The 133778-nt window shown below is 39.6% G+C and overlaps 3 protein-coding genes across 10 annotated transcripts; 2 read left to right on the plus strand and 1 right to left on the minus strand.

Moving 5' to 3' along the window:
• The first annotated feature begins 2876 nt into the window (after window positions 1–2876).
• On the plus strand, window positions 2877–78253 carry PPP1R13B (protein phosphatase 1 regulatory subunit 13B). Of its 7 annotated transcripts, none has more exons than XM_060754943.2 (18): window positions 2877–3161; window positions 29761–29908; window positions 31722–31841; window positions 36543–36607; window positions 55938–56039; window positions 57601–57775; window positions 59741–59937; window positions 60122–60286; window positions 60900–61080; window positions 61889–62041; window positions 66947–67113; window positions 68031–68532; window positions 71108–71877; window positions 73429–73566; window positions 73655–73788; window positions 73940–74106; window positions 75849–76048; window positions 76907–78253. In XM_060754943.2, the coding sequence occupies exons 1-18, from the start codon at window positions 3153–3155 to the stop codon at window positions 76946–76948; spliced, it is 3435 nt and encodes a 1144-aa protein (XP_060610926.1). In that variant the 5' UTR covers window positions 2877–3152; the 3' UTR covers window positions 76949–78253. The 7 variants fall into 7 exon arrangements, with proteins under 7 accessions (XP_060610926.1, XP_060610939.1, XP_060610931.1 ...); XM_060754956.2 differs by lacking the exon at window positions 61889–62041 and adding an exon at window positions 65034–65135; XM_060754948.2 differs by having other exon boundaries at window positions 60122–60262.
• A 7399-nt stretch (window positions 78254–85652) lies between these two features.
• Window positions 85653–111737, minus strand: ZFYVE21 (zinc finger FYVE-type containing 21). 2 transcript variants are annotated; one of them, XM_060754992.2, is made up of 8 exons: window positions 111543–111737; window positions 100216–100266; window positions 97855–98023; window positions 95023–95098; window positions 93960–94051; window positions 90952–91005; window positions 87711–87853; window positions 85653–86434 (listed from the first exon to the last, which is right to left on the minus strand). In XM_060754992.2, exons 1-8 carry the CDS (start codon window positions 111663–111665, stop codon window positions 86399–86401), a joined length of 744 nt encoding a protein of 247 aa, XP_060610975.2. In that variant the 5' UTR covers window positions 111666–111737; the 3' UTR covers window positions 85653–86398. The 2 variants fall into 2 exon arrangements, with proteins under 2 accessions (XP_060610975.2, XP_060610978.2); XM_060754995.2 differs by lacking the exon at window positions 90952–91005 and having other exon boundaries at window positions 111543–111736.
• Window positions 111738–112984: 1247 nt separating this feature from the next.
• On the plus strand, window positions 112985–132589 carry XRCC3 (X-ray repair cross complementing 3). Its single transcript, XM_060754929.2, has 8 exons — window positions 112985–113197; window positions 116968–117053; window positions 119670–119807; window positions 121059–121259; window positions 121361–121515; window positions 128871–129083; window positions 129994–130040; window positions 130505–132589. Exons 2-8 carry the CDS (start codon window positions 116999–117001, stop codon window positions 130749–130751), a joined length of 1056 nt encoding a protein of 351 aa, XP_060610912.2. The 5' UTR covers window positions 112985–113197; window positions 116968–116998; the 3' UTR covers window positions 130752–132589.
• Window positions 132590–133778: the final 1189 nt, after the last annotated feature.

Consider the following 133778-nt stretch of genomic DNA (forward strand, 5'->3'; position numbering starts at 1 on the left):
TATGGTCGACGTTATTGTCGATCCTTGCAAACCGCCTTCTGCCCCTCTCAGAAGACACCCTCCCAAAATCCCAGAACGGCTTCCGCCCTTCCAGAGGAACAGTGGACATGATTTTCACTGCACGACAGCTCCAAGAAAAATGCAGAGAACAAAATCAACCTCTGTACATGGCATTCATCGACCTTGCAAAGGCATTCGACACAGTGAACCGCAGCGCTCTCTGGACCATCCTCCAAAAAATCGGGTGCCCAAGCAAATTTGTGAACATCCTGCGACTCCTTCATGATGACAACAGTCTTGGACAGCAATGGTTCCCAAAGTGACCCATTTAAGGTGGAATCGGGTGTCAAACAGGGATGTGTTATTGCCCCAACTTTATTCTCCATCTTCATTGCTATGATACTTCACCTTGTTGATGGGAAGCTTCCCACCGGAGTGGAAATCATCTATCAGACAGATGGCAAGCTGTTTAACCTCAGCAGACTGAAAGCCAAAACCAAGGTTACAACAACATCTGTTATAGAACTCCAGTATGCTGATGACAATGCCGTCTGTGCGCATTCAGAAGAAGATCTACAAGCCACTCTAAACACCTTCGCAGAAGCATACACGAAGCTTGGCCTGTCACTAAACATCGAGAAAACCAAAGTGCTGTTCCAGCAGTCACCAGCCATCCCCTCTCAGCACTTTCCTCCAACACCACAGCTCAAAAGCATCTATCTTCCTTCGCTCAGCCTTCCCTAAGGTCCAGCTCTCACATCCATAGGTTACTACAGGGAATACCATGGCTTTGACTAGGCGGATCTTTGTTGCCAGTGTGATGTCTCTACTCTTCACTATTTTATCGAGACTGGACATTGCTCTCCTCCCAAGAAGTAAGCGTCTTCTGATTTCCTGGCCACAGTCTGCATCTGCAGTAATCTTTGCACCTAGAAATACAAAGTCTGTCACGGTCTCCACATTTTCTCCCTCTATTTTCCAGTTGTCAATCATTCATGTTGCTATAATCTTGGTTTTTTTGATGTTTAGCTGCAACCCGGCTTTTGCCCTTTCTTCTTTCACCTTGATTAGAAGGCTCCTCAGCTCCTCCTCGCTTTCGGCCATCAGAGTGGTGTCATCTGCATATCTGAGGTTGTTAATGTTTCTTCCAGCAATTTTCAACCCAGCTTTGCATTCATCCAGCCCCGCACATCGCATGATGTGTTCTGCATACAAGTTAAAAAGGTTGGGTGAGAGGATGCAGCCTTGCCGTACGCCTTTCCCAATCTTGAACCAGTCTGTTGTTCCGTGGTCAGTTCTTACTGTTGCTATTTGGTCCTTGTACAGATTCCTCAGGAGAGAGGACTACCTTGATTAGCATATAATGGCCTGACAATGCCTGGAGCAAACTTTTGTGTAGAGGTGACTAGATGTCCTTGTTTGTTTTGCTGTTGTAATTTTAGAGTTTTTTTAATACTGGTAGCCAGATTTTGTTCATTTTCATGGTCTCTTCCTTTCTGTTGAAATTGTCCACATGCTTGTGGATTTCAATGGCTTCTCTGTGTAGTCTGACATGGTGGTTGTGAGAGTGGTCCAGCATTTCTGTGTTCTAAATAAAATGCTGTGTCCAGGTTGGTTCATCAGTTGCTCTGCTATGGCTGACTTCTCTGGTTGAAGTAGTCTGCAGTGCCTTTCATGTTCCTTGATTCGTGTTTTGGGCAATGCTGCTGCGTTTGGTGGTCCCTATGTAGACTTGTCCACAGCTGCATGGTATACGGTAGACTCCTGCAGAGGTGAGAGGATCCCTCTTGTCCTTTGCTGAATGTAGCATTTGTTGGATTTTCTTGGTGCGTCTGTAGATAGTTTGTATGTTGTGTTTCCTCATCAGCTTCCCTATGCAGTCAGTGGTTCCCTTGATGTATGGCAAGAACACTTTTCCTCTGGGTGGATCTTTGTCTTGACTCGTGGCTTGTTCTCGGTCTTGCCGCTCTACTGAGGATGATTGCCATAGATGTGTAGTCTGACATGGTGGTTGTTGGAGTGGTCCAGCATTTCTGTGTTCTCAAATAAAATGCTGTGTCCAGGTTGGTTCATCAGGTGCTCTGCTATGACTGATTTCTCTGGTTGAAGTATTCTGTAGTATACCTTTCATATTCCTCGATTCATGTTTGGGCAATGCTGCGTTTGGTGGTCCCAATGTTTTTGTGGTTATACCTAACACAACAGAGCCCCCGGTGGCGCAGTGGGTTAAAGCACTGAGCTGCTGAGCTTGTTGATCGAAAGGTCGCAGGTTCGATTCCGGGGAGCGGCGTGAGCTTCCGCTGTCAGCCCTAGCTTCTGCCAACCTAGCAGTTCGAAAACATGCAAATGTGAGTAGATCAATAGGTACCGCTCCGGCGGGAAGGTAACGGCGCTCCATGCAGTCATGCCGGCCACATGACCTTGGAGGTGTCTATGGACAACGCTGGCTCTTCGGCTTAGAAATGGAGATGAGCACCACATCCCAGAGTCAGACATTACTGGACTTAATGTCAGGGGACTACCTTTACCTAAATAAATATAAACAAACGTTCAGTGCAAAGCACAAAATTGGAGCTCCTGGAACAGCTGTCCCAGAACAATACCTAATACAACCTGTAGTCCTCAAACCTGTTTGTAGTTTGTGTGCGCATGCGCACAGTGGAGTACAAAACCGGGGGAGGAGGCACGCGCATGCGCAACGCACAGCGTACTCGAGAGGGGAGTCGAGCCCAGCAGAGAGAGGCGCGCGCATGCGCATTGTGCAGCGTCCATTCCCTGCTCCTTTCGCGGCCTTCGCATTCCAAGCCTTTGCCGCGGAGCCCCGCCCCTTTCCCCTCCCCCGTGTCCTGCCTCAGCCAATAGGAAGCCGTTTCCGTTTAACCCCTTGTGGATCAGCGCTGAGGAGAGACTCTGAGGAGAAAAGAGGACGACGAGGAGGAGGAGGAGAAGGCGGAGGCGGCCTGGTTCGGCTGCGCTTCGGCATTCCCAACCGCCGCACCTCGGAGCCTGGCAGCCATACTCTTCCGCGGGAGCCAGCCAGAAGGGCAGCGACAGCGAGGCCGGGCCTCGTCCGCCTCCGCTTGTGTTTTTCCCCCTCAGAACAAACGGCGGCCTGGCTGGACTGCACTGACTGACTGACGCACGACGCGGAGATGATGCCGGTGAGCGGAGGGACGGAGGGAGGGAGGGGGCCTTCGGGAGCCAGGATTGCTGTGGTGATTCCGCATTTAGGAAGCCGAATTAATGCGATCTGATACCCACCGCCGGGATCTTGGGATTGCCAGTTTGGTGGAGGCACTAGCTGTTTTTTTGGCAGGCCTTGTGAAACTACATCTCCCACGATTCCACAGCATTGAGTCTTTGCAGGCAAGGATGGTGTCAAAGTGCGTTAATTCTACAGTGTAGATGCAGCCACTGTCTTTCCTTCTGGACAGATCCTGATCTATATATATATAGTTCTATAGTATACTATATATATATGTATCCTATTATGATCCTCTATCTATCTATCTATCTATCTATAATTTATCCTATTGTGATCCTATTACACACACACACATATAATTTATCCTATTATGATCCTGTTATATATAAATATATAATTAATCCTGTTATGAGCCTATTGCATGTGTATATATATTTATATATATAATTTATCCTATTATGATTATCTGTAATGTATCCAGTTATTATCCTATTACACTATATATAGTATAGTATTATACTATATATATGTATGTATGCATAATTTATCCTATTATGATCCCCTATCTATCTATCTATCTATATATCTATAATTTATCCTATTATGATATATTATTACATATAAATATGTAATGTATCCTGTTATGAGCCTATTGCATATATATATATATAATTTATCCTATTATGATCCCCTATCTATCTATCTATCATTTATCCTATTATGACCCTATTACACACACACATATAATTTATCCTATTATGATCCTATTACATATAAATATATAATGTATCCTGTTATGACCCTATTGTGCATATATATATATATATATATAATTTATCCTATTATGATCCTATTACATATAAATATATAATGTACCCTATTATGATCCTATATATATATATATAATTTATCCTATTATGATCCTATTACTAATAAATATATAATGTATCCTGTTATGAGCCTATTGCATATATATATATATATATATATATAATCCTATTATCCTATTACACACATACATATATAATGTATCCTATTATGACCCTATTGCATATATGTATATATATATATAATTTATCCTATTATGATCCTATTACACACATACATATATAATGTATCTTATTATGACCCTATTGCATATATGTATATATATATATATAATTTATCCTATTATGATCCTATTACTAATAAATATATAATGTATATTATAATATATCCTATTATGATCCTATATATATATATATATATATATATAATTTATTCTATTATGATTATCTGTAATGTATCCAATTATGATCCTATTACATATATAATGTTTCCTATTATGATCCTCTCTCTCTCACTCTCTCTCTCTATAATTTTCTATTATGAGTGTATATATATATATATATATATATAATTTATTCTATTATGATTATCTGTAATGTATCCAGTTATGATCCTATTACACAGATACATATATCATGTATCCTATTATGATCCTAATATATATATATATATATATATATAGTATTCTATTATTATCTGTAATGTATCCTATTATGATCCTATATATATATATATATATATATATATATATAATTTATTCTATTATTATTATTTATTTTTATTTATGTCCGGTTGCTATTCTATTATGATTATCTGTCTATAATGTATCCAATTATGATCCTATCACACACATATAATTTATTCTATTATGATCCTGTTACACACATACATATATAATGTATCCTATTATGATCCTCTCTCTCTCTATCTATATATACAGGGTTAGTCAAAATGCATAGGCCAATAAGCCATTCAATTGAATGGCTTATTGGCCTATGCATTTTGACTAACCCTGTATATATATAATTTATTCTATTATGATTATCTATAATGTATCCAGTTATCCTATTGCACACATATATAATTTATTCTATTATGATCCTATTACGTATATAAAATTTATCCTGTTATGGTCCTATTACACACACATATATGATGTATCCTATATATAAAATTCTATTATGATCTTATTGCATCTATATATATAATTTATCCTATTATGATCCTACTACACACACATATATACAGGGTTAGTCAAAATGAATAGGCCAATATGGTTACAGTAAACATACATTCGGGTACTATTCATTTTGACTAACCCTGTATAATGTATCCTATAATGATCCCTCCCCTCTCTCTCTATATATATATAATTTATTCTATTATGATCTTATTACAAATCTATAATTTATCATATTATGATTCTATTACACACACACATATATATACACACACATAATATGCATATACATACATAAACATATGTAATAGGATCATAATAGGATATATTATAATATGATTAAGCACCTATTAAGGTGCCCAGACAGAAGGGAGGGGAGGGGAGAGTGCAAAACTGATATATGAATGAATAAAAATGTATGTGTGTTTAGCTTGGAGAGAAAGCATGATAGCCATGTCTCTAATGTGAAAGGCTGTCACATTAGGGAAGGGACCAGCTTGGCTTTTTTTGGTTTTTTTTTTGCTGCTCTGGAAAATAGGCTACAATGGAGCAATGGATTCAAATGGCAGGAAAAGAGATTCTGCCTAAACATCAGGAAGAGTTTCCTGACAATAAGAGCTATTTGACAGGGGAATATGCAGCCTGGGAGTCTGGTGATGTCTCCTCCTCTGGAGGTTTTTAAGCAGAGGCTGGATGGATGGCCATCTGTCGGGAGTGCTTTGATTGTGTCTTCCTGCATGGCAGAATGGGGTTGGACTGGATGGCCTCTGTGGTCCCGCCCAGCTCTGTGATTCTATGAAATAATAAAATGGTGCACACCATCTTGTCAAGCACTGTTTCCCCTACTTCTTTCCCTTCCTTCCCACCTTCCTGGATGGGTCAGGGACAGGAGCTTTTTCCTATCCCTGACCCATGCAGGAGCTTTTTCCTCAGCCTGACAGAGCTGCTAGAGATACCTTTGTATCCATGGGTCCTGTACCCATGGATTCCACCATTCACTGCTTGAATTTTTCTTTTTCTTTTTCTTGAGCTCAAGCAGTTAAACATTTTAGATAAGGAACACTATTTTACCATGCTTCATGTGACATCTTATAGTTGGGAGAGACCACATGGGACATCTAGTCCTACCCCATTCTGCTGTGCAGAAACACACAACTAAAGCACTCCTGACAGATCCACTCAACCCCCTGTTTAAATGTCTCCAAAGAAGGAGAGTCCATGAAACCTCCAAGCCAATCTGTACCGCTGCCAAACAGCTCCATATGACGTTTGGTATGGAGGTGCACATGCATTTTAAAAGATACTACACATATACTACACTCGTGAAGAAAATGTACATGCATTTTCAGTTATATTCCAATTTGACAGGCAAAGATGCTACATTTAGACCTAACTTAATACTAAATATCTATTTTAAAACATACTTGTCTAAATACATATTTGATGGGCTATGAATATATTTGTATTGTCACATGATGAGACTTGAGCATCCACAGATTTTGGTAATCTACCAGAACACCCTCACCAAACCCCAGTGGATATCAAGGGCCCACTGAATTTCCTTTTGGTAAAGATAGGAAAAGCTTATGTCTTCTCTGTCTCCATCCTCCCCCCCCCTTTTTTTCTTTCCTTTGGGGAGGGGGCATATGCAGGTTAGCTGCTCTCTCTTCTTTCTGCACTCTAGCCCTCCCACTCTCCGCTTGGGAGAGAGATTTAAGCTGCTCCTGTAGAAATAAAAACCACAAACCCTAATCCATGATTATTTCTAACAGCGTCTCCTTGGGAGCTTATCCTTTTTGTGTGATTATTGTTTAAAGGTTAATTTCAATAGTAGTAGTAGTAGTAGTAATAATAATAATAGATTGCATTTTTATTTATTTAAGATGTTGTTAAGGAGGGGAGCATTCATTATAAAGAAATGGTGAGATGTATATGTGTTTTAATCTTTTCACTGGCAGACATATATGATTCTGACCTTGTGAGTATGCATCAAAGTGTGCATTTTGAGGTGCGTGACAGGAGTGAGACCAGAGTGAGATACATAGAGGCTGCAGTCCAGTGCATACTTGCATGTGAATGATGTTCAGCTTGCTGAAGCCTTCAGTTATGCATAGCCTTGATTAAGAATGCCCCATTGAATACATTCAGATTTATATACAGTGAACTCTCTGCTTGCTTATCTATCTATCTACCTATCTATCTATCTCTGTAATCTTTCCTCCTTCTGGAGATGCATCCATGCTTGCAGCTGGTATTTTTTGCTGTTCATCTCAGCCTAAAATAATATGGCCTTTCTTCACTGGTGTGACATTTCTTGTATTAGTATAATACTTCAGTTTCAAGAAATCATTGTTTCTCTGGAAACATGTTCATTGTTGGTGTATTTTTTCTTCTAATGTAGAGGGAAATAATGTACTGCTTTCTGTTTATGTATTATGTATTTATAATTCATTCTTAAGAGTGATGAATTAATCATTTATTTGGTTCAGGCTATAGTACTGTCTTTTTCTGAACTGTTCTTCAGTATTTGAAAGGAGTGACTTTAAGAAGTTAAAATTTCCAAAATCGTTTGGCAACCTAAAAATAAAGAAGGAAGGGGATTCCCTGCAGTACTCATTATGGATGCAGGAGAATGCTTGACTACGATTATGTGATGAAATATCATGTATCATTTTATTACGAAAAATGCAGGAGCAAAATAAAGGAGATCTATGTGTCCTGATATAAGAGACCACGAGAACTACAGAAAATGCCTGTTTTAAGCATTCAATATTATTACAAATGGACCATTATTTTAATTACCAGCAGAGGAAAAGAACCTCTGCTTTGTATAGTGATTTTATATTAGAACTGGCAAATAGATGTTGGAATTAATTGTATTAAAAAGCCTCTAGAAAATATTTACATGCATGAAATTCTTATGCATCCATGTAACCTTTTTGCAAATGCAATCTATTGAACACCTCCTTTAGAATATATCTCACCAAGATGTATGAACATGGTGCTAATAAAAAAATCAAATCTAATAATTTGCGCTATCAGAGCCATAGCATATAAATATAAGAAGCACTACATGGTGTTAAAAGGTAGTTGTTGAAATTTTGTAGTCAGTCTACAGACATAGGCCTGAATCTTATTTTTAATCCCTTGAAGAACAAACCCATTAAATTAATATGGTTTGCTTATGTCTCCACTCACTATTTAACAGTTGATTTACTGGATCTACACCTGCTGGGAATAGCCAATAGGATTCAGGCAGCGGTGTGTGACTGAAAGCATAGCTTGTGTTTTCTGAGTGCAGTAATGTATATACAGGCAGTCCCTGAGTTACAAGCATCCATCTTACAAATGACTCATAATTACAAACAGGGGTGAGACAACAGGAAGTGAGAAATCTACCCCTAGTAAAGGAAATTCACTCCTGAAAGAGTTATCATGGGGAAAAGTGTCTCAATTGAAGCTTTCTCACCAATCCTTGTTCCCACAAAAAGCAAAATTTTCAAAACCTAGTTATTGCTGGGGCAGAACGTAAGGTAAAATCTTCTGAACAGAGACAGTCAGAAAAACAAACACCAGAGGGGTGTTAACCCTTACCTATGCTCTCCAAAACTAATATGTATATTTATATGTGGCTGGAGCTACACTTACAAAATGTACCTGTTCCAACTTATAAACAAATTCAACTCAAGAACAAACCTACAGAACCTATCTTGTTCATAACTTGGGGATAGTTTTGACACATTGATGTAGTTTTATTATACTCCTGATTTTATAACATCCATTTGTTAATGTTTAAATTTCTTATTCATTTCCTTCTCGTATTACATTCTTGGTGCCATATGAGACCTGAATCACATTAATGATCTTTGAATGCTACCTCAGTAACTTTTAGAAAAAAAATAATTTTAGTCAATGAGGCTGATGTAATTGGCTCTGAAACTCTATTTGTGGCCGTATGTTGAATAATTACTAGTTATACAATAATATACGTCATTCTGTCACAATGCAGAAATTTTTGCATAGAGAACCTGAGATTATTACAGTGTAACTCAGTCTTGACCTTCAGCATTATAATGCTTTATTATGAGAGGGATGTGCACATACTGTACTGCATTCAGTTGTTTGATGATCTAACCTTGTGAATGAAGAACTAAGTACAAACAGAAATACTTTGATTTGACCACAGTAGTTTTGAGTCCATGGCAGCAATTCACAAACCACATAGAATTATTTAATCCCATTGAAGTTACTGATGCAAAGCTTCATTAAGTGCTTATGATCTGTAATAAAAAGGCTAGTGTAATCAGATATCAGGCTTCTTATACCACAATAATGAAAATAATTCCTTCAGAGCAGGTTACCACATAGAAAATTGCAATGCCATATGCTGCTTTGGAGGAAGGAAACCTTTGTATAAAACAACTCTTTAGCCCATCCCTTGTGCCAGGAACCCACAGATTTGTCTTCCAGCAGAAGAGGAGGAAACATCCTGTTGTGGGTTGCTCCTCTCCTTTAGGCCAGTGTTTCTTTTCAATCCAGGATGGAGTGTCATTTCCTTTTGAAAGTAGCTTTGTCAACCACAGGCAGTGACCCAAACGTACCTTTTCTCAACTCATTCTCCCCCAGTTTCAGTATTTATCGATTCCTTGCCAACCTATTTCTTCAAATGGAAGTTTGCATAGGGAAAAGAACAAAGTTATCTTGTACATGTCAGTCCTTTGTATTCACTGATTCTGTATCTATGGATTCAACCATCCATGTAGTGCAGTGGGTTAAACCCTTGTGCCGGCAGTAATGAAGACCCACAGGTCGGAGGTTCGAATCTGGGAGAACCCTTGTGAGCCCCTTTGTCAGCTTCAGCTCCCCATGCGGAGACATGAGAGAAGCCTCCCACAAGGATGGTAAAACATCCGAGCATCTCCTGGGCAGCGTCCTTGCAGACAGCCAATTCTCTCACACCAGAAGCGACTTGCAGTTTCTCAAGTCACTCCTGACACAAAAATCCATGTCTTGAAAATATTTTTTTAAAAACTCCAAAAAAGCAAACATTAATTTTGCCATTATATTAAGGAACACCATCATATATAATGGGAAGAGCATCTACAGATTTTAATATCCACAGGAGTCCTGGAACTAAATCTCAGCAGATACCAATGGCCTGCTGTAATGCAATGAAAACTCCTGCTATGAGTTGAAATGTGGATATTTCCATGAGAGAAAGGCTGGGGAAAAAGGTCTATATCCTCCTCTATCATTTGTTTACATCCTCCTCAATTCAGTCTGGATAGAAAATTCTTGGGGGATTAAGGTGGATGTCTTTTTTGTTAGACCATGACATGAATTATTAGTGGGTTGCATATTGGTTATAAGTATCCCTGTCAGATGTTTAGTTTTTTGAATGATAATTTAACTTTTCTGTTGTAATTGTTTATTTATGTAAAACAAGGGGTGGTTAACTATTGGGGGATATTGGAAGGCCACATCCCTGGCAAAAAAAGTCCCAAAGGGCATTGCTTCTTAAATGTGAGATCCACCTTAACTCAATATTCACGTCGCAAAAAATCTGGCAATACTATAAGATATCTGAATGTCACCTACATGTTGTTTTACTACTTTATCACATGGGGACCCCCCCCCCCCCCCCGTGCTGTTTCTCCAGCAGACATGGTGAAACATCAGGTGTGAGGGGTGCGGTGACACTTTCCCCATCATACAGGAGAAGCATCACCCAAATAGGGAAGAAACGTGTTGGTTCCATTGGAGCCAGCACAATACGCTTTTACCCCTGGTTAGGGGCGGAGCCACAGATGTTGTCTGATGGCTGCCGTGGAGCTCCATCCCTGAATAAGGCTCTAAGCATCCTAGGATGCTTATTTTGGGCAATGTGATGAGCTCCTTAGACATGGCATGAATTTGTTAGCAACAGTATGCAGTGTTTACAGTGGATTCAGCAGCAAATGCTTCATCTGAACTTCATAAAAAGAAAAATCATCCTTGTTAGCAAGCCTTGCAAGTGCTGATTTATTATCAGTAAATTTTCAATTTTTATACCTATGTACCTGTAGTCACATAAAAATTTATCAGGGAGAAAGAGGTCAGGAGTGAAAAAAGTTTAAGAAACACTGATCTAGGGAATGTGGGAGCAGTTTTGTCAAATTAATGAGCACATTGTGCTATTTTGGAACCAGAAAAAGTTGCAAGATATGATTCAGAAGTAACTTCTAGGTTACTTCTTCTTAGAAAAAATAATCCACAGGGCCTTAAATAGCCTAGTAGAGTACAAAATCCCACTAAAATTACCTCTAGTCCTTTCAGGGCATTTGTGGGCATTATTTTCTGGATACATTTTGAGAGGTCCTAGTAGCCACAAAAACACTGCTGGGAAGCTACATATGGTCTTCAGTCCACACTTTTCCAAACTCTGCCCAAGCCTCTAGACCAAACAAGGTGCAGCTTGTAAGTTGTATAAAATGCTGTGGAAGCTCTAATGTGTTTCATACTCTTTATTTTACTGAACAGTGCTCCACAAGTTCTTTTGGCCCTAGGGGAATCTACCCCCCCCCCCCCAAGAAAATTGTGAGTGTCTTTTAGGCCTGTCTTTTAGGTCCTGCATGGGTTCTTTTTAGATTAAAATCACACTGAAAGCTTGTAAAATTGCTCCTCAAGATCCATGGTGGGGCAAAGAGCATTCTATAGTTTTTTTTTAAAATGAATGGGAAGAGATATGGTCACACTATGTCCAGAAGAGTTTGTGTGTTGCCCTTGGACATGAGAAAGTTGGCTGCCCCTGCTAGACTGAGATAAAATGTTAAGCAAAAGAGCAGTTCTTAGAATTCACTAGGACTATGTGGTGCCATGTCTAAATTCCTATTTTGAATTTAAGTTTACAGTGTATTAAATCAAAATGGAATTTTGTTGTTGAGGGCACAACATGCCCATGTTTTAAATATGTGGTCTCTTCAGTATTTCTAAGAGTAATATTTGTTGAATGTAAAAACACAGAATCTCATAATTTTAGATGTTCCAGTGGGTCATGGTTTTCCAAATGCCTTTAAAATAATTGTAGAAGTAGATAAAATGAAAATACAAACTGCAGTTCCTATTTATAGTCTCTGATTGAACAATTTTTTGCAGTGTTTTGTAGAACGTAGAAGCATGAGCATGCATAGTGTAGTGGTTTGAGTGCCAGACAGTGACTGTGAGACCAGGGTTCAATTCCCTGCTTAGCCATGGAAACAAACCTGCTGGGTGACCTTGGGTGAGTCACACACTATCACGACTCTTCAGTTTCCAAACACCTGTGTAGACTGCAAATTTTACGAGGAGAGAAGCATCCGTAGGGATGATCCTGTCTGCTCTACCAAATCTATCAGTAATAGTTTGACCAAGAAGAAAGGGGAACAGACATTTTTCAGCAGAATGCAACTTAGACACCTCTTGGACTAACCCAAAGTCTTCCAAGGGCTTTGTGTGGATTAGTAGTTGTCCTGTTTTGATACCCAAATTCATATACTGGAGAATGCACGGAGACAGACAAGATAGTAGCTGTCAGATAGCAGTCACATCCAGAAATTGAGTTCTTTTTAAATAGAAAGGGATAGTGAAATAATTATGATACTGATGAAAAATTCAGTCAAAAAATTGGTCAGTGATCCATGGTAATATGGTTCAGGAAGAATAATATTTAAAATAATTGTGGGTGTCCCTTGAAGTCTCCCATCAACTTATGGTGACTCTATGAACTTCATAGGGTTTTTTTTTTAAAAGCAAGGAGTGCTCAGAGATGGTTTTGCCACTTTATTACTGAATGACTATTTTATTTTATTTATTTATTTCTGGTGTTTCTATCTGTTCCTTCTCAACCCTGAAGGGGGGACTCAGGATGGCTTATATTTGGCAGCAATTCGATGCCATTTGAAGAAAAAAAAGCTTAGAGAAGATAATTATGCTGGGGAAAAAGGAAGAGGGACTGACCAAAGGCAAGATGGAGGATGGTATCCTTGAAGTGACTGGCTTAAACTTGAAGGAGCTGGGGGTGGTGACGGCTGACAGGGAACTCTGGTGTGGGCTGGTCCATGAGGTCACGAAGAGTCGGAAGCGACTGAACGAATGAACAACAACGATGCCATTTAGTCAAAATGGCCGTCTTGACTGTAGTTGTGTTTGAACAGTGAAACTAGTTGTTCAGGGAATTTGTGAATGTGCTTTGTTAGAATATTTCTAGAAAAGAAAAGATATTTTTAAATTGAATTATGTTAGATGTAATTTCTGTGTTGAGGAACTGGATGATATTTCCCATTAAGCAATGCTGTTTGAAAGTATGCAAGTCTGGATGAAAGAACAGATTCTTGGAGAGTTTAGAACTAGTTAGTCAACCAACAGGTGAACTGCTATTTCATTAGATTCATTTCTAACCATTTGGGTTAACTCCTTACATTTTCTGATTAATTCTGAAATTAAGCCCCATGCTTTGAGTTAATTCATTTTAAGTTATTAGAATTTATTGGAGTGGATGGCTGCTCCTGTAACAGATTCATTAACACAGGAAGACCCAGAGAGAAGAAGGATTGGGATTAGAGGAAATACTTTAATGCTGCTCAGCAGAAAAATAACTGGGAAGCTGTTGAAAAATAGATTGGAGAGCAGTTAAAGAAGAAGGGAAAGGAAGAGGAGGGAGCAAGCTTGTTTTCTGCTTCCTTGGAGACTAGGACATGGAACAATGGCTTCAAACTACAAGAGAGGAGATTCCATCTGAACATTAGGAAGAACTTCCTGACTGTGAGAGCCGTTCAGCAGTGGAACTCTCTGCCCCGGAGTGTGGTGGAGGCTCCCTCTTTGGAAGCTTTTAAACAGAGGCTGGATGGCCATCTGTCAGGGGTGATTTGAATGCAATATTCCTGCTTCTTGGCAGGGGGTTGGACTGGATGGCCCATGAGGTCTCTTCCAACTCTTTGATTCTCTGATTCTATGATTCTATGATAAGAGCAGGGAAATTTGTTGACTCACATGGTTTTGCCTACTAACTCCCATCCCTGGCTATATACACCTTGTTTGGATGGCTCATGTAGTTTAAAGCATTTTGATGGGGAGGATTATATTAATTGCGAATGAATATAGAGCTGTCTATTTTATAAGACAAGTTTCTTGTTTTACATATATTAATCAATTTTTCAGCCCTCATTTCTTATTATTGCCCTGCTCAGTGTGGGGCCCCATCTACACTGACAATTTAATGCAGTTTGAAACTAGATTTAAACTGCGCAGCCGGACAACAAGCTCCCTTAAAAGCATGTGAAAGAAATCCTTAATGTCCATCAGTGCTATGTAATCATCTGCACAGTGAAACCACTTTCTTCAATACCAACTTGAAACTACATTAAACGGTCAGTGTAAATGAGGCCTGTGTTCCTTGAACACTATGACACAGGGTTTGTTTGCTTCCTCAGTTGCATTTGTCCTGTCTCTCTTGCTGCTCTTCAAGAATTATTTCCTCAAATTTCTAAGAGCTGCCCTTCAAATATTTGTTTTTTAAAAAAACCCCAACTTTTTTTTTAGAATTTTGGTTTAATTTTACCATACATTTGTATATGTGCACAATGTATGTACCCTGGCAACTTGCATTCTTTAGAGCCATTTGCTCTTTTATTTCTCATATTTCCTTTAAGGTGAGATTGTAAGATTTTGGCAGGAAAGTTTGTTTGTATTGTCTTTGTACAGCAGCATGTGCATTGATAGTATTTTCTTCTTGGAAACCCCCTACAGGGGCTAAATTGGACTCTTCAAAGTGGCTTTCCAGCTGGTTTTTGGGACCTAACTTTTGTATGGAGAAAATGCTTTTAATAATGTGCTACATTGAATGTATTTGTTGCTTTTTAATGATTTTGTTTTGATATGGCTTTTAGCACTATTGGTTGTTAATTTTTTAAAAATCTTATACATTTTACTGATGTGAACTTTTATTTGTATCAGTTTATAAAAACTGTCTTGAGCCCTAGGACTAGGAGAAAGTGGGGGTTTAAATAAGTATAATAATAATAATCACAAAGACCATTCTGCGAAGACTGGGTTGTAATCTGTGAATTTTAGAAGCAAGTCAGCGATTGCCTGCAATGGAAAATATGGGATTGGGGTGGTGATTTTTTTCAATCAGCAAGAGACCCTTAACCAGTCAGACCCTTTCAGAATGTTTGGCCCTTTAAACTGAAAGGTAAAATCCCACCACCCTTAGCTTGTAGAGAAGTGTCGCTGTTAAATGCATGCAACAATTTAAAATATTGTTATTCTAGCAGCATATCATGAGAAGACATGACTCACTAGAAAAGGCAAACATGCTTGGTTTGGTAAAAGGCAGCAGAAAAATAAGAAAACTGGATTTCAGATGGATAGACTTAAGGAAGCCGCAGCCCTAAATCTGCAAGACCTGACTAGGGCTTTGGATGACAGGCTGACTTAGAGGTCTGTCATTCATAGGGTCATCATAAGTCAACTTGAGGGCAGTTAGCAACAACAAATTTTTGAATGGGTGTCTATCCAAAAGTTTAACTATTTATGCATTTAATCTCTTCCTTGAGTTTCTGTAATTAAACAGGGATTGTAGGGAGTCAAGGTTAGAGTAAATATATGTACTCTACATTCAGAACTGACATTGACATGCATCTTGAGGATTAGTGCAAATAGGGACTGGATAAACTAATTATTTAAAGAGAAGATATCTGAAAGAAGCATGAGAGGCAGAAAGCAGACTGGATCCAGATGTTGAATGATTTAAATTGGTTGTTCATGCCAAAACCTAATTGATCTCAAAGTTTTCATCCTGTGGACTACTTGAAAATTGGTCTGTGTAGCTTGATTTGCCACTTGATACTTTTTTATTCTATAAATTAAAATAGAATAAGCGTAGACTTAAATAAATCTTGGTATTTTTGTCTGTAATCTATCTTTTTTCACAATTGCTTCTGTCATGAAAGAAAGAAATGAACGAACGAACAAAAGAAAGAAGTGAAATCAAATTGTGGGGCTAATCATATATTATTTATTTGGCAATGTGGACCATGTGAATAAATCTCATGGGCCACTCTGTCAATCACAGGGTCTGAATTTCTGCTGTTTGATCTAGGTTGATGCAAAACAAACCAATGTATTAAGTACTGGTTTTGAACCAGGAAGGCTGCAGATGTTGTTAGATATCAATACCCAGACTCCTTCACTATTAGTTATGGTAGCTGAAAGTTGCACTACAAAAATATCTGAAACCTTCTGTATTTCCTGATCATTGATATAGAGAGTGAAGCCTTGCTGGGGTCAGTAGTTCACAATTTTTACAGCCTTGAGTAACCCAAAAACAGTTACCATTCCATAGTAACCCCACATTTGCGTCACTTGTTATTTACTTATGCCAGGGGTCCTCAAACTTTTTAAACAGAGGGCCAAGTCACAGTCCCTCAAACTGTTGGAGGGCCGGATTATAATTTGAAAAAAACATGAATGAATTCCTATGCACACTGCATATATCTTATTTGTCATGCAAAAAAACACTTAAAAACAATACAATAATTAAAATGAAGAACAATTTTAACAAATATAAACTTATTAGTATTTCAGTGGGAAGTGTGGGCCTGCCTTTGGCTGATGAGATAGGATTGTTGTTATTGCTGTGTGCTTTCAAGTCGTTTCAGACTTAGGTTGACTCTGAGAAAGGGCCAGGTAAATGACCTTGGAGGGCCATATCCGGTCCCCAGGACTTAGTTTGAGGACCCTTGACTTATGCTAAATACCCATGTATAATTCTTGAAAATGCAGGTAAAAATAAATTAAAAATCCCTGGGTTGACATCTATAGGTCAAGGAAATACTTTGCCTTAATTCATAAAAAAGTAACCATTCTCTTCTCTGACTAGAGTGGTGAAACACAAGAGCTTAGTATGTGAGCCTAAAGGATGCACAGTCCCTCTGTACTCTCCCTCATGATACCGTTTCTGTCCTTTTTGAATGCTTAGGCAGAAAAATGGTGGCGACCAGAGGTGGTTGACCCCACAAAGTGGCTTTGGTACATTCCCCTCTCTGCAGAATGATTCTTTACCTTTTCTACGGGTCATCTCAAATTCATAATTTTGGACCCCCCCCCCCAAACCTGCCCTTGAGTGAACTGACAATGAAGTATCAATATATAAGCATTTTTGTGCTTCATCTTTTGAAGAACTGGTTGCTTACGCACCATTATTTCAGCCAGACAGAAATGAGTAGAAGTCATAAATGAACTAGGAAATGAGATATTTTGTATAGTGAAAAATATCCCAATGTAGTATTCAATTATTGTTTCTTCACAATAACATCCATGAATTAATAATAATTGACACTTTATTGGATATCTGTGTTTATCTAAACAGTAAAGCTCTATTATTTATTTATTTAAAACCTTTATATCCCTATCTTTTCAACCTCCACGGTGGGACTCAGACTGGCTCTACGGGTTGTTTTAACAGAAGTAATTAAAATGTAATTTTTCTCCATATCTAATGAGAATACAAACTAGTTTCATAATTTGTGCTGTCTTTTATATCTGTAGTTGATGCCCCAAAATGGGTTTGAGTTGTGACACCATGGTGTAAAAGTATTCTGTTTAATATATTATTCTCTGTTGCTACAAGCCTTCAGTTCTAGTGCCATAGATTGTTTCAACTATGAGTGCAGTAACTTGTTTTTGGACTCAAAACCAATAACATTTCTCATTTAGTGGGATTTGCTGCCATGCTGTGTCAAATGCAATATAAATGTCTTGGGCCATAGCTTAAACAAGCCATTAAATCCATCTCAGTATGTATTTCTGAGCATCTGCACAGATTTGTGTTTTGTTTTTTTATAGCTTCTTTATGAAAACTTTGGTTATAAGTATAGTCTTAGATTTCTTGGTGTAGAAAAGGAATGCAGTATATTTATATAGCAGCTGGTGTGTGTAAAATTGGTTAAATTGGGAACCACAGATATAAATCTTATGGTGACTTCTAATTCAGTGTCTTGTGAGAATGCAGTATATCTGTACTGCATTGCTTTGAATAAAATGTATGTTAATAATAATAATAATAATAATAATAATAATTTTATTTCTTACCCACCTCTTGGTTTGAAGCGGCTCACAACATTGCTTAAACACATATTCAAAACACATAATCATTTAAAAACACTTCATATAATAAACATATTAAAACATATTTCTATAAAATCCATATTAAAGTACATAAAACAAAATTTAGACATGGTGGAAACTTAAAATTCATCATTAAAGCTATCTGGGTAGGTCTGTTGGAAGAGATAGGTTTTCACTTGTGTCTTAAATTCCAACAGCTGATTTAGCTGTCGGAGCTATTCCAGCAAGTTGTTCCAAAGTTGTGGCACAGCCAATGAAAAGGTTCTCTGGGTGATGGTTGCCTGTTGGGTTCTGGGAAGCTGAAGCAGATACCTCCCAGAGGACCTCAGTGTTCAGGGCAGATTATATTGGAGAGGGCAATCCTATAGGTAACCTTATATAATGTTCTCACATGTATTTATATAGTGGAGGGCCAACGGTATGGTTTTGTATATACAGGCAATCCCCAAGTTACAGACATTCGACTTACAGTATAAACAATTCATAGCTTTAGCACCAGCCCTTGTTTCCACAGCAATCCAATTTTTTTCAAAATTGAATTGTCACATGGGCAGAAAGTAAGGTGAAATCTTACAAACAGGGGTAGAGACAGCAAAACAAACACCACAGGGGCGTTAAACCTTCCCTATGCTATCTAAAGCTAACATTTATCCTTTTTTTGGTTGGAGTTAACTTAAAAATGTATTTGTTCTAACTACAAACAAATTCAACTTAAGAATAAACCTACAGAACCTGTATCATGCTTGTAACTTGGGGACTGCCTGTAATGTACGAAAAGAAATTAAATTTGGTTCATATAGCATTAAAATTGTTAGCCAATAAAAACGCCCAGCTTCTAACCAGTACAAAATATATGCACACTGATATCAGTGAGTTCTTTATATGACTTTATTATTATGGTTTCTTAAAACTGTTTAATTTCCCATTCATCCTTGTCTTAAGTACAAGTCTCAGCAGTGGGACTGAATAAACTTTAAATAAACAGCTAGGAGGAATGGCCCATGATCTTAAGTGTCTCTATACCAGGCATGGGCAAACTTTGGCCCTCCAGGTGTTTTGGATTTCAACTCCCACAATCCCTCACAGCGTATTGGGAATGGTAGGAGTTGAAGCCCAAAACACCTGGAGGGCTGAAGTTTGCCCATGCCTGCTCTATACTAATGAAAAGACCATGGGAAATAAATAAAATGAACATGAACTTTTGCTACAACAAAGCAAATATGATATAATAGGCATCACTCAAATGAGCCTCTTGATTGGAATGTAGAAATAGAGAGGTAGAACTTATTCCTAAGAAATAGACTAAACAGTAAAGTAAGAACACTAAAGTAGGAGTAGCAGCATTATAGTTCAAGGATGTTTACACTCGTGAAGAGATCCATGACTTAAATCTTGGAAGTCACGTTGAGAATATAAGGACAAAAATTATGGGAGAAAGAAACAGCAGAGATGTAATTGTGGGGGTTCCTACGAAGTTCCAAGTCAAACTAAGGACTGGAATGATGACCCTCTGGAGCAGAGGAAGGGAGATAGTAGTAACGGAGGATTTCAAGTATCCTGATATTTATTGGAAGTCAGGCTCTGTGAAGAAAATTACGCCCAACAAATTCCTCACTTGTCTGTCAGACAGTTTTATTGTACAGAAGAGGCAACAAGGGGATTGGCTATTTTAGATCTGATTCTAAGTAACAGAGATGACTTGGTTAATTGCCCGGAAGTGGCATGTTCCTTAGGTAGGAGTGGCCATGTTCTTTCAGAGTTTACAGCCAAGTCAATCATCATCAGACACACATTTTCAACTTTAAGAAAGCTGATTTCAGTAAGCTTAGGGGAAAACTGTGATTCCATGATCAAAATACAAAAAGAGAAGTGACTTCATGATAGATAGAAGTTTCTTAAGAGTGAAAGCTTTGAGGCACAGTTTCAAACAATTCCAATGAAAAAGAAAAATATGATCATTTTTTAGTTTTTTTGTTAAAACTAGTTAAAAATAATACAACTGTTAAAAACTTACTAAACTACATAAAACACAGCACCCACTTCTTCTTTCCTTGGACCCTGACAACTTTCTCCCCCAGCCCCCCTCCTTCCCCTTTTCAGCTCTCTCCCCTTTTAGTTTTTGTTTTGGGTCTTTTTAATATACATATTTTCCTTTTCCTTTCCCCTCCTTTCACTGCACCTAACCACACCCTAATTGCCCATCCCAGCCCTCCCCAATTCCTTGTTTTTAAATTTTGTAAAAAGTAATATTACTAATAAATATATATATATATAAGAAAAAAAGAAAAGAAGTTTTAATTCGCTGCTGGAAGGATACATTGATTGTGTAATGTGTTAGGTTGTTAACTGTTTTTATACTGTAACACTGAATTTTTGCTGTTCGTATTTGTTGTGAACCACTGTGAGTCTCCTTCAGGCTGAGAACAGAGGTATATAAGGTAAATAAATAAATAAATAAAATAGTAGGGGGGGGGGCGGGTTCCATTCTGGCTTCCATAGGCAGGGAGTTCCAGAGTTGAGGGGCAGCAACGGGAAAACCTTCACTTGTGTTCCCACCAACTAAGCTTGCTATCTGAGCCGTATTTTATACATCTGTAACAAAATGTGGAAAGCCACCTTGAATCCCCTGTGGGGTTAGAAAGGTGGGGTATAAATGAAGTAAATAAAATAAAATAAATAAATCAGACTGGGTGTCAAAGGAATTTTCAACTGAGCTAGAGTTAAAAGAGACATGTACAAGAAGCAAAAAAAAGAAAAAAAAAGAAAAAAAAAGGAGAAATCCCCCAGATTGAATTAAAATGAATAACCAGCATGCATTAGGACAAAATCAGAAAAGTACAGTACAGAATGAGCTCAGGCTTGCTAGAGAGATTAAAAACAATAAAAAGAGCTTTCTAGTTACGTCCATGTGAAAACAGTCTCTTTTCCTCAGTCTTTTCCCAAAAGGTAAATTTTGCTCAACTTGGGGATAATGGAGCACAGAATAGTTAAAGAGGCATTATAAGAATATCTGGGTAATCTAAATGATTTAAAGTCTACAGGGCCAGATTGATTATATCCAAGTGTATTAAAAGAACTGGCCATTTATTTTAGAATTCCTGGAGAACAGGAAAAGTCCTAGAAGATTGCAGGAGGACAAATATTCTCCCATCTTCAGTTGTGGGGGGAAAGAGGCCCTAAACTATTTATTTCTAGTCAGCCTGACATCATTACCAGAAAAAAATTATACAACAGATAAAGCAGTCTATGAGCACTTATAAAACGGATGCCATGCACACTAAAAGTCAACATGGATATATCAAAAACAAATAATATCAGTCTTATTATATTCTTTTTTGTCAGAGTTTGGTAAATGAAAGGAATGATGTGGTTGTAAGAAATCTTGATTTTGTTCAGGCTTTTGACAAGGTCTCCCATGATAAATTGGATCCACTTCTTCCTTACTACATATCAGTAGTTGTAATGTACTCAAAAGATACTTTTATAACCAAGAAAGAAGAGGCAAATAACCTGTATGAACAAGTCTAAAAAAACTGCCTTTCGTGAATATGTACAACTATGTATGAGGAGGGTATACTTAACTATGTTTACTATGCAGTTTTCTTCAATCAACATGGCTTGTTGTGTTAGATAGTATTTATGTTGATGTGGGATGTTCTTCCTGAACATCCCACATCAACATAAACACTATCTAACACAACAAGCCACTCAGCTGAGTTTTACCAGGTGCTATACTACATTCTGGCGTCTAGTAAGTTTTGTCTTCAGTATGTGATAATATTCCAGTACGAAGAAGTTTTCTCCCTTTTCCATTCTTGCTTGATGTGGGTTACAAAGGTGAGGTGGGTATCATATTAAGAACAAGCCAATATAACTTAATAGAGGATTTCATTGGAACAGATTCAAAATAGTCAGGAGCAAACTTGTACACTGCACATAAGATTTCTTGTTATGAATCTTGCTTACCAATATCACTTTCTCTTATATTGTAGATATCTTTAGTAAATGTGATCATGTGCCACAGCAACAATTGTAACTAAAATGTAGGTTGATATTTAATTTTTTAAATTGATTTTATATAACTGGAAGCCAGAACTATCCTATACATAGCTTTCTCGAAGCATGCTAAAATAAGTTTGAGCAAACAACAAGGGAATCTGTTTACTTTTTCTATTAAAGTAATGTGACAGTAGTCTTAAATTTTGTCCATTGTTTAGATATGACATTTCATAAAGTAATGCACAGTTAGCACTACGCACTTGATGAAAAGAACTCCTTGTATAACCTTACCTATTTAGGCAAAACCCATTCCAGCCTATCTTCTTGATGTCACAACTGTGCTCTGCCTTCTTTCATTAGGCTGTCTTATCTTGGCATGTCATTACCTCTTGTATTCATGTCCCAGCAGACCAGCCATTTATGTAGATTCACCCACTGTAACGTCTGCATCAAAATTATTTCTGATTCCAGCACTCTTATTATATTTTGTTTTTAAATTTTTTAAATTTACGGATGAAGAATATTTTAAGGATGATTCTTGAAAGTGTATTAAACACATCAAAAGAGAATACTTGGCAACTAGGAAGGAATGATGTGAAGCAAAGAAACAGGAAAATAGGCAAAATAATGAGAAGAAAGGTGAGAGTGAATTGAGATAACTGGCATTATTCTTGTATTCTTTTACATGGTATTTTCATAAATATTTTCTGGTTCTCATATTTTAAACAAGCTACGCTTATTTAATTTCAGAGTTTTGTATCTGTTCTCTCATCCAATGTTTGCATGTGTAGTTGTTTTATAATTTGTTTCTTTTGGGATATTGGTAATCATGGTCACAGGAGGTTATGAAAAGCAACCACATCTTATCATAATTGATATTTTGTAGTGTAGAGTTAACAGAATTAGATTGAAGATATTTGTAATAATTACCACTAGAAAATTGTGAGAAATAGCTTATATCAACATACATTCATATATTCCTCCTGTACTTCTTTTGCTTATAGTATTCTTTGAGTTGCCTTAAGCTTTGTCTGGTGGAAGTATGACGATCATTCAGTGGTATTTTTAAAAATGAATTATTATTGTTTTAATCGTAATATTGGTGAACAAAACCTTTTTGGAAAAAATCCCACTTCCTAGCGAATGAAACTTTCATTTGTTACACTCAAATTAGTGTTTATTGAAATAATTCAGTCACGAATGTAGCTGTTGAGCTGTATCACAGTGTAACACTATTCTTCTGATGGTCTTATGTACTTCACAAATGAGAGAATGTTCAAGAGATCATTTTTGGTTTTGTGTTTCCTGACAAATATTTGTAGGTTGGCAAGGCAATGCATCCTGTCACACTGAACAAAGGTATGCAGAGCTTAGATATTGGCAAGGTTGACCCCCCCCCCCCCCCCACACACACCTTGGCAGTAATGATTTGCAAGATCATGGCTTAAACTATTTTTTATAAGTGACAGTTATGTTTTTTTTATTCCTGTGCCTAGAAACAAAATACTTGAATACTTATATAGATTTAAACTGGCCATCCTACACTTAGGATGCTATATTAACAGTCCCAAGTTAGTTATATCAAGGTGAAAGACACCTTTAATATCACATATAAACACATTTGGACCATTTCATGTGATTATTGTTTGTGTCGTTCATTTATTATTTAGTACAGCTACTCCTCTTTGCATATTATTATTATTATTATTATTATTATTATTATTATTATTATACACCACCTTATATCTCCCACAGAAGACTCATAAAAGCATCAGCATACAATTTAAAATATACAAATATGCAAACATTAAAATAGGATTAAATATAAACAGTATTTTAAAAATTCCCAGTTAAAAACCATTAAAATATGTTCATAGATTTTGTAACCTTAAAGCTTTATATTCTAAAGTTCTAAAAATCTACCAATTTATGTTGGGATGATCACTCCAGCCTTTATTGGGAATGGGCTATCATCACATGAACTACTTTATGGTTTAATTTTACTCTGAACTGAACCTAGACTTGAAGTTTGGTTCCATTCTGAATTAAAGTTTTATTTTGTTTGTTTATTTTTTTTGGTCCATGGTTTTGCCCTGTAGCCTAGAAGCCTCTACCATTCCAACCTCCCTGTGAATTGCCCATTTTTTTTTCTTTTCTGGTAGAGAGTTTTCCAGTATCCTGATATGACAAGACCCTAAGAACTACACCTTCCATGGAAACTTGTATCCAGAATGCTGTCATTTAATTCCTATGATTTCTGATGCCTCTACTAAGATATCAAGATACACTGAAAGTACAGCTTCAGAGATTTAATTCCTGAGCTGCTGATGTGAAACATTGAAAATCTAATGCTAGGATGGGCATCCAGTATCCCTCTAAGTCAGTGGTTCTCAACCTGTGGGTCCTCAGATGTTTTGGCCCTAACCCCTAGAAATCCTAACAGCTGGTAAATGGGCTGAGATATCTGGAAATTGTAGCCCAAAACCCCTGGGGACCCACAAATTAAGAACCATTGCTGTAAGTTTCCTGAAACCCTATTACTACTGTTGTATCCTACCCCACTCATTCAGATTTCCTGCTGGTTTCACTAAGCACTGAGGAAACAGTGATCTGTGTTGGGATCCACAGCTATATCAGAATTATTGAGAGTCTCTCCACTCATCAGTGTGAAGATGAAATTGCTAGGCTATGTGTTTGGCCTTCCAGCCTTGCATCACATGTACCCCTTAGTGCATAAAAGGAGTTATTTTGATCTAGGGGAAGTCCCAGAGCAAGACCTTGCTGCCATAATGTTTGGTGACCTTGGATAAGCAGTAGGAAGGGGTGGTGCCAAACTGAATCATATGAGTGGAGAGAGTTTGATTTGCATTATAATTCAGGGCTGGTAATAACAGTCTCTTTAAGGTCTCTCATTCATAGAGACATAGAGTTGAAATGGATTGCAAGGACCATCCCGTCTGATCCTCTGCCATGCAGGACTACACAAGTGTTCCAAAAAGATGGCAATCCAGTATTAAAGATATCCATAGAAGAATTAAATACACGCTGAGCCACTATCAAAAATCTTTCACTTTCAGAATGTTTTCCCTCATATTTCACTGGAATGTCTTCTTTAATTAAATTGGTTCATTTTTTAGTTTCTGGAGCAATAAGCTGTGTGTTTGTCATGTGGAAGGAGCCCATACAAATTATGTCTGCTTCGAGTGACATCAGATAGCAATCTCCCAACAACCAAAATGTTATTCCTGTTTTGTGGTGGTTCCAAATCGCCTTTTTCTGGGGATGGCATGGAGGAAGAATCATCACCAATATCTTTATGTTCCTGACTTCTTCCTATTTGAGTCTTTACTAGTTTTACTGAGGTGAAGGACACTGTTTTTATACAATCACCCAAACTTCAGCTTCTTTCTGGAGGTGAAGATTGTCCTTCCTCTGTCCCATGTACATCATGTGAATTTGCATTGCTGCTGATGAGATGCCTCATGATTAAATTAAACTAATGATTAGACGTCATAGAAATAATGGTTTCAAACTGTGTGTACATATACACATTATGCGTGAGTTTTTGTGCATATTTAAATAATGAGAATAACTAATGTGGTTTGCTTGCTCAACCAAGTAAGCAATGCTATATCCATGCTTTGCTTTGCTCTGCTCTGTGATATGAAGTAAACATGCAGTAAAATAATATATAGGTTTTGTAGATTAAAGGAATGTGCATATTGGCAGTCTAAAAATGGGACAGATGGAGAAAGACACAAACAAGCACTAATGACAGGATTTTTAAAAGAATGAATTACGCTAAGAAAGTAAATGTAACACCCTGAAACAACTGAGGACAGTTTGGTTTAGAAGGAAAAATACTCTCTACAACATACAGGTTAATTAACAGATCTATCCAAATTAACAAGAAAGGGAAACAATATTATTCAAAAAGACAAATGTTTAGGAAATGAAGAGTACAGTCATTAAGCATTATGTTTGTTTAATGTATGTTTAATCTTTGTGGACTGATGGAGACTGATGGATCCGGATGGATTCCTGAGGAATCTTAGGGTTCTTCCTGCCTTGGAGCCTGGCGATTCTATCGACGCCTTGGTAACTCTCTATAACGGGGAGATGGCCAGGGCGTTAGATATGATCGCACCCGAACGCCCCATCTCGTTGCGTCGTGACAGGCCATCTCCTTGGTTCACCGAGGAGCTGGCTGTGATGAAGCACACGAGAAGGGGGCTAGAGCGCAAATGGAGGAAATCTCGAGATGTATCTGATCGAACACGGGCTAGAGCCTCTCTTAAGGCATACTCCGTGGCCATACGGGCGGCCAGGAAGTCATTCACGACCGCTCGTATAGCATCTGCAGCAAATAGATCATCGGAGCTGTTTCGGGTCGTGGGAGAACTCCTCCACCCACCTGCGGTGGAGGATGTCCCTGACGACCCCGCAGCTCGGTGTCGCGATTTCGCACACCATTTTGCAGATAAAGTCGCCCAGATACGCCTCGAGCTCGACTCCAATTCCATCGCAGTGCCTGAAGAGGTGACGGAGGTACCTGCTTGTCCAATTTTGTGGGATTCTTTTAGGCTTGTTCTTCCTGAAACCGTGGAGGAGATTCTTGGGGCTGTGAGAGCGACCACCTCATCTCTAGACCCATGCCCATCTTGGCTCATTAAATCAGCCAGGGAGGGGTTGGTTGACTGGTTTGTATTGATTATCAATGCATCGTTGGAGCAAGGGATTTTTCCATCTGGTTTGAAACAGGCAGTGGTTCGTCCACTCCTCAAAAAAGCTTCCCTTGACTCCACGGTGCTGAGTAACTACAGACCGATCTCCAACCTCCCCTTTCTGGGCAAGGTGCTGGAGCGGGTGGTCGCCTCGCAGCTCCAGGGCTTCCTAGACGATACCAACTACCTAGATCAGGCACAGTCTGGTTTCAGGCCTGGCCATGGCACCGAGACAGCCTTGGTCGCCTTGGTGGATGACCTCTGCAGAGAGCTGGACAGGGGGAGTGTGACCCTGTTGGTTCTCCTGGACATCTCAGCGGCTTTCGATACCATCGATCATGGTATCCTTCTGGGTCGTCTCTCTGGGATGGGCCTTGGGGGCACGGTTCTGTCGTGGCTCCGGTCCTTCCTGGGGGGACGCACCCAGATGGTGAAGCTGGGAGACGCCTGCTCGGACCCCTGGCCTTTGACCTGTGGGGTCCCGCAAGGATCTATCTTGTCGCCCATGCTCTTCAACATCTACATGAAACCGCTGGGAGAGGTCATCCGGAGTTTTGGAGTTGGGTGCCATCTCTATGCGGATGACACACAACTCTACTACTCCTTTCCACCTAATTCCAAGGAGGCTTCTCGGGTGCTGGACGAGTGCCTGGCCGCTGTGTCGATCTGGATGAGGAAGAACAAGCTGAAGATCAATCCCGACAAGACAGAGGTCCTCCTGGTCGATCGTAAACCGGATCGGGGTATAGGGTGGCAACCTGTGTTGGACGGGGTTACACTCCCCCTGAAGCCACAGGTCCGCAGTTTGGGTGTCCTCCTGGATTCTTCGCTTACACTTGAGGCTCAGGTGTCGGCGGTATCCGGGAGGGCCTTTGCACAACTGAGACTTGTGCGCCAGCTGCGACCGTACCTCGTGAAGGCAGATCTGGCCGGGGTGGTCCACGCCTTGGTCACCTCTAGAATGGACTACTGCAATGCGCTCTACGTGGGGCTGCCCTTGAAGACGGCTCGGAAACTACAATTGGTCCAGCGGGCAGCAGCCAGGATGCTAACTGGAGCTCATTATCAAGAGAGGTCAACCCTCTTGTTCAAGGAGCTCCACTGGCTGCCATTTATTTTCCGAGCCCAATTCAAGGTGCAGGTGCTCACCTACAAAGCCCTGAACGGTTTGGGACCACCCTACCTGCGTGACCGCATTTCCATCTATGAACCCACACGCTCACTCCGGTCATCTGGGGAGGCCCTGCTCGTGATCCCACCTACGTCGCAAGCGCGCTTGGTGGGGACGCGAGACAGGGCCTTCTCTGTGGCGGCCCCCCGACTTTGGAATGCCCTTCCAAAAGAGCTTCGTCAGGCCCCTACTCTGGCAGTTTTCAGAAGGAACCTAAAAACTTGGCTGTTCCGATGTGCCTTCGCAGATTAGGAATCCCCATCCCAAGTCCTAGATGCACTTTAGCACAACTAATGTTGCTGCACACCGCACTTAATCCCACGTTCCTCCTGCCATCTCAGCACTTTTAACCCTGTACCCCATTGCGCTGGCCGAACCAGTTTTAATAGTGTCTTGATGTATTGTCATTGTGGTTATTTTGCTTAATTGTTTGATTTGCTTGCTTATTGTTGTGTTATGTTTTCTATTGTATTGTGTTTGTGGCTTCGGCCCGTGTAAGCCGCATCGAGTCCTGCGGGAGATGCTAGCGGGGTACAAATAAAGTTAATAAATAATAATAATAATAATAATAATAATTTGATTATTCTCAGATTTGATAACACGAGTGTCTATCTTGAGTTGTGTACCGCACATGTGTTGCCTCAATCCTTCAGTGGCTCACTCAGGCAGGAGAGATGGAATGGGATAGGATGGGGCAGGAAGAGCAAGGTCAAGTGGAACTCCCGGGCAGATTGTAAGAGAGCAGCCATTTTAAGAACACCTGTCGCAGCCTCTTCCTGCTGCCTTTGCCTTCCTCTCTGTGATTCCTTTCTCCCTACTCCAGTATACTCTTCCCCTCATCCTCCTTGCTCCATGTGTTCTAGAAATCCATGCACAACCTATCCTCTCTCTTCCTGCTCGCTCATCCTAGTCCCTTTCCAAACCTGTCCTCTAGCCTCCTGTTCCCTGTCCTTTCCTTTTCCCTCCACCTGAGCAAGTAAGTGAATGAGAGAGCACATGTACCCCCCTTCCACCTACTCTCTCATCCCATCTTCTTCTCCCCTCCCAAATGAGTGATCGAGCAAGCAAGCAAACAAACAGAGATGCCATCCCATCCCTTTCCTTCTGCCCATCTGAATGAGCACACAAGGAAACTTACGCACCTTTTCTTCTCCCATTTTCCTTTCACGTCCCCTTTCCTTGTGTCTGCCTGAGTGTGTGTGTGAGGGAACATAAGTGCCTCCTTTCTCTTGGTTGCCTTCCCCTTGAACTAGTTAGATATTTAGAAGTGACTTGTGAATCAGAAAGGAAATATGATTTTTTTCCCTATGTCTTCTGTTCCTCTCTGGACAGATCTTCCTTTTATAGTTTGAAATTGTTTGCCTAGTTTTATCATGTTTCTCATGCTGTGACGATTAAAGACCAGTTTGTCAAGTTGCTGGACTAGGCTGTGTTTATTGATCATATGTGTAGCCCAAACATGTTGCCACATTAAAAGGATGATTCTGTATGTTGTTTTTCTGATTTGCAGATGATATTAACTGTGTTTCTGAGCAACAATGAACAAATTTTGACTGAAGTGCCAATTACACCTGAAACAACTTGTCGAGATGTGGTGGAATTTTGCAAAGAACCAGGAGAAGGCAGTTGTCATTTATCTGAAGTATGGCGAGGAAATGGTAAGCAGTCTTTTGGGAACCAGAACAAGTGTATTGTCGAACAAGTTCTTCAACGTTCTAAGTTTTGTTTTTTCCATCTCTTTCATACATGACATGAGTAGTTCATTCTCACTAGGGATAACTGCAAGCCCTTCTAGAATCATTGCAAGTCCTTCTAGAATTTATTAGTTCTGACACCTTCAAATGTAAGGCTGCTGTGCATTTTCTTTCATATTTCCACAGTCTTCTTCCATAGGCTTAAAAAGAGGAGTCAATTCCAGAAGGTCAAGAAAGCCCTGATCATTTGAAAATCAATGAAATAGTAATAACAGAATTTGTTGTCAAATGGTTTCATGGCTGGAATCACTGGGCTGCTGTGAGTTTTCCAGGTTGTATGGCCATGTTCCAGAAGCATTCCACAAAATGGACAAACGTTGTACAAAATCTATTTTGGTTTTACTTTTCAAAGGAAGACTTAATAACCTCTGAGGATGCCTGCCATAGATGTGGGCAGAACGTCAGGAGAGAATGCTTCTGGAACATGGCTATACAGCCCAGAAAACTCTCAGCAGCCCAATAACACAATTTTCTCATATGTGGATATTACATTAGGAGACCAAAGTTTAGCTTATATAATCATTATTTTAATAATCAGTTTCCTAGATGGCGTCCAAGAGAGTTCCTAAGGTGATTTGCTGCAATTCCATATCACAAAGTATTCATAGATTCATACTAAACAAAAGCAGCAGTTTCAGGTAAATCAGTAAAATACAATAAAGTTGGCTCTCTGTATCTATGAGTTTGAGGATGGAGGGAGGGCATTTACAAAAAAAGAAACCTTAATTTTGCCATACACTTAGCACTATGCTAAAATGTAGGCATACACTGCTGTAGCCTCCTGGCATTTCACTGATCCTTAGGATTTCTCAAGCACAAGTTTGCCACTTTAAAGGCAGAGATTTTACTATGCCAGTATACATAATGGGACTTGGGAATCTATGGATTTTGTAATCCATGGGGTTCCTGAAACCATTTTCCAGTGGATACCGAGTGCATGTTCTACAATTTCAGCATTCCTGTTAGATAATTAATACCATAAAACTATCAGCTACAAGTCAAGTGGAGCAAATGTCATTAAAAGCTTCTTAAATATGACCACAAAAAGGACAAATATTGTGGTTTCACTTTCCTGGTTAGAATAATAAAATTGAAAGAGACTACATGGGCCATCCAGGCCATCTCCTCTAATGTGCACCTGCAATGCAGGAAAAGCACACTCAAAGCACCTCAACAGATGACCATCCAGCCTCTGTTTAAAAGCCTCTTAAAAAGGAGCTTCCACCACAGTCAGAGGCAGTGGGTTCCACAGCTGAACAGCTCTTACAATCAAACAATTCTTCCTAATCCTCGACACATTCTAGCTTCTCAACATCTCCCTTTGATTGTGGCCCAGAATTGGCACAGTATTCCAGGTGTGGTCTGACCAAGGCAGAATAAAGGGGCATCATTACTTCCCTTGGTCTCTAGACACTATATTTCTTTTGGTGCAGCCCAAATTTCAATTTGCTTTTTTTTAGCTGGTTCATCACATTGTTGGTTCATATTCAACGTATTATCTATTAAGACTCCAAAATCTTTTCTACATGCACTGTTGTCGAGCCAGGCTTCACCCATCCTGTATCTGTGCATTTCATTTTTTGGTTTTTAATAGATTATTAGGTGATAGGAGATCACATCAAACAGTTACAATTTTGCTTTATTTACTTTGCAAACTTATTTCAAACAAATGGTGAATGAGTTCTGATAAAAAGCATGTCACATTTCCATATTTCAGAACGGCACATACCTTTTGATCACATGATGTATGACCATCTACAGAAGTGGGGACCTCGAAGAGAGGAAGTGAAGTTTTTCCTTCGACATGAAGAATCCCCAGTAGAAAGCAATGAACAAGGTGTGTATTCTTTTAGTCTCGTATATTTTTGTTGTCTTAAGAACTTAACTTTATGTAACACATTATTTGCAAGCTGAAGTAAAATATCAGTATGATGACACAACACTATCACCCACATTTTTAACTTTGTCGCAAGGCTGTCTAGAGGTACACAATCATTTCTATATGATAATAGCCCCCCAGAGATGCCACTTCTACTTCTGCTCATCCCTTAATATATTCTCTTCAAGCTTGTTTTAGCATTGTTTTTGTTTTATCTGTTATTATCTCTTTCCCTTCATGTGGTTCCTTCTTTTCGCACAGATTCCTAGCTTAATTGTTTTTCTATTTTACTGCTTTTTCCCCATCTGCACACCCATCAAGCTCATAGAATCTTCTATTTCTGAGGACAGCACCTCAGGTTAATCTGCTATCTTCTTTTCCCAAGCTCTGCCCTTGTGATAATTTCAAATGTCATTGTTGAGTGCAAGCTCCTGGTTATCATGGCTGTGAAGGAAATCTTGGAAATCATTGGAACTAGGTTTTTTTTTACAAGGCTAAACAAAAATTCTGTGTTCACCAATTTTATAGGCCTTGGGTTTAAATGCATACCCAAGGGGGGATCACTGGCTTACTCCACTCAAAACTAAGACAGCTATACCTGATGTTATGTACTAGCGTCCCTCTATGAACCCATCCTCAACACGGGCAATACCTATGGTGTGACATAGTTTTACATGATTCTCAAGTATGGGCTGTAACCTTTCCTCCCACCCTCCACTGGACTGGCTTTCTAACTGATGACTGAGTCTGAAGGTTAGTAAGAAAGGACTGATGGGGGACAATTTTCCCAAAGGGACATTCAAAAGGCACATACCAGTAAGAGGGAGGTTCTCTTATGACAGCTTATAAGGAAGGAGCAGGATCCTGAAGCAAATTACCATCAAGAATAACATGATTCCATGCCACATGACTGGTTCTGGGTGCTAATTCCTGAGGCACTTTATCTTCTGACTGTGTCAATATCAGTATATATTAATCTTTTAGCCTGGCAGCTACCTGGTGGACTACAGTGGCCCATGATGTGGATCATTTCCCAGATAAGAGTGTATCCAAAGAGTGAGAATTCACCAACCCAACTGGGGCCTGAAGAGTATAATGTGCTGGCAGTCATTTAGTAATTAAAGTAAGATCTAGTGATAAAAAGTTACCCAGCCCCTTAAACTTAATGTCATTAAAATTATAAAAGCAATACTTTTAAATGGTTGTTCAGAATGATAAGAAGTTGCGGGTCATGAATTATTGTTCAACTAATTAAGCCAAGCTCTGTTGAAAGCTATTTGTCTTGCAGAGACCTAAAATTGTCTCCTTTCCGAATCTTACAATTCAATATCATTATTTTTCTCTTTCGTCACCTGACATCCATATGGCCCTGTACACTTTATCTTTATACTCTTCTCTATGTTTGGAATCCTTTTTTTTCTACATCATGCTTTTTGCTCACAATTTAATTATAGTTGTCAACACTTTCCATAACCTTACTATTAAACCTGTTTAGTCTGCACTTCTAACCATTTGCCAGGGAGTTGGCTCATTTTGTTTTTCTCTTGAAGTGGTTGAGAGTCTCACATCTTTCTAGGATATGTTTTGCATAAACAAGGAGTCACGCCTCTTTTGTTTGAAAATAATACAGTAATAGTTTCAGGCCACATGATAGTTGTTGCCACTGTTTTCTTTCAGTTTACTGCCAGCTGGCCTCTATTTACAGAGATATCCTGGAAGATTTTTTTGCAATCTAAGGCTGTGCCAGACAAAGGTGCCCTTATGTGAAATGAATACATGTGCTGCTTTTTCATTGGCAGATATCCTTCATACTGTCTCAAATAATATCCTAGATCAGTGGTTCTCAACTTCTTATCCGCAGACTCTCCAAATTCTTGATGATTGACATTGTTCATTACGGTTTGTGTGAGATGAAGTTCAAAAACAGGAATAAAACTCGAAAATTCCTGATCTAGACATCTGTTTAGAACTAATGACTTAAACCATTTGTGAGGCCTATTTTGCTGATGATTTTTCTTACAATTTCAAAAATCAGATTAACTGTATACATAATAACCACAACATAATACATGCACACAAGAGTTATACATATATAAACAACTGAAATAAGGACACTTGAATTGGCTTTTTTGGCAATGCTTCCTAGAAAAAAATAGGCCCTTAAAATACTCCCCCTCCCCACTTAAATTATTGCTTAATAAAGTTTTAATGTTTCACCCCAACTTCCATAAAATCAATAAGAGTATAATTTTCAGTCTACGTGAGTGGTAGCTGTGACAGTGCCCCCCCCCCCCCTTGTTCCTCTCAGTGAGACCAGAATGGCACTGGGTGGCAAGAAATATGAAGGCCATAGACGAAGAAGTAGGAAAAATGTGTGTTTCACCAACTTTCCCCAACTATCCTTTCTCCCCACTCAAAATGAGAAAAATCGAATGTTAGATTACAGAATATTTTCTTTTTGATACTGTATAAAATATTTAAGAAAGGGTGTTTTTACATTTTCTTTCTTTCCCGTTATTTTTAAAACCTGTGTAAGAGGAAGACCTTAATATACAATAGTTTCTGATCCCTGTGATTACCCATCTTGGTTTCCTTGTGTCAGGTCCCTTTATAGGAAGGAATGTTTATATCTTCTTGACATGAATAACTACATAACACAAAATCTAAATACTATTTTAGTCATGACCAGAGTAGACTTATTAAAACCATTAGATTTGTCCATGTGTTTAATCACAGACAATTTTCTCTTTTCTAACGTGATAGTTTCTTTTATTTTTATTGCTCCTGTCCTTTCTTTAATTTTTGACAATATATCCCCTTCCCCCAGCCTGATCTTTTCTTTGTGCCTTTTCTCCAGCTTACTTTGCAGGCAGTGCATGTGTGGGGTTCAAAGTGAACCTCCAGAAGCAAGAAGGACTGATAACAGTCCACGGGTTCAATGCTTGAGACAGTTTTAAATTTGAGACAAGTTCCATTAATTCAGTGTCGATGAGGAGTCTCCTCTTTCTGTAGGCAGCACTTGGAACAGCATGCCTGTGGTCCCAAGCAAGCCTTCCTTAGTAAGAAAGATTCATGAAAAGCAGATCCCTTGTCAAATTAATAGAACCTATTTATAATTTGCAAGTGTTAAAACAGCAAAATTTGAAAAACGAGCCATTAAAAGGGAAGGATGCCTATAGTTTAAAGTTAATTTTTAAATCTGTTTGCATTAACCTTGGTGTATTATTAATTTATTGGTTTGTAAAGCCCACTGCCTCAGAGTTTTAAGGAAGGAAATTGTGAGTTTTTCAGCTTCTCATCAGATGTAGAACAGTAGTAACAGTATCAGGAAGTTCCTTTAGCAGTTAGTAGAAACTCCCAACTAAAAGGGACAGCAGCTATGATGAAGATGGGTATTATTTACATAACACCCCCTAGCAGCAAAGTGAGGTTTTGAGAGGAAAATTGATGAAATTCCAACAGTATAGGTATCCTGACTATATCCTTATGTAATGCAAAAGTTAATTACTATGTGGTTAAATATGAGAATGCTATTCATTTTTTAAAGATTTCTTTTATTAGGGTCAAACAAGTAGAGTATAACATAGCCAAACTTCCTCCTGATGGAGTTTAGAAGGTAATATCAGTGACATACAAAGTATATATATATTTACAATTTAATTAAAAAGAGAGAAAAGATTTCATAAGTAATCGCCCTCATTCCCTACTTGTATCCATCCCTTTTCCATTGTTTTCTCCCTCTCCTGATCACCCCACTCCTTCCGGGAACAGTCATGCATTTCTTTAATCATTCATTCTGTTTGTTGGATCGTAAATTTAGTCCTGTTCAATTCCTTGTATTTTCTGTTGACCTTTACCTTGACTGTCAGTTCTCCCCATTTCTCCTTGGGGTATCCATTGGTATATTTATTTTTCTTATCCATGATATAATCTTGAAGCATATAGGCTGCTAAATATTTGTACCATTTTTGTATATCCCATTTTTTATGTTCTTTCCATCCCAGGGCAGCCATAGCTTGTGCTGCAGCTAACATATATTTAGTCTTTGCCCATTCTTTATTACCACTTTTCCCTTCCAGTGTCAGTGTGGAAAACTGTTTCTTGTTCAACCCTATATTTTGGGTTCCTCCATTTTCCTCTTTATTTTTCTATAGAATTCTTGTACCTTAACACAGTCCCACCACATATGGATAAATGTTCCAATTTTCCCACATTCATGCCACCAGGTTTTAGATGTTCTTTTTGTAATATGGGCTATTTGATGGGGTGTCATATACCATTTCATCAGTATTTTCTATTGTATTTCTTTGATCTTTAAATATTTAAGTTTTTTGATTGAATGTATTCACAGTTCTAAGTCCTTCTGATTACAGTTTATTTCCTCTTTCCATACTTCTAACAGGATGAGAATGCTATTCAGATGACATCACTTCTAGCATTTTGTTGTTCTTAACTGAGCTTTAAATATATTTAGAAAAACAATTGACCTTAGTGAAAACAGTTACACATCTGCTTTTCAAAATTGTTTTTACCAAGTCAAAGTATCAAAATATAGGTTGATCATGTTTTAAAAATATTTTTCTAACATTGTGTTTTGGTTTTGTAAGTAACTATTTCATGGGAAGCCAGTAGATTTAAATGCATTTGTGTTATTCACAGGCCGTCAGACTCAAAATCAAAGGAATGGAATCAGTATACCTGTGGAGAAACGTGCTGAAAATGGGGTATGTTGAAATTTTAAATACCATAATTTTACAGCTATTTCAGCTTGTTTCCACTGCTAAAGATACATTTGCAAATTCATAATCATAAGTATTTTATAATGGTTATATTTAGAAGAAGCATTTTACTTGGGAAAATGGAATAAGAAAGTTCTTTTAAGAAACATGCAAAATTCTAAACCTAACCGCTAGTTCAACTAGATGAGAGCCATTGTGATACTGTGATCTTTTGCTTTCTTCTGCTACCAGCATGATGTATTAAATTTTTGATGTTCCTTTCTTTGGATTTTACGCCTTAATTCTCTGAGTTTAATCCACTTTTCGTGTGACACTGGCGTCCCAGATGGGACCATGGAGCACCCATGTGGCCTACCTGTTTTATAGTTGTGAGATCTCAGATACCTTTTTGATGCAGCTTAACTGAACTTCTGTGATCTATCACTTGGTGTGCTTATCTGACTGAAGCACTCCCAAGAACCAGAAACCATATTTCAGGATAACAATACATTTAATTAAACAGGGTTATAAAATTCAACTTTTTCTGACACCTTTGCCAACTGAAAACCAATATGTTTCTCTGTATTTTGTCGAACCTTGTCCCGAGTACAGAACAATTCATATGATACATTAATTCCTTTATCTATAGTTTTTCATACCAAAAACTGATGCATCTTATAAAGCACATCATGGGTTTTCTTCTGAAATTCTTTGATGTGCTCCATTATCCCATATATATTTCCAATATTGCTCACGCCTCTTCTGTTTCTGAACAAATGGCCATCTGACATTTCTCACTCCAGAGTCATTGTTATAGAATATTGAGCATAACCGCCCTGAGTCCCCCCTCGGGGGTTGAGAAGGGCGGGGTAGAAATACGTGAAATAATAAAATAATTGTGCTTGCATGGGAAGATTAAAGCAGAAATTAGGTGGTTACTGTAATCCTTGGTGCCTGTTTTCTTGGTTATTGGAATATTGAGTATATTCTTGGATATTGGAATATTGCATGATTTATTTTCTCCAAGAGCTTTGAATGCAGCTTTCACTTCTGTTTCTAAAATTGCGGATTCATCTTCATATGTTTCTTCTTCAAATGAATCTATCACCCTTTCATCTCTTTTATATAGTTCTTCTGTGTATCATTCCCCTCATTTGTTGATCATGAAGTGTATTCTAGTGGTAGTTATGTAGCATCCCTACTCTTTATTTAAATTTTCCTTTGATTTCTTGATTTTTGTGAAAGAGGTCTTTTGTCTTGCTGTTTTGCTACCTCCTACTGTTTGTATTGATTGTTATAGCATCGTCACAGATATTCCAAAATCCGGAAAAAAATGGACATCCAACATACTTCTAGTCCCAAGTGTTTAATATAAGGGATGTTCAATCTGTAAATAGTTGTCCTTTGCTGGGAGTTGATTTAGATCAGTGCTGCTCCAAGTGGACATATATGGACTGCTACCAGTCCATAAGTAATGAGCTGCCAGTCTGCTTTGAATAATAATAGTAATAATGTACAAATTAAAAATGGCCCATGGCACATTGGGGGAAAATCTGGTGGTCTCTCAGATAAGCTTAAGAAATACTGATTTCTTTTACCATTTTTAGGAGGTATGAGACACATTGAAGAGTGCAATTTATGGTTTCCTTCCCATCTCCTCTTTCATTAGCCCTTTGCCTGTGGGAGTACCTTACATCACTCCCAGATCACAGTGTATCACTTTATTGCAGATCTTTGGAATAGCACTGGAAAAGTAAAATGTGGGTGGAATGAAGGAATTGTAGCTTGGTCACACTACCAGATGTTCAGAAGGTAGAGAACACAACTTGTGTGTACTTAGGCCACATTTCACTCAATGTTGGACATGTCCGTCCTTGCCATGTCCCACTGAGGCGTCTTAATTTATATGTGTTTTCTCAATCTGCACATTTTTTAAAAAAGTGTATGAAATCATTTACATAGATATTTTGACTGTTTTTTCCTCAAAATTTAAAATAAATATTTAATGCCAGAAATCACATGATGCCATTTGGAAAATATTGATGAAAGTAACATTCTGCTGTTGAGTCATACTACTGGTTTAGTTTCTTCTTTTGGTTCTTGTCTTTTGCAACCAGTAACATATAGTCACTGAAGCTCTTCCTGGACTGTTACATCTTCAGGCAGCTGCGGAGAAATGCAGTGGGTTGTACAAGTGTTTTTCGAAAAAATTGTCCTTTGATGTAAGATAACATGTTAACACCATAAGTCATGCCCTCTAACATACTTTCTGTACATAGGCATCCCTCTATTTCACAAACAACCTACCTATGCTTCTTATCCACTGTCTTGAAGCAATGCAGTCTAGGAAAGGCATTTCTACTTGCTTCTGCTGTTTGCCTATACCGACTCTTGAGAGATTCCAGGAATTGAACCCTTGGCCCTACGCATACAAAGCATGTTCCCCGCTGCCCTTCCCTGTTCTGATTATATAAGCCTAAAAACAGTCTGCCTGAAACCTATCATTCTGATGGAAAAGTTATAAACTGACAAAGTGTTTGTTTAAAAACCACATCAAGATGTGAGGAAAACAGTTTCTATATTTAGTCAGTTAAAATTAAGAGTGCATGTCTGCCTTCACCGTTTGACAACAAAGAGCCTTTCTAGACAGCAGAAGTGGGTGTTTTTTGTTTTAGTTTACTGTTTATGGAAGTTTATGGAACCAGACCCACTATCATGATACCATACCCCTGCACTGTACACTGTACACTGTACACTGGCTTATTTGAGTCAAAAGGGAGGAAAGAAGGGCCGGAAAAAAAAAGGGGGGGGGGAGTGCAATATCTTTAAAACTGACTTTTATTTTTCCATGAGCTGTAATGAATATAGACCCACTTCTTAACTGTTTTTGTCTTTACTGTTTTTAAAATCCTTTAGAAGGAGGAGGAACCCAATCTTCAAAGAATAAATAAATAACTTAGCTTACGAGGGGTATTTTTTAAGTAAGGTCTGTTGGAACATAAGTACACAACGAAAGTTTATTTCAAAAAAGTAAATTTATTTTCAGAAAGTACATACTTCACTCTATTTTTCGACATAGTTGCCAAGTTTGTTCAAACACTTATCATACCTCTGAACCAATTTTAAAATACCCTCTTCATAAAAACTTGCCGCCTGCTCCGATAACCAAGAGTTCACTGTAATCAAAGAACCGGAGCGGTCCTCATCATGGACGTTGTCACGGCCATCTTTGAATTGTCGTACCCACTTACGCACTTTGCTTTTACTCATAACAGTATCACCGTACACTTTACAAATCTGTCGATGAATTTCTGCAGCAGGCAGGTTCCTTGCTGACAAAAACCGTATCATTGAGCAAACCTCACATGCGGCGGGTGAGTTGATAGTCTTAAACATTTTTAAAGCACAGAACAGAACCGTACAGGTGAGCTACAGAGCAGAAACTGAGCACAGTTGTTCCCGAGGCATGCCAGTACACGACGCACGCGCTCGTTGCAGTATGCGCGTGAACTACTAGTGTCTACAACAAAACGGACCTTACTTAAAAAATACCCCTCGTATATACCTTATTCGTAAAACTCGTATGTGCAGTGAAGGATTGAACCCAGTGTGGGTTCTGTGGGATAAAGTGGGAGACTTGGTTCAGAGACGATAATGCCAAACTATCCCCTATAACTCCTTATTTCCTTCACATGATAACATCCTATATAGTACTTGTTATATGTCTTCATTGTTTCCAATTTAAGGCAAGCCTAGGGTCGACTTATATTAGGATTTCACTGGCAAGATTTCATCAGAAGGGGCTTGCCTTTGCCTTTCTCTGAGGCTGAGAGTGTGACTTGCCCAAGGTCAACCCATGGGTTTCTATGGTTGAGTGAGGATCCAAACCCTGGTCTCCAGAGTTATAGTCAACACTTAAAACCACTACTATCTCAGATTGGCTCTCACATGGCACTCAACACGGGGGACAATGTTACCTGTCAGTGGGACAGTTGCAGGACAATGATTGATCTAGAGTTTTTCACTTGTACAAGTCTTGTCTACAATAAAAAAAAAACTTTTGGCAAGGATTATAAGAATAAGTGTTTATATGAATATTTATTTTTTATATCATGAGTTCATGTAATACAATTATATTTTATTTTCATCTATGATAAATATTATGTAAATATGCATTGTTGCGTAGAAGTAAGGTACAGTTTTTAGCACATTTTTTCCTCAGAAGATATGCTTAGAATTGAGCTCTGCTTTCCATTGCTGAAAGTTGTAGGGTGGGTTACTGCTTTATTGAGACGTGTAGAATTTAACGCGCTTTATTTGCTTGGCAAGAAAATGTCAACACTGATAAAACGCACATCTTGTACTGCCCCACTTTGGAATTTGAACTCCAGACACAAAAGATTCCTAACTCCAGGACTACAATATACATTTGAAGTACCTCTGTACTAAACCTCAAAATGCTACACATGGTATGATATTATAGTCCCTTATTCATATGAAAATCTTTGGGTATGAACCTAAATCTAAGTCTTTTAAATATATTAAGCCTTTGACCTAAATCTGAAACTGAGTATATTGGGAACAGTGGCACCAGAAACCCATAACATTCTTGTTCGGATTTAATTATAAGAATGATAGTTTTCTTATGGCTCTTGAGGGATACTTTTAAATTATAGATATTTGATGAGGTATTAGATTTGAGATTTAGCAAAGGAAATAATCAATATTGTCTTTTAAAAAGTGAAGAAAATTGAAGTAGTGACCTAAAAGCAGGAGTAATTCTAATGATTTAAACATTGAAAAAAGCAGTTTCTTCTGGAGGAGGAATAATCAAAAGCTTAGCCCCAAAGAGATTGAAATAATGAGAACATGGATGATCCACAAAACTGTCAGGAAAGGCAACCAAAACAAAATAGAATTAAGAAGTGATGTGAAGTAAGATTTACTTCTGGATAAAGATATGTGTGATTGTACTCTAATCACATCTTTATGTGTGGTGGTACTGGTAAAATATAGTTACAGGTAACTAACATGTTCTTTTAAAGTAAATATCAATTTATTTTTAAAAATCAGGTGTCTATTTATGTAAAAGGACATATGAACAGGGCCCAAGTTAAAGGTCAGCTTTTTGCATATTTGTTATGAAAATCCAGTGTTTTGTGAATGGAGTCTCACCAATGAAGAAGTGAATTATGTGTTGCTGTAGGTTTTTTGGGCTGTATAGCCATGTTCCAGAAGCATTCTCTCCTGATGTTTTGCCTGCATCTATGGCATGCATCCTCAAAGGTTGTGAGGACCATGCAGGCGAAACGTCAGGAGAGAATGCTTCTGGAAAATGTCCATACAGCCCGATAAACTTACAGCAACCTAGTGATTCTGGCCATGAAAGCCTTCAACAATACAGTGAATATCATGAGCTGATCATTGTCGGTAATAAAGTTAACTTGAACGATACAGTGAATTTATTTGTAGATTTTAATTATAGACTGCTTGTGGATCCAGTCAATTTAGAATAAATATAGACTATAAAGAAATAAATCTAAAGCCAAGCTCGTCCTTTTCCTCCTCCTCCTCCTCCTCCTCCTCCTCCTCCTCCTCCTCCTCCTCCTCCTCTCCTGCTTTAAAAGAGATAAGTGGGATATAAATAGTATAGTGATCACGATGACAATGTCAACAATTTTGGTGTGCTGCTAATAATAGCTTCTTTGAGTCTCATTTGCGGAGAGAAAAAGAGGAGTATAAACATAATGACAACAACAACATTTGATACTGGCTAGTGCCAAAGAAAGAAAGATTGAAAATATCACTTTATCTACAGGTATATATATAAAAATCAAAGCCTGTCTGTCCCCCCGTCCCCCCTCCAATACCACATGTCACTGGATTGGCAGTTGCTAGGCAAAATGACCCTCGGTGATGTCCCTGGAAAAGAAAGGTGACATGTATGAGGGAAAGTGAGAAAGGAAGGAAAGAGTCACAAAGAGAGCCATATTGCCATGGAGACATGGTGAGACCCTTTCAGTCCTGGCGAAAGGAGAAAGGGGAGAGGAAGGAAAGGAAGGAGAAAAATAACAAGAAAAAGAAAGGGAAGGAGAAAGAAGAGAGGGAAAGAAAAAGGAAGGAAGAGAAAGAAAAAGAGAGGAAAGTATGGGGGGAAAGAAAGATTAAAGAATTGATGAAAGCGAGGGGCAGCACCACCTCTGACACCAAGTAATTATAAAGCTTGTAAACAAAATGTGGTTGTGCTTGGTAGTGACAGTGTGGCTGAGGGGGGTAAAGCTTTTGAATTCAGTGTAAGATAGTGAACTGCTGGGTTGGGGTGACACACCTATACCTAAAAAATGTTAGTGATAGTTAATTGATCACCATCTGTTACCCTGATCTGTGTTTTTATGAGGAATAAAACGTGAGGGCACACCATATATACCATAAGAGTTACTTGGTGACTCTTGTGGCCAGAAGTTCCTTTTAACCACAGTGGCTGATAAAACGATTTAGTTGGGGATAGAAGGAAGAGTTCTAGGCAGATGGGTTTTATGATAGTAGCATACCATTTACAAAACTACCCTCCCACGTAAGATTAACCTGATTCCATCCATATCCATTACAAAATACATTTAAAGACCTTTTGGTTTGTTCATACTTTAAAACAGTGGTTCCCAACCTTTTTCTTTTAACCAGGAACGACATTGACCAGGGACTACTTTCCAACATTAGTACCAAAAGGATTTCGAATCAGTTTTTGTTCAACTTTAGATGCTGTTTGGTTATTTGGGACGCTGATTCAGAAAATTGCATTGGCTAGACCACATCAGCTCTAGTTTCTGATATATAACGTGTGTCATCCAGTAGTCGCCATCTGCTCACCCACAGAAAACCATATTAAATAAGCCTCTGCACTATAAGAGGGTTTCCCGAGACCAGTTGCTCTCATTACAACAATGTATAACGGCGAGGCCATGGACCATATTTTAGTCCTTTCGGATCACTGGTGGTCCATGGACCACAGGTTGGGAACAACTGCTTTAAAATGATGTACGAGGACTGTTTTTCTTTACTTAAAAAAACATTGCTTTAATTTTAGGGCTGTTGAGTTTTGTTCTTTGCAATACTTCTGCTTTTATGTGTGTGTGTGTGTGTTTTTTTTTTAAAATCATTGTTCATTATAAGATAACTTTTCCGAAATATTATGGTGCCTGAATGCTCATAATGTAAATAATAAATGAGCACTTTATTCTCTTATTTTTATATTCTTCAAATCAGCATTAGCCACTTTCTTTTTAAAAATACATTAGGCATTTAAAACATAAATTCACACTGTATTATTCTTTTATAATGTCAAAGAAAAATGCATTTTCAAATGAAAAAAATATTGTATATAGCCACTTTGAGTCCCCTTTGGGGAGATAAAGCGTGATGGATTAGTTATATGGATGTATTGATGTATTGTTATATTGATGTAGTTGCCTTGGTTACTGTTTTAAATGCTAATGTTGTGCACTTTGTATACTGACTTGGTTGTAAACCGCTCTGAGTCACCTACGGGCTGAGAGAGAGCAGTATACAAATGAATTAATTAAATAAATAAATAAATAATAGACATACAATATATGTTCTAACTAATTCTATCTACCTTTCATCGTTAATACTAAACCAGCTATGTCCCTCTTGTTTCCCAGCCCAAGGACTGCTTCCAAGCACATCTAGATAATAGCTATGTTTAGCTCAGTTTTGCTAGCTTATCATTAGACACTCAGTGTTTTGCTTTAATTTATTTTTGAGAAGTACAACAAAGCATTTGTTATGAGTCACTCCTGGGTGTTATAAAATAAGCCAGAGGCTTTTAATTTGTTTTTCTCCTTAATTGTTTAAAAGTAATTATTCTGAAAAATGAACAAGTGAATTTTCCTTTTTTTATTTTGAAGATGAATTTATGAAAGCTGATTGATTTTTTTCCCTCACTGTATTTCAGGATGATGTACCCCCTTTGTTTTATTGGTATTGCTTGTGTGCTACATTACTAATCTGTTTTGCCCGGTGTTCCATTTTAGCCTGCAAAAATAGCAAAAGTGGCTCTTGTGAAATTCTTTATAGCTTGGGTTCATCCTGTCAATTTACTTTTTCTGATAGGATAGTGAATTTCAGTGCATGTCAGTCAAAAGGCATCCTGTTAACCCTAAAGTGTGACACTGCTGAAGAGTAAAAAGGAGAGGCAATAATTCCCTCCCAATATGTTTTGATATATTAGTTTAGTACAACTAGTACAACTGCATTGAGTACAGTGTGTGTGTACTTGAATGTAAATCCATAATTAGCTGCCAAAAGAGAGCTTGCTCCATTTTTTCCCCATTGAATATGAAAAGTGCAATGCATCAAGCTGATTAGATCTGACAGCTGGCTTGATCTTGTCATGATTAGGTCTTTCACTGCTGGCAAAATCCACTAGCCCTTTCTGTTCACTGACTGCTGATGAATGCAGAGAGACAGCTTTCCATATTGATAAATGATGGGGGTCCTATGTGTGTTAGGAAAAAATATGCAAAACTTACTTAACATTGATTGATTATTCACAAATTAAGAATTAAGGATAATCTTATTTAAGGTTTAAGGGGCTATTTGCCTTTTTAGTTTATAGACAACAATCAATACAGTGGTAATTTGGAAACCTGGGGGGAAATGGAGTTGAAGCATGTTGGAGCAATGCAGGAGTTTACAGATGATGGGCAGTGCCACAGAATAAAAGTATGGTCTTTTGCCATTACGTGGGAAAGTTGGCAGCAGGTAATTATTTTTTTAAATATTTTTTTCCTCTTGCTTGGTATGTTATTTTTGCAGTCATTGTGTTTTTTTTATTGAATTTACAAGTTCTTTTAATAACCATATTTTACACTGGTGAAAAACATGAGTTAGAACATACCAGTCTGCACAGTGTGATTATTTTGTCGCTTTCCACTATCTTAGCTGAATTATTTAAAAGTGAAGCTGTGCCAGGGATGGTTGGGGAATATAAAATTGCATGGGGTTTGGCAGCATCATCATCAAGCTTAGACCTCTTTCATTGTCTCTAATTTTGGCGTTGTGTCATCTTCATAAACATAGTCTTAACTACTGTGTTAGGAAAACATGATAAAGTAATCATGGTGTTATTTAAGAATCTTGTAATGAGTCTTAAACGTATCAAAATAAGGTGGTTTTTTTCCTACTGTCTAAAAAAAATCCAGTTTGAAATATCAAAGTATGCTTCATAAAACATTTCTATTAGTCATAACTGTTTTCGTCTTAAGGACTGTGGTAAGCAACATTAACACCTTTTGGTCAGCAATGCTTCATAAATGGGAAATGAAAAATACATCTTTATTTATCTAGTTATCAATTTTCTGTACCCTTGCATATAACAGTTTCATTAAAAATGTGTGTAATAGGTAGCATTCATAGGTAGCATTCCTTTTCAGCTGCTTTAGAACAATAGTATTGTTTATGTTTCTTTCACCTGTTGAAACTGATTGCCACTGCTCCTGTGGAGTAGAAATGTCAATGATATAAAACGCTTTGCACTTCTGAAACTTTTATTCTGATGTCTACTTATTGATTTCTAAAAAAATCATTATTTCTGATAAATACCCTGACAGTTGGAGCTAGCCCTTTCAAAAGAGATAAGAAGCTTCACTGAAGGAAAAAATTGTAATGATAGGGAATGCCAGGTATCTAAAAACATAGTAGCTCTGAGGCTTTGCTATTTTTTAAAATAATTTTTATTAAAGTAGTTTTACAGTGAGATATATATTTTAAAGGGAAGGGTTTTGTATGGGAAAGGGATTGCTTGTGGAATGCTGGGAAGGAAAAAGGGCAGTGGGAGGAAGGCTTGGTCTGAGGGAAAAGAAGAGGGAAGGATGGGCTGTTGTGGTTCTGGAATATGTGAGATGGAATGAAAAAGAAGAAAAAGAAAGCAATAAGAAACAAAATGAAGTCCGTCTTCCAGTCTTCTTCCTTGTGGTTTAACACCATCTTTCCGACTATTTTTAGCTTTTTTGTTCCTCCTCCTCCTTGGTTTTTGAAGTGATTCATTTATCGTCTATCTTCTTTGTTTTATTTTATTCTCTGTCAGATATTTTCTGTCAATAAGTCCAGCCCTTTGTTTTTATGTGTGATTCTGCCTTGTGATTTTGCTACTAGAAAAGTCAATTTGTCCATGCTCATGGTGTCCAGTATTTTAGTTAACAATGGCTCTGTAGATGGTGTTTCGCTTTGTCTCCAAGTTCTCACATACACTATTTTCGCTGCTGTAAAATTGTTTCTCTTTGTGTTCCATTCTATATTGATTATTCCTAATAGGAAGTGTTCCGGTTTGAATTGAATTTTCGTTTTCAGAATTTTTTGGCCAATTTCATGTATCTCTTTCCAATAGGCTTTTGCTCTTTCACAGGATCACTACATATGAAAAAAGTGCCTTCTTGTTTCCCACATTTCCAACAGTTATTATTCATATGTTTGTTAAATTTAGGAAACTTCTAAGGAGTTATGTATCAATGGTACATCGTTTTTAGCCAGTTTTCTTTCATGTCATATGAATAGGTATATTTTAATTTCTGATTCCAACCCCTCTCCCATTCTACAATCATTATCTGAGGCTTTGCTATTTAGGAGACATCACCATGTGTTACGTGAGGCTAATTAAATTTGTCATTTTAAGATCTGATTGAACTCATATGTATATAACAGTCAACATGAATTTAGTTAGATATTGACTGGGTATGCATATAAAGAGCCGGGATAGTGCAGTGGTTTGAGTGTAGGACTACAGCTTTGGAAACCAGGGTTCAAATCTCTACTTGTTGCGTGACCATGGGCAAGTCACTCTCTAATCTTAGAGGAAGCACTTTGAAGAAATCTTGCCAATAAAATCCCTCCATAAGCCAGAAATTACTTGAAGGCATGCACAACAATACCAACATATTTACGAAATTTCACATAAGAGAGATAAGATTGTTCTTCTGAATTGTAATGTGTACTAGGTAGCTACTCTAAATTAAGATATAATTTTTAATTATGTCTTTATTCATAAAATGGTCTGTTTAGATAGAAAGTATTTTTTAGATCTTTAACAGTATATTTATTGTTTTGATTCCAAATGTTGTACTTGGTTTATCTGGATTTGATCACACTCTTCATTCCATTACGTTAAAATAGAGATTGTTGATGTGGCATTTATTGTTGACTTTCCAAATGGATTCTGCTACTGGCATTTTCTGACCTAATTAAGAAAAAGCAAGACAGAGCCATGGATAAAACCATTAAACTGGCAATAATGTCATGTTCACTGAGACCACACAGTGTTCTTGATTCAAAAGAACTAATTGTACCTCCTGTAAGATTTCAATTTGGATAAAGTAGCAGAGCCTATTTGCTGTTGGAATCAGGAGTTGGGAGAATGCTCAAGACAAATTACAGATTTATACCGAAAAATATAAGTCTTACCTCCAGGCTTACTCCGTGCCTGGGTTAGTCTGATTTGAGTGCTAATATCCAGTAAGGAGTGGAGAATCTCCATTTCACAAGCAAAGCTGGTTGGGATGTTTAGGTGTTCTGTACAAGTATGTGCTGTAGATATCTAAGAAATGTTATTTTGGGATGAAGCATTTCTACAAGACATTTTTTGCATATTAATTAAATAATTAGGTGAATGTCACAGTTGAGAGCCTAAATGTATCTCTGAAGTGCTGGAATAGCATGGTGGTTCTGAATGAAATATTTGGGCCGAACTTGTCTGTTTTTCAATGACTGTTCATCAGTCAAACATGCAGGAGTGAGATTTTGAAGTTCCTCTTATATTTGGTTGGCCATACCACTTGAGATCTAGAAATTTCATTTTTAAACCTAAACCCTTAGACACCATTCCTTCACTTCTTGACCCCTGTTGCCATTATTTGTTTTAAAAGTGTCAAGAACCCAAAAGTTGTGATGCTGGGGTTTGTTGCAGAAATGCCTTCTTAGGTGGTTTGTTTTCTTGCCCCATCCCAGATGATGGGGGCACAAATAGTAAAAGTTTTCAGTTCTTAGATGTTAGAATGAGCTAGCATCAGGTGCCAAACCTTGACACTTTTTGACATACATGGAACCAGAAAATAGTTTGAAGGCGCTCCTCTTTCCCCAGCCCAGTTCCTGAATTGATATTCAATGAATGCTGTTAACTACCTGACTCAGTTTGCCTTCCAAACTCTTCCTAAAAATCCAGATATGGGCAAAATGTTGTTTGTACACAAGTGTACATCTGATTGTATGGATCACATGCATTTCTTAATGTGGTCCACAGTGTCAATGATTTGAATCTGAAGTTTTTTGCTGTGCTGCCGCATGTTTGGTTGATTAGACATTTTTCCTCAGAATGGGTGTGTTCTCTCATGGGTTACATCAACAACAGTAGATGGAAAACACCGCCTGCACACTTTTAATAAAGGGCAAAGAATTAATCCAACAACTATTACTGACATTTAAAGATTCAGTTAGGCCTCAGTGGTTGTTTTAATGTATAATCGTGAAAAATCTGAGTTCTGCAGAAGCTTTTCGTTGACTTAACAGTCTTACGTTACAACCACGTTTAATACCTTTGTCCTATGTGTTACAAAAGTTGACACACAAAGGTGTTACGAAGTAGTCAGATTAGTAGTAGTATTCATTTTTATTTCTCATTTATTCTTGTTGAATTTGTAAACTGTCTCTATCCAAGGTTGAGATTCAAGGCGGTTTTTGAAAGATACAATTAGAACAATCAATTTACAAAACTTAACTTGCACTAAAAAGCAAGGTTTCATTGGCTGCATTCTGAACATATGTTAGATAGATTGCTTCAGAACCTTGCCTAGATAAAAGAAAGGGGCAGGTATAAATCTTAAACACCAATTTGGGAAAGGATTTATATTCACAGAATGTTACTAGAGCCAAGTTCAAGCTCTTATTATTTTCAGTGTTCTGTTGTTTAGCCAGTTCCCCACAATTCATATAAATAAATGTTGTAGTCAGCAGAATGTTAAGCTTGGAGTGAATCTGTGGAATCTGTGGGAGTAAATATTTTGCCGAAAGCTCTTCGTTTGTTTTGAGTGTACATTTAAAAGGGGGTGTGTGTGTGCATTTTTCCTGGTTGTGGCAATGGGGGAGGGATGTTTTATTTCTTACTGGCTAAGGTTTGTTGTGAAAGGTGAGTGATCTCATTTGGAGAATTACTAATTACAATGACTAGACTACAGGTGGTTGATAAAACTCTTGGGCACTGAAAATGTTTAGGGACATTTACTACTGTTCCCGTTGAGAACAGTCTTTTCTGCCGAGCTTCATTTGGAACAACAATCTTTTCTGACATTTGCCATTAATTTTGTCTTAAATTTAAGAGTGAATTACAATGAATGAGATTAAAAGCTTGGACCAAAGTGATTAGCTAGACCTGTCAAGAAAGAAGAGCTTTCTGTTGCAGAGCGCTTTTATTACATTATCTCTTGTTTAAAGTCTGGGATGCTCTACTTTGAAGACCTGGCACATTAGCTCTGAACTTGAAAATCAGAACTGAGACAGAAGAAGAATCTTAATTTTTGAAACCATCCTTTTGCCATGTGGACGAAAAGGAGGCAAACACGAGTAAAGCTACAGGTTCGCTTCTCCCTTTCCCAGTTCTAAATATTAACTGAAAAAGAATTTGATGGTAAACTAAATCTGTGAATAATCTTAAGGAAGGGAATGTTTGTATCTCACAATACTTTGTTATAGTCTGCTGTTTTGAACTCTTTTAGAAAGTGATGTTTTTTGAGGTTTTTTGGAGGTTGTTGAAGTTTTAGTCAGTTTAGTACTGTGGAGTATTTTACAGTGTAAATTTGTATACAGATATTTGGAAACAGTTACTGAACATTTAAACTGTTTTGTTATTAATGCATATATGTTTACATTGGGGTTGGCTTATCTTTCTCAATTGTATAAGTGTGGAACACCAAAGGTTAACCTATCTCAGGTAGCAGTCCATTTAACAGAGTGCTGCTTTCTTGTAAAGCCCAGTTTAATCAAAGTTATACAGCTAATATATGTTCAGAGGAAATGGATTGATCCCAGAATTAACCTTACCTGTCCGTCTTCTGAAGTTAATGAAGTTGAACATACATCTCTTTGGTTTTATGTTGTTTGCTGTCCCCTCCTATTCTTTTTTTTCCTGCTTCTTTACACTTTCAAGTCATTTCTGACTTATGTCAACCCAAAGGAGAAGCTATTATGTATTTTTTGGCAAGATTTGTTCAAATGGATTTTGCCTTTGCCTTTCTCTGAGGCCGAGAGTGTGCGACTTGCCTACAGTTGCCTAGTAGCTTTCTGTGGTTGAAGTCGAATTTAAACTCTCTGTGAATAAGTGTGGATTTAATATAATTAATATTTTACAGCTAGATTTGATTCACTGTATAATTAAATAAAATATTGTGATCTGTTATCCTGCCAAATGAAGTACCTTGGTAAAGATGTGAGACTGGCTTAGTGCATCATATAATTTTTGGAAACTGCTTATTTTAAATTCATTTTTCTTAGTTTTAAGTGTAGTCAATGTGGATGTGTGTTCTTTAGTATTTTTTTTAATGGGATTCTATCAGTGGTTCCCATTTTGACTGTTAAGTGGGCATGCATACTGAGGACTCAATTGGCACGCACATAGCACCAGCGTCCAACAAAGGAAAGCAAAAAGCCCTGAGGATATCTGTGTCTCTTAGAGTAGCAAATTTGATCACTGTAACGGAATGGGAATGTCAGATTTGTAGAATTGGTACAGTTTGTTCCTTTGCTATCACATACAAAAATATCTCGATTATTGGAAGATTTGGAAAATGCCATGGCTTTGCTTTTTAAAACAATAGTAATCCAAGCATAAATGAACCTAAACAACTTTAGTGTTGTAAGGTGCAACTGTGTGAACTTTTCATACATTTAAAGCGGTAAGGTAAAAGCCTTCTTTATGCATAACTTTAATATTAAGATTGATTGCTAATCATAAGATTTCTACCAACAAATTGTAGCTAGCATGTTAAGGCTAATACATATAACTAACCTGCATTTTATTGCAAGAAGTCTTCCTTAATTTATCAGATTGGCAGTTTTTAATATAATCTCCTCCTGATTTTTGTGTCAAGAGTATAGTCCATATTTAAGTTACTGTTTTTACTCTATTCTTTATGAATATTGTGCTTAACCTGCCATAGAGATGCTCGTGAGCCCAGATAGAAGTGTTTCACTTTCTTCTTCACAGCTGTTATTCCATTTGTTCTCGTATTAGAGGAATCTAGTTAACTGTTTAAATTAAGAATGGTTGCTTTGTTTTGTTTTGGAGTAATTTGTTTAGGATGATGTCTAGCTTTGATCATTTTTCTGCCACTTTTAAAACATAAGGTAATATTATTTTAAATTGGTTTTCAATTTTATCAGAATTTTATTTATTTTCTACATTTATATGCCACCCTTCTCACCCCAAAGGGGACTCAGAGCGGCTTACAAGATATAATTGTTTCTGATTTGTGCGCTATTTTCTTTGGACTTCATTTCTGACTTTGGATTTTATACAATAAAGACACAAGGAGTCATTCATTAGGTGTTGCTGTGGCTGGGCAGCTAGGCCGTTGTTATAGAATTTTACTATATTGTATTACTGTTGCTTTTAATATTCTGTATTTATAATATTCTGTAATAATTGACAGCATTTACAATTAGTTGTATGATGTTTTGAGATAATGTTTTAGTTCTGAAAAGTGACATAAAATCTTTCTAATGAACAAATACAAACACTGTCTTGACACAATGTGATATTATTTACTCCTTTTGTTTTGTAGACACCATACCTGGCTGGCATAGATTTTCTTCTTCTGATTCCATCTCTCTTCACTTCTATCAAACTGCATCTTTTTTCTTGCTCTTTTTATAGTGTCTGTAGGTGCTCAAATGAATGGTGGAAATTTACTCTTATTAATAGAAAAAAGATAGAACATTGTACTGGTTTAAATCAGCAAGTTCTCACCATAGGCTTCCATGCTTGCAAGCATAATATAGCTATTTATTTATTATATGATGAGGGTTGTACAGAATGTAATGCCTGTAAGGTCATAACTCCTTTATTAACATCATGAGATATATGTAACTACATGCATGTTTAAAGTAACTCTCTGCCTATGACATGGAAGTGCTGAAAATAGTCTCCATCAGTTGTGATCCAATTGTGCCACTTTTGAATCCATGCATCAAATTCACTTTGGAAAAACCTTTTCAGGGACTTACTGGTCAAATGTCTGATAGCATATTTCACTTCATCTACATCATTGAAGCACGATTCTTGAAGGGATCCTTCATCTAACAGGACAAATTAAAGTCTGAGGGTGTCAGAACAGGGCTGTAAGGCATGATATGGCACCATTGGGTTTCCCATTTGTGCAAGAACTTGAGATGTTGCCAAAGATGTATAGGGCCGTGCATTGTCATGGTGTAATTTGATTGCATTCCACTGTTTTGTGGTGTTTTCTTACGAATAGCTTCATGAAGATTTCAGAATGGTGCAGTGTATTAATTACTGTTCATTATTGTCTATCCCTTGAGGATATCATCAAAATCACTCCAAAGTCATATCAGATGACATTCACATTCCACTGTGCTGATCATGGGCTTTTGAATTTCTTCAGTCTCTGTGAGGTGGAATACTGTTATTCCATCAGCTGGATCATGTTTTCTGGGTCATATTGTATATGCTCAAGTCATAATCACTAGTGTAAATATTCCCGAAAAGAGTTTCCTCATGGGCTTCAGTTGCTGCCAACAGTGCTGAACACACATTCAAACTCTTCTTTTTCAGACCAGCTGTTAATTGATGAGGAACCCATTTAGCACTTTTCTGTATTCAATGCTGTGGATATTTTGCTTGGCAGCATTGTGACAATTATATGCCGGTCTTTGTGAATCATGTTGTCTACCCTGTCTTCGTCTGACTGTTTTTCATCAGTCTATGCATGGTTTATCTTCAATACTAGTGTTGCTTTCTTTAAAACAATTCACCCATCTTCGTATCTAATTCTTATCAGTTGTTGCGTCACATACACATTTCTGAGCTTTCTGTGGATGTTGATAGCAGTCCACCCTTCTTTGGTCAAGAACTCAATGGCTGCCCTTTTTCCTGCTTCAATATCTATGGTTATGCAACACGCAGAAATATAAAAATTCTGTTAGCCACGCAGTAATAATTATCTGGTGGCATAATAGCATCACATTTGGATTAATCGTTTTGGAGAAAATGGCATACAGGCATTACTTTCAGTACACCCCTTATATTTTTCACACATGATGGTGTAGAGGGGAAGCTGAAAGGAATGAGTTTGCGACACTTGTTCTCTTGTGAGGCCCTCTCCCTATTTGCTTTGTTTATTTGCATTCCTACAACATTATTTCTGTTTGATACTCCAGACCAAGCAAACAGTTGAAATCAAGAGATGTTTTACTAGCTTTAACCTCATCCTATTTGCTTCTGCAGCTCCTCACCATTATTTTTAGTATTGTTCCAAATCACTCCCCAACACCCTTGAGGAGATGGGGAAGTTGAAGTGGGGAGCAGCAAAAATACTTTCCTTCCCTGTCATGGTAACATAATATTCTACTGCACCAAAAAAACCTGCTGTCAACATGGAGATGCAACTCTTATTACTTTTTTTCCATATACATCGGGGATGGCCAGAGCACCATCCACAGGCATCCCTCTCAGGTCTATTTTTGTAGTTCCAGGTGAAAATTTTGTAGTTTTTTTTTACTCCAAAATGCCCTCTAGAGCAGTGGGTCCCAACCTTTTTTTGATCACTTTGACTGGAGACTACTTGACCAAGGACCACTTTGATCAGGAACCACTCTCCAACATTAGTATGAAAATGGTTACGAATCAGTCTTTGATTAACTTTAGATTCGGTTTGGAGTGCTGATTCAGAAAATTGCATTGGATAGACCACATCAGCTCTAGTTTCTGATACAGAATATATGCCATGGTCAGTGACAGGGAAGGTGGCATGAAAGGAGAAGAAATAAAACAAACCAATAAATAAATGAAGAGGAATGAGGCTCATGGACCAGATGTTTGTCTTCACAGCCCACTGATGGTCCGAAGCCCACAGGTTAAGGACCACTGCTCTAGAGGATATATGTTTGGGTGTTTCTGCCATGTTTTGGGCATTTGAAGCCAATTTATGCCCAGAGAGTCTTCTTTTGGCCACAAAGGTCTAAAAACGTGGTGAAAAACACTTCACCTGTCCTTACAGGGCATTTGAGGGCAAAAAAAGATTGGGGTGGGAGGCAGAAACAAGGTTTTGAGGTCTGGGCTTTTAAGGACTCATGGGAGAGGGCTAAAGTGACCCCCCAGTTCTCCACAGTTGCCCACTCATAATTTATATTGTTTTATTCTTCCTTCATTCTGTACTGACACACTCCTTTTTGTAGGAGGGGATGAAGGAAAGAATAATCTGTAAAAAGACATAGTTTTTTTTTTTCTACGAGAGCAAGATTTTCTTAGATCCTCTTTGAAACTGTCTTTAGTTGGCTCCCTAGCACGGAGTTTCCAACAAGTTGCAAGGTCATTCACAGTAGCTGAGACACAATTTGTGAAAGCCACAATGGCTGTCTGGTGTAATCAGATCAATAAGAGATTCCCCACCTGGAAAAGCCTACCCGTCAATACTAAGAATTGTGGTGCCCTTTTTAGTGAATTCTAGAATTATAAAGACACTGTATATTGAAACTTATAGGAAGACAAAATAGTTCATATAAAGAGAAAATAACCTGTTATGTGGGGGATTTACATATTTCAGAATTAAACCTGTATAAATGCATTCAGTCCTAGTTACAATTTTTGAAGTGTTTGCATTGTTTAATGACATTTTGCTTTTTCTGTGGCCATAATTTCCTTTATTTTTGTGTCTTGATTGCACTTGATTCCTTGTACTGTCTATTCTTCCACCCTGAGCCAGGTGCAGGAGGCCAGTTTGCTCACCTCTCTAACCATGGATTAAATGGCAGAACATTTGCTTTAGTAAACTGTTGTGTTGAACTCAGGCAAACATTAAGAACAGCAGAACTTTTCTGTGTATTCATTTGTTTTAACTTCATTATACCTTTGAATTATTTAAAACTTTTAAGCATTTATAGTAAAATAGCAACATATATATTTTATCTAATAATGTTTTTAGCCTTTGCAAGATATCTTGGCTTCCATATTGGGAGAAAGGGGCGCAAGAAAGAAAAGAGAAAGTCGGTCATGTTACATAGTATATAATGTAATGTTTCTCTTCTTGATTATTTGCAGGTTGGGAATCCACGTGTTGAACTCACACTTTCAGAACTTCAGGATATGGCTGCCAGGCAACAGCAGCAAATTGAAAATCAGCAACAAATGTTGGTTGCCAAGGTAAATTGTACTTCTAGTGACATGAGGAAGGAAAGAGCTGAAAATGTGTTGTCTTCACAGAAGGCTATAGCTCCCAGCAGTACGGAAAAAATGATCCTTGAGAACTGATATTAATCCTGTGTTAGGCAATACATCTTGTCTGTGACTCTCTGTTGCTTTAGATTTGTTTCAGTAAACACAGAGCTTGAATCAGATTCAATTCTTTCCTTTTTGTTTTGCTATATAAATGCTGTAGTCGGTAAAGATAACAGCATGAGCATATTTCACTCATTTTTTTAAAAATTGCCTTGACGGTAAAGGCATTCATATCAGTGGAACACTGTGTTGTCTGCTGTTGTACCAGTGTAGCCAACATGCAGCATTTTTGTGCTGATGCAGCAGCTCAGAAAAGCAGGAGCACACAAGCACTACAATTCATAGCATACTGTGGGACTGGGCTGCCCCAAATGCATAAGCAACAGAGAACTGAGCTCAGTTAACATACTTAAATGATCCAGGACTTATTGCTTTCAATAAAGTTCCACCTAGTTAGTTGAGGAACCACAGTTTCAGTGCAAACAGAAATATTTATGGTTTTGTCTCACAAAGCATTTATATTTCTTGGAGAGGCAACAAGCATATGGATAAGATCCAGTCCAGCATTCCACACTGCTGCTGACCCCCTCCTTCTTTTACTGTTGCTTCTGCATTTCTGCCTTGACCTTCCTAACAACAGCGCATTACCCAGGGGGACATCTAGAAATAGGAATACAAAAGTACAGCTGCTGTATGGGTGGATTGGTGGGTGGGTGAGTAGGGGGATAGCCATGTATTAGCACCTGAGTAAACTAGTCCAGTTCCATTTGAAATTGTTAGATTCTCGGCCATCACCCATTCTTGTGATACAACATTCTAAGTCTCTGTGTTGCGTGAACACATTGTTTTTGTACAATATTGAATTGTATTGACTTTTGTTTGTACTGAATCAAAAGAAATAGCTTTTAAAGTTATATTTGTTGTTTTGTGCAAAACAAAAAGCATACTGCAGGAGAAAAAGGAAGCATTTCCTGTGTTTGTTCATTCTAAAGAAGTAGTACATATCTTGATCCAGATCTCCTTATCTTTATCTGCTTGTAATCCTCTGCTGGTCATTGTTTCTTTTGGGAAATTGTGTAATGGAGGGTTGGGATTCATTTTGCTGTAGGAGGAAGTATGTTCGAGGTGGAGGAAATACAAGTGGCAGGAAATTTAACAGATGCGTTGGAATGAATGTTTCACTTGGATTTTTTTCCCAAAGCGTCCATGAGAAATGTGAAAGTGAAATATTTGGTATGTTTTGAAGGATGCAACCTAGACAAATTTAGGCATACTTTACATAATAGCTGCGTTAAAAATTCATTAAATGTGATTCTTAACTATGATTGTTTCTAAACTTAGATTAAGCAGACAAAAGAAACCATTACGTAGTTTAAAAGCTGGCTTAGTGAGGCTTTGTTTTTGTACCTCTGATAAATATGCATGTAGCTGGTGCTGCTCTTCTAAAATAAGACAGCATGATTACATGTTCTGCTTGTTTTGTTAGGAACAGCGTCTACGTTATCTCAAACAACAAGAACGCCGTCAACAACAGTCAGTGTCTGAGAGTGAAAAGCTTCAGAAACTTAAAGAGCGAGTGGAGACCCAGGAGACAAAGCTGAAAAAAATACGTGCCATGAGAGGGCAGGTGGATTACAGCAAGATTATGAACGGCAATTTGTGTATGGGTAGTTCCTTCCCATTACTTTTAGCTTTTGAGCTTCTTGATTCAGAAGGTGATTCAAAGCCAGGCCACTGAGTCATATGCTTCTGTGTTTGAGCTTCTCCTGCATATCCCATTTGTATGAGGAAACATTAATGTGAGTCATCCTGTTCATCTGGATGCCATATCCTCAGTCATGGTTGCAATTTTTCCCACTGCTCAGCTGAAGCAAATGGCTGCCATTTTTCATATATATATATATATATATATATATATATATATATATAGTACGACCCTCTTTAGTGTTTATGGTTTACTTACCCATACTCCAAAAAAAAAAAATCCTACTCCCTGGAAATGTTCAGGGCCTCTCTAGGTTCTCAGTTGTGATTCCATGGTATGCTTTTAACTCAAGTGTAGTCAAAATGTAGAGTTCATTATTCATGGTTTCAGGTATCAGTGTTGGAGTGTTTACCTTGGAATATTTTCCCCATGAGTGTGCAGATTGTACTGTAGTTTGGTTCAGTGGTAATCAGAACGGGATCTGTGGATTAGTATCTGCCCACAGTTTACTGGCTGAAGGTGTATGGTAAGTTTCTAGGAAAAAAGCCCAGTTGTAGTCTAAAGACACAAATATGTTGTCAGTCCCTTATACACTGAAATAGGTGAGTTTCTAGAGAAAAAAAACCATTTGTAGTCTAAGGGCACAAATACGTTGCTAGTCCCTTATACACTGAAATAGGGGAGTTTCTGAAAAAAAAACAACCCCAAAACAGTTGTAGTCTAAGGACACAAATAAGTTGCCAGTTCCTTATACACTGCAATGAAAATCTCTTTTGGTCCTTCACATTAGATAGCTTAAGAAGCAGCGATCTAGTTCACAATAATGTTTTTTGGGTCACTATGAGGAAATGTTTGGCCATGACAGAGCTGCAGGTGACCTTGTATTGGTGGAATGTGATGTGAAATACTGAAATAGTAAGTATATTAATATGCTGACATGATTCATTTGGAGCTAGAAAGAATTATTTGCATGTTTTAAGGACTTATTTCCAAATGTATCAGCCAATCATATAGATCTCCTTCAGTATGGAACATAAATTTGTAGGTTGCCACATAGTGAACCAGGCACATAAATAGGAAAGGGGGTTGCAGTTTACTCGGTCACTTGTTATAATGCTATTTCAGCCTTTTCTGCAGTCTTCTACATATGCTTTTTACTAATATGAGTTGCTTGTATATGAGTTGTGAAGTGGAACAGAGATTAATTTGGTCCAAACCTCGAATATTACAGGAACCAGAGGTTCATGGCAAATTCCTGATGCTCCGTGTATCCTAACTGGGATTGTGTGGCCTCATGTCTCTAAGCTCTGTTCACTTCCTCACAGGAATATGTGTGTTCAATAGTAGCTCCTACATTTGGCTTGTTGTGCCATATCTGATTATTCAAGCAGTTCCTTCTGCAGGTTGATACTGCCCAAAACCGTGCCATAACATAACTTTACTTAGGCCACAGCCTGCCCTCTCCCTCCCCTTATGCTCCCATTATTTTGCTCTTGTACTTGCTGCATAGGAAGAAAATATCATTGTTTATGGTAGGGATATAACCTCCATACCTAATATGACTTTCCTGGTGGGGTTATCTTATGCTTGCCAGATTTTACCATAGAGTCTATTATCTCTCTGACAGAAGTTTTAAATGCTTCACTTCCTGTTAGAAATCAAACATTCATCCTATTCCTGACTTGCATCTAGGTACCAGTAGGCCATAACTGCAACATGAAGGAATTTCTGTTGCAGATAAAAGGTTATGCCTCCCCCCCCCCCCCCCCACACACACATTTCTCTCATTTTGTAGTCAAAGGCATTCACAGTGTAAATCCAGTTTTACTGCTGAGCAAATAAAAGATTTCCCACCACTGGCTTATGGCCTCTCATACCAATTTATATGTGTATTCTTTTTCATGTCATCTTTTATTTGTAGCTACTGAAATCGAACACATCAGTGCCATGTTCCAGGAAAAGCAACAAGAACTCCAAGCTGCAGTATTAAAAGTAGACCAACTTACTCAGCAGCTTGAAGACCTGAGGAAAGGAAAGTTGAATGGTTTCCAGTCTTACAATGGACAGATGACTGGACCTGCGGCTGTAGAATTAAAGAAGTTGTACCAAGAGTTGCAGGTAAATGACAAAGACATATTTTTTGTTTTGTTTTTTAACTTAGAGCATATCCACAAAATTTAAGGTTATTTTTCCCACTTACTGTAATTCTACTTAATCAGGAATTCCAAAATGTTTCACCTTAAAAAAAAATTGTACGAGAAGTAGTCTCAACTCTGAATGATTACTGTTGTATGTTTTGTAGATTCGTAACAGGCTTAACCAGGAACAAAACACCAAGCTACAGCAACAGAAAGAGTTGCTGAACAAACGTAACATGGAAGTGGCTATGATGGACAAGCGCATCAACGAGCTCCGTGACCGCCTGTACAAGAAAAAAGTTGAGGCACGTCAAAAAGAAAACATCCCTGTAAGATAAACTATTAAAAGGGCCACCTTTCCGTGATTTCTACAAAGTCCATAACACTTCATAAACGTTTCACTTCTTTCTACCCTAGAATGTTAACAATGTCAAATGTTTATGTGTCTTAAATTTATCTTGTCATGTAGGTTGAAATTTAATGTGAAAAATTAGTTCCTGCACAGAAACTGCCAGACCGAACATAGTAATAAGATGATCTTATTTTTATATTAGATTATATTAGAAATAGAAACCGTCTTCATTTATTAGTTCGATAATGAATTGCCTATTATATAGGTGAGATTCTTCATTTGAGAACGTACTCACCAAAATAAAAGAGTCACTTGGTAGCTTATACTGTTTTGCAGCCTATACATCACAGTAGTTGGTGATAGAGCTCTATAAAAGAAAAGTTGGACTTGCAGAAACATTGTTTGAAAAAATAAATATCTAGAAAAATAAAATGCCTAAAAGAGTAGAGGAAGGGGAGGGCAGGAGATAACTAAGCAGTTTCAGACTTCAGTGGGGAATACTACATTATGTAATGGTGATAATTTAAAAAAAACAACACTAAAATGGATGGATATCCAGGTACTCACATATCTTTGATTTGTCATTTTAGTTAAATCGGATAAATGGAACATCTTCACCTCAGTCATCATTGAATGCTTCAGGCAGAGTGGCAGCTGTGGGGCCCTACATTCAAGTTCCTAATTCCAGCAGTTATAATGTGCCGGTTGACCCAGTGAAGCCACAGTCTCTCACCATTACCACCAATGTAACTCATGGAAGATCTAAATCTGGTAAGCAGTTCACCATATACATATGGTGCTACTGTTTTGTGAAGTGGGCAGTATTATTGGAGATGGTTTTCTGTCCTTTCTGTCAAATGAAAATGAATTTGGTTCACCATTGTCTTATTTCTATGGTTTGTACTCTATAGATTTACAGAATACAAAGGCTTGATGCTTTGCCTTTTCTTTCTTTTACTACTGGATATATTTGTGGATTTGTCAATTATATATCTAAATCATATATGGACTCTTAGTTAAATCCATATTTAGAATTGCAATAATTGCGAAATAGAAATGCTTTGATGCTGAAGACGTAAAACAGTTTAACATTTATCTTCATGTGCATTTATTTGAACTGTTTCTGTACCCTGCTGTTTTGTCTTGCATAGTTTACTTTAAAAGTGAATATTTTGGACTTCGCCAATGAAGACATTTCTGGCTATAGATTTAGTAACAGACACTTTTACCAACTATGTTATCAGCTTGGTAACTTGAGCCCTAAATATGATCAGGTTTCTTGTTTTTGTTTGGTTTTGAGCCATGTGGTCTTATGTATAATTACATAAGCTTTTCGAAATTCTGCTCTTCTTTCTTCCAAGATCTAACTTGTGGAGCGTTTCTGTCTAGGTTCTGTGGAAGGAATAGTGTGAGGTCTCTGTTGTATTATGTCAAATATCATGCTTTTTACCCCCTGTGTCTTCCTGTTATCTTTTTACATTTTAATCTCTCTTTTGTTATTTATGTTGTAACTTTATTTCCCACATCCTATTTTCCCTCCTTTTTCTTTTTCTGTGTGACTGGATCTGGTCATCTATAGATACAGACTTTGGGTGTGTGAAAAAATCTCCAGCTCCCTGGAAGATTTCTGATTTAGACATTATAGTGGATCCTATTCTGTCACCTCCCTCTCTTCAATCTGCTGTTCACAATATCAGCCATTCGGCATCTACTCTTTCTGAGATCCTGAACTGTGAGTCCATAGAAGATCTTTGGCAAGATAAGAAATCCCACATTTAATATGGTCATCTGAGCTATGGCACACAGATGCATATTAAACAGAAATTTTTAGAAATTCTGTCATGTTCTGCTGTGTATAGTTAGAGGAGCTTGCATGCACATTTTGAAATGTGTGTGTGTGTGTCTGTGCGTGTGTGAGAGAGAGACAGAGACAGAAAATGTTTGTGACTTAGTATTTCAGCAAATAATTGTTTTATAGCTATTCAAAAAGCTAAGTAGATAGGTTTGAGTATAGAATGTTCACTAGATTGTGCAGTTAGTGAATTCACATCATATACTGTCCAATCCACATGTCCACAGGACCAGTATCCAAAGTTTTTTTATCCACATCTGACAAATTATGTCCTTTCTAAGCATTTTCTAAGTCCTCCATACAACTGCCAGAAGTCCTTCTTTTCAATAGGTCTTGCTATTATCCCCCTTTAAACACAACCACAAGAAATCCAGGGACATATTCCCTGTGGAAATGGTGGTTGTATTGTACACGTGGGTAGATGTACTTATTGTTTGAGTTTAATAATAATTCATGAACTGACTATTTATTTATTTATTTACATTATTTCTATCCCGCCCATATCAGCCCGAAGGCGACTCAGGGCGGCAATTTGTGATTTGATAGGTTGTTGAAAAGAAGTTCTGGCTGTATGTACTGTTCTTAAACAGATTACTGGATCCAAATACAGATTCAGAAAGACAGATGGATGTGTTTATTCATGCCTGTTTCTCTGATATAATTTCCTTTTCAAAACTGCACCAAAGCCTCAAATCTACTTACTGTTTGAACCCAATTTTTGGGCTTCTCGTTAAATTGCTGTTATCTCTGATCTTTAGATTGCTTCCCAAACGGTTCAAACCTGATAGCATAATGAGACAATTTTTAGAAACAGAAAGAAGATGAATTGCGATAATGCCACTTTACCTCCCAAGAGCTGTACAAATACTTTTGCATGCTCAAGGAGATTTCGGTTTCATCTCTTGAACAGCTGATTTCCATTTTGGAAGTAATTACTGTTACAGGATCTTTGAAAATCACTTTGTGGTATAGTGTTGAGACCTTGTAAATGAGTTTTTGTGTCTCTAGTTCTACCAGTTGTTTAGAGCGAGTGGAAACAAACCTCTCAGATATGCTCAGAATCCTGGCTGATAGAAAAGTTGCCTCAGAGGTTTGTTTTCAGAATTCTTCCTTTCTATCTGTCCCTAATACTGTCAGGAACTGCACTCTGGTATCTTTCCTCTGATATTCACTTTGTATGATACTGGGATTTTCTCTATTCAAAAACTATGGAAACAAGTTGCACAAATAGGCAAAGCAGTCAGAAAAGAAGCTGTATTCCAACATATATATTTTTAAATTTTGTAGTATTCTTTAATAAGGAGCAGTATCTTTTAAAGAAAATTGCAGTTCTTAAAGAAGCTGCCAACATAAAGCTGGGTCTTGAGGGATGATATGAATGTGTATAAATGGAAATCTTGATGCTAACATCTGTTTGGATACACTTGTTTTTGGGTAGCTCTACTGGCCAGTTCTGAGGTTTAAAATCCCTGTTATACAGGGTATTCATGCAAGTTTTCCACTTGAATGTTGCGATCATCTTAGTTTCTCCAGCTTGATATTCTATAAGTTACATCATCCCCAACCCTGAAGAAATCATAAGAGGTCTAGGTCTTGGAAGGAATGAAGGAACTTGATAAGATTCTCAAGGGTAAAGATCATTGCATACCAAGATCAGGAGTGCCCATGACACTATATTTCCAATTTCTATGTATGGTGTTGAAATTTGACAGTGAAGGAAACCGATAGGAAGAGAATCAATTCATTGGAATGTGGTGCTGGAGGAGAGTTCTCCAGCACCATGGATCACTAAAAAAGACAGACAAATGAGCCTTAGAGTAAATCAAGACCAACATGACTAAGCCTAGACTATTATACTTTGGTCGTATCACAAGAAGATGTGTGTGTATATTTTATTAAGCAAAGAATACAAGGAGGGATCTGTGCTAGTTATTTCCTAAAACATTTAGCCTACATCACCTGTTACTCATTTGCAGCCTCTCTCTAAGTACTAAATAGAGTTGGCCCTGCTTAACTTCAACAGTTAGATCTAGTGCCTTTTTAAGGACATTTAGGAATGAGAACACACGATTTGCTAGAAAAGACAAGAATGCTTGAAGCAGAAGGCATTAGGAAAAGAGGAGGAATGCATTACAGGTGCATAGAGTCAATCAAAGAAGTCACTCCTGACATGAAAAAAAAACCTGAAGTCAACCTGATGTCAGTTAACAGTAACAAAGTCAATAGCTTAGATTTTTATTTATTTATTTGCTATATTTATACTCCACCCTTCTCCCCCGAAGGGGGACTCATCATATGACCTCCAGGTATCTAGTTAATATAAAGCTGAGTCTTGAGGGATGATATGTAAGGGAGGTCACCATTGAATGTGTAGAAATAAGAAGTCTTGATGCCAGCATCTATTTGGATGCATTTGTTTTTGCCAGAGATTGAGTCCAGCAGAAATAGATTACATAAGCCTGAAATTGGTCTGTCCTTGGACTAAACTGAAAATGTTTTCCAGTAATTAAAGTGGGACATGGATCTTTACAGTACTGATTTGCGAGTTAAAAGGTTCAAAGCAATTTTTTAAGATGAGTGCTCCAAAAATAAATCTTATCAATTATTCATTTGTATTTATTTTGAGCATTTATAAACACCCAAAAATAGATTTTAGGGTAGTTCAGAGAGCCACCCAAAGAGAGGTCCCTTTTTGGGAAACATATTTCTGAATTTGGAGGGAATATTCAGGCTTGGGTGCTTTTGATATCATCTTTATCCAATTCTCATTTAGCATACCTTACTTACTAAGTAGGCACAAAGTTGAGGTAGGGTTGTGGTGGGAGGAATAGAAAGTTTTCACTTGACTTTCTGATACTTTGTACTATCTCAGATGATGCTAAAAGACGGTCATGGATGGTATCAGATCTCGATGTTGGACCTGAACACAGCTCTTCATGGCATTCAGGAAACAAAAAACAGCAGTTCCTCCACTGTATGTTACACCAATATCAACATAAATCATTTGCTTCTCCAATCAGCAATCACAAATTATACTCTTTCTATGAGTCATGTTTCAATCTAATAAATCTATATAATGCAGCCAAAATTTGAAATGGGATGTTTAATATTATCCATTTTAATTTACTCTGATTTCAGTATAATCCTACTCTATGGCTTAGTTTCCTTTACAGAAATAGTTATCTTTCTGGGAGAGATTTAATTAAACTTAGAAGCCCATTTATAATTATTTCCATAACTGCAAACACAGAGACCATGGAAAACAAATTATATAGGAATATAATTAAGCATATATTAATATGACATCAGAATCAGGAAACTGTCATTACGAATATTGATGGAGACTAGAATTTTAAACCATAATTTGAAGTTGGTTTAAGAATCTGACTTATTCGGATCCTCTTAGCTCGAGTTCCTTAATTTTGACGGCAAAAGAAACAGTGGTTAAATATCCCTGGATTGCTGGATTGTAATGCCTCTAAAAAGAGTAAAGGTGGTGCAAGACAAGGCACATAGCTCAAAGTCTGTGCATGTATCAGTTTAATAAGTCAAGATATGTGGCTTTCAGTGGAGATCAGTAGCACCATAAAATAGTATTTCTATAGAGGGATATATGCTCGTTCCAGAGTATAGGTTGGTTGAAGTCATCCTGTTGTCCAAAGTGGCAAGTCCTTTCCTTCTCAATGGCTCCCACTGCCAAATCAAGATACACCATATCCAAGGATGGCTTAGTTATCTGGGCAGCTGAGGGAAAAATCATACAGTGAAAGTAAAAATATAATAATATGTTAAAAGAGTAAGAGTTAGGTGCCTTTTCATCACATTCAGAGTCAAGCGATTCAAGATGTTAGCATATTCTGCCTAAAGTTAAGATCAATCATATAAAAGCAGGTCAGACATATGTACTAACTGGGCTCTCATGAGCATTTCTGTATACACTTCAGACAGATAGATGGGCATAGAACTGTTAAGAATTATTTAGACACGAGGCAATAGGAGAACTGGATACAAAGTGATTTTGTAATCATTTTGTTCCTTCATAATTCTGGTGAATAAACTTTTAATTTAACACATGTGATTATTCTCAGGATGGCACAGAGGAGCAATCCACCACAACTGGGTTTCATCCACACATGCCAACTAGGCAGGAGTCGATGCCCTTTTGCGATTTGATCCTTTGAGACTCTTTCCCATCTCAGTCGGGTTTTAATCTTCTGTCCTACAAATCTGATATGGTTTTGTCCCTTGCAGGTGTAGTTAGTGGGATTTATTAGTTTTTACTGTTAAATATCAGAAAACAAGTGGAGGAAAAGTCTAGGAACGATAAGAAAGAGGACATTTCAGATGTCAAGAAAAAGATCACACAGAACTGCAGCATGGGCAGAACAGTTGAATGGTTACGAGACTGTGATCAATAAACTAACAATAATGCCCAGAGGAGTGGGACTTGATCCTTCTTTAGGAAGGCCAGATTTTAAAGAGGACATGACTCTTTAAAAATGCAAAAAGTGTGATTTCTGATCTAAAGCAGGAAAGGTGTGTCATTGTGGAGTGTAAGAATGAGGTATTACCCCCAACTTGGACTGCAACCTCCCAGCAGTAAATATTAGAACATGTTTGCAAGGCATATTCCAGATTTCAAGCATGCCTGATTTTGTAAATCTCTAATCCTTTGATGATTCAATCAGAAAAATTACTTCAGCTTTGTCTTGTATCACCTGCATTATTGCCTTATATATTTGTGCACCAGAAACTCTTTAATAAACCATTTCTCTTTATTCCAAGCTAATGATGGGACCTGGCCAGCCCTTAAACAGAGTTCTCCTGTGGTAAAGCCCCCACAAATCCCCAGTGCAGACTGGAAGGACTCAAACATGGATGCTGCTTTGAAGCAGGGGACTATATCTACTCAGCCACTGTCGTCTTCGGGATTAGGAAGCACTGATAAACTGGTGAGTTTCTATCCTCCCCCTTTTTTTGGCTTTATACAATATTAAATAAATCCACTGCTTTCAAAGTTTGGTTACATTATCTCTTGAATCCTTGTGTGCTTTTTTTTTTTTGATCTTCAGTCACTATTAGAGGTTTAAAAAGACCTTTTTTCCTTTGGCTGGAAGGACCACTTAGCCACCTTTCTGGCAATTTTATTTATGGGTTGCCACGAGTTTTCCAGGCTGTATGGCCATGTTCCAGAAGAATTCTCTCCAGATGTTTCACCCACGTCTATGGCAGACTTCCTCAAGGGTTTTGGGATTTGTTGGAAACTAGGACAAGTGAGGGTTATATATCTGTAGAATGTCCAGGGTGGGAGAAAGAACCCTGTGTGAGGCAGGTGTGAATGTTGTAATTGGTCACCTTGATTAGCATTGAATGGCCTTGCAGCTTCAAGGCTTCCTGCATGGGGGAATCCGTTGTTAGGAGGTGTTAGCTAGTCTTTATTGTTTCATGTCTTGAATTTCCCAATTTTCTGAGTGTTTTTCTTTATTTACTGCCCTGATTTTACTGGTAGCCAGATTTTGGTCATTTTCACGGTTTCCCCTATCTTGTGGAAATTATCCACATGCTTGTGGATTTCAGTGGCTTCACTGTGTAGTCTGATATGGCAGCTGTTATAGTGGTCCAGCTTTTCTGTGTTCTCAAATAATATGTTGTGTTCAGGTTGGTTTGTCAGGTGCTCTGCTATGGCTGACTTCTCTGCTTGAATTAGTCTGCAGTGCCTTTCATGTTCCTTGATTCGTGTCTGGGCAGTGCTGCATTTGGGGGTCCCTATGTAGACTTGTTCACAGCTGCATGGTATATAGTAGACTCCTGCAGAGGTGAGAAGATCCCTCTTGTCCTTTGCTGAACAAATGTTATTTATCTTTCCCAGGGTCTTGATATGGGGAAAGTGCCACCAACCATCCCTGGAGTAAATAAGCAGTTGCCTCAAAATTACGGGACCTATCCGAGCGCTGTTCCTTTAGGAACAAGTTCTACCAATTCCCTGGAGAGGCGAAAGGACGGTAGCCTGCCAAGGCCTGGCTCCACAGCAGCAAACCGGCAAAGGCCTGTGCCGTTGCCTCCAGCAAGCAACATTCATCAGCCCAGCTCCTCACAACAAATACAGCAGAGGATATCCGTGCCTCCAAGCCCTACATATCAGCCTTCTGGTGCTCCACTGTTTCCAGGAGGCGATGGCAGGCCTGATCTCCCTTTAACTGTAGCCATCAGGCCTTTTCTAGCCGACAAGAGCTCAAGGCCCCAGTCTCCTAGGAAAGGGCCCCAAACGGTGAACTCCAGTTCCATCTATTCGATGTATCTTCAGCAAGCGACTCCACCAAAGAACTACCAGCAAGCTGTCTACAATACTCTAAACAAATCAGTCAAAGCAGGTAATTTGATTTTTTTTCTGAAAAGGTTTTAAAGGCTGCTTGATAATTAAAATAATTTAAATTAGGGTTTCGGGGCCATATCTTTAATTGAAGTGGTTAAAAAAATGAAGCACCATGTTAACCCCGAAATTATTGACTGTAATCCTTCACTGGGTATACAGTACAAGTCAGAAACAATGTATAAAATTTGGAAGGATAGTATGAGGGGTTAGGGGCTGCAGTAACACAGCAGGTTAAACCACTAAACTGCAGATCTTGCTGATCGGAAGGTTGGCAGTTCGAATCTGCAGACAGGGTGAGCTCCTGTTGTTAGCCCCAGCTTCAACCAATCTAGCAGTTCTAAACATGGAAATGTGAGTAGATGAATAGGTACCGCTTTGGCAAGAAGGTGATGGCACACCATGCAGTCATTCTGGCCAGATGACCTTGGAGATGTCTACGGACAACTCCAGCTCTTCAACGTAGAAATGGAGATGAGCACCACCCCACAGAGTCGGACTCTACTAGACTTAATGTCAAAGGCAAATCTTTACCTTTACCTTTAATATGAGTGGTTATGTTGTACTATAAATTAAAACAGTGGGCTTTATGATCCAGAAATAATTTTAAGTGTGTTTTGTCTTTTACACATCCAGTAACATGGGGAGGTAATTGACGTGTGCCTAAACCTAAAAACAGACACTGCTAATACTGCCTCACTTTTCAAACCTGTTTAATTCAGTATATTCGTGAGTGGTTCTGAGAAGTGAAGCAGTTGATAAGGGATTTTATTAGTATCTTTCTGAAAGAGAGATAGAAGAATTAAAATGGTGATGAAATACTTTGGTAAATCTTTACTTCAAAGTAGAATGTGTACAAAAAGGGAGAAGTGGAATGGTTAGAGGAGTTGGATTAAAATTCACCTGAGCTATTAAGCCTCTAAGGGAGAAGAACTGCCTGCAGTCTTGAACTACATTACAGCTCCAAAGAGGAAATTAAATTCTTTGCACTCATATTGGAAATGTCTCGGTAAAAAACCCCAGGGCTGTCAACTCATAACTAGTAAACTCATGTTGGAAATTTGAACTGGGTGTGTGTAACAAAAATTTTATATATAGTTTCAGCTCAAAACCACTAGTGCATTTTATTCTATCAGCTGTCTATTAAATGGGTTCAAAGGACAGGATTCTTTCAATTGGAAGGAGTTATCTAGTGCTGTCTTTTTTTGGTGGACATCTTTGGGGTGATGCCCATTGTTTCTCTTGTCCTTGTTTATAGCTCATCTTATCTGTATTTTGTAAGATAATATTCAGGGAAGCAGAGAATCTTAGACGGGGGATTAGCTGAAATATTTTTGTCTGAGTAATTCCTTTTATTTTGTTTGTTTTTTTGCCAAAAATGAAACTTTACATGCAGGAATAGCCACCTTGATTGTAAAAAAAAAATATTCCAGAGTACACATTTATTAATACTTTTATTAGGCCAACCAAAAGGCACAACATTAATCACTGTTAGTTTCAAAGCCCATGGGGTTCTTCATCAGGTAGAGATGGCCAACAGTATGTGGGAATCAAATGAGTGTTCAAACCACAGGTTTGCATGTGACTTGCTTGTTTGCTTGAGGTCTTATCCCATAAAGATATGTGTGGGTAGAAAGCTCAGGCCACACCCTCTATGGCCACTAGATGACTGAGACTTAAGTAGTATTTACAAAAGCGGTAATAATTCTCTTCCCCATTGACATCTACAAAACACCTCCTTTTGAGATCTGGGTCTGCCTTTGATCCATGCCAGTCCCTAGGCTTCTTTTTTTTTAACCTTAGGCTTGCCTAAGAAGAGACTTAAGGTCTTGCACAAGGCAGAGGCAGATGATGGCAATGGAGGAGGAAAACTGTACTGCTGTTGTTCTCGGTATCCTTTGGGGTTTGGACTTTTCAGGGAGATATTTTCCATGGTATGCCTTTTGTATTGCCTCTGTTTTTATAGTTTGTGGATATAGTTGACACATAACTATCAAATTTATAATGGGTTGCAGTGAGTTTTCTGGGCTGTATTGTCATGTTTCAGAAGCATTCACTCCTGATGTTTTGCTCACATCTATGGCAGGCATCCTTAGAGGTTGTGAGGTATATTGGAAACTAGACAAAGGAGGCTTATATATCTGTGGAAGGTCCAGAGTGGGAGAAATAACTCTTGTCTGTTGGAGGCTAGTTGCAATTAATCATCTTCATTAGCATTTAAAAGCCTTATATCTTCAAGGCCTGGCTGATTCCTGCCTGGGAGAATCCTTTGTTAGGAGGTGTTGGCTGGCCCTGATTGTTTCATGTCTGAAATTCTCCTGTTTTCAGAGTGTTCCTCTTTATTTACTGTCCTGATTTTAGAGTTCTTTTTAATACTGGTAGCCAGATTTTGTTCATTTTCATGGTTTCCTCCTTTCTGTTGAAATTTTTAATGTCTAAAATATTCACTGATTGAAATTTTAAAAAATCAACACTTGTCACCATTTTTCTATTATTTCCAAAATAGAAACAGCAATACTGAAAAGTTATTCCTTGTTCCTTTAGAACTGTTGCTCACTACTACTCTTTCCCTTCAGTTTATGGGAAGCCAGTTGTACAGTCTGGTTCGACTTCTCCTTCCCCATTACCCTTCCTCCATGGATCTTCTCCGGTCAACGCATCCCAGCCTCCGCCTCCAAATGAGTATATTGAGAAAGACCAAGAGGTGGAAAACACGGCACCTGCTGGTGATAACAGCAATGTAGAAAACATCCCTCGCCCCCTCAGCCCCACCAAGCTCACCCCTATCGTCCATTCTCCCCTTCGCTACCAAAGCGATGCCGACTTGGAGGCTCTTCGCAGGAAACTCGCTAATGCTCCCCGGCCCCTGAAGAAGCGGAGTTCTATCACCGAACCGGAAGGCCCCAGCGGACCAAACATCCAGAAGCTATTATACCAACGCTTTAATACCCTGGCGGGAGGGATAGAAGGCGCCCCATTTTATCAGCCAGGAAACTCACAGGACTTTATAGGCACCTTAGCCGATGTTGACAACGGAAACACCAATACCAATGGCAATATTGAGGAGCCAGTTTCAGTGCCCTCAACGGCTCCTCTGCCGGATGAGTCTTCATCGGATGCTAACGACAATGAATTGCCCTCTCCTGAAATTGAAGAGCTGATCAGCGTAGAAACCACAAATCAAACATCTGAAACAACTGAGGATGATAACAACAACAACAACCCTGCAGTAGCCCCTTCTGTGGAGCGGCCACCAAGCCCAACGCCTGAGGCCAATTCCCCAGAAGAAGAAGAAGTCCAACTGCCCCCTGATCTCCCTCCTCCACCTCCTCCTCCACTTCCTCTGGTAAGTCATTATAAAAATGCGATTTGGACAAGTTTCTGTGCAAACATTTCTACACCAGGCATGGGCCAACTTCAGCCCTCCTGGTGTTTTTGGATTCCAACTACAATTCCTAATAGCCAGTAGACTATTAGCAATTGTGAGAGTTAAAGTCCAAAACACTAGGGCTGGGTGATTTCGTTCGTTAATTTCGTAATTCGTTATTAATTCATTATTTTTTTTTGATAATGAAGCGATATTGAACCATTCAGGAGCAACTAAGAAACGAAACGAATTTTTTCAATTCGTTTCGTAATTGTTTCGTAATTGGTTCGAAATCGATTCGTAATTGATTCGAAATCGTTTCGTTATTATTTCCGTATGTCTGGTGCAAGTTTTAGGGTTGCTGTTTGTTTTCTCAGTGAAAAAAAAAATTATCACACCAACAGTCAACAATAGAGGGAGAGGGAAGCTTCCTGTCCCATTTGGAGGTTTTTTTAGTGTATTGCGCGATCGCGCCCGCCATTAATGAATCGATTTGTTATTGTTTCGAAATCGATTCGTAATTGATTCGTAATTTACGAAATTTTGTAAATAACGAAATTTTTGAAAGGAAAATTTCGGAATTCTTTTAAAAATCGAAACGCAAAACCCCCCTAAAAACGAATAGAGTTTAAAAACAAATTTTTCCGTGGTTGCCCAGCCCTACAAAACACCTAAAGGGCCATAGTTTGCCCATGCCTGCTCTGTAACATGCCATGCAATTGCTGTTTGTGTCTCCTTCGTGTGCATCGTAGTCCTCCTAATAGCCATCTCCACCCCATATACTGATTTATCAGTATATACTGATTTTCTACTAAATAGAAACAAACTAAACTGCTTCTTAAATGCAGGAGTAAACATGTTAAATCAAATTAGGTATAAAAGCAAGGTTCATGTTTATTCTGGCATGAATCTGTTCTGATTAGGCACATCTTTATTAAGGTGTGCATAACTTATGTGATCCACCAGGTGGGTCAACAAGGACATGTTGTCTCCCAGATCATTGACAACTTTCCTACTTTAGATTTAGCAGACTGGCAAACAGAAATAAGTTCATCAGTCTGTTGATGTGCATCATTCAGCCTCTGGAGCTGCAAACTGTGCTGGCCTACTTTAAGGTCTTTTGAAAGTTCAGTTGATGGGTTATGGTTCAAAAACAAATTGTGTGCCAAATTACCTGGCTCATACTAGTAGTAATCTTAAATCAGAAAAAAAGGTGAGCTATATATCTGTAGGAAAAAACTAAGTCCTGAATGCAAAAATACTGAAGGATACTATTGTAAAGCACAAAAACAATTCAAATAGACTTGTCTTTTCAGTTGTGTTATGGTAATGGATAATTCTGGCAATGTTTTGGACCAAATTGTGAGTTCCCCGTTATCCTTATTACTGATCTTTGTTCCTTCTCCCCCAAAATCGCATTTGAATGAAAATACCACGCCCTCAGTAGCTCCAAAATAAATTTTATTTGACACAATGCAATTTAGAATAATGTGGCATCAGCCTGAAAATAACTGACACCTTATTACCCAGATCAAAAGGACCAACCTGAAGAAACCCAACTCGGAGAGAACTGGCCATAGCTTGAGGGTGAAGTTCAATCCCTTGGCCCTATTGCTGGATGCTTCCCTAGAAGGAGAGTTTGATCTGGTGCAGCGGATCATCTATGAGGTATGATTACATGGCTAGATTCTCGTTGTGCTTTAAAGTCAGAAAATGTTTTAAGCCCATGCATTCATGCCATTTTCCCTTGCCTTAGGTTGATGACCCCAGCAAACCGAATGATGAGGGAATCACCCCTCTGCATAATGCAGTATGCGCTGGCCATCATCATATTGTTAAGTTCCTGTTGGACTTTGGTGTCAACGTGAATGCAGCAGACAGTGATGGATGGTAAGAGACAAAGTCAAGCGCACTCTTAATTCTAGATGCAGCACAAAGAATAGAAAGGGCCAGTTACTAGTTTGACTCCCTCTTAGTACACGTGATCATGTGTTTTGCTTCACTTTCTTCTGTTGAGTCTTCTATTTCTGCTTTGTTTCAGGACTCCTTTGCACTGTGCTGCCTCTTGCAACAGTGTTCATCTTTGTAAGCTTCTTGTTGAATCTGGAGCAGCCATTTTTGCTTCAACTATAAGCGACATAGAAACTGCAGCAGATAAGTGTGAGGAGATGGAAGAAGGCTATATTCAGTGCTCTCAGTTCCTATATGGTAGGTTACAAGTCTGATATTTTGCGTTATTTTTGATGTTTGAGATCCTTAGTTTGAATTTGTCCTTACTTAACGAGTTCAACATCCACCCCAGTGAATTCATGATTACATTACAACAAACATGTCGTTTATGTATACTGAACTGGGCTGTTTTTTTTCTGAAAATGTTCAGTCAAGTAAATCTTCAAGGCAACTTACAGCAGAATCAAAAATAATAATGCATTAATGGCATCAACCATGTACACACTAATCATTAAAAGCATATTTGGATAATCTTTTAGAACAGTGGTTCTCAACCTGTGGTCCACGGAATGCAAACATGGTCCACAGCCTCACCGTTACTACACCGTTTCCTCAAAACCACGTAGCAATAAGAGCGACTGGTTTCACAAAACCCTCTTATAGTGCCAAGGCAACAGGGATGTCGGGAGGGGGGAGGCTGACTACCGATGAAAGATTACTATTATCACATTACCTCTGGATTATTAAATGTAGTTTTCTGTGTGCAAGCAGATGGCGACTACTGGGTGGCATATGTTCTGTATCCAAAACTAGAGCTGATGTGGTCTATCTGATGCAGTTTTCTGAATCAGCACCCCAAATAACCAAACCGAATCGAAAGTTGACCAAAAACTGATTCGTAACCATTTTGATACTAATGTTGGAGAGTGGTCCCTTCTCCAAAAAACAAAACAAAAAAAGGTTGGGAATGACTGTTTCAGAACATTTAGGCCAGAATCTTCTTGATAACTTATACCAGGCATGGGCAAACCTCAACCCTCCAGGTGTTTTGAACTTCAATTGTTGAAGTCCAAAACACCTGGAGGGCCGAAGTTTGCCCATGCCTGGCTTATACTGAAATAACTCCCAGCTGTTCAAGGCAGCCAGTGCATTTTTTTCTCTACCACAAAAAAGTTCCAGAAGGGAAGACAGAATAGTACAGCCCCATGTCATTTGTACTACAAGCACCATCTCCAGCCAAGCTTGAATGAGGCCTTATGTAATACACTGGTTTTGAGGAATGTTTGCCTTTCTTAAGAAAAAGCTCACTGTAAATGAGCCCCTCCTAGCACAATGCAAATTATTCTTGTACCAGTGTAATCTTAAGTTTTATAGCAATTTGCAATCAGATCCTGATTGGGACTATGAAGCTTCGTGGGTCCCAACAGGACTTTTCTTTTTTTAGATACATGTTTCTGGAAATTTCAAGCAGAGTTAATTCACACGTGTTCTAGTGGAGGTAGTATTGTAATTGAGCATAATGGGTATATTCTGTGGAATAGTTTGTTTGCAGAGATTCGGGTGGAGAGACAATGGTAAATGAAGTGGTGATATTTGATGAAGAGCAGGCATGTTTGTTGGACCTATGCGATATTAGTAGTTGCTTGAAACTGAGTGAGATTGCTATTCTGCCTGCCTTAATACTGTCAACATGAATGTTCAGAGTTGCTCTCTAAGGCTTCAAATGAGAAGTAATGGTTGCTTACCTGTTTTTCTCCGAGTGGTCACCTGTAAAATTCACGCATATGGTAGTCTGCACAGGAAATAGCATATGTGTGATTTCACAGGGACCACGCTGGAGAATCTGTCTTACCTGAGGAACAGTATACACTGTTAGTCACTCTTCTGTTAACCAGGCCCAAACCTGCTGAGTCTCAAAAATCAGAAAAGACTGGACACGTTCAGACTAGTATGATTGTTTCTTTGTCTCTTATATAATCTTATTTACTTGTTGAAAATAGGTGTGCAGGAGAAGTTGGGGGTCATGAACAAAGGTGTAGTGTATGCACTGTGGAATTACGAAGCTCAGAACAACGACGAGTTGTCATTCCACGAAGGCGATGCCATTACCATCCTGAGGCGCAAGGATGACAATGAGACGGACTGGTGGTGGGCACGCCTCAACGAGAAGGAAGGCTACGTGCCCAAAAATCTCTTGGGGGTAAGTTTGACACATCTCATGGTGGAAGCGTTTATTTCAAAACAGAAAACAAAATTCCAGATCCGCTAGGACAGAGTTCTGCAGGGTTTTTGTTGAGACAGAAAAGACAAATACCTAAAAACAACATGCCACTTGTTGGTTGCTTGCACATTCACATAAATGCACCTGGAGCATTCTTCTAGGTGCAAGTCTTCTTGGATAAACATACTAAATACTACCAGAAAGTTATAGAAATCTACTTTTGATTTTGAAAAACTGAAGCAAATTTAAACGGTGAACTGTTGTTCTGGAAAGTTTCCAGAATAACAGTTCACTCTCTTTTTGGCTGGATAAAGAGAAGTCTAGGAACTACTGATGGCCAGATATAGCTCTAGGGCAGGCATGGGCAAATTTGGGCCCTCTAAGTGTTTTGGACTTCAACTCCCACAACTCCTAAGTCCAAAACACCTGAAAGCCCATGCCTGCTCTAAGGCCAGACTCTGGCTTATACTGAAGGTTCCATTGGGGCTTGGTAACACTATTAGTAAAAGTATCTAGAGCAGGCACGGGAAAACTTCGGCTGTTAGGAATTGTGGGAGTTGAAGTCTAAAACACCTGGAGGGCCGAAGTTTGCCCATGCCTGCTCTAGAGTGTCATGTTGAAGTGCAGCAGCTGCGTATTTGAACAAAAATTCTGATAAAGATTCCTCATTTTGGGAATAATTGAAATGATACTAGCAGACATTGAGGGAAGGAACTATTAGTGTGCATAGAAATATAAAACCGTTCCTTGACTCCTCTAATGTGGTTGTTCAAATGTAAGAATACTTCTTTGCTAGTTATAAAACCTTTGTGTAACCATGAATTCCTTTCATTGCAGTTATACCCAAGGATCAAACCTAGGCAACGAACTCTGGCCTGAATCCCACTCTTTGGCAATACAGTATATCTTGCTGGTAACTGGAAGATGAAAGTATACACTGGATACATTTTCAATTACATTTCACCAGAAGTTAAGCTATACTTGTTTTAAATGGTGCTCTTGTTTCATATAATGGACCGCGTTTGAGGTTTTTCGATCTGCAATTCGTAAGTGAGATCTGCTTTATGTCAACCTGCCCGGTCTCTGGGCAAGGCGCTCCAACGCAGTGTTTTCTGCCAACCGAACTTTAAAACCGTGCGCTCAATGTTAAAACCTTTGCAAAACGCAGATATGCTCTCTGATCAGTCGTAGTCCGCAGTAACTGTCCTGACATGTCAAGATGTTTATTATTAAAATTGTCAACTGAGTGTTGCGTTTGCTGTGTAAATCCTTCAAAGCTCTCAGCAACAGTTGACATCTGGGAGTTACCAACCGTCTTCTGGAAGGAAAGGTGTTACTGATATATGACAAGAAAAGCATCAAGGATGAGTAGATTTTGCACACCTCTCAAAACCGCACTCGTTCCTTCACGTGATGTTTTTTTTCTTGCTATTTTCTGCTTACAGCACCAGTTTCCCCCCGTATTCCGTTATGCTTCCTTTTTTTTCATATTAATGCCCTGAATTCCATCTTCTGGATAAACCTGCATTCAGATTGAAGGGAATCTGTATGTCTATATGGAAGGAAAGTGCAATAGTTGGGAAGGGTAAGAGTCAGGTTAGACAAAAGCTCAGTGGGGTTCAATTTGAGAACCTTTAAATCTTATGTGTGAGTGACTGAAGGATTGACTAAAAAGGCCAGATTGGTTGTGAAGAGTGAAGGGGAGAAAGAAGAGACTTTTGGGAAAGACGACGACTTGCTGTTTGAGGCAGAACGGCATCTCTGTGGTTCTTGACAGCCCTGTGCCCGATGCCAGGGTCAGTAATGCAATAACTTGATCCACTATCTAGTTTCAAGCAAAACTACAAAAAAGCACTTCACTGGAATAGAAAATTGTACATGGTTTTATATAAAGAAGTCTATTTTGAATTCCCCGTTATGTTGTAGCCATACATGTTTTATAATTTCCTCCCTGTAAACTGTAGGCCAAGTGTCCATTCTCCATGTACACATTTTGTGCATAATTTATATCCATCGATGCAGTGCTGTAATTTGCTTTTACCACTGTTTTAGCATTAATTGTATATATTGTGGTGATAAGAAGTGAAAAGGGTATTGTAAAAGAATATTTGCTAAATGACTGTGAGTGAAAAGCCTACGAGACACTGCTCATCCAGTGTGCACAATAAAACTACTGCTAAGGTACGGCTGGGCTTCCAGGTGTTTCTTTTCTTAAAGTTGGAAATGTTTTTGGAAGAATGTTATCAGGGACATTCATTTGAGTATATCTAATGCAAGAATGGGCAAACTTCGGCCCTCCAGGTGTTTTGGACTTCAACTCCCACAATTCCTAACAGCCTACCGGCTGTTAGGAATTGTGGGAGTTGAAGTCCAAGACACCTGGAGGGCCACAATTTTGACACCACTAAGGGCATTTACATTGTGTGTATGGGTCAGCTTCTGCCTAGTCATTTTAGGTCCAGGAGAGGCCATAAACACTTCCTGCTCTAGAAAAGGTCTGAACTGGTCCAAATCTGACCCTCCACACTCCCTTGGTAGCCACAAAAAGGGTCCTACTGGGCACCTTTTTTACACCTATGTCGTCCATGTGCCACATAGAAAGGACCGTTTCAAAACGATGGACTCAATTTGAAATCACTGTTATTTCTGCAACCACAAACGGTCCATGAATCAAACTTATCACTTGAAAAGGTGGGACGTAGAGTTTCAAGTCCTTCTCCCAGCTCAGAAACAGTCCCAAGCCTCAGTCATTTGCATGATGGCAAACCCACAAAATAGGGCCTCATGAGATATTCCCCAGTTGAGTTATTTTTAAGATTTGTGCCTAGCTCAAAGTGGTTAGTAAAACATGTTAACTCACTAAACTAAGACTTGCAACCTCTGAGGATGCCTGTCATAGATGCAGGTGAAACGTCAGGAGAGGATGCTTCTGAAACATGGCCATACAGCTCGGAAACTCACAACAACCCAGTGATTCCAGCCATGAAAGCCTTTGACAATTTACGAAACTAAATTTTTGTGTAATGTAATATGTGCCATCATGAAATGTACTGCTTTGAAATTGGCTACACATTTTAAATAATTATAAGTTGCTTACCTGTAACTGTAGTTTCCTGAGTAGTCACCTATGAATTTGCACACATGGTATTCTTGCGCCTGCGCAATTCAACTTCGGAACCTTCTAGAATTAAAAAGAAGACATTTTTGACATTGCCTGGCCCTGCCCCCCCTCCCCCCTCGAGTATATATAGCCCACGCGGGGCCAGGCCCCCTTCAGTTCTCTTCCGCCAAAACGGCAGAAAGCGGAGGCATAACACTCGAGGGGAGGAAGGGCGGGTTGTGCAAATTCATAGGTGACTACTCAGGAAACTACAGTTACAGGTAAGCAACTTATAATTTCCTGTCGTAGTCAACTATGAATTGCACACATGGTAGACTAGCAAGCTACTAACCGTGGACGGTGGGCGTTATGCCACCGCTGAGAACAAAACCGATCTCCCAAAATCCGCTGCTCTCCTGGAAACAACATCCACCTTGTAATGCGATACAAAGGAAACCGGCGTTGTCCAGATGGCGGCCCTGCAGATGGCGTCCAGTGGCACACCCTTCATAAAGGCAACAGATGTCGACATCGCTCGGGTCGAATGACCCCTAACCTGCTGAGGTAAATCTTTACCAGACAGTTTATAGCACAGTTTAATAGTGGACACCACCCAGGAAGAAAAGCGCTGGGAAGACAATGGCAATCCCCTTTCGTCCTTGCGATATTTAATAAACAACCTTGGCGTTTTCCGAATTCCAGCTGTTCTGTCTACATAAAACGCCAGTGCCCTACGAACATCCAGGCAATGCCAACCCTTTTCCAAAGGCGTTGTAGGGTTTTGAAAAAAGGACGGGAGAACAATCTCCTGTGACATGTGGAAAGTCGTCGAAACTTTAGGAAGAAAGGAAATGTCTGTGCGCAACACAACCTTATCCTTGTGAAACTTAAGATAAGGGGGATCAACCCGTAGAGCGCACAATTCACTGGCCCTCCGAGCCGACGTTATGGCCACTAAGAAGGCCACTTTCCAAGAAAGATATGGCAAATCTATCGTCGCCAATGGCTCAAAAGGAGGTCTCATTAAAACTGCTAACACCAACTCCAAACTCCAGGAAGGTGAAACCGGGGCAACACATGGCCTAGTATTAGCAACACCTCTCAAAAAGGTTCTAACCACAGGGTCTCCAAAACACGAGGGGAGACCCGCTTTCCGCCGAAACCAAGAAATGGCGGCTAAATAACACTTCAAAGACGACCCCGAGAGACCCGCGTCAAATAACGAAACTAGGAAATCAAGAACCAATGAAATGGGCGCTTTTTCAGGTGCAACACCCCTATGTGTAGTAAAGTTTTTAAATCTAGCCCACTTATATAAATACGATCTTTTTGTAGAAGGTCTATGAGCCGCCTCAATAATAGAGAGGACCGGTCCAGATAAGTCAGACAGGGCAGTCAATGGTTCGGCAACAGGAGCCAAGCTGTGAGCCCGAGTTGCTGCACTTCGGGATATAGTACCTGACCCCCCTGAGACGTCAGTAGATCTGGCCTGTGACGAAACCGAAGGAGGCTGTTCCGTGACAACTGGAGGAGGGGGGCAAACCAAGGTTGGCGAGGCCACCAAGGCGTCACCAGGATGCAATGTGCGTTGTCCCTTTTGATTTTTGCAACCACCCGGAGTAGCAGAGGAAACGGGGGAAATGCATAAACCAGTCTGCCCCCCCAATTGTGTAGGAATGCATCCCCCAGACAGCCTATTTGCGGTATCGGATGACAACGGGAGCAAAACAGCCGGCACTTGGTGTTTTGATGAGTCGCAAACAGGTCCACTATCGGCGTGCCCCAGAGTCTGAACAGGTCGGCTGATACCTCCCCGTTCAGGGACCACTCGTGGTGGGACATGGGGCTCCTGCTCAGGACATCTGCGAGACCGTTGTCCACCCCCGGAAGGTGAGTGACTATGAGATGGGTTCCCCTGTTGATGCACCAATTCCATATTTCCAGGCAAAGGTCCAGCAAGGGTCCTGAATGAGTGCCCCCCTGCTTGTTCAGGTAGTACATTACCGTGGTGTTGTCGGTAAGTACTTGAATGACCTTTCCTGTCACCACCCTTTCGAAAGACTTCAGACCTCTGTCCACCGCGAGGAGCTCTAGCATGTTTATGTGCATGCCTGCTTCGTTTGTGGACCAAATCCCGTGGGCGATTAGACCCTGGGAGTGTGCCCCCCAACCCGAGAGGGATGAGTCTGTAGTCATAGATCTGACAGGAGATGGGGGCTGGAAAGGAAGGCCCTGGCATACCCAACGCTCGTCCATCCACTCCGCAAGTGAGTGTTTGACATTGGATGGAATGGAAAGCTTGGTGGATGGGTGGTCCCCAAGGGGGTTGAAAACTGAGAGAAACCAAAACTGGAGGGGACGCATTTTCAGCCGGGCGTAAGGGGTGACAGCCGTGGTCGAGGCCATGTGGCCCAATAACACCTGAATTTGTTTCGCTGTGACTCTGGGGGCAGCGACAGCATGTCTGATCAGCTCCCGCAACTTGACGAAACGGTCTGGAAGAAGGTAAGCCCTCTGGGAGACGGAGTCCAACAGCGCCCCGATGAATTGAATCCGTCTGGAAGGCGTGAGGGAGGACTTCTCCGGATTGATGACCAGACCCAGGGACTGGAGCAAAGACAAAATGATAGAAACATGGTGTCTTAGTTGCTCAGGCGAGCTGCCCACGATCAACCAGTCGTCAATATAGGGGTACACCGTTACTCCCCTAGTGCGGAGGTGGGCCGCGACCACCGACATGCATTTAGTAAAAACCCTGGGTGCTGTCGCAAGGCCGAATGGCAGGGCATTATAACAGTAAGCCTGGGGGCCAATCATGAATGCCAGAAACCTGCGGTGATGCGGGATTATAGAAATGTGAAAATAGGCATCTTTTAAGTCCACCGTAGCGAACCAGGCACCCTGGAATAATAACGGCATGATCATGGACAAAGTGACCATCCTGAATCTTTTCGGAGCAATATGTTTATTTAGGGATCTGAGATCCATAATGGCCCGGAAGCCTCCACTTCGTTTATTCACCAGAAAGTATCGAGAGAAAAAACAGTATTGAAACATAACAGGGTTAACAACGGAAATGGCCCCCTTGGCTAACAAAGCTTGAACTTCCACTGACAAGGGAGGGGAAGCAGGTGTAGATATCAGCTCCCCTGTAGGGGGTACATCTTCAAATTCAATCCTGTAACCATTCTTAACAATAGAAAGAACCCATTTATCGGAAGTAATTTGTGCCCACACCTCGAAAAATGGGGCCAACCTCTCATAGAACGATGGCGAAACCGGGCAACAGGCCCTAGCGAACTCAGCCGGGCAACCGGATGATTGCGAGGACAAGAGGCAATCGCCCTCCAACTGAGCCGTTAAAAACCCCGCTTCCGTGTCAAACCCGCTTCTTGGAGGCGGGTTGGGATCTAGGTTTGTTCTGGAAGGACTGAAATTTGGATCTGGCTCCATAGGGAGCCCTCCTGCCAGTTTGGAACCTAGAGAAACCTGAGTTGCGGTTCCTGTAAGGACCCCCGAACGAATTTGAATAACTCCTGCGGAAGCCAGCGGTCTGTTGCTGCTGCCATCTAGGCTTCGATTGGGAACTTGGCTGCCATGAGTAGCCAAATTTACTCGCCGCTTGGCGAACTTCTTGTTTGCTTTTCAGCTTTTCGTCAGTTTCCGGGTTGAAAAGGCCATCCACGTGTAGTGGGAGGTCTTCTGCCAGGGCTTTCCCCTCTTCGGAGAGATTAGCTGCCCTGAGCCAAGCATGACGCCTGATCGAGGTGGCGATGGCAAAAAGATTGCCCGCCGCCTCGGCCAAGTGTTTGGCAAAATCTTTCTGGAAACGTGACAATACAATGGCTTCCTCCTGCAAGGCCTTTGGGAAACGCTGACTATCTGGTGGCAAGGATTCCAAATGAGGCAAGATTTGCGTCCATAAAAATTTTTGATAGCCACTCATGTAGGTGGCAAAATGGGACATTCGCGTGAATAGTCCCGCTGCGAGATGCGCCTTCCGTCCCAGAGAATCTACTTTTCTACCCTCTCTATCAGGGGGGGTGGTCAACGCGCCCTTCTGACGCTTAGATTTGGCCACTTCGGCCACCACCGTGTTTGGCCTGGGGGGATTGGACACCCACTTAGCAGATGACAGGTCGATTTTATAAAGAGCATCTACTCTCCTGGGGACGGCCGCTACCAGAGGGGGGGCTACATCAGACACTCTGGCCAACTTGAGCAGATAGGGGAGAGGGGGCAATGCGGTGGGGGACGCGATGTTCTGCTCATCTGAGGGGAACATCGGGTCCTCCACATGCTCAGAAGGCTTTGGGGCCGGCAGGTCCAAGGCCTTTACCATCCTGCTAACGAGGGAGGCGAATTTATTAAAATCAGGAGATCTGTCCATAGTCTCGTCCGCAATCCCCGCGGCCTGAGCCAAATCAGGGGAGTCGGGACCTGAGTCAGAGTTGTCAACGTCCTCAAGTCCATATCCCGGTTCTTGTCCCTCTGGATCATGCGGCTGGATACTGGTGAGCTGTAAATCCCCTTCACAAAGCATTGGGAGAGGAGGGGTGTCAAGGGTGGAGGGAGGGATGGGGTTTCCTCCCCTACCTGATGACCCATTCAATGGACGAGACACATGAGGAGCGCCCTCCGGCAGCACATTTGAAGGCCCCTGGGGAGGGAGAGGGGCAGCCGGCACTGTCATCCTCTGCACAGGAAGGGGCATGGCTGGTGTCGATGCCATCGGGAAAGGCGGCTGTGGCGGTCCCGATGCAGGCACAAAAACATACTGTCCTGCTGGAGACAGCTGCCAAAAACCTTGGAAGGGTAAGGTTGGAGGCGCTGGAGGAAGCATCCGGCGTCCTCTGTGGGAGGAGGCGCGGGACCACCTTGATCGACGCCTCCTTCTAGAGCAGCCAGAGGAGGAGGAGGAGGAGGAGGAGGAAGAAGAATCAGAGGAGGAACGCGATCTACGCCGTCTGCGTCTGGAAATCCTGGAGGATCGGGACGGGGAGCGCGCGCGCCTCGATCTGCGCGAGCCGCGACGCTGCGGCTCGGAGCGCTGCATCCCCCTCTCTTCGCCCCCGACCTCCTGCTCGGCCGATACCGAGGGAGGGGAGGCTTGCTGCGGGGCTACATCTCCAAAGATGGAAGGGGAGGGGCCCGCCATCTGTATTGAGGGCGAAACCACGCCCCCTCCCGGAAGAAGGGCCGGCATCGGCGGCAGCAGCTGGTCCTTCGGGGCGCCCTCGATATCGCGCGGGGCCGCTCCTCCTGACAGCGCTCCCGCGTCTCCAGACATCGGAGGGGTAAGAGCAGGCATAGGCACCTGCAGAAGCGCCTGCTTCTCGATCTCGAGGGAAGCCGGCGCAGGAGGCGCGGGCGCCGCCTCTCCAGCCATTATGGGAGGTAACAAGCTCGCCAGGCCGAGGGGCTGGGCCGAGGTCGAGGGCTGCTGAGGCGGAAACTGCGGAGCCTCGCTAGGGGGAGCTCGCTCTCCACGCTGCTGAACAGGCGCAAGGCGCGTCGGTGGCGAGTGGAGAGCCGTCACGCTTCCCGCCCTTTTGTCAGAGCCCGGGGGCCCTGACGAAGCCATGCCGCCATCTTGGAGAATATCCTTTGCCTTCTTGACTTTCTTCTTGGCGGGCCCGCCATGTTGGGGCGGTTTGGAGCCAGGTAGGCTGGCAGGCCTGACGGCCTGGGCGGGCAATGCTGGCGGCAGAAGGGCCCTCTCGTAAAGTGCCGCCTTCAGTCTTGAGACCCTGTTCTTTCGGGTCTGGGGCGTGAAGGCCTGGCAAATTTTACATGGTTGGGAGAGATGAGCTTCCCCCAAGCAAGTAAGGCAAAGCGAGTGCCCGTCCGTGTCCGGGAGTGTATTGGGACAACGGACGCACTTCTTAAAGGACGTGGTCGCCATTAGCTTGGCGCTAGGGCGATCTGTCAACTAATCAGTCAAGGAGAAGGCAAGAGAGAGGTCAATAGCAGTCCGGGTCAGAGTTAGAGAGAGAGACGAGAGTCAGTCCGGGTCAAAGCCAAAAGGTCTACCTATGAGTCGATACGAAGAAGGTTCTCTAGATGAATCGCTGGCGGATAAAGAGAACTGAAGGGGGCCTGGCCCCGCGTGGGCTATATATACTCGAGAGGGGAGGGGGGAGGGGGGGCGGGGCCAGGCAATGTCAAAAATGTCTTCTTTTTAATTCTAGAAGGTTCCGAAGTTGAATTGCGCAGGCGCAAGAATACCATGTGTGCAATTCATAGTTGACTACGACAGGAAATCTATATTTTGACACCTTGTTTTTCTGAGTTACAGCCTGAGTGCCATGCTGACTTTTGGCGTTCTTCACAGCCATCTACTTTTGCCCTATAGCTTCCAACCCTAGGGAAATTTCTTGCGCTTGCTTACAACTGTTTCCTCTTTCTGCGCCTGACAAAACTGAGTTCAGCATTTCTCCTCACTACTCCAACCAGCTTCCATTTCTATTATCACAAACAGGCTTCTGTAGTATTTAATAAGATTTTATTAGCCAAAGCTAGAATTACCACAAAGCATGAATATAAAAACTTCAAAAATCTGTCTTTCTGGAAGCTTCATTCAAAAAGATCAACTTTACATGTAACGGTTTGTGGTATTTGGTAAATAATACTTTACAAAAAAAGTGTTTAGTCTCATTGATACAAACTCCTCACCATCAGAGAAAGAGTGGCTTCTATAAAATGACACCTAAGGCAGATTTCACACAGATCTCCACTTCTCGGCCTTTTGGCTAAGACCATATTTAGATCATTTTGGATATGAGGAGCAAAAAACCTGAGATCTACATGCCTGAAAAAGCTATTCTCTGGAGCATCAAAGTCTCTCCCCACTTTAAACACAGTATACATAATCCATACTACAAAAGTTGTGCTATACATGTAGCCGTAGTGCAGGTCACACTCCATTTTACATATTAAGTGCAGACAAGATTTAACAAAATAAAGTCATAGATGCAAAGGCTCTATTTAAAGCATTAATAAAACTGTATACATATTGCACACTAAATAAGTGAATACTTTATAGGTCAAATATTCACATTGTAATTGGCCAGTGTCCACATGATAGACCACATTTAGGAGAGGAAGGAGGTTTGGGGAGGGGAGGAGGATCCCTATGACCAAGAACGGGTTACCATGTGTCAACTAGCAAGGAAGAAGAACGCTGCTTATTCGGAGAGCTGATCTTTCCCCTCGACTCAGAGAAGGTGTTATTGGTCCCTAGATTCATAAAGCAGTTTTGCAGCCTGCAATGAAAGAGAAAGAATAATTAGAATTAAGGAGCACCATTTAAGGAAGTTCTCAAAATGCAAGTTTCTTGTCTTGATCAGCTGGCAAGAGAGAATATTTATTTATGACATTTTTACCCCACCTTTCTCCGCCTGGAGGGGACTCAATGCGGCTTTACATACAGGCAATGATTCGATGCCTTAAAACACAATGTATACTTAAATAAATGTTAAAATAGAATTTAAAAGTACCTTAAAACAATTAAAACATTTATAAACAATAAATTCGGAGTTAAACACATAATCCACGAGCATAATCCAGGCCGTTCTAATGGTTACTGCATATTGTTCCAAGTCTATTTCACAAGTTCTCTAAAGGCTTGGTCAGATAGCCACATTTTCACTCTTATGGAAGGTCAGGAGGGAGGGGGTTGATCTAATATCCCTGGGGAGGGAGTTCCACAGCACAGGGGCCACCTCTGAGAAGGCCCTGTCTCTCATCTCTGCCAACTGCGCCTGTGAGCTAGGCGGGACTGAGCGCAGGGCCTCCCCAGATGATCTTAAACTCTGTGGTGGTTTTTAGAGGGATATATGTTTGTACAGGTAAGCTGGGCCAGAACCGTTTAGGGCTTTTTAGGCTAAAGCCAGCACTTTGAATTTTGCTCGGTAGCAGATGGAGCTGACATAACAGGGGCATGGTATGCTCTCTGTACGCTGCTCCAGTGAGCAATCTGGCTGGCACCCGTTGGACCATTTGTAGCTTCCGAACAGTCTTCAAAGGCAGTCCCACGTAGAGTAGAATAACCTAGATCTTTTTGCTCCTCTGGAAATGCTGAATTCTACAATCATTTTGCCTGTAAGAGGGATATGCTTCTCTCTTTGAGCTTATCTTGCTACTGTATTTACTTTTACTGAAAGAGAGAGTGCACATGGCAGACACTGATGCCCTTTCTTCTTTCTAGAAGATAAGCTAATGTTGCTGCAACCACAATGGTTTGGAATAGAGGATTAGAAGACAACTCACTTGGTACTCTGGGCAGGGATGATAAGGACATCAAAAGCCAATACTCTGTAATAATGATAAGCTATCACAGTTATCTCTGAAAGGCTACTGCTAGGGAATAGTGTTAGTGTCTACATGTCCTGCTTGGAGGGGGTTTTGCAGCTGGCTACTGCGTAAAGCCATCGTTGAGTCTGATTCAACAGAGGATCTTCTTAGAGAGACGTGCTGATCATTCCCCTTCAAGTCAGAGAGGATGTAATACTGCGTTTTAACATTTCTCCAGGTTGTTACCTTATGCATTGCTGCAAGCCAGGTAGCAGACAGCTTCTTGTTGGAATTGAAATCTTCACCAGCCATAAATTTCATCTGTTTGAGTTCCTCTGACCCTGGTTTCTTGTACTGAAGCAGCATACCAGTAGCCCGAGTATTGCCTCCTGGTGGAGAAAAGTTACACAAGTAGAAGGAAATTATTTTTATGTTCTAGTGCAGTGGTGCTCAACCTGTGGGTCCCCTTCATCCCCCAGAATTCCTAACAGATGGTAAACTGGCTGGGATTTCTGGGAGGTTTCGGTCAAAACACTTGGGAATCCACAGGTTGAGAACCACTGCTCTAGTGGAAATAGATTAATGCAAGAGTGTTATGGTGTATATTATCTACACAACTTCAAAATTGGTTCCTAGTGCCCTTCAATCAGTGCCATGTGTATCTAACAATGTTCAACAACGACAAGTTCAAAAGAGATGGGTAAAGCCTAACACAACTAAGCAAATATCTGGATCAAGCTATAGGTCACACACAACAAGTTCTCCTGAATTTCCAAATGACAGACAGCATATTGTGACCAGCATAGAGTGGAGACATTACACACTAATGTTTGTTTTAAGGATGCAGTTTACTACAAAATTCTAGGAGTCTAGAATTTTGTAGTAAACTGCATGGTGCAACTATAATATTAGTCTACAATTCTTATGTGTCATAATTTGTATATTTAGTAGCAGTAATTCAATTCATTCTGTATCAGAATGAGACGCTGATGATGTTGCTTTTATTGTTTTTGTGATGTCTTATACTGTTTAATGTTTTTTATCTATTATGTTTTATGTATACTGATTCGTTAGAAACCGCCTTGAGTCGCCAACTGGCTGAGAAAGGCGGTATACAAATACAGTAAATAAATGAATAAATAAATATCACAGATGAGCAAAAGGAAAGGCCACTCATGAGATATTAGGAGAAGCTGGGGTCTGCCAGAACGGCAGAAGAAATGCACACTGAAATAGAACTTGGACCACCAAATGTTCCACCAAGAATTCTGGTTTTAAAAGGTGTGGCTTTATGTTTAAGTGGACCCTTACAGAAATTAAATCCCAGAAACTCCATCACTATTTGACATGCAAAATTTATGATGGGAATTAATTTTCTTTAATGTTCTGCACCTGGAACTGCATTGATTCCTTGAAGCCATGAAAAGTAGCAATTCTTAAAGCCTACTTTTAAATGGGAGATTGGGAAATAAGAAGTGGGCTTCCAAACATCCGCCTGTCTGTCTGCTTTTGAATTGCGGGAGGCATTCTTTGGCCTCATTTACTCAGAGCTTAAAGGTTGTAGTACACAATTACCCTTCCTTAAAAAATACTTTTGCAAGTTGATTAAATACGTTTATTATCACCTTCGCCCTAAAGCGACTAAATTTTTTTGAACCAAATGTAGCTGAAGTTAAACATGTGATTCTTAATGTAAACAGAATTATCAGCAATGTTTCCCATGGTAACTTAAATAGTTCTGGAAACCTACATACACCATTCTGAGGCTGTGACTAGTTTCAAACTATTGCAAAATGTAAATAGTTTGATCCAATGAGAATAATCAAATTATGGGAGTAAATAAAACGAATACTAACTAAAAAAGGCAAAAGAAAAGGAGAAAGGAACAGATGGTGGCGCCACCTCCTGTTTGGTTAGCAATGGCTGGGGTTAAGAACTTTTCCATGATAGAAAAATATACTGTTTGTAATAGCAGAAAATCCAAAATTTTGTCCAATTCAGAATATTCCTAGAGACCCATGGTATAGAGAAAAGCTAGGAGAGCATGTATCTAGAGACAAATCTCCACAAATATACATGGCCTGGCTCACCACAAAACACTGAAAAGCTAAAATGGGTTGCTTAGATTCTGTCTTTTTTTAGTTTATGGAGCTTACATTTGGAAAGCAGATAACTGACTGTCATAAGAAGCTCTGCCTTTATGATCCAACACTGCTTATAAAAATGGTCATGTTTTATATCAATTCAGTGCATACTTCCTACATCCTATGGGTAAAAGAAATACCTATATTGATGCACTGTGCTGGAAATGATACCATCATAGCAGTTTTCCACAATGAGTCCTTTTATCCATTTGTTGGATAGCTGCAAATATTGGCAACTTCATTCTATAGAGAAGATGGCTTCATTTCTTCGCTTTCTATCCTCTCCCACCCAATCCCTCAGCGGGAGTTAAATACCTTCAGAATAGCAGCTATAACAGCGTTTGAACTCCTTAAAGAGGTGAGGCATTTACCCAGAGAAAAAGCCTGCCCTGCTGGGTGAAACAAGCTTTCAACAGCATTCCCCTCACCAGCTCTTCTTTCTCTCCAGGCTACTCCATCATACCTGAAATTACTCAGTGGATGAACCTTTTCTCTGTTAAACCTATCAGAAAAAGAATTTCTGCAGTGGGCAGGAATAACTAAGCACACATACAACTTTGGAGGAACCTTGGGAAAGGCCCAAAGTTACACAAATACAGGCAGTCCCAAAGTTACAAACATCCGACTTACAAACGACTCACAGTTAAGAACGGGGGTGAAACAACAGGGAGAGAAATCTACCCTTGGAAAGGAAATTCACTCCTTGAAGAGATGTCATGGGGGAAAGTGTCTCCACTGAAGCTTTCTTGCCAATCCTTGTTTCCACCACAAGCCAAATATTTCAAAATTCAATTATCACAGGGACAGAAAGTGCAATGAAATCTTCTGAACTGGGTCACAGACAGCAAAACAAACACCACAGGGGTGTTAACCCTTCTTTATTCTAGCCAAAGTTTATATCTATATTTGGCTGGAATTACACTTTTACCTGTTCTGACTTACATAAAATATTTTTCATAACTTGGAGACTGCCTGTATAGTGCTTTTGTGGACATTTTAAAAGGGATACAGGGACACTGTGCATCATTACGGCTTGCTCCAACAAGCTTAAGTCTTCCAAGTATGACCTGTGGTAAGAAACTATCAAAGAGGGACTGGAGAGGTCAGTTTGAGGCCACTTTTGGGCTTGCAGCTGGATCACAGTCCTTTTTAGACAAGGTTCAAAGCGGAGTATGAAAGAGGATGCATCTTTTCCTGGTGATACCGCAGATAAAGACAGGCTCTTAAGCAAAGAAATGACCATCCCCACAAATCAAATTGTTACTACAGCCTGCAGATACATGCACTGAGCAGAAGCCACAGAAAGAAAAACATGCTTAAGAAAACCGAACTGCATCGCTGACCTTCCATAATGTGTTCATTTTCCAAGAGGCTGGTGTAAGTATGAATGTCTTTTTCTACATCAAGGCGATAGGCAAGCAGTGAAGAGAAAGATCAATCAAAAGAAATTAATAAGAAAGTGTTCTATTTTCAGTATACATCATACAGCCACTCAAGTATTATTGAATTCAGGAACAAACGAGTAAGAAACATACAGCAAGCTACAGGTCAGAGTTATGCATGAATGCAGTCGACATCAGAAAGAAAGGAGCTTTGATTTCAAATATTAGTACATTTGTGATTCTGTTTCAAAAATGTTCTCAGTCAATACCTGTTATGAATTCATTCGAAGATTAGTTCATGACTGAACAAAACCGATTTACTTTGTGGAGTGTTACAAGTTTTAGATGAATGTGATATTATTTTATTAATGCTATAAAGCTTTCATAAACAACTACGTCATTATCAGTCCTGCCAATCAATACTGGAAACTAAAGGCTTCTCTAGGCATCCAAATTGTGACTTCAGGCCCCTGACTTTGGCACATTCTACAACAGTTGTCTATAGTTTATTTATTGATAACCCATTGGCCCCATTCATTTCAGCACTGCGAGTGTCCATGACAATGAATTATCATGCCAGCACTGTCACAGAAGTCTTCTTCTGAAAACAATTTCACTGTTTATAAAACAAACAAACAAACAAAAAACAGAAGAGGGAGACTGAGATGGAGGAGTATGAGGAGGGAGGCTACTTGTGTTGGGCACATAAGGGGAAAGGAAATGAGAGGGGAGAAGCATCCAAGAAGTAGGGTGCATACGCATGCACATTCCCTGGCTCTTGTAGATGAGAGATGGTAAGGAGTATGAGCAGGGAAGGTACAAGCATGTGTTGCCTCGTTCAACTGAATAAGAAGAAAGGGGTGGGACAGGGGAGAGCAAGAGGGGAAGACATGCATGAGCTCCGGCAGCAAGGGGACACAAGGAGAGAACATATGCAGAGGCATTCCATAGAATCATAAAGTTGGAAGAGACCCCAAAGGCCATCCAGTCCAATCCCCTACCAATGCACAAACACCCAATGAAAGAACTCCCAAGATGCACAAACACCCAAACACCCAATGAAATAACTCCCAAGAAATGGCCATTGAGCCTCTTTTGAAAAGGAGATCCCACCACTGGATTAGTCTTACCATCAGGAAGTTCTCCCTAATATTCAAGTGGGATTTTTCCCCTAATGTTTATGGAAGGGTTTGGGACAAGGGAATATATGCAGATGCGCTCTGTTGCTCACTCATTCTTGCAATCCAGGAGAAGGAGATGGCAGCACAAGGAGGAGGGTGGTGGAAAACATGCTGGAGAAGAGAGCAGGGATAAGATGGTGGCAGGGGAAGTGCAAAAACAGCAGGTAAGAGGCTACATGTATGACTCTATTCCCTCAAACAGGCAGATGTGGCAGAAGGGCATGGGTAGAGATGTACACAAGGAGCGAGGGTGATACATGAGTTCTCTTGTTTTTTGGGTGGGGGAGATGGGTCAAAAGGAACATGTGAGGGTGGAAGGTGCACATGTATATCCCATCTCTTGGGTGAGGGAAGGAAATGAGATAGACTGCAGGCATGGGCAAACTTTGCATCTCCAGATGTTTTGGACTTCAACAGCCGGGAGGCTATTAGGAATTGTTTGAAGTCCAAAACACCTGGAGAGCACCTAGTCACTACTTATAGACAAATGTCTCACAGTCAGTATGCTCTGTGTGGCTTCCTGGCTACTCCCCACCATGTTTTCCAGTACCAGTTCACCACATCTCACACTTCCCAGATTAACTGCTTCATGCCAATCAATTCCATCAAAAGGCTCAAGAGCTCTTTCAAAGCACGTCATCATAATATAATAGATACCTTCTGAAAAGAGGGAGACAGATCATGCATTACTTTCATGCCAGTGAAACTTCTAACACAGTGGTTCTCATCCTGTGGGTCTCCAGATGTTTTGGCCTCCAACTCCCAGAAATCCTAACAACTGGTAAACTGGCTGGGATTTTGGATGTTGTAGGCCAAAATACCTGGGGACCCACAGGTTGAGAACCACTGTTCTAATGCTTACAGAAGGACTAGGTGAGCTGGTATGGCCCAAAGCAAATCAAAGCCAACTAGAAGTGAGTTGCTACTTTGCCTGGAATCTAAACTTCAACCAGGCACTTTCGTGACAAGGAAGAAGGCTAAGGAATAACGAACTTAGTGCCAAAGGGGTTAAAACAAGCTTTAAAATGAGGGAACAGAGAGGGAGGACTATAAAGGACAATGATAGAAATTTGAGAAAGTCGACTAGAAGTTAAAGCAAGGGGTACTACAGAGACTACACTGTGCTTCAAGAAGGCTAAGAAGCACTTAAGATAGAGGAACTAAGGAATTCTAGTGAGTCTGGTCAAGAGAAAGGATCTCTAAAGGGAGTGGTGCAAAGAGGGCAGTTGTTTGGTTAGCTAAGAAGAATATGGTGAAGAGTTAAGTCATGAAGGAAATAGGCAATCATAGGAAGAACATACAGCATAATCCCAACAGGAAAATTCTATTTGTGACGTCTACTACAGGTGTGTTGTCTACCATGACCAGAGAGCACTATGACCGACCAGCTTCAATTAAAGCACCAAACTATTATGTTATAAAGGCTTTATATCAGGCGTCAGTGCTGCAAACAAATGGGGAAACACTTGCGTAAAGCCATACAGGCTACTTCCTTATTCAAACATATATGGAGTACAACCGTCAGCAAAATCATAAGTTACACCAATATAATGCTGCATCAAGATTCCAGCTTTTGGCTGCAAATTTTTGTTTTCCATTTGAGTTACTATATAAGTACCCACTTAAGTGAAAAATCTCTCAATAGTTTTGCTATGTAGATGCAATCTAAAGAAAGCACTAGGTCAGGATTTATGAACCAAGGTATTAGCAAAAGGAACAACTCTCTCTGTTACGGTGAAACAGGATCAGCTGGTACATACAGCGCAACTGATTAACTGGAAGATTTACCTCCAGGAGTAAATCCCTCTGTAAGGATCTGAACTGTTGAAATCTGTGCAATTTCAATTTCGTAATGGCTCTCTCCATCCAGAAATAGGTATCTACAAACAAAAGAAGAAGCTACTTATTTCATATGTGACAGTTTGTATTTCTAGCAATATTTATTAATTTATTAATTTCAAGCATTTGTATCCCATCCTACTCAACCTCCGAGGAGGGACTCAGGGTGGCTTACAACGGCAACAATTCAATGCCACAAGATCCATATTAAGATCCATTCTCAAAAGAAAGAAGTCATTTTTTACTAATATAGATTTGATTTTTTAATCAAGATAAATTGTGGTTGAAATTGAATTAAACTTGGGCCTACTTGTTATTAACATGGAGAATTTATAATTGTGATGCATCACCATAAGGGTTTTTCACAAGAATATAATTTTTTCCAAAATTATTTTAAAACTTGTGTTTTGATCATTTAATAATGATCATTTAATATCGTTTAAGCAGAAAAAATAGAACCCATTGGGTAAGGCAGTACATGGGTGAGGAAGAAAATTTGGCCTTTTGACACAAAACACTAATTACCTGCTCAAAATAAAGTCAATTTGAGATACTGGGTTCTTGTAGGTTTTTTCGGGCTATATGGTCATGGTCTAGAGGCATTCTCTCCTGACGTTCCGGCTGCATCTATGGCAAGCATCCTCATAGGTTGTGAGGACTTCACAGCCTCTGAGGATGCTTGCCATAGATGCAGGCGAAACGTCAGGAGAGAATGCCTCTAGAACATGGCCATATAGCCCAAAAAACCCTACAACCACCCAGTGATTCCAGCCATGAAAGCCTTTGACAATACAATTTGAGATACTTTGGAAGACAGCAGATCTAGTAGGGGTGTGCAAACCTTATTTTTTAAAGTTTCCCATAGTAGTCAACGGGCAGAATCTTTGCCGAATGAAAACAGCAACACCCTCCTCATTCGAGTAACTTCCCAGAAAACAGAACGAGGAGTCAGTCGACCACGGACCCCGAAATGGCATGCCTTTTGGCCAAATTGCACACCTCTAATTCTCACCTCTGATTGTTTGAAAGTCGACAGACCATCATCTCGGCCTTTTCTGTTGTTCCCAGAGTTACATAGAATGTAGCACCTTCATATCCAGAAAAGAGGAACGAATGGGGAAAAAAAGTATTAAAATGGCTGGAAGGCATAATTAAGCCAAACTTGGAAAATCTGTTTCTAAATCTTTAATTAGATTGAATAGTTTATTAACTCATTTCAATTAAAATACAGGGTGAGAAAAAAAATGTTATTTAAGGATGCCATGTTTGGTTCCCTTAATAGAAAAGGACCCTGCTAGCCCTTCAGACTCATTAGGAATAAGCAGAAAAGTCGCTTTTTTGTACAACATCTGAGCAGCATGATGAAGATTTAATTAAGCTTAAAGGTAGAATTAGAAATTAAAAAGATATTCAGAGTAAACAATATGAAGAATATTCTAATAGTTAGATCTGTTTAACAGTGGAATAGTAGAAGCAACAGTAGAAGCAATGATTGATTGGAAACTTGGCAGGGATGCTTTAGCTATGGGTTTCTACAGTTGCAGAGGGTTGGCCCTTGGGATCCCTTGCCACTCTATTACTCCATGAAGAGGCACAAAGACGCCATAAAAACCCAAACATGTCTACATCTCTTTTCTTCAAAATCATCATGTTTTTGAATTTCTTCAGCCTAGTTCACCAGCTGCCCATGCCATAGCCGTGCATTTGGATGTCCACTTTCTCCCTAACATGGGAGACAAAAAGAAATGCAGCCCCACTCAATGAATTTCAGAAAGCTCATTTCAAGATGAAGGTGAACTCATCTAGAAGGAACGCGTAATAGAAAATATTGATTGAAAGGTAGAAATAGCTCAAAGTTATATATGTCAGTTGTGAATCAAAGTTTTCGGACAAAACCACGGTGTGCAAGGAAACGTTATGCACAACTCTCGAAGCAAGGCGATTTTAGAGATAGTATAAATATAGTATCTTTTTTTTTCAATACTACATTTAGGTACTAAATAGTACCACTTCCTTTCGGGCTCTATACACCTCAACCTCAGTTAGCTTCTTCACGGAAATCCAGCTTACATCCTTCTTACTCAGAACTAATCCCCCTAAGTATGATTACCATCCAAGTCAAGGAAGCATGCTGGCATAAACTTAGTCTAGTATTTTAACTAACCAGGCTTCTATCTAATTAAAAAAATCATTTGCATTTGTACCTTCTAGAATAATTTAATAATAATAATAATAATAATAATAATAACAGCAACACTTTATTTATACCCCGCTACCATCTCCCCAAGGGACTCGGTGTGGCTTACATGAGGCCGAGCCCAAAATACAACAATGCAAGCAATAACAACAACAATACAAGCAATTTAAAAACAACAAAACAATGAAACAATAACACAAGCATTATCAAATAGGACAACACACTTTAAAAACTATGGGTAGGCCAAATGTAATTTAAAATTTAAAAAATGCTGGACATGGACGAAGGAAGTGGGCGGTTTATGGAAACATACAAGCAGACCTAAAAACAATATGAAGTGCTTTGGAGGACAAAGTGCTATGGGAATTTGCCTTCCAGAACAATTTCCAGAAATAAATACCCACTCAGCATCATTCAGTTTATGTTGAAAGTTCTTGTTTTTTAATCCACACATTTGGAGAAAAAATTGTATATATTATTTTCATAATTCAATAATGCCTTTAAACTCTGGTTCCCAACCTTTTTTGCACCAGGGACTACTTTGACCAGGGACCACTCTCCAACATTAGTACTAAAAGGGTTACAAATCAGTTTTTGGTCAACTTTAGATTCAGTTTGGTTATTTGGGGTGTTGATTCAGAAAATTGCATTGGATAGATCATATCCGCACTTATTTCTGATACAGAACATATGCCATCCAGTAGTGGCCATGTGCTTGCCCACAGAAAACCATATTTCATAATCTATAGTCTCAGACCTTATTTTTAGGTCTCTCAGCCCACTTGTGGGCCGCAGCCCACAAGTTGGGAACCACTGCTATAGGATGTTTAAGTAAGAATGCTTTGCAAAGCAACATAATGAAAAGGGGCACGATAAGAAAATAATCATCCTTTAAATTTCAAGCACTGAACAAAGCACCATGATTACACAGTGCACAAAATATAGATTGAAATTGCAATATATCTGAACACATGGAGCAACAACAAATATATATCAAAAATCACTCTCCAGGGAAAAAAATAGTGATCTTGAAATATTCCAGTTCTTTAGTTTTAATAGTATATGATATTTATATTTAGGCTCCTTAATGGATAGAGAGTTGGACAAGAAGAACATTTCTATCTTTTTCAGATTCATGGCAGTTTCCCACTACAAAAACTTAAAATTCCCTTGTAATTTTCATTATCTAACATCAGAAGTACACACAGTGAGCCCCCCATATCCACAGATTCTGCATCCATGAATTCAACTATCCATATCTTGAAAATGCACCTCAATCTCCCCCCCCCCCCCCCCCCCGGCCCCATTTTTTGCCATTTTATGTAAGGGACAACATTTTACCATGCCATTATATATCATGGGATTTGAGCATCCAAGGACTTTGGTATCTATTATTTAAATTTCTGCAAGAGGGGCCTGGTATCACCCTCTCAGTAATAGCCAGAGCCCACTATATATATCAAGCAAAGGGTTTTTTTTTTTTTAAAGGAGCTATTTAAAAAAGCATTATCATAATCGGCTTTGATAGCTAGTCAAAATCAAATCATGCTATTGCTTATGATGCCAGATTCATTACAAATCTCTGGTGTCAAATTACCCATGCACAGTGAAAACTCTATCACCAAGTACCTTGATGTGAGTACTTACCATTCATCAGTACTTTAAGCTGTTTGTCGTAGAATTCTGCTTCTTTTTGAGAAACCAGCGCACATTCAGCACACTGGCGCACAGGATCAACAAAGCACATACGAGGCAGAGGCACTTTCTTGCTGCAGCATTTGTCACAGAAGCACTTTCCACATCTTCTGCAGTGGTGCTAGTAGAAAAAGTAGGGAGATCGTTTAGCAGAGCTGGAACTTTGTATTAACAAACACGAAGAGTTACTGTATCCACTTGTGTCTCAGTTGACTTCATGCAGAAGTCAACCTCTTTGGGGTCAGAATTGTGGATTTTAGTATGACCCATGATAAGTTGAGGGTCATAATACAGAGAGGGGAAAGGACCAATGACACCCCAAGAGATCAGTTGCCCCGGCCTACTATTGCTATTTTCCTACTTAAGCATTCAACAAAATTCAGAAGCAGCATTGCCGTGGAGAAAGTAGAGAGTGTCAGTGCTTCTTTCGGATTCTTAATTAAAAATTAAGGTACAATACTCACACTGACCTGTGGATAAGTTGATCCAGGCTTTGGGGGTTAATGTAATATGGCTGTACATGTGGAAACAGCTAGTTAAGCGCCTGACTGGCTGCCTGAAAATCTGGGATAAAAAGAACTCTATTCTAGGCAATATTCCCAAATGGCCTAGGAAGCACTCTTTTCAAACTATAATGCAATGCATGATTCCCTGTCCCCTACTGCTAATGAAAGTCTAATGAGGATAGCTTTCTCAACAGAGAAAAAAAATTGCCTGTCTCCCTTTTTCTTGTCCTGATAAACATGATGGAATTCCCAAGTACCGAAGTCTGGTATTTTATAACAATTCCATGCACCTCTTCTTAATACACTTGACAATCTTCATGGCCCACCACAAAATATCTGAATAGTTTTTTTCTTCTTTTTATTTCATTGCATTCAAGAGAGAACAAAACAGTACATCACCCTCCTTTTCAGCCCTAAAGAGGCCTATTTCTGTTTCACAGACTCATAGCAACACAGAACTACAAACAGCCTCTGCCAGAAATAGGAATCCAAGTTGGAGCTTTTAAACTAAACATTTTCAAGTGAGGGAGCTGCCTTCAAAGCCAAGAAACCAACACCATTTGAGGCAAGTAACTCTCTAGAGCAATCATCTAGATGCATAAAGTACAGGATTACTGATCTTGCATGCTCATGAGGAACAGCAAATATTCTCCGGCTAATGTCACAATTGGTATGTGCTGAACAGTGTTCTCTATTTGAAGCTAAAGACCACTACAGATAAGGACATAATCATTCCCATAGAGAACTCAAAGCAACAATTCTGTCTTTGGATAAACTGTCCAAAAGCCAAGACAGTGTAATGGTTTAGGTGTAGGATCAGGACTCAAGGAAAGCAGGGTCTGGATCCCCACTCAGCCATGGAAACACATAGTGCAACCATGGCTATGCCATACTATCTCAATCTTACAGGTAGTAGCAGTAGTAGTTGTAGTAGTAATAATAATAATAACAATAACAACAACAACTTTCTTCTTATATCCTGCCACCATCTCTCCAAAAGGACTTTGGGGCAACTTGTAAACAGCACCTTCTTATATCCTGCCACCAAGGACTTGGGGCAACTTGCAAACAGCACAAAGTGCCTAAAAACAAACATAAAATTGAACACAATATAAAATACATTGAAATAAAACACATGAACGTATAAAAACATCAATTCAGACTCAATCAAGCTGTGATTGTTGCAATGGCGAACCCCCTCTGAACAAATCTTGCCAAGAAAACACCATAAATGAGAGTCAATATAAAACCGTGTTATACGAGGGTGGTGTTTGGATTTGAATGCTGGACACCATGATTCAATTCCCTGCTCGGCCACAGAAACCTTGTGCAATTCACACTTCCCAACCTCAAAACCTTTCTGAACAAATCTTGCAAAAAAAAAAACAAAAAAACAAACCCACACACCCTTGTAATAGGTTCACTTTAATGTAACTGTAAGTCAGAAACAACTTGAAGACACGTAACAACAACCAAGCCCAAGAATGTGCTAAAGTTGCCCATTCTAAGATAAACAAAAGGCAGATATGCTAACTTTCTAATGATAAATAAAGTGCTGTCTATGGCTATGACTGTAAGCAACTGTTAACATATGGATGAAGAAAGGACCCACTGACTGGCTCCAGAATGTTTAGAATAGTTTTCTGTGAAACTATTTTTACAGCAAAGTGAATACATATTCAGTGCTAAGAGAGACTTGCACCATTAACTGTTAGAGGAGTACTCAGTGTGACTCTACCAAAGACATTTTGTTTTTTTCAGAATGAAGATCAATAGGTAAGTGTATAAGTAACATTCAATCACTTACTTTTCTGGTTATGAAGTCAAATTTTGTAGTGCACTGCATGCATCTGGGACACTGGAAAACAGAAATATAAAATATGTAAACATTTTACAGTCTGTGTCACACACACTATATATTATTTCTCTATTCTGGTAGCTTTAATATTCACCTATATTTCTTTGCACTTCTTTGCACAAAGTATATGTGATTGTTTTCAATCTATTATTTCTTCTTTAACAGACATATTGTTCTCTGTAGAAAATTATGGAGAGTGAAACTTATACTGAAAAATTAAAATACACTTAAAACATATTGGATGAACGACACTTTGCTTGACAACAGTATATATGAGAGCAATCTAGGGATGTTAATAGGCCACAAGCTGAACATGAGTCAAAGTATAATGTAGCAACTGAAAAGGCAATGTAATTCTAGGCTGCCGCAATAGGTGTATACAGTGTTCCCTCGCTACTTCGCGGTTCATTTTTAGCAGACTCGCTGTTTCGTGGGTTTTTGAAAATATTAATAGAAACATAAAATATTTACATCCAGTGGAGGCCAGGGACCCCGGAAGTGCGGTGACCTGAGCTGCGGCAGGGAAAGGCTGCTTTCCTGGCCTCCACAGACCCCAGAAGTGTGGAGGCCAGGGAGACAGGCAGGCACCCTTGGGATGGCTGGGAGGCAGGTAAGGAAGTGCGGGTAGAAAAATAATATATAAAATAATGTATAAATATTAAAATTAATATGGCATCCCTACTTTGCGGATTTGCACTTATTGGTCATGGAACAGAACCCCCGCAATAAGTGAGGGAACACTGCAGTAGCTAAATCAGGGTAAGTAATAGTACTACTCTATTCTGCTTTGGTCAGACTTCATCTAGATGTCCAGTTCTGGACAATTCTCGGAGAATATTGACAAGCTGGAACATGTCAAGAGAGGAGGATGACCAAAATGGTATCAGGTCTAGAAACCATGCCCTATGAGAAACAACATTGGGACCAAGGAATGTTTTTCTGGAAAAGATTAATTAAGAGATCGTATGATAGCCATGTTAACTATGTGAAAGCATGTCATTTTGAAGATGGAGCAAATTTGTTTTCTACAGCTCCAGGGACTAGGACACAGAGGGCTGGATTCAAACTACAGAAAACGAGATTCCACCTAAACATTAGGAAGAACTTCATGATAATGAGAGATGTTCGTCAGTGAACTGTGTTGCCTGGAAGTGTAGTGGATACTCCTCTGGAGGTTTTTAAACAGAGGCTGAATGGTCAATTGGGACTCCTGTTTAACAGGGAGATAGGCTGGACAGCCTTCCACCCTTATAATTTTATGAAACCTTCTAAGGAATTCATAGAAGAACATGACTTTAGAGATAATCCAGAATTCTAAACGAAGCACAAATATGTTCCAGTTAAATAAATGTTATCTTGCAATACAAATCAAATTCAGCCTTTCAACAACCTACAGGATTTGGATTTCGTCAGCAAAAATACTCAACAATCTACCTCTAATTGTTTCTTTATGGAAATATGTTTTTAACCTATTAAAATACATGAAGGATCATACTGCACAACAATTCATGACATGATTAGATATGCTTAGGGAGATGTTAGCATTAAGGATATCAAACATAGCAAAAAGAACTCAGTGAAGTTAATACAAAGAATTTCCTCTTCACTTCACCAGGATTCCTAGAGAACAGTTAACAACAGTTACAGAAACTAAGAAGACTGAGTAAAAGAAAAATGTCAATAAAGTGCCAGAAATGCTTGTATTATATATTTTCATGGTCAAAAAGTTGACTTTAACCTACACACAGTGACACACAGCCAAATAAATTTTCAGAATATTGTTTCTTGGAACATTAACAGCTTTGTCTGCTATTCATTAGTCTCATGTTTCAACTTAAACAATGTCTTGAAGAAGGAAGAGTTCACATCGTTTTTTAGAACTATCAGAGAACTACAATTCTCTTAATCGTGGGAGATAGGATAGTTAGTAACTTTGGCACTGCTTCCAGATTCTGGTTTAACTAACAGAGTTACAACAGGTATAAATATAATTTTAAACCACATATTGCCGCTTGTCTGTCATCCCTTTGACCTTTTCTGCAACAGTACATATCAAAGTCAAACTGGCATTCTTTAAACACAGTTAAACAAGCACTCTTTGTCCCAGACTTATCAGACAGATGGTTTCATAGTACCTAGATTATGAAACAAGAGAGGATTCCTGTGTTTTTCTAAACTCAGGACTTGATAAGACAAACTGAATGCAAACTGTTTGTCAGCCATATTCTTACTATTCATCATACATTAACTGCAGTACATTCAGAACAAGGGATTCCTCTAGTATTTATCTCCTTTAAATTTTCAGCACAACCACCTTAAAGCTATAATTGTACCATACAAATCTGGTATTAAACCTCATAGCAACCAATGTTACTTACATCTGAGTTAAGATATATAGCATTATACTAAATCAGAAAAACTAGTGAACTGAATTCTATTGCTATTGTTGGTACACATAAATAAAGAAAAACACTAACCAGTAGAGGAAGCTAAACAAGAGGTGGAAATTTTCACATAAAGCAGGCCTTTATGTGCCACCAAAATTATCTCAATTTACATTAATATTTTACAAAAACTTATTAGAATGGTGCTTCTAACTAAGATTTCCAAATTCAATGGGATTTTGAAAAAGGAAAGCAGTTGGTAAAAGAGCTTCATTACAAAAGAACAACTAATTGCTAGCATGACTTTTGGGAGCTGCTGAACCAACCAGGGCAAAAATTCACTAGAGTGCAGAAAATGTTAAGAGATGGAGAATATGTTGAAAGGAAGCAGATAATTAAGGAACTCAATGCTACCCAAAAACGACAGTTATGTGAAGGCTGATTTAAAGCAGTGGTTCTCCACCCGTGGGCCACAAGAACAAACATCCAGTCCACAAACCCCCTTCCTCTTTATTTCTTTATTTTCACTCCTTTCCGCAGAGCTAACCAGTCCTACCCCTTTCCAGAATAGGAACTCCAGCAATATGTCCCAGAAGCACTTTATCAGAGTTTTAAGATGGTTTGCACATTGCACTTACCCTAAAATCCTACATCCACCTATCACACCCAGCACTTTTTAATCTGTACCCATTACATTCGGCCCGGCCCTAGTTTTATTGTGTTATGGTGTATTGTTTTTATTGTTTACTGCTATTGTTTTATTGTTTGATTTGCTTTAAGTTATGTGTTTTGTTTTATTGAGGCCTTGGCCTGTGTAAGCCGCATCGAGTCCTTCGGGAGATGCTAGTGGGGTACAAATAAAGTTAATAATAATAAATAATAATAATTAGTACTAATGTTGGAGATTGGTCTCTGGTCAACATGGTCCCTGGTAAAAAAAAAAAAAAGGTTGGGAACCACTGATTTAAAGCAAATTTGCAGATCTGATATCGAGCCAACTCTGAATGATATACCATATATTTCACAATAGTGAATTCTACACTAGAAATCTGTAACACTGTTTACAAGACAAAAATGAAAGCTGCTTATGGCTGACTCAAACAGTGAATGAACTACAATAACCAACAATTGGAGGCGGGCATGAATGACATGTGGTTCTTTGATACAAATAATGTCACAAAGAATGATGCCTTTGAAAAAAGATTTTTCCTAGTTCTTTTAACTCTCTGATCTTGTTTTTAAAACCGTCACTCTCCAATCAAACTGCAATGAAAATTTCACAGACCTTTTACAGAACATCAGATGAATGGAATCTTCACACTCATCTGGTTTTGACATAAACCAAATTGCTTTCCGGCACAATGCTCAACAGATAAACAATAGAGAACACTGACTGCTAGTTGGGGGCAGTGTCAAACGCATTTCATCAACAATTCTAGTTGTTTAACAAAAATCTTATGCACGATGCAAACGTAACTGCATGACAGAAGTAACAACAGTAGCATTTCTTCCCAGCTAAAGAGAATGGTTTAATTCAGAATCTGCTTTTTATGGACAGAAGATGCATTCGCTCCTTTGTGGTAGGATTACCTTTTGTATGCTGCAATTACAGTTCGGGATATTAAATAGGGCACCCAATTCTACATGCAACATTTTCAAGAAACTTGCCAGTGCTTTTATCAGCACTGGGACAACAATCCACATTAAACTTAAACTGGGGTGGGGGGTCTTTTTTCAAGGCCAAGTAAGGAAACTGTATTCTTATCTCCGATTGGTCATCAATAACAAGGGGAAAATAATCTTTAAATTCCACACTCTTAACATATTTAAAATATTTTAAGATTTATTTTAAAAAACAATGCAAGGGGAAGGTGTGGAAGTTAGATTTATCAGTATTTGTACAGTGCACCTTTCAACATATTCTTAATGGACATACAAACATACTAAAATTGCTTTATTTACCTCAAAGTTGATGCAATAAAGCTTAAATCTAAGCAGACCTGTATAAAATTGAGCTATACATTCTGTGCTTAGTAATCTTAGGTCTCCACTAGTAAGCATTAAATATGTATAGGTATATGTATGTGTATATATATTGGGGGACATGATGTAGTAGTTTGAACATTGAACTACCAGTCTGGAGATCGGGGTTTGAATCCCCACTTGACCATGATTCCCACTTGAGGACCATGTTTTCTCAGTCTCAGAGGAAGCCTAAGGCAAACTCTTTCTGAACAAAGTTTGCCAAGAAAACCCTGGAAGGGGGTCAGTGTAAATTGGAAACAATCTGATAGCACACAACAACAGCAATATGCATGTGTATATAGCCATAAATGTGACTGAGAAGGCCAAAGAGTTTGAGAAATCCTGCAGTCTATTTTCAAAACAATTCTTATCTCAAGTGCTGACATTTCAACAAAATGTGCCCACGTTTCTTTATTATGTCCTCTGTCGTGGCCCATCCTGATTAAGCCAACTAACTGTCAATTCTCTGATCTTTCTTCTCACAATGTCTTTGATTTCTCACTGCCAGTAATTCACTCTCCAGTTTAGAAAACTACAGCAGTTATTGCAGCCAAACTACTACTTCTGTCCCTAGGACTCTCCAGGTGCCATGTGGAGAGCTCCCTTCCAAATGAAACTGCTTGAAGTGGGAGAAATTCCATATCTGGTCTTGAATAACATGAATAGTTCAGGAAGGCACTGCAATCTATTTAATAGGTTAGCTATTGCCCCAGAAGCTGAGACCTCACTTTTCTGGGTATACCCTGGATACATCAAGGGCTGCAAAGCAGCCTCATGTAGATCCAAGGCCACAATTTGTCCACTTCTCCCCATTTTCTGATTTATCTTATTTATTAAATGCATTTGCTGTTTTCTTCCTAGTGGGGGACCCAAAGCAACTGATAAACATTGAACAACACCCTGATAAGAAAAAATAAACACAAGGAAAACAGACACAACAGTTCCATTCATTCTTCCTTGCTATCAGCTATAGCCCAAGCACCCATCCAGTGTTCCCTTCTCTTTCAATTGAAAACATTATTATATCTCTCAAAGCTGACCTCTTTTATGAAGACTTTCAGTTAATCCAGGGTTTTGCAAGAGGTTTCATGAGACTTCACAATCATAACTCACACACATATAGCCACAGATGTAGTAACTTTAATGACCTGAAAATTATTTCAGAGGGCTCTTGTTTGACTTTAAAGTCTGAAAAAGATGGATTAACCATTAGTCCTCAACCCTTCCTGAATGAAGCATATATGACTCCCAATGAATGCAATTTTCTTCTCTTGCTGCACCCTTCTTCCTGTGACTATGACCTTTGTTTTCCCTAAAAGGTCCTTGGGATATGGATCTTAACCGTTGTTCTGAAAAGCACCACTGTTGGTACTATATTAAATTTAATACCCCCATTTTAAGGCAAAGTTTTTATCTGACAAAGAGACCTTCGAAAAGCAACCTTCAAATGAAACTGCAGTCACACCAGGAAAAGGAAGAAAGTATTTACACAGATGAGGCCATAGAACAAAGAAGGGTGTGTGCGAGTCAATTGGGGCTGGATCTACACGTTTTGACCGTAAGGTACAAAAACTACTATATATAAATTATAACAAGGGAACAGATGGTGTCCCTTAAAAAAAAACCCCAACATAAATTTGAGGTTTCTTTTTTGAATAATTTTTTTCCCAAGATGTGGATAACTGAATCCACGGATGCAGAATTCATGAATGTGAAGGCCCAACTATACATAGAATCATGACCTCTTGTGCCATCCAGTCCAACCCCGCTGCCAAGAAGCAGGAAAATCTCATTCAAAGCAACCCCGACGGATAGCCACTCAGCCTCACACTCCGGGGCAAAGCATTCCACTGCTGAACAGCTCTCACAGTTAGGAAGTTCTTCTTAATGTTTAGGTAGAATCTCCTTTCCTGTAACTTGAAGCCATTGTTCTGTGTCCTAGTCTCCAGGGCAGCAGAAAACAAGCTTGCTCCCTCCTCCCTATGACTTCCCCTCACATATTTATACATGGCTATCATGTCTCCTCTCAACCTTCTCTTCTGCAGGCTAAACATGCCCAACTCTTTAAGTCTCTCTTCATAGGGCTAGTTCTCCAGACCCTTGATCATTTTAGTCACCCTCCTCTTGACAAATTCCAGCTTAGAGTCAACATCTCCCTTCAACTGCAGTGACCAGAACTGGACACAGTGTGATTCCAGGTGTGATCTGACCAAGGCAGAATACCGGGATAGTATGACTTCCCTGGATCTATTTATTTATTTATTTATTTATTTGGTACACTTGTATACCGCTAATATCTCAGCCTATGCGGCGACTCATTGCGGTTTACAACATGTTAAAATATACAATTCACTTTAAGCATATAAGATTAAAATTAAGAATACATACAAAAACATACATAGTATTGGGCCACCAATACAAATCGGGACATCTCATAGTTAAAGTCGTAGTCCAATTCGTTATCCTTGATTGCTAGTCCATGGTCAAACAACATCACATCAACAATCAATTGACACTAGACTCCTATTTAAGCAGGCCAAAATCCCATTGGCTTTTCTAGCTGCCACATCACATTGTTGTTTCATGTTTAACTTGTTGTCCACGATGGACTCTAATATTCTTTTCATATGTACTGCTGTCAGGCCAGGCATCCTCCATTCTGTATCTTTGCATTTCATTTTTTCTGCCTAAGTGGATTATCTTGCATTTGTTCCTGTTGAACTTCATTTTGTTTGTTTTGGCCCATCTTTCTAATCTGTTAAGATAGTTTTTAATTCTGCTTCTGGGGTATTAGCTATCCCTCCCAATTTGGTGCCATCTGCAAACTTGATGATCATGCCTTCTAACCCTTCATCTAAGTCATTAATAAAGATTAACTGGGCTCATGACAGAACCCTGTGGCACTCCACTCGTCACTGCTTTCCAGGATGAAGAGGAAGCATAGGTGAGCACCCTTTGGGTTTCTTCGCTTAACCCAGTGGTTCCCAACCTTTTTTTTTTTTTTGACTAGGGACCTCTTGACCAGGGACCACTGATTCAGAAAATTGCATTGAATACACCACATAAGCTCTGGTTTCTGATACAGAACATATGCCATCCAGTAGTCACCATCTGCTCGTCCACAGGAAACCATATTTAATAATCTAGAGCTGATGTGGTAGTAGTAATCTTTTGTGGGTAGTCTGCCTCTCCCCTCCTGACATCCCCATTGCCTTGGCACTATAAGACGGTTTTGTGAGAGCAGTCACTCTCGTTGCAGCGTGACCACGGACCATATTTTTGTTTTTGTGGACCAGTGGTGGTCCACGGACCACAGGTTGGGAATCACTGGCTTAATCAATTACAGATCCAGCTAACCGTAGTTTTGCCTAGCCCACATTTGACTAGTTTGTTGGCCAATACCTTCAGGAATTGATCCTAGCACCTGCAGGTCCTTTCACTGGTTGATTGACAAATTGAATCTCTCTTATCCATAAACTCAAAATCTAAAACTGTTTACATAAACAGCAGTGATAGTGACCCCTTTGTTCTCTGATGGTTCAATATACACAGACTTTGTTTCCTATACAAACCTTCTGAAAATATGGTATAAAATGAAATTTAGAGTATAAGGTATAGAAACCAATTCATTTCATATTTAGACTTGGGTCCCATCTCCAAGAGATCTCATTGTGTGTATGTGTATATAATTAGAATATTATAAAAATTACATTTAGAGTATAAGGTATAAATAAGAAACATCAATTCATTTTATGTTTAGACTTGGGTCCCATCACCAAGTGATCTCATTATATTCAAACATACAAAACTATTGAAAATATTATATAAAATGACTTTTAGAATATAAAGCATTTAGAAGATAACGCATATATGAAACATCAATTTCATGTTTAGATTTGAGTCCCATCTCCAAGAGATCTTATCATGTACATATATACATATGAAAACATTAAAATATTGTGTAAAATGACATTTAGAATATAAGGCATTTAGAATAAAGTGCAGATATTGAAGTCCAAAACACCAGGAGGGCCCAAGTTTGCCCATGCTTAGTAAAAGGTATACAGGTAAAGGTTTTCCCCAGACATGAAGTCCAATGGAATTGAACCAACATTGGCACACAGGACTCTCCTGACCAACAGAAAATACTGAAAGGGTTTGGTGGGCATTGACCTTGAATTTTGGAATTGCAGTTCACTTACATCCAGAGAACACTGTGGGCTCAAACAATGATGGTTCTGGACCAAACTTGACAGGAATACTCAATATGCCTAAATGTGAACACAGATGGAGTTTGGGGGAAATAGACCTTGACATATGGGAGTTGTAGTTACTAGGATGTATAGTTCATCCGAACCCCACCAATGATGGAATTGGGCCAAACATCCCATACAGAACGCCCATGACCAACATAAAACTCTGTGGGTTGTTGTAGGTTTTTTCGGGCTATATGGCCATGTTCTAGGGGTCCTCAAACTAAGGCCTGGGGGCCGGATGTGGCCTTCCAAGGTCATTTACCTAGCCCTCACTTAGGGTCAACCTAAGTCTGAAACGACTTGAAAGCACACAACAACAACAACAACAATCCTATCTCATCAGCCAAAAGCAGGCCCACGCTTCCCATTGAAATACTAATACATTTATATTTGTTAAAACTGTTCTTCATTTTAATTATTGTACTGTTTTTAAGTGTTTCTTGCACTACAAATAAGATATGTGCAGTGTGCATAGGAATTCATTCATGTTTTTTCCAATTATATTTTTTTCCGGCCCTCCAACAGTTTGAGGGACTATTTATTATTTATTTATTTACGGCATTTATATGCCGCCCTTCTCACCCCGAAGGGGACTCAGAGCAGCTTACAATATATATTTTTATACAATATATTATATTATTAGCATAGTTCAATATCAGTATGTATTACTATATTGCACTATACCATTATATTTTAATATTATTAGTAATATTACATGTAATGTAAATATATAATTATAATTATAATATTGAATTATTATTACTAGTATTATATTGTACATCCAGTTCAACTCCCTTCACTAGAGGAAGAAAACATAATCAAAGCCCTCTTGACAAAGGGCCATCCAGCCATTCACACACACACACATATGTATATGACAGATGCAGTCATATACTATGGCCTGGCCCTCTGTTTAAAAAGTTTGAGGACCTCTGTTCTAGAGGCATTCTCTCCTGACGTTTCACCTGCATCTATGGCAAGCATCCTCAGAGGTAGTGAGGATGCCCAGTGATTCCGGCTATGAAAGCCTTCAACAATACAGAAAACTCTGTGTTTTCTGGTGGTCTTTGGTGACCCTTCTGACACCCTCCTGGTGACCCACTCACACGGGGTCTTGACTTCCCAGGTTGAGAAATGCTGCCTTAAGGCCATCCAGTCCAACTCCCTTCACTAGAGCAAGAAAACATAATCAAAGCCCTCTTGACAAAGGGCCATCCAGCCATTCACACACACACACACACATATATGTATACTAGCTGTCCCCTGCCACGCGTTACTGTGGCCGAGTCTGGTGATCTGGAAAATAAAATAATGAGAAAGTGCTGGTTTTTAATATATGTAATTCCTTTATGCTTGTAGGTAAAGCAGTATTTCTTGCTGTTTCTTTGTCAATGTTGATGTGGAGATTGTTTGGTTTGTCTACTCGGAAACATGCAACACATAATTGTCCTTCTTTAGGGGTCCCTTTCAAATCTAGGATATTATATCTGTGTATGTGTGAATCATATATCTCTCTCTTTATCTATGGCTGAATGGCTCTTTGTCAGGAGGGCTTTGATTATGTTTTCTTGCCCTGGTGAAGGGTGTTGGACTGGATGGCCTTAAGTATTTTCTGTTGGTCATGGGGCTTCTGTGTGGGAAGTTTGCTCCAAATCTGTCATTTGTGGGGATCAAAATGCTCTTTGATTGTTGGTGAACTATAAATCCCAGTAACTACAACTCCCAAATGTCAAGGTCTATTTCCCCCAAACTCCATCTGTGTTCATATTTGGGCATATGGAATATTTGTGCCAAGTTTGGTCCAGACCCATCATTGTTTGAGTCCACAGTGCTCTCTGGATGTAGGTGAACTACAACTCCCAAACTCAAGGTCAGTGCCCACCAAACCCTTCTAGTGTTTTCTGTTGGTCATGGGAGTCCTGTATGTCACCTTTGGTTCAATTCCATCCTTGGTGCAGTTCAGAATGCTCTTTGATTGTAAGTGAACTATAAATCCCAGCAGCTACAACTCCCAAAATGACAAAATCATAAATTTTTGAGTGATGGTCACTCCTTGTGTTGTGAGACGTTTTGTTGCTAAATTTGGTGTAATTTCGTTCATTGGTTCTTTTGTTTTTAAGGAACTCATTAATCACAGGGCATTTTTACATATATAGATGACAGATGCAGTATCAAAGATTTGATAGGGAACCTTAAAGAAGGACAATGATATGTTGCATGTTCTGGGGTGGGCAAACCAGACAATCTCCACATCAACACTGCCAAAGAAACAGCAAGAAATACTGTTTTCCCACAAGCAGAAAGACATTACATATATTAGAAACCAACACTTTCTCCTTACTTTATTTTCCAGATCACCAGACTGGGCCACAGCAACGCCTGGCAGGGGATGGCCAGTATTGTATAAAATTACATTTAAAGTATGCCCTGTATTCCAAAATCCCGAATGAGCCAAACTTTGGCGCTCCTGCCCTTTTGGACTTCAACTCCCAGAATTCCTGGCTGTTGCTGGGAATGGCAGAGGCTTCTGGGAGTTGAAGTCCAAAAGCACTTCAAGGCCTACAAGGGAGAAGCAGCCGAGCGAGGGGCTCCTGCCCCCTGTCCTTATTACCTCCTTATCGGGCACCCAGGGCGGCTCCTCCAGCCCGAACGGGCTCTGCGCAGCCCGGCTTTCCGGGACCATCCGGAGCCCGCTCGGAGAACGGACCAACTTCTTGCCGTCGGGGGTCGACATTTTTGCCTCAGCGACAACGCCGCTGCCGACGCCGCTGCCGCCACACGGCGACTCGCTCTCCAACCAATAGGAAGCCAGCGGCCCACCCCATTGGCCCAATCAGCGCTTTGTGGGATTGATAGGCGTGCCTCTTAGCCAATAACAAACCGAGAAGCGTTCCACATTGGGATGGGATGCTGTTTTTTCTCCTCATTTGGGGCGTGGATAAACCCCTCCCATTCCCAGTGATCCAATCAGCGCCTTGAAAAATTGATAGACGTGTCTTTTAGCCAATGAAAAGTCGAAAAGCGTAAAAGAGCTGGACTGTTTGTTTTTGCCTCATTTGGGGCGTGGGCAAACCCCTCCTCCTCCCATTCCCAGTTATCCAATCAGCGCCTTGAAAAATTGATAGACGTGTCTTTTAACCAATGAAAAGTCGAAAAGCGTAAAAGAGATGGACTGTTTGTTTTTGCCTCATTTGGGGCGCGGACAAACCCCTCCTCCTCCCATCCCGACTTATCCAATCAGCGCCTTGAAAAATTGATAGACGTGTCTTTTAACCAATGAAAAGTCGAAAAGCGTAAAAGAGCTGGACTGTTTGTTTTTGCCTCATTTGGGGCATGGACAAGCCCCTCCTCCTCCCATCCAATCAGCGCCTTGAAAAATTGATAGACGTGTCTTTTAACCAATGAAAAGTCGAAAAGCGCAAAAGGGATGGACTGTTTGTTTTTTGCCTAATTTGGGGCGGGGATAAACCTCTCCTCCTCCCATCCCCACTTATCCAATCAGCGCCTTACACAATTGATAGACGTGTCTCCTAGCCAATGATAAACCAAAAAGCGTTCCACATTGGGATGGGTTGTTGTTGCTTTGCCTCCTCCTCCTTCCTCCCGTAGGCCCAACTCCAGAGGCCCAATCAGCGCTTTGCAGAATTGATAGACGTGCCTTTTAGCCAATAACAAACCGGTTTTTGGCCTCATTTGGGGAAGGGATAAACTCCTCCTCCTCCCATCCCCAGTGACCCAATCAGCGCCTTACAGAGTTGATAGACGTGTGTCGTAGCCAATAGAAACCGGAAACTATCCCACTTTGGGATGGGCTGTTGTTGCTTTGCCTCATTGGGGCGGACTGAAATCTTCTCTTCCCCCCCCCATAGGAACTAGCCCAATTAGCGCTTTGCACCGTTGATAGACGTGTTTTCCAGCCAATGACAAACCAAAAACCGTCCCACTTTGGGGTCCTCCTCCTCTCTTCCTCACCCTATCAACTATCCCGACCAATCCGTTTAAGGCTTGTCAGGGGTAGACTAGGAGAGGCGGGGAAAGAGAAGTAGTGGAATGTGACACAGTATACGCATGCGCAGAATGTAGCTCTCCTCTCAAACGCCTGAGAGGGAGGTGCTGTTTTCGAGGGAGAAAAGGGGGAAGGAAGAGGCCTCACGGTATTGGCTGGAGCAAGGCGTCATTCTGCTACGAGCGCTGTGATTGGCTCAGCAGCCTTGCGCGGGCTCAGATGATTTATGGCAAGGATGCTAAAGCGCAGGATTAGATACAGTAAGTACAGATCTCTCCGTTTTGTGTCTGTATAAACAAAAAGTATGTATGTTGGCTGGAAGGAAGAGAAAGGAAAGGCATAAGAAGAGGGAGGGAAGGAAAGAAAGGGAAGGAAGAGAGAAAAAGAAGGGAAGGAAGAGAAAGGGAAGGTATGAGGGGAAGGATGGGAAGAAAAAAGAGAAGAAAGGGGAAAGGGTGAGGGGAGGGATGGAAAGGGAATGAAGGGAAGAAAAAAGAAGGAAAGGTATGAGGGGAGGGATGGAAAGAAAGAAGGAAGAGAGAAAAGAAGGGAAGGAAGGAAGAGAAAGGGAAGGTATGAAGGGAGGGATGGAAAGAAAGAGAAAAAGAAGGGAAGGAAGGCAGAGAAAGTAAAGGTATGAAGGAAGAGATGGAAAGAAAGAGAAGGGAGAGAGAAAAAGAAGGGAAGGAAGGAAGAGAAAGGGAAGGTATGAAGGGAAGGGTGGAACGAAAAAAGAGAAGAAAGGGAAGAATGGAAAAGGATGAGGGGAGGGATGAAAAGGGAATGAAGGGAAGAGACAAGAAGAGAAGGAAAGGTATGAGGGGAGGGATGGAAAGTAAGAGAAGGAAGAGAGAAAAAGAAGGGAAGGAAGATAAAGGGAAGGTATGAAAGGGGATGGAAAGAGAGAAAGAAGGGAAGGAAGTAAAAGGAAAGGTATGAAGGAAGGGATGGAAAGAAAGAGAAGGAAGAGAGAAAAAGAAGGGAAGGAAGATAAAGGGAAGGTATGAAGGGAAGGGTACAACGAAGAAAGGGAAGAATGGAAAAGGATGAGGGGAGGGATGGAAAGGGAATGAAGGGAAGATAAAAGAAGAGAAGGAAGGGTATGAGGGGAGGGATGGAAAGTAAGAGAAGGAAAAGAAAAAGAAGGGAAGGAAGGAAAAGCATGAGGGGAAGGATGGAAAGAAAAAAGAGAGATAAGGGAAGAAAGGAAAAGGGATGAGGTGAGGGGGGGAAAAGAAATCAGAGAAAGGAAAGGCATGAGGAGAAGGAAAGGAAGAGAAAAGAAGAGAAAGGGATGAGCGGAGGAATGGAAAGAGAAGGAAGGGAAGAGAAAAGAAGAGAAATGGATGAGCGGAGGAAAAGAAAGAGAAGGAAGAGAGAAAAAGAAGAGATGAGAAGGCATGAGGGGAAACATGGAAAGAAAAAAGAGAAGAAAGGGATAAGGAGGGATGGAAAGAGAAGAAAGGGAAGAGAAAAGATGAGAAGAAAGGAAAAGGGGAAGGGATGAGGGGAGGGATAGAAAGAAAGAGAAGGAAGGGAAGAGAGAGAAAAGAAAATAAAGGAAGAGAAAGGAAAGGGATGTGGAGAACAATAGAAAGGAAGGGAGGAAAAAGGACAGGGGAAGAAAAAGGATTACCTGGGAAGGAATGCTTCCACTGGAGCATTGCAACACACCCAAATACCTGTGAGTCACCCTGACTTATAAGAAGCACTGCTTGAATATCAAGCAAAAAATGGGTGCTAGAAATGAAATCGCATGAAAGCTGAACCTGGGGATCACAACCAGACACAGTGAATACATCTGCCCATGTGCTTTGCTACTCTTGCTGCTGAATATGCATGGTCAGCATGGAATATATCTCACCACATTAAAACAGTGGATGTGGCTCTTAATGAGGCATGCCGCATTGTCACAGGATGTCTATGCCCCGCACCACTAGAAAAATTATACTGTTTACCTGGTATCGCACCACCTGACATACACCAGGAAATAGCAGCCAGTAATGAAAGGACCAGTGCATTGACAACTCTGGCCACCTGACATCCGCCAGGAAGTAGTAGCCAATATTGAAAGGACCAAGGCAGTGAGATCTCTGGCCCACCTCTTTTGGATATCAGCCAACGTGCCGACACCTTAAATCAAGAAACAGCTTTCCAAGATTTACAGATATACTTGCAGGAACACGCCAGCAAGCAAGAATCCAAAAATGACAGGCTAAAACCCATCACCTCAATCAGTGGCTGATACCGGATGAGAAACTCCCTCCTGGGCACACAGGAGACTGAGCGATCGGGCAGGCACTGAACAGGCTGTGCTCTGGCACAATAAGATGCAGAGCTAACCTGAAGAAATGGGGCTACAAAGTGGAGTCCATGAGATGCGAGTGTGGAGAAGAGCAAACCACAGACCACCTACTACAATGCAACCTGATCCCTGCCACATGCACAATGGAGGACCTTCTCACAGTGACACCAGAGGAACTTCAAGTGGCCAGCTTCTGGTCAGAGGACATCTAGTATAATGCCAAGTTCTTTTTTAACTTTGTTTGTGTTTTTAAAAGCACTTTAACTGTACCCTCAACTTGCTTCTGACACGATAAATAAATGAGGGAAACAGAAAGGAAAGGAAGACCAACAAAGAAAATGCATATCCAGGCACCTCTAGGTATATATACACAAACACACAGAAGGAAGGAATAATAAAATATAAGCCTGTGCAATCCATTTGTAAAATAAACTATTCAGATAAAAAATAAATGGTACAGGTTGAATATCCCTCATACGAAATGTTTGGAACCAGATCAGTTTTTGATTTCAGATTTTTTCCAGACTTTTGTAATAATTGCAATACATAATACTTTAGACTCAAGTCTGTACATGGAATACATTTGCTCCATGTGATAGAATATTGCATTCAAAGCACCCCTGACAGATGGCCATCCAGCCTCTATTTAAAAGCTTCCAAAGAAGGAGCCTCCACCACACTCCGGGGCAGAGAGTTCCACTGCTGAACGGCTCTCACAGTCAGGAAGTTCTTCCTCATGTTCAGATGGCTCCCTCCTCCCTGTGGCTTCCTCTCACATATTTATACATGACTATCATATCTCCTTTCAGCCTTCTCCAGGCTAAACATGCCCAGTTCTTTAAGCCGCTCCTCATAGGGCTTGTTCTCCAGACCCTTGATCATTTTAGTCGCCCTCCTCTGGACACATTCCAGCTTGTCAATATCTCTCTTGAATTGTGGTGCCCAGAATTGGACACAATATTCCAAGTGTGGGGTAGCATTACTTCCCTAGATCTAGACACTATGCTCCTATTGATGCAGGCCAAAATCCTGCAGGCCATAACCTGAAAGTTATCATATACACAATATTTTAAATAATATTCTGGAAGGAGCAAACTTTGTGTATATTGTACTGTCATAAAGCAGAGATGTCATTATCTTCGTTGTTCATTTGGACAGTTTTGGAGGATTAGGGATGTTTAACCGACTGCTCATTGGAGGGAAAGATAGGGCAGAAGGATAGTAGAGGCCAAGATGAAGTACTTTGGCCATATCATGAGAAGACAGGAAAGCTTAGAGAAGGCAATGATGCTGGGGAAAATGGAAGGAAAAAGGAAGAGGGGCCAACCAAGGGCAAGATGGATGAATGGGATCCTTGAAGTGACTGGATTGACCTTGAAGGAGCTGGGGGTGGTGACAGCCAACAGGGAGCTCTGACGTGGGCTGGTCCATGAGGTCACGAAGAGTCGGAAATGACTGAACGAATGAACAACAAACCTGTATAATATAAAACAAACTGACCATATACGTGTTATCAAAATATATAAGAATATAAAGCAGTGTGAAAACTAAAATCCAAAAAGTTTTTGGAAACAACAAAGTTTGACACTGAAATTTTAAAATAAGGGCCAGTTTTAAAAGTCCTAGCATTTTAATTAAATAATGAATAAAATGAGGACCACTCGTTTCTAATAGCATCTTCACATTGCTTCCTTATCAACATTTGCTACGTTTGCTGTGTTACAGGATATTTTTCTGGCTTTGCATTTGTCAGGAAATGGACTTGGATCAACTTGATATGAACCCTAGAGTGATTGCAGCTATTAAGAGAGGTAATCTGTCTCTCTTTGTATCCCCCTTTTCATATTTGCTCATCAATTAGCATAGGAACTGTACATAACATTTTCTGTCTTTCTGCATTTAGCTTGGTACAGTTGTCCTCTAGATAGAGAGTTATTGCTATTAAATAAAAGTAATTCAATGGGTGTCAGATATACAGTACTTTCTCCAAAGGAGCAGAAGTGGCATGTGGTCAAGTGCCACATTGCTCATGCATGGTAGTTTGTGGTTTGCAGAATGTGAGATGTGCTCATTTATAACAACAACAACAACAACAAATGCTCGTTTGCTGTGACATACTGTGTTTTTGTGTCAGTAAAATAATAATAAATGCACACCATCATTTCAGTCAAATCCCATAAAGGTTTGCTCGGAAATATTCCACTGTTTGCAATAGGGCATGCAAAGATTTACATTTTATGTTTTTAATAATGTTCAAACATTATTATTTTCAATGGGTATCTCTGATCCAGGGGTGCCTCGTGAGGGGGGCACTCACCTCAATATTGTTTGTGCCTGTAGTTATATACCGTATATACTCGAGTATAAGCTGACCCGGATATAAGCCGAGGCACTTAATTTTACCACAAAAACTGGGCAAATGTATTGACTTGAATATAAGCCGAGAGTGGAAAATGCATCCACTATGGGTCATAAAACTAGATACCAATAAAATTACATTAATTGAGATACCAGTAGGTTAAATGTTTTTGAATATTTACATAAAACTAATGTAAGACTGTCCAGCTCTGATGAAACCATTATTCTTGCCTCCTTCAATGTAAATGTGCTTACGTATCCTTCCAATAATAATAAAGAGAGCAAAATAATAAATTTAATAACAATAATAAATAGAGTAAAATAATAAATGTAAGAGTAAAATAATAAATGTAATAAAAATAATAGAGTAAAATAATGTCAATGTAATCATATCAATAATAATATAGTAAAATGATAAATGTAATAAAACTAATAATAGAGTAATAATATGAATATAATAAAAATAATACTAATAACAGAGTAAAATAATAAATGACCTTAGTTCAAGTATAAGCCAAGGGGAGCTTTTTCAGCCTAAAAAAGGGGCTGGAAAACTAGGCTTATACTCGAGTATATACAGTAGGTTTATCTGTTAATAAATAGATTGTAATTTTTTCTTAAAACAACCCTAATGAGACCGTGTGACTGACCTTTAAGCATACGATTGCAATGTAACTAGCAATGTGTAGTATGCCAGAAGATGTTAGATTCTATTTCCTATCATCCTTCACCATTTGCTTTGTATTCTAAGTCTAATGGGCATTGTAGTCTGATAACGTCTCTGGTAAAGAAGCTGGTTATGGTTGGTGTTATGTGCCTTTATATCAATTCTATGGCAATTCTGTTGTAGGATTTTTTTTGGGGGGGGGGAGATATATGTATTGGAAGTTTGCCATTGCTTTATGCAAAGTCTGAGGCTGGATCTACGCTGCCCTATATCCAAGGATCTGATACCAGATTATTTATTTATTTATTTATTTCGTGCATTTCTGCCCTGCCCTTCTCAACCCCCAAGGGGGGACTTAGGGCAGCTTACAAAAAGGCACAATTCGATGCCAACACAGACAATAAGATAAAATCATATATAAACAGCAATTATAAACAGTTAAAACAATCCATTATACATCACAATCAATAAAACTAATCCTATACTCAACGTTTGCCAGCTCAGAGTCCGTAAGTTCATTCCGCATTGTCAAATCCTATCAATTCTGGTCGTCCTTGTCCTTTGTCTATCTGTCAGATTACCCAAAAGCCTGGTCCCATATCCATGTTTTTAATTTTCTTCTAAAAGAGAGGTAGGATGTCGATGTCCTAATTTCCCCGGGGAGTGAATTCCACAGGCGGGGGGCCACCACCGAGAAGGCCCTGCTCCTCGTCCCCACCAATCTCATAGGTGATAGAGATGGACCCGAGAGCAGGGCCTCCCCAGAAGATTTTAAATTCCGAGGTGGGACATAGAGGGAGATGCGTTCGGACAGATACGCTGCGCCAGAACCGTATAGGGTTTTGTAGGTCAAAACCAGCACTTTGAATTGTGCTTGGAACTGGATCGGCAGCCAGTAGAGCTGACATAACAGAGGGGTGGTATGCTCCCTGTATGACGCTCCGGTGAGTAATCTGGCTGCTGCCCGCTGGACTCATTGAAGTTTCCGAACAGTCCTCGAAGGCAACCCCACGTAGAGTGCGTTGCAGTAATCTATTCGGGATGTAACCAGAGCGTGGACCACCGTTAACCATTATCTGCTTTCAACTGGATTATATGAGTCTCCACTGCCATATAATCTGAATAATCAAATAATCTGAGATCAGATCATGGGATATAGGGTAGTATAGAGTGGGCCTGAGTGAGTATGATTTGCTCAAAGTTTCCTAATGGGTTTCCATGGCTGAGCAGAGATTTGACCTCTGAGTTTTAGGGTGCATCTATACTGCAGCATTAATGCAATTTGACACTTTAGCTGCCAAGGCTCAATGCTGTGGGATCCCTATATTTTGCAGCTGTTATATTGTGCATGAAAAAAACAACTAACCAAGCTGGTTATACTTTATCGCTCTTATCATTCCAGCAAACCTAAAATCAGTCAGAGAGATTTTCAATCTTTCCCAAGCAGATTTGCAAAGGGTGACAAAATTATCCAGTGCTGATGTACAATACCTGCTAAAAACAATTTCTAGTGCAGTGAGGAAAAAACACGTCCTTACAGGTAAATGACGCCATTGTTTTTCCTATGCTGGTCATTGTGGTTGTTGCTTTGACACTGCTTTAGGAAAATAACTTGAATGTGCTCCTACTTTTTTCCAGTTTCTCAGGACTTTGTTGCTTTCCCCTAACATTAAGTGGAAGACAAAAAGCATTATCTCCTGTGGAGTGGATCATAACTTGTAAAATAACCTCTTTAGAAACGATTATCCTGTTCTTTCATGAGTTTTTTTTTGCATGCTTTTAAAGTTGTTTAGAGTATTTTTAGTGAATAATAATGATAACAACTTTATTTTTATACCCCACTACCATCTCCCTGGGGGGACTCGGGGAGACTTACAAGGGACAAGCCCAAGAATACAGATTAAAACACACACAAAATGCAATTAAACAACTAAAATCAATAGCAAGCATCAGGAAAACAATTACAATCACAGTACACATTTTGAAAACAGTATCGTGGCTGAGATGTAAGTGCTGAATGCCTCCAAATGATGCATTTATGGTTGCTGATCTATTTTATGACTTGAATTCATTTACCTGAACTAGGTAGAGTATCTTCACTGAATTGAGAAGACATTTAAACGTTGACTCATTATCCCTCTAGACCAGTTTGAATTAACAATTGAATTTCAGTGTGTTGTCCCCATTTCGTTGCTGTTTGTTTTTCAGAATATCTTTTAAGTTTTTTGTACATTTATCTGAATATAGCCAGATATTTATTTTTTTAAAAAAAAGATATAAATACTGGGGGAAACACAACAGTCTAGAATGTGTAGTACCATATAGACAGGTACAAGCATTTCAGATAATAGCTCTGAAATAAACATTACATCAGTGGTTCTCAACCTGCTGTCCCCAGATGTTTTTGGCCTTCAACTCCCAGAAATCCTAACAGCTGGTAAACTGGCTGGGATTTCTGGGAGTTGTAGGCCAAAAACATCTGGGGACCCCAGGTTGAGAACCACTGCATTACATGATCCAAGAGACATGAACAAATTTAGTTTATACATTTGTCCAACTACTTAAACTGACTATATCCTTGGGTTCAACTGACTATATCCTTGGGTAGGAATCAGGCAAATATCCATTGCTCCTTGCTGTGCTTCCCATAAAAGCATAAAACCTGTGCTTGTTCCCTTTTCTGGATCAGCTGCATGAAGAATGGTATTGGGGTGAAAACCTGAGCTAGTAGAAGATTGTCGGTGTAGTTTTGGTTCAAGGTTTTTTTCTCTCTCCTCAACTGTTATTTCAGCTCTTCAGCTATTCCAAGACAAAAACCAACACAGGAAATTAAGCCTGGGCTGTCCGGTTCTCGATAACTTCCTCCAAGGCGGCATTCCCCTAACAGGGATTACTGAAATCGCTGGAGAGAGTTCAGCTGGGAAGACCCAAATTGCTTTGCAGTTGGCCCTTTCTGTACAATATCCATACAAATATGGCGGTCTAGAATCCGGTAAGGAGAAGTTAACTGGGTTGGTTTCCTTAAAACATAGTTCAACAAAGATAATTCAGACTGATTGTGGCAGTGAAAGGCCTTCAATATCTTTATTGTAGGTGCAGTTTACATTTGTACAGAAGACGCTTTCCCAAACAAACGCCTACAGCAACTGATCCAGCGACAGGCAAATCTGAGGGATGATGTTCCGCCCAGTGTGGTGCAAAAGATAAAATTTGGAAGTGGCATTTTTGTTGAGCACACAGCAGACCTGGTGAGTATCAGAGTTATGTTTATTTTGGTGTTACTTAATGTTGGGTTTCATCCCTAGCCTGCACAAACTTGTTTCATCAAGTTTGATGCACCGATAGACTGGATGATGCAGAATCAAAATATAATTGCAGCATCATCAACTGAAGCAGAGTATGTGTCAGCATTGGAAACGTGCAAGCAGTTGAAATGGCTACACATATTGCTACTTGACTTTGGAATCAGTGAACCGACACCAACAAAAGTTTTTGAAGATAGCCAAGGCTGAAGAAGGGGACTGTTGGGTTTCATCCCTAGACTGCACAAGTCTTTGTTTCATCAAGGTTCTAGTCCTCAATGAGTAGCTAGACTAGAAACAGGGCCAAGGTCAGGGATTCCTTTCCCTACATTCCTATGCATGTTTTTAAAGGGTTTTGTCTTTACTGTCAGCCACTGTCTCTTCCCACACCCCCTTGACGACGTAGTACGTAATGGAATTTTAAGTTTAAATTGCCCCGGGAAAGCAATGCAATCTCCACCATGCTACTTCCTCGTTTTATTTCTCCCTGTGAGGACGCATTTTGCCTCTCTATAGGCAAAATGTAGCTGCATGGACTTTTTTACCTTTTACCTTTTTTATAAGATGATATTTAGCAAGATAGTTAGTTCCAAGACTTTTCTATCAAGAATGTATTTCTTTTTTACGGTAATAAATCGCTTGAACCTAAAGATTGACTCTGCAATCCTCAACCATCCAAAAGGTTAACACTTAAAAACATAGAGACCAAGAGTTTGTTTAATAGTTGCCTAAGGTAGATTTACACTTGCAGAGCTGCACTGGAGTTGAACTGTGCTGGATTTATACTGGGAGCTGCATCACATTGCTACACAATGAAATCATGCAACATAATGTCTAAGCACATGTGTTCCTTCGTACTGTACTTAACTGCTTGTCAATATGACAGCTGCCACCAGGTAGATGGGGTTTAGATTATCCTTTTAGTATTGCAGCTAAACATTGAACAGCTGTCCAGTGGTAAAGAAAAGGCTCACTTGTATTTAGTAGACACTGCTAGACCTCACTACCTCTGAGGATGCTTGCCATAGATGCAGGTGAAAAGTCAGGAGAGAATGCTTCTAGAACATGGCCATATAGCCCAACAAACCTACAACAACCAAGTTTTGCATTAGTTTGATAATGCAAGATTGGGAAAAGATTAACTCATTTGGTGTGCATTCAGAGATTCAGAAGATGAGCCCATAACCAACCATGAGGGTCCTGGATTTTGACTAAGCATATAGTCTGGGTATATGTAGTCATTTATATTATTTCCAGTCCAGGCCTGCACAACTTATGGCCCTTCAGGTGTTCAGGCTCCAAATCCCAAAAGCCCTAGCCAGCTTATCCAATTGTCAGGAATTCTGGGAGCTGAAATGCAAAACACTTGGAGGGCCACAGGATGTGCTGGCCTTTGTATTCCCACCAGTTGCTGGAAGGGAATGCTGGAAACGCTCAGGTAAAGGACTGGAATACTTTATTGGCATCATTTCACAACAATAAAGCTTATCTTATTATGGTATATATTGGGTTTGGTATTAAACAAAGTTTTGGGAGGCCTTGGAACTGCTGCCACATCTCGCCCAGACTTCATAATAATAATAATAATAATAATAATAATAATAATAATAATACTATTATATTTATTTATATCCCGTTTTCTCTCTCCCAAAGGAGACCGAAAGCAGCTTAATATAAAAGCATTAGCATACCATTTAAACTATACAAATATGCAATCATTAAAACAGAATTAAATATAAACAGTATTATAAAATTGAGTTAAAAGCCATTGAAACATGTTCAGAGTTAAAACACTACTCAACCACCAAATCAAATGAAGGACTCTGGCCTTTTACTAGAAGGCGCAATGATGATACTGGTGTTACACTTTGTGTTCTCCTGATTTAGGATACCACCCTAAAACATGCAGCCATTTGTTTAATGGGACTTACTCCAATGTAAGCCACTAAAAGGATTCCAGTCTTAATCCAGTTTATGGAGATGTAAATAAATAGTGGAGGTGGCCTTGTAGAATGCAAATAAACAATAGTAACTGATGTTTAACCTTTGGTTTCCTAATACTGCAGTTTCATTCCATATATCACTTTGAAAGAACTAGAAGATCTTGACAAAACATGCCAAATTAGCCTTTTCTCCAAATTTCATTAAAATTATTCTGATGTCCAAAGGGCAACAGTACACTTGAAATCTAAACAATTTACTTTCTGCCTGGAGTTTAACTATGTCATTCAAAATGTCACTGTCTGCAGGCAGTAATTTGGCAATTCAAGACATTTATCCTGCTGCAATTCTTAGCAGGTCTAGGGGAAAAACAAAATCAGACCTTAAATGCAGAATTTAGTATTACAGAAATCTGGGCTTTCATGGTTCTCCTCTTCCAAACCCCCTCTCTCCAAAACAAATAAAAATTAAACCAAGTTTCTAGCCCTCAAGATGGAGAATATATACTTGAATATTTATCAGCAATGGTGCCAAAATCCTGGAAGCTATTCTGCATTCCAAGTTTCTAGGTGAACATCCCATTAAACTCAAATGGACATGTCTTTATGTAAGGTTGCACTGGGTCTAATATGACTAGAAGCATCAGAATAAATTGATAGTAAAAATAGCATTTTATGAATGAAATGCAGTTTTTCCAAATCACTAAAAAATTCAATTGCAAAACTTGCTACTTTTTAGGTAGACTGGTGGTCCAGATACTGATTCCTAAGAGTCTCTGGAAAAGAATAATTGTAAGCAGTTGTAAATGCTGAGGAAGGAGGCATGAAAATTGGAAGAAGAAACATCAACAATTTAAGATAGTCAGCATTTAAACAATCAGTTTCTTGTACTATAATACCTAGTTTCCAATTTTCATGTTTCTCACACTTTATCTTCCTGCCATTTCTGTTGTGCAGCTTTGGATTTTCGTTTGACCTCAGAGCACATCAATAATTGGATGTCCTTTTGGTTTGAGCCCACCTACATCACTAACCATAATGCTACTTGTTCTTTTCCTCTCCTCTTTCCCTGTAGCTTACAACCTGAGAATCTCATCCTCTGACACTAACTTTTGCTTCATTTTGCATTATGTCATCATAGAGTTTCCATGGTAAAAGAAATTCAAAAGTGGCTTACTAGTGCCTCCTTCTGAGCATTACTAGCAAGTGTTAGCTATGGTGCCACAGCAATTCCTGCCTTATTCTGTCACTAAGCAAGTGTTTACTTTTTTTACTCTGCCACAGCTGTCTGATATAGAAGACTTATACCAGCATCGCTTCTTGCCTCTCAGAAGTATGCAAACCCACCACCATAAAGTTGGTTTCATGGTGGTGGGTTTGAATACTCCTGAGAGACAAGCAGTGCTGTATAGTTTCATGGTGGGCTGCTTAGGAATGGGAAGTTGGACTTGTTGGAGTTCTACCACATCCTGCCAAAGTCTATAGTCTTCATCAAGGAAACAAATAGGCAGCAATCCAGATTAGGTTAGGGAAGACCTTCCCCCATTATCCTCTCTGAATGCCTGCTGTCTCTGTCTTTTCTCACACTCTATTCCTTCCTCCTGTCTGGCACAGATGGATATTTCTCAGGCTGCCTGCCTTTTGTGTTAAGTTCCGCTGACCTCGTGGTCAGTGTGTCCTCAGTTTGTTCTAAGTCTTTGTGTGAGAATTGAATGCGGAATGTAGGGTTTTTTTTAGTCTTTCCTTTTGTTTGATAGTAAAGTAAAAGTTTCCCCAACATTAAATCTAGTATTGTCCAACTCTGGGAGGTGGTGCTCATCTCCATTTCTAAGCTGAAGAGCCGGCATTTTCTGTAGACAACTCCAAGGTCATGTGGCCAGCATGGAGCGCCGTTACCTTCCCACAGAAGTGGTACCTTTTGATCTACTCACATTTGCATATTTTCAAACTGCTAGGTTGGCAGAAGCTGGGCTAAAAAGCGGAAGCCCATCCGGCTCTCCGGATTAGAACCGCCAAGCTTTCGGTCAGCATGTTCAGCAGCTTAGCGGTTTAACCTGCTGCACCACCAGGGGTCCTAATTGTTTGATATTAGATGGAAATGGAGATTATACCAAATTCCTACTTAGATTTAGTTAGGTAAGTTAGCTCAAGATTCCTTAAAACCACGCTGTTTTGCTAAGATGTGTTTTGTCTTTTAAATACGTTATTTTGGGGACAGTACAGGAATTGCAGTGAAGGTTTATTCTAGGATACCAGGAGTGATCCTTTATGATTGGGATGTCTCAAGGGGATGACCCCAGTCGTGGCCGTATGGTCCAGCATACTATTCTGATAATGATCTTCTTAAAAATGGAAGTGACCAAATTGCTGGTGGGAGGGCCGCCCTGCAGCTTTCATGCAGCCCTTGGACCATGCTTTGTCCAAAGTTGTATCAAGTCCCCCTCATGTCTACTTAGCAAAGATGGCCTGCTTTCCCTCTCTCTATTCCCTTCAACATCAGGCCAGTTCAACTAAGGAGAAAACTACCTAACTGCACAGTAATGTCAGATCAGTTTGTCCTTTCATTCCCAATTATTGGTGCCTTAGGGGTTGCAACTGTGAGAGTGGACAGGCTTCCACAAATCTGTTTGCCACAGGCAAGGGCACTGGCGGAACACCATGAGCAGAGAGCAGTATCATTGAGATCTAAGGAATAATAAGACAAAATACAGCAAGCGACATACCAGTCAACTGTATAAGAGGGAATGGAGAAGATGAGGAAGATGAAGATAGAATTTTACTGCATTGCCGCATACCTAGGCCGAAAAACAGTTGCAAGAACAGAGACATTTCTAATTCTGTTGAATGTCATGTTCACTCAAATATAAAGTTAAAAGAGCTAAAGATCTAGTTGTTATTTACAACTACAGAAAAACTCATTGAATCAACAGACTTTTATTATTCAAAAATTTCCAGATCTACTGTAGTCCAGTGTGATTTAGGCCAGGCAGTCTTGCACTGTGGGAATAAAGAATTTATGTTTATTTATTATTTACTTACTACAATTATACTCCGTCCTCTCTCACCCTGAAGGAGACTCAGAGCAGCTTACAAGTTTATATATATATATATATATATATAAACACAGGGTTAGTCAAAATGAATAGGCCAATAAGAAAATTAATTGTACCCGAATGTATGTTTACTGTAACCAAACCACAGCTACGTAGCGACAGATAAACTATCAAAGTTTTTTTTGAGCAACACACATGTACGTTAATGCCGCTAGGCGTCGCTAGGAGTCGCTGTTTTCAAAATGGCGGAATCAGGCAAAGAGAAGGCGTTTTGTGTGATGACCTTTGCTAAAACAATGTCAGTAATTACGGTCCAGCGAGAATTTCGAGCCAAGTATGGCAAGGAACCACCTCATCGACATTCCATTGCGAGGTGGGTAAAGCAATTTGAGGAGACGGGCTGCTTATGCAAGGGTAAAACCACAGGACGACCGCGTGTCTCCGAAGACACAGTGGAATCCATTCGTGCATCCTTTCAACAAAGTCCCCAGAAGTCGACAAATCGTGTTTCCATGGAATTGAACGTTCCGCAAAAAACTGTGTGGCGCGTGTTACGCAAACGTTTGCAGTTCAAGCCGTATAAATTGCAAATGGTGCAGGCTTTGAAAAAAGGTGACTATTCGAAACGACACGATTTTTGCGAATCAATGCAGCGAAGACTAGAGGAGGAAGGCTTTGCCAACAGACTGGTCTTCAGTGACCAGGCAACGTTTCACCTGTGCGGGAAGGTCAATAGGCATAATCTCCGCTTTTGGGGATCTGAAAATCCTCATGCCGTATTGGAACATGTAAGGGATTCGCCGAAGGTAAACGTTTTCTGTGCAATAACCAACCGTAACGTGTTTGGCCCATTCTTTTTCACGGAGAAAACCATAACAGGCATAGTGTACGCTGACATGTTGTCTGAATGGTTGATGCCACAGTTAGAAGAGAAAGTGCCCGATTTCGTATTCCAACAGGACGGTGCCCCTCCGCATTGGCACAACAGTGTACGCGAGTACCTCAACGAACACCTTCCCAGACGTTGGATTGGCCGTGCTGGAGTGACTGATCTTCCATTCCTCCTGTGGCCCCCCAGGTCCCCCGACCTCACACCATGCGACTTTTCTCTCTGGGGGTATGTGAAAGACACTGTGTTCCGACCTCCATTACCGCTGACCTTGGACGACTTAAAACAGCGCATATGTGCTGCATTCGATGCCATTACGTCGGATGTGGAATGAACTGGACTATCGCTTGGACGTCTGCCGTGTCACACTGGGCGCCCATATCGAACATCTCTGAAGGTGAGACAAAACTTTGATAATTTATCTGTCGATACGTAGCTGTAGTTTGGTTACAATAAACATACATTCGTCTAAAATTAATTTTCTTATTGGCCTATTCATTTTGACTAACCCTGTATATATACACATACACACACACACACACACACAATATGTTATATTATTAGCGTAACACAATATTAGCATTATATATTACCATATTGAGGGGAAGTCAAGAAGATATATATGTTCCACAGTAACAATGCATTGCATTGCTTTCTAACTGAATTTGCCAATACTTAATCAATTGCTTGGCACAAAGCTGCTTTCCCTCTGGCACATCCATTGACCAATTCTTTCTAAGCACAAAGAGATCGTTATATTGTCAAAAGCTTTCATGGCCGAAATCACTGGGTTCCTATAACTTCTGAGGATACCTGCCACAGATGGAGGTGAAATGTCAGGAGAGAATGCTTCTGGAACATATCCATACAGCTCGAAAAACTTACAGCAACACAGAGATCAATCTGCTTTTCTAGTAGTGCACTGTTGTTGTTTTCTTAGGTGCCATTATTCTGTCCTGTTTTTAGATTTCGTTGCAATTGCTTCTGCACTGTAAAATTGATCTTACGCCACTTTGTGTTTCCTTCACACCTAAAAGCATTTACTAAATAATTTTGTGTTTGTATCAGATCCTGCCTTTCTCTCTAAAATGAGACTCAAGATGGCACACAAGATTTAACTCGTATGGCAGAGATAAAAATATTAAACGTGCAATTCTCTTTTGCATTCAGTGAAGTCTGATGCAGTTTAGCCTCAAATTAACGTACCAAGATTTGTAATCTAATCCTCACTCTACTCACTGTGCCAGTAAATCACTCCCAGTATGTTGCGCTGTCTTGGCAAGCTAATAAAAATATAAAGCTGTTAAAGTCAAGATAATTCCAGCTGTGATCTAAAGTGCAGTGAATTCAGGAATGTTACAAGATGTTCCTTTTGATCTATTCATTCGTTTCCTTTCTGACGGTTCTTTCTTATTGCAGGATGCTTTCCGCAATTGCATTACTAAGAGAATTGGTATACTACTCTCGAGAGGTATGGTGCGGCTCATCATTGTTGATTCCATTGCTGCCTTGTTCAGATGTGAGTTCGGTGCTAAAGATTCTGTCCTGAAAGCCAAATATCTACAAATGTTTGGAGCAAAGCTTCACGAATTAAGCAGCCAATTCCGAATCCCCATTGTATGCATAAATCAGGTAAGGCGGCGGAATTGCTACACTGTTTTCAGGAAAGCCCTCCATACTAAAACAGGTTCGTGTCTTGTATTTACACCAGAGTTTGAAAAAAATCCTTTTTTGCCAACATCTTTGTGGAAGTTGATAGTCAAGTGGACGAAATCTGGGTCTCATCCCGAGAGGAGGGCAGAATATAAATAAAATTAATTAAGGTCAGAAACAATTGTTCCAAGTTGACTACCAAATGTAGAGCAGACTGCCTACCCCTTTCTCTAAAGTACCTGACCCAGAAATAGCAGGGAAAAGATTTGCTTGTTTGTAGATCTCACCCTTTTTCTCTCTCACATACTTTCACCATATTTTCTTGGGGCAAGAGGAACACACTTGCATGTACTTCCACAGGCACTCTCTTGTTCTTCTATTCCTCGAGCCGGTTTCTTAGCAGTTAAAAGTACTGGATTGCATTGAGAGATTGGAGATTACCAATGGCAGGGAATTGCCTGGGCACTGTTAAGATTGCAGAGCATTTATTGTTCTCTCAGATTGACCCTCATCATTATGGAAGGATACAAGTGGAGAAAATCTGAATCTCTGGAGGAAAGGCAGGATACATTTATTGAGATGCTTAAATACTTCACACTCCAGAAATGCTCAAGAGGAGTGCACTGTATAAGTCAACCTCATGTGTAAGCCAAAAGCAGGTTTTGGGACCAAAATTCTGGATTTTGAGATGATTTATGAATACGTCAAGAATGATTCCAGAAGGGGGGAAGCACCAATTGCCAACTTAAGAGGTCCAGAAGCCCCTGGTCACTGTTGGCATGTCAGCATATCCAGAATCTATGCCTTTAAATTAAAATATTGTCTTCTCCAGTATTCTCCTTTGATTAAATCTACATTACTTCATAAACTTTTGCTTGAACTCCTGCAGGTAACTGACACAATGGATACAGCTGGGAGAGCTATTCATAGTTCAAGGTAAGTGCATTGGGAAGACAGCACATGAATGAAAGGTTTGAGACGCCTTTCAACATCCGCTGGGCTTCAAAATGCTCTGAGGACCACTCCCATCTGCAGTCAGACAACCCTGAATACCAATACATCTCAGAAGGGTGTCTTCATCTTGTACCAGAGGAGCAGAGCTCTTCTATCTTTTAAAGCCCACACTGCACACTTAAGTAAGCATTAGCAATAATGGATTTGGGACCACAAAGAGTTGGACATCTTTGTTTGGAGAGCTCAATATAAATGGATTAGCTTGTAATTTGGCTAATCAACTAGAAGGGAAAGGACATTTTATTGCACTACCTTGCTTCTCCAAGGGAAAGAGCAGCTTTCAAAACAAATCTGTGCCCATTTCTCAGTCAGCTCACACTGTAGCTGATTAATCATATGGTTTATATTTTGAGAATGTTTTGTGAATGCTGGTGTTTGTGTTTCAGCTGTACAGCTCAGAGAGTTGCTCCAGCCCTAGGAATAACTTGGTCCAATCAACTATTGATGAGACTAATGGCAAGCCGGACAGTCCATTTTACACAGACTGCAAATGATGCGCATCAACACAGCAGAGGGGTCTTACGGACGCTGAGGGTTATTTTTGCTCCTCACTTGCCACAGACATCTTGCCAATACACAGTAAACCTGGAAGGTGTGCAGGGAATAAAGGAAGACACTTTGGCAGGTTTATGAAGAAACCTGCATAGCAAGAACCTTGGGTTACTTACAGACTTATCATTGACTAGACTATCAAGATTAAGTAATTTCCTACCTACATTTTGGAATGAACTTGAATCCTATATTTTTATAGATACTGTTTTATTGTTACTGAATATAAAGGCTGCCATCTTATATTTTGTGAAGGATGTTCTTCCTCTATAGACCCGCATCTCTTTTTTTGGTCTTGATTTTTTATCGTGTCTTTTTCCTGACTCATAGTGATTAACAATAAATATAAAACAATGCTAATTAAAAACAATGCAAGGCATTTAAATATAAACTTAAACCTTAAAAATAATTAAACAAATTATACTTTAAAAAACCCATAAAACATTAACATGAATTAAAAGTTTATACTAACCTTAAATTTGTGAATCACACAGGCATGGATGCCCCCAAACATAATATACATATGCACCCAAAAACAAGCAGCATTACACAGTTTTGTCTGTTCAAATATTTTATTTTGATAACATGAAAACGACAAGGAAAGTTTACACATTAAACAGATTTATAATGGGCCACAAATGCTTTGCGCTTTTGCAAAAATGTTTGTGCTTTAACAAGAAGTACAATGCAATTTTTTTGCCCTACATTCTAATGCTGCTTTATGAATACAAGTATTTTGGGGAAACCAAGTGGCAGATCAAGAGCATAGTGAAATTATCCCAGAACATTACATTTTTAAACAAACAATGGCATAGTTTCATAGATAAGGGCTATAAATCCTCTGTCAAGCCATATATATACTTAGCTATGTAGCAGAGGGACTAGGGAACTGTTAGTGAACTGCAAAGATATGTAATGGGACACCAGCAAGAATGTCCTGATGCACAACAAGATCAATGCAAGCCAGTCCTGTTCTGCTTCGGTCACTTTGCTTCCTTATGTACTAAAGCAATAGCACTGGATACAGACATTATGGAGCTGCCCAATTCTAATTCCCCATAAAAATGCTGGGATTCCTGCCACAATCACTTCTTAGAGTCAGTAAGAATGGAATTCTAATTTGGATATTTTAATCCTTTGGTAGTGTTTGGCTGAAATTTGAATAAAATCACCATTGAAATTCCTTTATCGTTCTTGAAAATTACCCCACTGCCATTTCGAAAAGAATGTTTACGTTTTAAAGCTGAAGGGTAATTCTATCATATCTAATGAAATACTTCCCCTTAAAAAATAAATCATCATCTTGTCGGTCCTCCATTACCTTGGATAGCTTCAGTGTTTTCAAGTTATGTTTATGTAAAGCATTCAAAAGATAATGCATTCACCAGAGCTGTTCTGTGAAAAACAAACAGCATGAGTACTAACATGGAAGCTTGCTGTGTATGTTACTTAAGCCTCCTGACATTATACCATGTCTGTACCCAAGTCCTTTCATTGCCAAGATGACACAGAGAAGAGAAAAAGCACCAGTTAGATATGTCAGGATGTGGTTAAGAGAGCTGTAAAGGGCCTGCTATTTTTGAGCTCAGCTTTTTTTACTTGTAATATGCACAAATAAGAACAAATATGTAGGACTACAAGGAGTCTATACATTCAACTACAGTCTAGAAGTGACATGACATTTTCTATTGTACAGAGCAGTATCTAATATATGCAAGAACATAAGGTGAGCTACTTTACACAAGTTTTCTTTACGACAAGTGCATGTTCCGTATCACTTGAACACTAGATAGCAGCCTTCAGAAAGGAAGAGAGAAAAACAAAAAACAAAAGTGGCCTATTGAACAAAATTGGTTTGTTTCAACTTAACACTGTAAACAATTTCAGTTAATATGTACAATACATACGTATTTGAAAATCAATTGAGGTCTTAAATTTAATTCCAGATATCCTCCAAAAAATTGCTTTGTCTGCATTCAACTCTTATCTCTGTTTACACCTGGTGTGTTCTAATGAGACCTTGGCTAATTATGTTTTGGAGGCACTTATAGAAACCCAGAGTAGCCTAAATATATTTAGCACTGCTGGCTTCAGCATTTGTACACAGAATTGTGTTAGTTATAGAAGAGCTCTCTCCTCAAGACTTAACCTTTGCCTCCATGGAATCTCTCTGGCAACAGTAATCCCTGTGGAAAACCTTGTCAGATTATCTATTCATGAGAGTTGTTTTAGGAACTCAACAGAAAAGGTCCTTGATGGCACTTATTTAAGGAGTACAGTGTCTAGATCCAGGGAAATCATGCTACCCCTCTATTCTGCCTTGGTCAGACCCCACCTGGAATCACTGTCCAATTGCCGACACTGCAATGGAAGAGCTGGAATGTATCCAGAGGAGGGCAGCTCAGAGAATCAAGGGTCTGGAGAACAAGTCCTATGACAAGTGGCTTAAAGAACTGGGCATGTTTCACCTGCAGAAGAGGAGGCTGAGAGGAGCATGATGAGGGCCATGTATAAATACGTGAAGAGAAGTCATAGGGAGGAGGGAGCAGGCTTGTTTTCTGCTGCCATGGAGGCAAGGATGCGGAACAATAGCTTCAAACTACAGGAAAGGAGGTTCCACCTGAACATTAGGACGAACTTTCTGAGAGCTGTTCAGCAGTGGAACTCTCTGCCCCGGAGTGTGGTGGAGGCTCCTTCTATGGAGGCTTTTAAACATGCTGGATGGCCATCTGTCGGGTGCTTTGAATGCGATTTTCCTGCTTCTTGGCAGGGGGTTGGACTGGATGGTCCACAACGTCTCCTCCAACTCTATGACTTACTTAAAACTGAATTATTCGGTAGTCCCATGAAGAGGTCCTTTTTCCAAGGGATTTTACACAAGTGCAGGGCATACTAATAATTGGTCATCTACCAGCAGAGTGAGCTACACATTTCTCTTCCTTTAAAATGGGAGTGGGGGAAGATGTCCTTCCAAGACCTCCAGATATGCATTTAGTCATTTTACTACAACAGGGAGACATTTTAACAGTCCCATTGTTTCTAGGCTACTACTGACTTAGAAACAAGACAGACAGAAAAAAGAAAGTGGGCATCCCATCACCTGTTTTGAAA

The sequence above is a fragment of the Anolis sagrei genome, chromosome 1, assembly GCF_037176765.1.
Source record: "Anolis sagrei isolate rAnoSag1 chromosome 1, rAnoSag1.mat, whole genome shotgun sequence".
NCBI lineage: Eukaryota > Metazoa > Chordata > Lepidosauria > Squamata > Dactyloidae > Anolis > Anolis sagrei.

Excerpts from the sequence above, each read along its gene's own strand:
- XRCC3 (XM_060754929.2), top strand. The coding sequence starts at position 116,999 with ATGGACTTGGATCAACTTGATATGAACCCTAGAGTGATTGCAGCTATT. Across the intron at positions 117,054-119,669 it reads GATTGCAGCTATTAAGAGAG|CAAACCTAAAATCAGTCAGA; the intron begins GTAATCTGTCTC and ends TTATCATTCCAG. Across the intron at positions 129,084-129,993 it reads CCATTGTATGCATAAATCAG|GTAACTGACACAATGGATAC; the intron begins GTAAGGCGGCGG and ends GAACTCCTGCAG.
- ZFYVE21 (XM_060754992.2), bottom strand. The coding sequence starts at position 111,665 with ATGTCGACCCCCGACGGCAAGAAGTTGGTCCGTTCTCCGAGCGGGCTC. Across the intron at positions 95,099-97,854 it reads GCTTAAAGTACTGATGAATG|GTGCTACATTCTATGTAACT; the intron begins GTAAGTACTCAC and ends CTGGATATGAAG. Across the intron at positions 94,052-95,022 it reads CGACTTTCAAACAATCAGAG|ATACCTATTTCTGGATGGAG; the intron begins GTGAGAATTAGA and ends TTTTGTTTGTAG.
- PPP1R13B (XM_060754943.2), top strand. Across the intron at positions 36,608-55,937 it reads AGAAACGTGCTGAAAATGGG|GTTGGGAATCCACGTGTTGA; the intron begins GTATGTTGAAAT and ends GATTATTTGCAG. Across the intron at positions 68,533-71,107 it reads AAACAAATCAGTCAAAGCAG|TTTATGGGAAGCCAGTTGTA; the intron begins GTAATTTGATTT and ends CTTTCCCTTCAG.